Source organism: Ictidomys tridecemlineatus, chromosome 9 (assembly GCF_052094955.1).
Source record: "Ictidomys tridecemlineatus isolate mIctTri1 chromosome 9, mIctTri1.hap1, whole genome shotgun sequence".
Classification (NCBI taxonomy): Eukaryota; Metazoa; Chordata; class Mammalia; order Rodentia; family Sciuridae; genus Ictidomys; species Ictidomys tridecemlineatus.
In genome coordinates this window covers 99,581,920-99,726,098 of record NC_135485.1, presented here as the reverse complement: position 1 = coordinate 99,726,098, position 144,179 = coordinate 99,581,920, and the positions used below count along the sequence as shown (strand labels likewise).

Genomic DNA, 144,179 nt, shown 5'->3' with positions numbered 1-144,179 from the left:
TTTTATTAATGGAAGGAGCTAATTCATGGAACACTCTATCCAAAAAAGGGCAAAGGGGTGGGATTATAACAAACAGGGGGGTGTAATTCAACCTTGTTGGGTGACGCCCTCTCCCAGAGCTGCCTTTCTTATCCGAGAAGAGGTAAAGTCCACTTGCATTGCAATGGGTGCAATACCACTCCAGTACCTCTTTTTTTTTAATTTTTAAAATTTAAATTGTTATATATGACAGTAGAATGCATTACAACTCATATTACACATATAGAGGCACAATTTTTCTTATCTCTGGTTGTATACAAAGTATATTCACACCATTTGTGTCTTCATACATGTACTTTGGATAATGATGTCCATCTCATTCCACCACCATTTCTAACCTCATGCCCCCTCCCTTCCCTTCCCATCCCTTTTCCCTACCTAGAGTTCATCAATTCCTCCCATGCTCCCCCTTCCTACCCCTCTATGAATGAGCCTCTTTATATCACAGAAAACATTCGGCATTTGTTTTTTTTTTGGGGGGGGGATTGGCTAACCTCACTTAGCATTAGCTTCTCTAACTCCATCCATTTACCTGCAAATGCCATGATTATATTCTCTTTTATTGCTGAGTAATATTCCATTGTGTATATATGCCACATTTAAAAAAATCTATTCCTCTTTACTCAGGACTCAAAAGTATGTGCATAGCTCCTGTTCAGGGTGGCCCCTGACAGGAATGTCTCTGGCTCTGACATCATAAGAAAGCTTTCAAATTTCCTTTTATAAGAAATAGCACAGAATTTATTATGGCATGTGTATTGATTTTTGTTTTGTGGAAGACTATATATTTTTTTTATCTTAATGCCTCAAGGCCTAGTTGAAGATCATGCAATACAGATTTAGCCATAATGAGGGTTTATCTCAGGGCTTCTTAACTCAAAGTTCTCAAAATTTTCAACTATGTAAGTCTGTTTCATCTATGTTAGAGTCCCATGGCACAGAACTCATATAGTTCTTAAATTAATGAAAATTTCAGAGGTAGTTCCCAACAATTTTGCCCTCAAAAACAGCTATTTTTGTTTTTATGTCCTTTCCCATAAGAAGTAAAATTTTGTCTCAGGGTAACTTCTGCTTGGAAAGCCTGTAGCTCTAGGGTCTCAGGAGGGCCATGGTGGATTTTAGAGAGTTGAGAACTAAAATCTCAATGGTTCAAGTTATGCTTTCATCTGATCTTTAAAGGAGGAAGAACGATAATGACCAGCTGGTTCTCATCAAGTTCACCCACAAGAGAGCAGACCATGCTTTAAGGCACAATTTAAGTCTATTCCGTCCCATGCTTAAACCCCTTTCTTAAGGGAAGCAAGTTTTTATTACAGTTTCCTCCAAATTCTCCATGTCCTATCAGATATATATATATAGTAGTCAATGGATTTTATTTATTTATATGCAGTGCTGAGAATTGAATCCGATGCCTCACACATGCTTAGGCAAACACTCTACCACTGAGCCCCAACCCCAGTCCCTCCATGCCCTTTTCAGGGACTGAATCACCTTGTTCTTTCTATAGTGCTGCCTTCCCATCTTCTCCCTAGATAATTCCTTATTTTCTGTGTTTGAGGGCATAGGCCCAGTTAAGCTTCCATCATGAAGCCTCCACTAACTTTTTCGCATCATATTAGTGATAATTTATTTTGCAACCTGACCACGTGTTGGTCACATTGCGATTTCTAAATTTGATTCATACATAATGGGACTGTGGCAATTTAAGATATATACTACTGAGCAAATAAAGGTTAGCTATTACACATGTGTGGAAGAGAAAAATAATCTACTTCTAACAGCAGTCACCTGGATTTGGAGGAAAAAAAAGATAAAAGTGTAGAATTGATGTAAATTCTACTTTTAGGCTTTGGTGCATCATATGGACACTTAACATTCTTTCCATTACACTTGATAACTATCTCCATTATAACCTTGAAAATCCATAATTATTCTAAAAGAGCAACTGCTTGGATATAGAACAGTATTTGGAACTTTATTCTAGTTCCTCGTTTTCTGTGTCCATATTAATTGTCTTATTCCCATTCCCTTCTATCTTCCAAAGGTTGTTGGTAAACTCTATATTTACTCCAGTGTCTTTACACTTAAAGTGGTAAATATGACTAAAAACTGTTTTTCCCAAGCAGTCTTGTCTTAAAATCATATATTTTGTGGAATAAATTTATCTAGGAAAGCACAAGTTAATATCTATCAGCTTAGATCAATATGTACGCTGATAAGTAACTTTCCTAAAACATTTAATTTCCTATATTTATATAGCAACAAAATTTTCTGTGAAGAAGATCATTATTGCATTAGTCTAGGTACAAAGAATTGTTTTGTATTTCTTTTATTTATTTATTTTTTATTTATATATGTCAAAGGAATGCATTACAATTCTTATTAGATGTATAGCATGCAATTTTTCTGTTTTGTATTTCTTAATATTTTAGCTGGTAATTTCCATAGAGTTATACTATGATTGCTTAGATATGCTTAAGGATTTTTCTTATGATGTTTTTCTAGAAGTTGCTTTGCTATAAATTAGTATGATACAGATTATATTGAAATGACATAGATCAACCTTTAAAGATCGTAAGATCTTTATTCAGTCTTATGGCATAATCAACAAGATGATTTTGATTTATCAATATTACTTTCTTGGAGTCAGGATTTCTGTCATTTTGTGCTCTGAATTTTACATGCCTATCTTTTTGTGATTTTGAAACACACAATTTACTTCAAAACAACTGTCCTTATTTTTATTTCATATAATTTTCTGGAAGATAAATTATTTGGTATGTTGGTAATATTTGAATATTTTTTCATTTAAAAAATAGACCCACATTCTACTTACTTGAAAAGTGAGATTGATATGATCAATTTCTCATTTCGGATTTAATTTCCATTAGGGAGTTTAATGCCTAAATCTCTCAAAAAGGAAAAATATAAATGGTTTTGAATCAGTTGTCATGCATGTAGGTTCAAGTAACAAAGAACCTAATTGATAGTGTCTTATCATAAAGACCATCTGAGTCTTTAGTCAGAAGTTCCTTTGTGGGTGGTCCTGAGGTTGGTTCAAAGCAGCAACAATGTCATCAAAGGCCCAGTATTTTTCTTTTTAATTAATTAAAAGACCTTTATCAATTTGTTTTGTTTTTAAACTAATAGATAAAAATTGAACTTATTAATGAGGTACCATGGGATGGTTCAACAGTTGTAAACATGTGTGATGTTTACATCAAGTTAAGCACATCTATCCCACATCTATCATTTCTTTTTAAATGTTTCTGTCCCCAGATGTTGATTTTAATCTGCAGGCTTGTCAGCTTTGCATGCTAAGTGGTGGATTTAGCAAAAGGAATTAAGAGAGAACCTGGTTTCTGTTTCAATTCTTTTATCATAAAGGAAAAACATCTTGACCAGATGCTGGTAGCTGACTTTCGTTTATGTCTCTTGGGCCAAAAGTGGCAAAAGAATATGGAGTTTTCAATTTTTTGATTTATGAAGTCAGAATGGGACTGGGAATGGCTGCTGGGTAGTCAATCTAGGTTGAGGCCATACTTGTAAGAATACAGATATTACAATGTTGAGGAATATCATCAGTCATTAGCCTTATGGAAGGCCAGTGACATTAGCCTTGTGGAAGACTGAGTAGTTTAATAAATAAAAGTAAAAAAAAAAAGTACTTATTTTTAGGTTAAAGTACCTCAGTATTTGTTTTCCATATTGCATTATACATTATAGATGTGGCTTCTAAACTCATTTCACTTTCTCATGATAACTTTTAAATATTTTTTTTCTTTCTGTGCATATTTGTATAATGACAAATTACCTTTGCAAAACTGGTTGTTTAAGCCAGCTTCTTCCTAAAGTTAAGCAAAGCAATAAAGAAGCATATGGCTAATAAAATGAACAAATAATCATTTCAATTTTGTACCTGCGATATGTATTAGTCTGTACTCTCTAGACAAGTAGAACCAACAAGATATTTATTATAAGGGATTATGCAGGCTGAGAAAAACTAGGATCTACAGCCCATAAGCTCACGATTCGGGAGAGATGCAGTCTGAGTCTGCAGGCCTGAAAACCAGGAGAACAAATTGTAGCAGTTCCTTGAGTTCAAGTCCAAAAGCAGAAGACTGGTGTTTCAACCTGAAGATAGTCAGGCACAGAAAGTGAATACTCTCATTTCACTCTTTTGTTCTATTTAGATCTTCAATGGACCAGAAGCCAACCCACATTATATAGGGCTATGTGCTTTATTAATTCAAATGTGAATCTCATCCAGAGACATATTCAGAATAATATTTAACCAAACACCTAGACATTAATGACCCAGCCAAGTTAACATAGACAATTAACCAACACACAATAGTTTAGCAAAAAGGGTGATGTATCCTAATCTTCCCATACAACACAGAGGTGATTGGAGGACGTTTCTGTTTCAACTGCAAGGCAGTTGCTTGTGTGAAATCTGTTAAAATTTACTCTATCTTGGAAGAATATCAACCTATTTTTGTTAGTAACACAGGGTTATAAGTAAATTTCATAAATGTGGATTGGATAAACTTGCTGTTGTACCTTTCTCAGTATTATGAAGAATTAGAACTTCCCATTTTAATTTTTATCTCATTGGTGTTTTGTATGAATTTATTTTAATTGCTAACAAAATAAGGTTACAATATCTGTAGAAAATATTAATCCATTAGGTCTCAACTTTTCATTCTGCTAATATTGCAAAAAAATTTATATAAGTGCATTAAAATAGATTGGAAATCATAATCTAGAGCTTACATATATTTTATGTCATTAGCAAACAGATAATTTGATACTTTCTTTACTTGTTGGTATCTCTTTAATGTTCTTTGCTTGCTTGATTGCTCTGACTAGATTTTCAAGAACTATACTGAATAGAAGAAGTAAGAGTAGATATCTTTGCCTTGCTCCTGATTTTAGAGGAGATGTTTTCAGTATTTCTCCATTCAATTTTCAGCCAGATGTTTTCTCTGATATGTGGATGCTAAGTCACAATAAGGGGGTGGGTAGGGAAGGTTAGAAGTACTTTGGAATAGACAAAGGGAAGGGAAGGGAGTGGGAATGGGAATAAGGAATATAGTAGAATGAATTTGACTTTACTTTCCTATGTGCATATATGAATACATGATCAGTGTAATTCTACATCATGCAACCAGATGAATGGGAAGTTACACTCCATGTATGTATAATATGTCAAAATACATTCTACTGTTATGTATAACTAATAAGAACAAATAAAACAGTGTATTATTCAATCTCCAGTGTCTAAAATAGTTTCTTTTTTATCTTGTTATTGATTTCTTATTTTATTCTATCATGATTGATAGGATGCAAGGGATTATCTATTTTTTTTTTGTATTGGCTGAGACTTGCTTTGTATCCTCAAATATGGTATATTTTAGAGATGGTTCCACATGCTGGTGAGAGAAAGTGATTTCAGTTGTTATTGGATGAAATATTCTATAGATGTCTATAGGTACATTTGATTAATAGTAGTTTTTAATTCTGAAGGGTCTTTACTTTGTTTATGTATTGTGATATATTTGATTTTTTAGACTGAGTAGGATTTGTTTTAATGATGTAGGTGCACCAATGTATGGGGCATAAATATTTATAATTATTATATCTTGTTGCTGAATGTTTCCCTTAACCAGTAGGACGGATGTCTTTTCTGATTAATTTTGGCTTGAAGTCTACTTTGTCAGATATAAGAGAAATGACTTCCACTTGCTCTCAGTCTTTGCCTGGTATATATTTTACCATCCTTTCACCTTCAGCCTGTGTATGTCTTTGTCTATAAGATAAATCTCTTGCAAATAACATATGATTGGGTCTTGGTTTTTAATCTATTCTTTCAATCAATATGTTTTGATTGAAGATTTTAGACTATTGAAATTCAATGTTATTATAAAGAGATGATTTTTATTTCCTACCATTTTAATTTATTTTTAATATTTAACTCGGATGGACTTGATTCTCCTTTAATTGACTACTCTTCTAGTGAGGTTCATCCATATGTTAGCTCTGATGTTTATTTTTTCTTCTTCTAAATGAAACATTACATTGAGTATGTTGTAGGGGCTGGCTTAGTGGTTATAGATTCTTTTCATTTTTGCTTATCATGGAGGGTTCTTTCATCTCCAATTCTCAAGGAAAGTTTTGCTCATATAATAATAATACTCTTGGATGCACCCATTATCTTATGAAGCCGGATATATATTATTCTAAGCCTCTTGGCTTTTAGGGTCTAGGCTAAGAAAGTAGAAAATTTAATTGGATTAATCCTAAATGTGATCTACCATTTTTCTCTTGTGGCTTTTAAAATTATGTCCTTATTATGGTGGTTAGACATTTTAGTTATTTTTTTTTTAAATTTGTCTTAGAGAGAATATTTTAAAAAATATTTTCTATTTGGAATACACTCTTCTTGTATTTGGATTTTCTTCTCATTCCTAAGATTTGGAAATTTTCTGATATTATTTTATTGAAAAGCTTGTGTATTCCTTTGGTTCATGTTTTAGCACCCTCTTCTGCACCAATGATTCTTATATTTGGTCTCTTAAGGTTATCACAGACTTTTTGAATATCCTGATATGACCTTTTATCATCCTTATTGTCAATTTTATTTTCAAGATTATATAATTTGTCTTTGAGGCCTGAGAATATGTCTCCTATGTGTTCTCATCTATTGGTGATGATTTCAACTGAATTTTTAATTTGATTTATTGAGTCTTTTATAATTTCCAGGATTTCTGTTTGGTTCTTTTATGGAATCTTTCTATTGAAGTGATATTTTCCTTTCTTTATTCTCTCTCTTAACTCACTCTTTACTTTTTAAAAAATTCCTTGAACATGTTGACTGTAAATTTTCTAAATTCTTTATCTAACATTTCTTTCACTCTGGTGTCAATTGGCTCAGTTGTTGATGTGTGTGGGTGTTTGAGGTGGTTTATTCTTTTGATGTTTCATATTGTTTGTATATCATCTTCTGGAATGATTATATCTTCTATTTTTGTGAAAGAGCATCTTTCTCTTAAGTGCAACAGGTTGAATAAATATTCACATTTTGATATTCCCACTCAAAATATATCCTCTGTATGCCCAGTATCACTTTGGGAGAAGATACTAAACCATATAGACTTCAATAACTTCAGAGCAAAGCTGGGTACTACTACTGGTCCTTAGAAAAAAACTTAATGAGAACATTCTTCACACTTCCTCTAATCTGGGTATAAAATTGCAATAATGTTCTTGAATACAGTAAGAAATTAGTTATTAAAGCTATTAAAATTACTATTATGCTATTTTGGGGCTTAAAAAGGGAGAAGAGAACAATAGGCAAGAAGAAAAGAAAGGTAAAAGAAAACAAAGAAAGAAATCCTTAAAAAAGAAGAAAAATTGGAAGTGTTGATTCAGAAGCAGGTTATTCAAGAGGGAAAAAAGAGACTATGAGGAGCAAGCATAAACCTGCACTAGGGAAATAAAGGTATAATGATTTCAGTTAATACTTTAAGATATTAGAAGAAGTACAATTAAAGGGGTTGAGGACTGAAATATCAAATAATAAGGGATCATCAATCCCATGTAAATACCAATATCTGTAAGATCCAAATTGACTTAAGAGCTATTATGATAATTCATGATGAGGTGAAGAAATTTCTTATTGAATCTTCCTGATTTAAATTTCATTAGGATCTGGAACCTTTGTAAGGTTCCACTCTTGAGCTTTACCTCTAAGCTTCCCTGGGTATGGAAGTAGTGAAATCATCAGCTCACCTATGATAATTATAGGAGGCCCCTCCTGATTGTTGATGTTCAAGTACCTACTAATTTTTTGGTGGATCAGAGGTTGATGGTTCTTAATTGTCTGTGACTTAGAGAAGGTTACATCCTGTTATGAGGTGCGGTCTTATATGTCCTCCTGAAGAAAAGCTTCATGTATCCAGTGCTGCCAAATCAGCTCTGGGCTCCCCCGTGTTTATTTTGGAGTGTGCATCATGTGGATGCCTCAAGTAGAGGCATTGCCGTCTGATGTGGTAGTGGATGACCTATGGGGAGGAGTGTGGGACTGTTGCATCTTCTGAAGTGCACCAGTTGCAGGTCATTGGGCTTGTATCTGGGCACACTGTGTGGTGACTGGTATCTGTGGGATGTTCTTCTGTAAGCCCCTTTTGGGGATGTACAGCCATTGTGTATGTGTGAGGTTCTCCACTGGCTGCTTGGGGTTATCCTTAGGAATTGTGTTCTATGGATTTATGCCTCAATTCTCATTAGAGGCATGAGTTAACTGGCAACTCTGGTTCTCCTAATTATGAACCATCCTGCAGGTGCTGGGGCACGGGAGCCACTTCCCTGGTTGCTATGGTTTTCTTGCCAGCTGGTGCTTGTTAACCATCCCAGAAGCCCAAGTCTGTGTGCTTGGAGAGTGCTGCATCTACTGGCCATTTCTGTTTGGTGTGGGGATGCAGGATATAGGGCTCAGGGCTGTTGCTGACTGCTTTTGGATGCTGAGTGCCTGTTCCCCTCCACAGGGGCTTCTTCACAGCATTATAGAACTTAGTGATTTTCTGCAACTGTGGGGCCTGCCAATGTAGGCTCTCTGTGGGTGGTATGTGGCACAGAAGTCTCCACCCTGGCTGATGTAGATCATTGGTAAATGACTGGGTTACAGTGTCAGTTGGACTGCCTTTAAGGAGCTTTAACCTTTAACATGGCTACTGATTGTAAGTTGCTGAGGGCCTGTTCCCCTCCACTGGGTCTATCTAATCTCCTGTGAATGCAGGTACTCTGTGTGTGGTCTGTGGCACAAAAGCCACCATTCTGGCTGCAGAAGATCACAAAGATTTTACCTGTCAGTTTAATGGGGGGTAGGGTGTCTGTTGGTCTATCTTTGCCTGAGCTCCTGCAGACACTATGGGGGCCACTGGGTTGGGGTTATACTCCCCTGAAATGATTTGTTCTTGAGTTGGATTTATCCCAGTCCCCTTGTCCACAGTAAAGGGGAAGGGGTTGGTAGCTTTCAGCTAGCAGAGATCCCTCTACAAGTTTGTTTTAGGTGTATTAATTACTGAGACAATCCATTTTGGAGGCATTTCCTTTGGTGTTATTACTATCTGAAGGTGGAGATAAACTATATTGATTTAATTTCTTCTAGGAAGGCTGGCTACCTGTGGACTCTACAAAATGGCTGCCCTGTCCAGCACAGATTTCAGCCCACCCTTTAGGGCAAAACTGTACAATCTCCTTCACTCTTTGCTGTCCCTGTCCAGTTTTAACTTGGTCTGCTTTTATTCCCAACTGATGTTGAGGTAAGTAAGTTTATAAGAGTTTCCTTTTCCTTTTCTCTTTATTACCCTCCGCCATACTCTGCTTTTGTCATGGTTTAGGGTCAAGAACTTTTGTCCTTATTTTCTGCTCTTGTAACCACATTCCAGGTCCCTCCATGTCTCAGCTGTTTAATATGGAGTTTTAGGGTGTTGACTGTGTCACCTTCCTCTCTGGTCAGCTCTTCCACTGCTTCTCTTCTGGGCTTGGAAGGAGTTAAGTGTTGCTGCCTAGATGCACTCCACCCTCTTCTCCTCCTTCATTTCTGCTATCTTGACAGCAGCCATCCTGGTGGTCTTGTTACTGGAGGTCAAGGGTCACGGTGAAGTCATTAGGTGTAATGCCTAAAATCAGGGCGGTTACCCTAGTTGTGGAGAAGCAGAAGTACAGGGCAGAGATAATAATCAGAGCAGGTGAAGGAAAGAGAAAGAGACACTCCAGAAAGAGTGGCATGCAGCTTGCTTAGGGACTGAGATGCTATATTTAAGTTTTTAATAGGAGTTCCACATTTGGGACAACAGGACGAAATGCTTTGAAGAAATGGCTCAAGATATATATATTTTTTCAGATTCATTGTTTATACCTTCTGGTTTCTTTTCCAAACTATTCAGGGAAGAGAGCTATTTCTGCCTTTTGTTTTTTTTTTCCCTTTTTGGTTTGATTTATTCACGTTCCAGATAAATGGATAGATGGATAGAAATATGTAAATATGTTTGAATTTCTCAAAAATGCTTATTTCAGAGAATTTAATTCCTGAAATAAATTTTATATATGTATGTTTAATTCATTTATTTTTGTTAAAAACCCTGCAATTTGTTAAAATTATGTGGCTTGCAACTATTCTCTGAATATTTGATGAATTTAATAAAATTCTTTTTTCCTCTGTGTATTTCTTTCCTTCTACGCTTTTAAAAATCTTCATGCTAACAGCCACAGTTCTTTTCAACTTTTGTAGGACCTATGTCCTTAATTTTTACATCCTTACATAAGTTTATATATTTTGTTCCCTCAATCACCCTGTCAGGATACAATATTTATTTACTGGTTAAAGAAAATTGCTAATCCTATTTTGCATTTGTTTGAAGGTGGCATTTTTTTTTCTATATTTCTTTATTGATGTAAAGGTAAGAATATTTTTAAATACTTTTTTTCTCAATTAAATTTAAGATTATTTGTTGAGAAAGAATATCTGCAAATTTTTGGAATACTGGCTAACAGAATTGTGTCAAGTGGCTTTAGTTATACTCGGAAAAGTATAGGTAATAGAATAAAAATACTGGGTAATAGGATAAAAATACTGTGTCAGGATTATTCATAAAATAAAGGTTCTAAAGAACTTATGACACAAATGCTTAATTGTAGGATGTTTTATATATTAGTTTCTTTAAATTTTTTCTAATACAGTTTTCTTATAAATACGTTGTGCTGAGTAATTTATTTGACAAAGTCTTAATGATCAGGAATAATTCAATATTATTTAAAAATTTATAATATGTATAAGCTCCATTGATAATGGAAGATTCCATTTTATAAAATGCATCTTATTACCAAATATTCCCTCTATAACCCAAATTAACGTTGAAGAGTGTGTTGGTTATTTCTATTAAACTTGGTCAACTTGGTAATTTTCACTGGAACAGTAACTGAAGTGATATTGCTGTACTCATATGTGTTTTCATTTTGTGAATCTCCTTGTTGATTTGAACTGCCAGGAAATAACCTATAGATATTTGTTAAGAACAGTCTTGCCACTGGGGGGTGTCATTTTCTTGAGAGGCAACTGATTAGGGAGCATATACTAAGACTTATGTGTGCATAATTTTTGATATGTGAAAGAAAACCTTACTCTGTAGGGACAAGTGCATGGAGTACTGCATACATGGCATACGTTAAGAGTGTCTGAGTGGCAAACCACTCCCCTGTGCTAGGCATGTGAGTGGCAAACCGCTTATACTCTAGGCACAGCCCTGGGTGTGAGGCTGTGTGTTGCAGTCCCTGTGTGTTGCAGTCCTTGCTCTGTGGCCCACTCCTTGATTGGGGACAGTTGGCCAGAAATTGTATTAGTGGCTGCTTATAATCTGCTTACCTACTGCCTGAATATATATACATGGTAACTGTGCAATAAAATCAGATCTGCTTCCTGCTTGGTCTCCTAAGATCTTGATTAGCAACTCTGCAGCCACACTCTCCTCTACCTTGTTCTGTGGACCTCTTTGCTGGATGAGAGAGAGTGCACGCATTACTCTCTACTAAAATGTTAATGTGTTTTAAGTATCAATAGGATATAATATGCTAACATAATGGAAAAGATTTAAGTTTCCCTTCCAGAGAATGAATGCTATAGTTTGGTAATCTGGAGCAGTTATTTTTAAAATGGGCATTTTTTTTTTGTCACCAACCTGGATTTTAGTTTGATGCATTCATTTACTTCTGCTTTCACTGAGCAAGGAGTTCTAACTGTCACAATCTTTTTTAAAAAAATTCCATTCCCTTTCGCAACTATGGTTCTCTTATTTAGAGAGTCTTTAAAAAAATATTACTTTGGCCACCAGCATGCATTTTTAATTCCATGTTAGAAGCTGTAAAAATAGAGAAAGTCTATTGTATAGCTTTTCTCATCCTCTCTTAAAGTCCCTATTCCAAACTGAATCTGCTTGCTCTTGTTCATTCTCTGGTTCCTTAGGGAGCTTTTTGGAGTTTCTGTTTATATGAATGTTGTTTTCTGTGATGTGGTCATCTAGCAAGATCTTCTTCCATCAGTATGGAAGTAAAACAAATGGTATTATTTTTACATTTCATTGCCTCTTTGTGTGTTTTTTCCCCTCATGTAGAAATACATGCTTATTTTCTAAATTCTTATATTGATATTAAAAGTTTTCTTGGAGATTCTTTTGGATTTTCTATATTGCATTGTCTGTCTTTAACATAATGTTGAGTTGAGCTGGTGATAGTGGGCATTCTTGGTGTATTCCCAATGTCAGGGCTAAAGTATTCAATAACTCACCATTATGATGTTTACTATAGGTTTCTTTTGAAGTACCTTTTATTAGATAGGAATGTATCTATTTATTATTTACTAAGTGTTTTATTGAGAATAGTGGTTGAATTTTTATCATGTTCTTCTTTGTATTTATTAAGATGACCATATGATTGTGCTTCTTTTTTTCCATGATGGTGATGAACTATATTTTTTATTTCAAAAATTAATCATATTTATATTCCTAGATGTAGTCTTCAATAATTGCAGCATACCATTCCTTTTATAAATTGTTGTTTTGAAATTATTAACATTTTATTTAGGAGTTTTGCATCTATGTTTATGAACCATACTGATATTTAATTTTTTTCTCTTAAATATATCAAAATATATTCTAGTGACATGTATAAATAAAAAGAACAAATAAAGGAAAAAATATCTTCCTCTGGTGTTAGAATCAAAGTTATGGCTATTTTCATAAAAGTGAGTTGGGAAGTATACTTCTTGTTCTAGTTTCTAGAATTTTGTATAAGATTAATATTATTATTCATGCCTTAATTATTTGGAAGAATTTACCAGTTAAACTTTCTAAGCTTGATATTTCTTTGGTAGAATAGGTGAAATGACAAATTAACCAAAAGCTCAGATTTTCTAGTATTTCTGATGATATTTTCTTCTCCATGTAAACCATATTTAAACATATAGCTCATAGGTATTGAGCATATTCACATTGCCTTGCAATTATCACCATTATCCATCCATAGAGCTTTCATCTTATAAATATGAAACTTTGTATCTATTAAATAATAATTCTCAATTTCCACAGTTTTACCACTCTTTTTGTCTCTATGAATTTGATTACGCTATGTACTTCATATGAGTGGAATCATTTAGTATTTATCTTTTTGTGACTGGTTTATATCTCTTAACATTACATTTTTGTGTTAGTCAGCTTTTTGTTACTGTGACCAAAATACTTAACAAGAACAATTTAGAGCAGGAAGTTTATTTGGGGCTCTTAGTTTCAGGGATTTAGTGCTTGGTTGCCTAACTCCATTGCTCTGATCTTGAGGAGAGGCAGAACATCATGGCAGAAAGATATGTCAGAGAAGAGAGAGAGAGAGAGAGAAAGAGAGAGAGAGAGAGAGAGAGAGAGAGAGAGAGAGAGAGAGAGAGAGAGAGAGAGAGATTCATATCCCACCTGCCTACAGTTACCACCCAGTGATCTATTCAAATTATTAATCCATCAAGTGGATTAATTCACTGATGAGATTAGAGCTCTCATAATCTAATTTTTTCACCTTTGAACATTGCTACATTGCCTAATATGTTAATATGTTGCCTAATATTTTTAGATGCAAAACAATAATTTTCAAGGTTCATTCATATTGTAGCATATGTTCAAATTTCCTTCCTCTTTAAAGCTGAACAATATCGTGTGTGTGTGTGCGCGCGCGCGCGCGTGTAGGGGGGTTATCATTCTTTCTTTTATCTCCTAATACAAACTTATACTGGATTGCTTCAATATAAGTTTATTTTTGGAAATTATGAATAACACAGCTTTGAATATGGGTACAGAGGTATTTGTATCTCTACTTTAAATTTTTTTGGGTGTGCACCTACTTAGAAGGAGAATTAGTGGCCAGTGTAGTAATGCTATTTTTACTTTTTGGGGATCTGCCATAATTTTTCATGATGGCTGCCTCATTTTACATCCCCATCAATGGTGTACAAGAATCACAATTTCTCCACATCCTCCCCAAGACTTGTTAATTTCTTTTTTCTTTCATTTCCTCCCTCCGTTCCTCCCTTCCTCCCAGGCATGCTAATAGATATGAGGTAGTATCCTATTGTGGTTATGCATGGATTTTTAAATGTAATAGTTGTTTGCTGCTCCTGTCTTTCTTGAGAAAGTTACAAGCCATTTCACATTCGTATCAATTTCTTTTGATGTACTGGAATTCCATTTACCTCTGTTGGTGTATAGATTTTTCATCAGTTCAATGCTTGTCTCTGGAAATTGAATTGCTAGTCATCATATGTTGGGAAGTAATTCATTACCTGGAAATGTGATTAATTATGATTAAATATGACTTAATTATTTAACTAAAAATAAATAATTATTAATGTTGGTAGAATATTAAATATTTATAAAGAACAAAAATACTTTTCTAGATAACCCACGTAGTATAAACTTTATTTCTCCAAAATACTGGGGAGAGAAAAAATATCCATGGAATTAATTTCATTATTTAATTTTATTGATGACTCCAGAATTTCAAATCAGCTAAGATAAAAATTCTTATTTAAATATGTATTTAATTTTTTCCCCTTGAAAGTCTGCTTAATAGAAACTTAAGTAATGATTAAGTTCAGACTTCTAGAAAAAGTATAAAACATTTGTGGGCATAGGTTAAAACTACCATAAAAAACGTTTAAAGTTAAAACTACCATAATAAAAATGCTTCAGGGGAGTTATTGATATAATTATTAATATTTGAGAAGAGAAATTAAAATATCCATGTTTTCTTAAAATTTCTTCCACTAGCCTTCATCAGAGGATCAGGCCTGCAGCATGATCTGATTACTGTTGTGTTCTAAAGGTAATTTTCTTTTTTTCCTTCATGTTTATTATTGGGAATAATTTTATAAGGAAGATTTCTCCCTTCTTCTCTCCCTCCTTCCCTCCCTCCTTCTCTCCCTCCCTTCTTTCCTTCCTTCCTTTTTATCAGTATAGGATCATGAATATGACTTTATTAGATATTATATTATCATTTTGATTTTGAAATTATAATCCAATATTATCTTTCTTTTAGTGATCAAATTATTCCATCTTTGATCATTGGCAGCACTTTTGAGTTGCTCCAGTGTCTTTTACAGAATGACAGATTCTCCAAGTTCACTTGAATTTTCTCTACCCTTACCCTTGGAGTCATTTCTCCAAGGGACCCTAGTTTATTTTACTGAAGCATGGCATCTAGAAAAGAAGATATGGGCACTAGCATTGGAGGCAGAATTAGACAGTCAGCAGAGATAGGTAAAGCAAGTCAAGTTGGATCAAGGAGGCCAATTTGAGTGATTTTGGGAAGTTGGACACTACCTCCTGAGGGATTGAAATGCCTTCAGAGCCTTCCTCCAACCTTATCAAGATAACCTTCCCCTGTTCCAACCTGTTGCTAAGGTCATCTGTCCCAGGAATTGTCCCTCCCTATAGGGAGTCATAAAAGTTGTTAGTTAATATATCCCGGCTGCTCCATCCAGCCCTTTCCCTGTCCATCTGCTTCTTACCTTTTGGCCATCCCACTTGAACATCTCCTGGGCCTAGTCACTGGGCCTAGTCATGTTTTCAGGAAGGAGAAAGATAAGGGAAAAATTTTTTTCCCAAAATGTAGGCTCCCTCTTCACCTTATTGATTATTTCTTTTGCTGAGAAGAAGCTTTTTAGTTTGAGTCCATCCCATTTATTAATTCTTGATTTTATTTCTTGCACTTTAGGAGCCTTGTTAAGGAAGTGGGGGCCTAATCTGATGTGATGAAAATTTGGGCCTACGTTTTCCTGTATTAGGCATAGTGTCTCTGGTCTAATTCCTAGGTCCTTGATCAGTGCACCTTGAGTTGAGTTTTGTGCTTGATGAGAGATAAGGGTTAGTTTCATTTTGCTGCATATGGATTTCCAGTTCACTCAGCACCATTTGTTAAAGAGGCTTTATTTTTTCCAATGCATGTTTTTGGCGCCTTTGTGTAGTATGACATAACTGTATTTATGTGGATTTGTCTCTGTGTCTTCTATTCTGTACCATTGGTCTACATTTCTATTTAGGTGCCAATACCATGCCATTTTTGTTACTATAGCTTTGTAGTATTGTTTAAGGTCTGGTATTGTGATGCCCCTGCTTCACTCTTCTTGCTAAGGACTGCTTTGGCTATTCTGGATCTCTTATTTTTCCAAATGAATTTCATGATTGCTTTTTCTATTTCTATAGGGAATGATCATGGGATTTTAATTGGACTTGCATTGAATCTGTATAGCTCTTTGGGTAGAATGGCCATTTTGACAATATTAATTTTGACTATCCCAGACATAGGCAATCTTTCCATCTTCTAAGGTCTTCTTCTAGTAACTAGTAAGGTCTTCTCTAGTAATTAGCTAAATGCAAATCAAAACTACTCTAAGATTTCATCTCACGCCAGTCAGAATGGCAGTTATCAAGAATACAGACAACAATAAATGTTGGCAAGGATATGGGGGAAAAGGAACACTCAAACAGTGTTGGTGGGACTTCAAATTGGTGGAACCAGTCTGGAAAAGCAATATGGTGATTCCTTAGAAAACTTGGAATTGAACCATCATTTGACCCAGCTATCCCACTCCTCAGTCTATACCCAAAGGACTTAAAATCAGCATACTATATTAATACAGCCACATCAATGTTTATAGCAGCTCAATTCACAATAGCTAAACTGTGGAACCAACCTAGATGCCCTTTGATAGATGAATGGATAAAGAAACAGTGCTACATATACACAATGGAATATTACTCAGTATTAGAAAAGAATAAAATTTTGGCATTTGCAGGTAAATGGATGGAATATCATGCTAAGTTAAGTAAGCCAATCCCAAAAAACCAAATGACAAATTTTTTCTCTGATAAGTGGATGGTGATCCATAATGAGGAGGGCATGGGAAAAATGGAGAAACTTTGGGCAAAGGGGAGGGTGGAGTAGGGAGAAAGCATGGGAGAAGAAGAGATAGAGGAAGAAAGTAGGAGAACAATGGAAGCCTAGGACATATAAAAAGCCAAACACCCTCCCTTCTTGGGATACCAGGATACCAGCTATGGCCCCCTTCTTCCTCCTGGGATAAGTCTATGTTGCCCATTTTAAAATAAACTCTCCTTTATATGCTTGCCTTGGCATGCTTCTCTCATGTTATACTTCAACATGTGAGGAAGCAGGACTCATCACCAGTAACCAGTGGTATCAGCATGTCTATTGCTACTGGCATATTACTGGTTCTAGAGTCTAAACAGATTGAACTAGGAAATATTTGTATGCATATAAATATTTGCATGTGTATACCTGTATCTTTATTTACTTGTGTGTTTATTAAATACTTAATGACTTCATACTATATATTATATATCAATGCTAATCCAACACCACAAGGGTCATTTAGCCTCCTTTTGTTTTATTATAATATTTTTACTGCCAGTGAAAATTCTTGTCATTATTCACAATTAGTTTAATTATTATTTATTTTTAATTTACGTGTATAATCTAGTATTCATGTGAAATAGTTTCAAAATGGCTAACGTGTTTAGTTGAGAATCATCAAGACTACAGTGTTGATGCCTAGTTCTGCCTTTAGTCTTACATATTCAGACTACATTGTTTTCCAAATTAATTAGATGTTTCTTTTTTTTCTTTTTCCCCAAGTCCCTTCTGAAGTTAAACCATATGTTGTCATGCAACATTTGATTCATTTTTCATAGTCTGCATTTAATCTCTCAAAATTTATTTAAAAAAAATCATATAATGAAGTAAAGTATACACTTTGTGGCATATAGGTTTCTTTTGCTCTGATAAATTTATAAAGAAAGTTGTTCATCATCACAGTACCACACTAGACAGGAAGGTCCACCACCCTAAAAATTCCCTGTGTATCTCTTTTGTAGTGGGACTCTTATTCTAATCCTTGTGAATTACTGATCTATTTTCTATTCCTATAAATTTTTTTGCATTTCCCAGAATATCATATAAATGAAATTGTATAATCAATAGGATTTGGGAATGGTTTCTTCTACTTTGAAAAATTCATTTAAAGTTTATATGTGTATTACATAAATTGATAGTTCATTATGTTTTATTGCAGAGTAAAAAAAATTCCATTTTATGATTGTACCGCAAAATTATTGTCTTCTTTTTTTTTCCCATTCACATGTGGAAGGATCTTGTTATTGAAATTTAATAAAATTATGAATAAAGCTGCTATAAATATTTATCTTCAGGTTTTATATAAATATCAAATTTCAATTTTCTTGAGTGAAATTGCAGGTTGTATGATGTTGGTTTAGTACATCTCTAAAAACTTGTTAAACAGTTTCCGATGTGCCTGTATTAGTTTGTATTCCCATCAGTAACAAGTGAAAATTCTTGTTGCTCCATGTCTTTGCTAGAATTTTGTATATTATTATCTAAATAGTTTATATATTTCTCTTTTTTCATCATATTTTTAAGTATCAGTTACAAGCTTTCAGTTTCTTTAGAGTGGGTTCATTTTTGTAAAAGTCAATGACTTTTAAGAAAAATTATTATACATATTTTTAACAATTTGGAATTAAATATTTTAAAATTATAAGATAATAACAGTCTATGTAATATTTGCAATTTAGAAAATTAGGAAAAAGTCCATTATAAGGAGACTCTTATTTTTTTATTTTTTTAATTATAAGAAATCATCAACTTTGATAGATGATTATATTTATTAATATTCATGGCCTTAAAAGTTTTCCCAAAATTTCCATTAAATTCACTTAAGTCTCTAGGGCTTGATTAAAACTTTGGAGCTTCAGCTTTTTTATATTTACTGATTTTGTTACTATGGGTCAGAGGTGACAAACTGGAGCTGCTTCTTCTGGGAGATATTACCTTTACAACATGGAAAGGTACCATTGATGGTTAAGATGCAGTTTCTGCATCCTGATTACCTAGGTTCAAATGAAGATAACAACTGGATCTCCTTCACAAGGAAACTTTGAAGGTTCAATAAATTAATTCATTTAAGTAGTTTAAACTCATGACTGACATGAAATAAGGATTTCATACAATTTATTGAGACCTGCCATAATTGAGGGCCTGTGATAGACATTAGAGATAAAACTATAAATAGGATATACCATTAAAATCTCAGTTTAGAAAGGGAAGAACACATTGAAACAAATAAGTAAAACTAAGTGGAGCATGTACTAATATCTTACAGGTTTCAGGGGTGACAAGTCTGGAGTTCTGCTAATTCTTCCTGGTGATGGAGTACTCTGTTGGTCTTCACCTCTGGCTAGGTGTAAGAGTAATGCCACCCAGATGCTGTGGCCACTGAGAGGCAGAGCAGCTGGTGTCCTGGGAGGTGGGGCCTGTGGTGTCGTGTGAGTCTCACCCAGGCTCACTCCTCAAGGCAGTCCAACAATCTGAAAACTCAGTGACTGAAACTGATTTCTGCTTGAACGACCCAGAGTGATTTTACATCTTTGCAATGGAACTCTGACCAATATTGTGGATTATTTTATCTTTATTTCTATAAGAAATTTTTAAGAAATCAGTCTTTTGACAACTATCCAGTTTTGGGCAACTGTCCAATCCTAATGTACATATAAGATAGAAACTGTATCTATATTTTTTAAGTGCCAAGTCTTTTTCTGAAACTGTTTTTAAAAATGTATTTTAAATGTACAAATGATTTCACTTTTATGAACTCTAACTTGCTTAAATGTAAACTATAGATTTACTACCTATTACATATGGCTCCTGGGAAGAGAGAAAATTTTTGTGAAAATAATTTGAAATAGTAAAGCAACACATAATAGTGAGCACTAAAATATTTGATCTGGCATCCAATCTTGGGCTGGCTGGTTGGCTTTCTTTCTTTTTGAAGCCTCTAAGGATCACTGTTTCTGAGTTTACAAAATTTAGTGTTTAGAAACAGATATATACATATGTACATTAAACTGTGATGAGACTAATGTATGTTTGGTGAACTAAACGTTAATTTAATTTATGTCTCTGCTACAGTTACACTTTTTTCTGTAGATCTATTTCAGAAATCATATTAATGGAGGTATCATGGTGCAGTACGATCTTTAAAAAGAAAAACAATGATGTGATGTCAGGCTCAGTGCTGTTCTAAGGTGCCTAGAGAAGAGATGTGTAAATTAAACAGATACTTAAAATCTTTAAAATGTCTTGCTTTTGTTTCCTGGTCACCTTAGACATTTTATTATGATGAATTATAAGTAAGTGCCTTGAATTAATATGAAATTTTCACTTGTAGATGTGATGTGTCAATTAGTATTATGAGGTTTTAAGGACATTTTTAATGTCCTGAGAAGTATCTTTAACTTTTTGTCTGGCTTCTTTAAGGCTGCCATTGTTTTTGACATTTTGTGATCGAGCAATCAGGACTATGTTTAAGTTTATACTGCTGAACACAAGAAAATACTTTCACAACTGCAAGCACCTAAAAGACTTTCTCTCTAAATCATAAGTAAACACATCTAGTAATTAAGTTCTTTCTTAGATTCAGAAATAATGCTAGCAAGGTCATGATCTCTTTATACCATTTCTAAAATTTTTCTTTTTAATGCAGGTATAGCCATATTCATCATTATTATCTGTGTTTGTTCTAATAGAAAATATACATGTACCAACAACCAACTTTGGGTGAAACTAGCATTGCTTCAAATTTCTTTCATCATTCATAGGTAATTTAAAACTAACTCAAAATACTTAACTGGTTAATTTAAGTGCTTCTTAGGAAACATACTTTAGAAGGATTTTGAATATCCTTTCACTCTATTGGCATTTAAAGAACTTTCTCTATGTAACAGAGACCAGATATTTTCTTTTAATAGGAATGATTTGTTTCCTAAAAAATCAATAAGACAAAACAATTACAGCATTTTCTATCAGTAAACTGTTGCTGCACAAAATACATTCCACCAAAGCTCCAGAGGTAGCTATAAGGAACACTTTATTTAGTTCTTATTGCTGCTAGGCAGTTTTTCTATTCTGGGCTCATTTTAGCACATCTCAGCTAGGTCTACTGGTGTGTCTGTGATCAACTGGTGTGCTGGCGAGAGCTGGCTAGTTCACACAGCCTCATTCACACGTCTGGCTATTGCCAGGAATTACAGAGGAGCAGCTAGGTCATGTATCTCCATGTGCAGCAATTTGGCATGGTTTGTTCTTTTTAAAAAATTTTGTTCTAAGTAGTTATTCATGACAGTAGAATGCAATTTTGACACATCATACATAAATGGAGTATAGCTTCTCATTCTCCTGGTTATACATGATGTAGTATTATACTGGTCAAATAATCATATATGCACATAGGGTCATAATGTCCACTTCATATTATTATAGTTCCTGGTCTGATACTTCCTCCCCTCTCTATGTTTTTCTCTGTCTAATCCAAAGTACTTCTATTCTTCCTTAACTCCCCACCTTATTGTGAGTTAGCATCTGCACATCAAAGAAAACATTGGGCTTTTGGTTCTTTGGGATTGGCTTAATTCACTTAGCATGATATTTTCTAGCTCTGTCCCTTTACCTGCAAATGCCATGATTTCATTCTTCTTTAAGGCTGAGTAATATTCCATTGTGTATATTTATACCACATTTTATTTATCCATTCATCTGTTGAAGGGCACTTATGTTGGTTCCATAGCTTAGCTATTATGAGTTGAGCTGCTGTAAACATTGATATGTCTGCATCACTGTAGTATGCTGATTTTGCTAAGCATTATAAATAAACTAAGTTTTTGAAAACCCTCTCAGCTTGCATTGTATTTATTAATGTTACACCAGGTGCAGCAAGTCACATGGCCAACTGACATTGAAGAGCTATAGAAGTGGAATGTTTACATTGATGGAAGGGGAAGAATTGATAGCCATTTTTGTAGTTTCTCCCAATGTCATTCAAAAATTTTTAAAAATATTAAACACAATCACATGCATACTCTGAGCAATAATCTGAAGCAGTTCTTTGCAAAAGTTTGTTTGAAAGTAGATTTTTCAAAAGTTGGTATAAGGTAGCCCATCAAATTCACTAAGAAATAACTCAGGGTATGTCTTCCAAATTGCATTGCTTGTAGGACAGAAGTATACCTAATGATATATTATACTGAAAATTATATATATATATATATATTATACACACATATATATCAAAAGGCTATATGTAATTTACCTTTATATATGTAAATGTGTATATAAATATATACATAGGTAAATTAAATTATACACAGTTGTGATGCATATATTTGATAAATAATTATACATATGTATACAGAATTTATACACAGGTATAATACACACATTTTTATATATACATATATGTATAACCTAATTTACCTTTACATATACACACATATATTTACATATATATGACATATATATGTATGTATAATTTAATTTATATATGTATATACACATATATACACACATGCATATATATATAGGCACTCTATATATGTATATGTGTGTACATATACACACAGGTGTGTGTGTGTGTGTGTGTGTGTGTGTGTGTGTGTATGTATAAGATAAATTGAATTATAGAGATTTTCCTCAGATGTATTTATTTAATCTTTCCCAACAATTATTGGGATATTACATTTCAGGTTTAAGTTGAAAATTAACACTATTTAAAACTGTTCTAGTATAAGTTAGTAAAAAGTACTGATAAAAATTTCTGTAGTTGATTGTTCACTCTTTTCTTTCCTCCAATGTCCCTACTTCTACTCAAAGATAAGTAATTTTTGTATTCCCTGTGATCTTGTGCTGATCATAATTCAAAAATAGATCATCTTGCCATACCAAATTCAGAAATCTTTTTTTAAAAAAATTCAATAAAAATATCTTTGTGCTATGAAATTTTGCCCATGTCAACATTTCTCTATAGTTAGAAAACTTTCCAAGTTGTGTAATAAGATCCCATTTCTTGGGATGGTAGTAACTTCACCCATCATTCATCTATTTGTCCATTCATTAATTTACCAATATTCAACCATATTGGATACTTACACTAATCTATATATATATAGTGGAGGATACCAAAATTAAATGCTGTAGTTTCTGGCCTCAAGCTGCTTATAATTTTGTAGAGATAAGGTTTACATACTTCTTATTGCTGGTAAAGGCAATTAACAAAACAAAAATACTGTTGAACATAATATATATGAAAAATAATATATAGAAGGCTATATATAAGTATAAATAGCATATAGCAGTCTGTGGCTTTCTTACCTATCAGTCTCTTTGTCTTACTTTGTCCTTCTCCAGAATGACATAGATCCACTCCACCTTCATAATCTGTACTTGTGGTCCATCAGTGAAGAGGATGCATTAGAAGGAAGGTAATCCATATTTGTTGTCTTTATTTTAAAAATCAGTTAATTCTCACAGCAGCTATGCAATATAGATTTGCTCTACAATCTTCACCTTACAGGCAAGGGGATAAAAAGCTCTAGAGTAATTAAATCAAACTTCCATAGTACACATAAATTTAGCATAAATCTTTCATGATTCTAATACTAAAAATTATACAGGTTGTCAACTTTTCCTAAAAGTTTAAACTAAAATATTTCAAAAAAAGAGTAAATTCATTTTTCTTGGGCATCAAGAAAGTGTAGCCTAGAATAGTCAACCATAAATTCTCTTTTGTTCTCAATTTCCATCTGATTTTGTTGTCAGTCTTGCCTCTTCTGTTCACAAGCAATCTGCACTAGTGTTGTTTTCTCTTTGGAAAGGGAAAAAAAATTCTCTCTTTAGGCTCTTATCCTCACAGAGGGTATGCAAGTCACTTAGTTCAGGGCCACTTACAAATGCCTAGAACTACTTAATGGCAAGTTAAACATAAGTGATGAACTGGTGGGAAGTGTCTGTTTTTAAAAGAGATTAACTGAGCTGAAGTTCTTTCTATTTTTTTCTTTAATCTACTGTGGTAAAAAGTTCTTACTTTTGTTTCTCCAAAACCATATTATTATTATTATTATCTTCTCCTCCTCCTCCTCCTCCTCGTCCTCCTCGTCCTCCTCGTCCTCCTCGTCCTCCTCCTCCTCCTTCTCCTCCTCCTTCTCCTTCTTCTTTGTATTCTGTCTCTCTTCTCCAGGTTTGCATCGTCTAGGATCGTGGAAAATTTTTAAAAAGATCCTAAAAGAATGTATTTAGAAACTTCCTCTTTGAACTATGACAGGTTAGTTTGGATCAGAACAAATCTCCCGCAGGAAACAATGAACCAAAGATGGAACAAACATTTTTTAAAAATATATTTGCAGATATTAAAGTGCCACTGTGGGAGAAAAGTGTCAAGGGGCCAAAATGAGTGACAGAGAGAGAGAGAGAGAGAGAGAGAGAGAGAGAGAGAGAGAGAGAGAGAGAGAGATATGGTGATAGGTAGGTGTGAATTCTATAAGGGTAGCCCAATGTTGGTGCTGCTTTTGAAATTTTTTCTAGAACCATTACAGGGACTCTGATAATTTCAAATACTTGGGAAGAAATAATGCAGTCTTCCAAGTGGAGGGATTTTAGAATACATTGCATACCTTTAAATTTCATTTCTGCAGACCAGCCCTCAATAAATGCAACTTCATGTCAGTCGATCTTTGCTTACATTAAAGTGAGCTATCCCTACTGCACTTTCAATCTCTCTAAAGGTGGTGCCATAATTCATATAAACTAAATGAGGTATAAAATTTTAGTTATATATATAATATTAGCATTCAATATAAAATAACCAGAAATGAAAAAACTTAAAAATCAAGAGACCTAAAAATCAAGGAAGAATAGAGAAAATTGAAATAGATATGCAAGCAATCACAATATTCTTGTTGTTACAAAAAGACTTTAAACAACTGTGATTAATTTGCTCAAGATATTTGATGGCAAGAGGAAAATATAATCAGAGAATTTGAATGTTTAATCAAAAATCAAGGAAAAATTATAAAACAAACTATAATAGCTGAAAATTTTAACATAAAATAGTGTTTAAGAGCATAGTAGATATAGCTGAAGAGAAGTGAACTGGAAAATAAACTAATAGAAAATAATTGATCTAAACTTAAATGACAAAAAGAACAGAAAAAACAAAGTATTAGATGTATATGTGATACAAGAACCTAGAGCCTATTAGAGTCCCACAGAAAAAAAGAGAAAGAGGGGCTGGGGCTGGGGCTCAAGGTAGCACACTTGCCTGGGATGTGTGAGGCACTAGGTTCAATTTTCAGTGTCACATATAAGTAAATAAATAAAATAAAGATCTATAACAACTTAAAAATTTAAAAAAAAGAAAGAACATGGCAGATATAATATTTGAAATTACAATGGCTAATTATTTAAAACAAAAAAATGAATGACATCAACTTAGAGAATCTATAAGCACAGAAAAATTCAAAAGGGTAAATTTTAAAAAATCACATTATATATATTACAGTCACACTTATGAATACCTAAGTCAGAAGCAAACTCTGGAGACATCCAGGGATGCAGCAAATGCATTAACACCAAATTGGCAGCAAAGACTTAAAAAAAATGGTTAACAGAATCAAAGGATAGGTGGATAGGTTTAAAAGAATGATGGCCCAGATTCCATCCATACATAGGAAAGTTATACTGCACAGAAGAAGACAAGGTAATATTAGCAGCCAAAGTCTGAGGAAATTTATCACTAACAGGCTATCGCTGAAGGAAATACTGAAGGGGATTTTTAAGATAGAAGAAAAATGGTGGCAAAGAGAAACACAAATACAGAGGGAAGAATGAAAAACAAATAATGGAAATATGTGGGAAAATAAATTATTACTGATAGCATGGAATAGTTTCATGGAGAAAACTACATATAGAAATATCATGCATTTATTGAAAAAATCTGGAGATTCCCAGAAAATTCAAAATAGAACTACCCTATGATCAATGTTTGGGTGTGTATTCAAAGGAAATCAGTATATTGAAGAAATATTTGAACCCCATGCTTATTGAAGCCTTGTTCATGACAGCTAAGAAACAAAACAAGCAGAGTGTCCCCTGATGGATGAATGGATAAAAAATGTGGTGTATATACACAATGAATACTATTTGGTCTTAAGAAAAACATTCTATCATTACAACAACATGAATGAACCTGAAGAACATGCTAAACAAAATAAGTCAGTGTAGAGAGGCAAATACATTATGATCTCAGATTGTAAGGGACCAGTGAAGCGTTGACATCTGAAAAACATTGAGATTTTAAACATAACCTTAGGAAGTTTATCTAGATGTAAGATCAACAAACAATTATACTTCTATATACCAGAAGCAGATAATTATAAGATATAATTAAAAATTGATACCATTAATATAGCACCTGGAATTATTGAATATTTATGAATAACTCAATAACTGCAGAAACTTTATTGGTTATTATTGAGCAAGCAATAGAAGAAAACCTAAAGAAGTATATGCTATGTTTATGGACTAAAATCTCAATGTTTTCCAGATGTCAACTTTCTTCAATTTAATTCTTATATTCAATACAATACTATTCAAAATTGAATTTTCTTGTTGAAAATGACAAGCTAATTCAAAACCTGAAAAAACTCTAGAGAAGCCAAGTTAATCTTGTTGAAGAAGAAAGAGTTGGAAGAGTTTCACCAATACATAAGCCCTTTCTATAAAGCAACAGTAATTAAGGCAATGTAGTACTGAAACACCAACAAATAGATGAATGGAATAAACTGCCAGCCAAAAGTGGGGACAAACACCCATATGTATTCAGCATTTTCTTTTTTTCTTCTTCTAGTACTGAGGATTGAATCCAGGGCCTCACATGTAATAGGCAAGCACTCTACCACTGAGCTACATCCCCAACTCTCTGGACATTGTCACACTGATAATCTGACTTAAAACAAAGGTTCTGCTTCAATCTGATGGGGGAAAGAGATGGTCCTTTTAATAAGTGTTTCTAAATCACATAGATGTATATAATAAAAGGATGTATCTTGTGCCTGCCTCCCACCATACACAGGTATCATCCCCTATAGATTATAGGTGTAAATGTCAAAAGTAAAACAATAACAATTGTAAAAGTAAATCCCAGGAGAATATCTTCATGAGTTTTGAGTAAGCAGTCATTTTCTTCAAGGAAACAGCACTAACCTTAAGAGAAAAGATTGTAGCATATTAATTAAAATTTTGTTTATCAAAACATATGAATTGAATGTTACAAAATTCAGTTGAGGGCTGGGGATGTGGCTTAAGTGGTAACGTGCTTGCCTGGCATGCATGGGGTGCTGGGTTCGATCCTCAGCACCACATAGAAAATAAAAAAAAAGATGTTGTGTCCACTGAAAAACAAAAATTAAAAAAAAGAAAGAAAATTCAGTTGACAGGGGATGAAAATATTCAAGTGCATACAATTTACAAAGTATTCATTTAAAATATAGAGAGATATCCTACAAATCAATTAGAGAAAACAAATAATTCAATAAAAATGGGCTAAAGGTCTTAAAAAAGTACTCAGAACAATACATCCAAAGCGGATGAATGTTTTAAGATGTACTCAACTTTAGGGCTGGGGTTGTGGCTCAAGTGGTACAGTGCTTGCCTAGCCTGTGTGAGGCACTGGGTTTGATCCTCAGCACCATATAAAAATAAATAAATAAAACAAAGGTATTGTGTCCATCTATAACTAAAACAAACAAACAAAAAAACCCGTTCAAGAAGAGTTGAGCTTGCATATGCTGCTGCTTCCTTCTTCTTCCCATTTTATTTGATCCAAGCCTCCAGTTTACTGGATGGTGCTGCCCATGCTTAGGGAGGGTCTCCACTCCACTTAGCTATCCCAAATGCCAATCATTCCTAGACATACCCAGAAGCTTCTTAATCTTGATCATCTCTTAATCCAATCAAGTTGACAATTCAAATGAACCATTACAATATTGTAAACAAATCCAGAAAGAAGATTATGCTTTATAATAAAATTAATCTTCTTGTTGTTAACAAAATTTATTAAATATGTATATTAATATAATTGCCCAATAATGTAAAGTGTATAGCATTTGCAACTCAAAATGCTAAGGTGGATTAAATTGTTTTAACTTTTTAAAACTTGAAGATAATTTCCTACTTCCTTGTGACCCCAAATCTGTGTAAATTTTAAGCATGATTAACGGTGCTATAACTTTTCTATATTTTTAAACAATTGCACTCAGCCCTAAGCATAGTTTGAGAGATATGCTCTAAAACAAACAATAAGATTATAACTCAAATAAATGTAGAAGATTTTATCTCATAAATGCTCCTTATTTAGAGGTGAGTTGTTTCATTATAATTTAACAAATAGATTTTGACCAAAATCTGACAAGGAAGTTACAAAATTTCTATTCAATCTTCTTAAAACCAACCAACTAACCCTTGTAGCAGTAGAGTAAATGGAGTGATTTGTAGTTTGGAATTTTGATTTTATTTCTCTCTTTTATGTGTTGTACCCTAAGATATTTTCAGAAAGCTGACTGATTCTGGTAGACTGAAGTTTGCTTAATATGAGTTTTTATTATTATATAGATACTGTCTACTGGGAATTAAAAACTCATTATATCTAATTCGATTCTCTTAACCCTGATGAAATAGTTATTTTCATTCTAGAGAAGAAAACTAAGATTGAGAGAGTTCTCAGAGCTAGTGGGATTTGAATAATGGCCTGTATAAATCCTAAATATATGCTTCAATCATTGCATTCATTGCTTTGTTTCCTCCTTCTGTTCTTTTAGCAGCTGCAATTGATTTCCCATTAAGTGCCTGCACCCTGCACGGTTGTAGATACTGAGATTTATAGCGGTGAATAAGGCTGTCAAGCTACTAGCTCTCACCGGTTTCCAATCTGGCAGGTGGGAGCAAGTATCAAGTAAAGGAGTACATAAATAAGAAAGATAAAAGATGGTAATAAATGTGAAGAACCAAAAACAAATGACATGATAGAGATTGGGAGATAGGAAAATGTCTATTAAGAAAGAGGATACATCCTCTCAGCTAAAGCTGAGATGATGACAGTTATCCAGCCATGACAAGAGTAGAAAGAATCTCTTCCCAGGCAGAAACAATGGCTAATGTGAAAACCCCAAAGCAAGAACAAATGTATCAAATTCTAAGGAGAGCGGATCAATGTGTTTGAATGAAGAGGGTGATGTGAGACAAAACAAGATGAGTTTAGGAGGCAGGCAGAGTCAAATCATTTAGGATGTTGAAAGCCAGGGAAAGAATTCATAGTTTGAAAGTGATGGAAAACTACTAGAGCTTTCGTGAACTGTCTGTGAACACTGCATTATTGTTCATGGTAAGCATAAAAGCTGAGGGTCCATCTAGGGGGTCACTGTAGTGACATAGGTGAGAGAGAATGTTAACTAAACACAGAGTGTCACAGAGTCTGTGAGGACAGTTTTGCTTTATATTTTTTTGAGGCAGAAGCACTTTCAGGCTGACTAGAGGTGGTTACAAAGGAAAGATAAGAATCTTTTATCATTTCTACTTAATAATTTGTTGGATGAGGTCACTATATATTGAGTTATATATAAGAAGAGTATGTTTTGAGGATATGACCACTTCATTGACCAGTTCATTGGCTTATTCACATCATTAATAGAGGGATCTTGTGCCCTAAATTGTAGGAGATGGTCAAATACACAACACCTGAAACTGCACAGATGAGATGGTCTAGCTGCAGCAGTTTAATAGTCGTAATACAGTCTGGGGTTGGGGTGGGGGCTGGGAGGACACTGCATGCTGTGAATGGCTACACAGATGCTGCATGAGGAGCTGAGCAAATCATAGTTTTCTTCTGTAGAAAGGAAACAGTAGCTAGAGCTTGGGAGTTTGGGGAATTATATATAATTTGCAAGAAGGAGCTGTGGGAGCAGGCTTTGCAGTAACTAGAAGGTGAGGTATCTCCTGCTTCCTGCAGGAGGATCTAATTGGCTTGCTTGAATAATTTTATGAATTGGCAAAGAAGTGAGATCTTTTATGTTGAGGACTGGGTAAAATGTGCAGCAGGTTCAGCTGATAGGGGAACTTTTCAGGTAATGAACCCTTTCCTACTGTATAGGGGCATAGGTGGCAGGATTTAGGGTAACTCAATAAGGCTCAAAGTTGTCAAGGTGACACTTGAAATTTTAGGCCATGTCTTGCAGGGGCAAAATCAGATTCTTTTTGGTTGTGTTATATATGAGTAGATCCTATCCTAGTAGGGATGTCAAGTTGTACGTGTAACTCTGAAGCGGTGAGAAGTCAAACTATAGGCAAAGAATTAGGAGATAAGGATGTTCAAAGCCATGGGCCTAGATGGAAGAGTATGTGGAAGAAGGAAGAAGGGTTGAGCTTCCATATGCGTTTCAACCCTGAGAGTTGAAGCAGAGGAGAGCAAGCATCAGGAAGGTTAGGAGGAGTAGCTGATGAGACAAAAAGACTACCAGGAGGGTCATGTGTCATGGTATGAAAGAAGCATTCCAAGAAGGAAATAATCATCTGTGACACATGCTGCTGAGTTGTCTGAAGATAAGTAAGCACTGGATTTGCAACATGATGACCTTGACCAGGGAGGCTTTGAGGAGTTGTAGGAAAATTGGTCAGTTTTTGTATATCTTCATTTAAAGTTGGGTGAAACCAGTGGTATCTTCTGGCTCCTAGTTTTTGTTTTATGTTAATTAAATCAGGATAAAATTGTTCTGTGGAATCTAAGGCAAATGGGTACAGTAGATAAGTGTGGATTCTCCTTCTGTAAAGGGCCTGCGTTATCTCCTTTTTGGAGCATTTCATATTAGTACCCCACACGCTGCCTTCTCTCACAATACACTTCCTCAATGACTGTGCTGGAGACTTGCTGATTTTAGTTTCACAAACAAGACATGTTCCCAACTCAGAGCGTTTGTATATGCTTTTCTCTGGGTCTGAAAAAAATAGTCTCCCATTTTGTTCACATAATCTCAACATCAGGATCATCTTAGGTTACTTCTCAAATATCATATTCTCAGCAAAGCCTCCTGGTTTCATAAATTGGCTTACATTTCCCTGCTGTGCACTCTCCATTCTGATTTTCCCTTCATGACTCTTCAATGCATATCATGTAATTATTTTGTATCTTCTCTCCTTGTCTTATTAAAAGTTCTATGAAGTCATGGTTTCTGTGTTTTTGTTCTTCAGAATATTTCCAGTTCATGTCAAAAGTCAAGTGGGTCAACAATATATATTTTGTTTTGTAAAAATGAAACAAGTACCCGAGGGTTTATTTATTTGTTTGTTTTTTGAGAGGGGTGGCAGATGGTTCACTAGTTCCATTTTTCTTCTTTCCTCCACCTCCTCTTTTGTGTAATGGTGAAAAATACTACTTTGGAATGTTTTTACCGCTTGTTTTCACTTTTCCTTCATTTTTCCTTAATCACATTGCCCATTTATAATAGGATACAATTTTTTGAAAATATATTCAAAGTATTAGTATTGATAAATTTATTAGTTTCTGTGCTCAACTTTTAAAAAATCTCATCTTTGAACCATAATATCTACTTAAAATAATAATTTAAAAATAACTACTCTAGTTTATGTAAAGTTCCATAGAGAAAGTCTATCCATCTATGTATTTTGTCAATATGTTTGCATTGCATGTAGTTTCAGAATATTAATGAATAACAAACATGGGAAGATTTTGTTGTGAATGGAATAATGCCTCAGAGTTATTTTTCTGTTGTTTTATGGTCTTGAATGTTAGCACTATACTCATCAGTAGGAAAGTTCCTGATAGAGGATATTTTGACATGAACTCATTTCCTTCACTGAAAACATGATCCCTACTCTAACTTTTACCCTTCCTCTGAACTTGATCTCTTTCTACTCCTGATCTTTGCATTTTTCTTCCTTCCACTCCAAATCCTTAATCTTTCCACTTGTACTCATACCTCATCTTTTTCCTCATTTAATTCCTGACCTGAACTATTAAGACTCAGATGTGGAATGATCACATCTGTTTTAACAACTGTATGAGAATAAAGTTGGAGATGTAATCAAAATCTTACTGAAATAAAAATGACTGCATTAATGTTGTTGTATAAAATGTTACGTACCCAATAACTCCAATAGCTTGTACAAAAGTCTTTTTAAAAATCCACCAGTCTTTTTTATTGCTAACAATAATTCAGGAAATGTACTGCACACTGAGTTTGATCTGAAATGTTACAGACAGGAAAGACTTTGATCATTTGTAACCAGGTTAGTGTTCCTTTATATTACTTTGATGTATTACTAGGAGAACGTGGGAGGAAAGTAAGAAGAATCTAAGCTTTTCTTTTCTTTTTTTAGTTCTTTATAATTATACACATTAGCAAGGTTCATTTTGGCATATAACATCAGTTTCTTCTGTTTTAATCCTTAGTACTATCCTCTCCCCTTCCCTCCTCCCGCCCCCAATTACTTTCTTTCTTTCTTTCTTTTTTTAAAACTCTATTGGTCATCTCTTTATGTGAATCCAAATTGATATTATAGAAGGCAACTCACTTTTTCTGGTAGAAGAAACTTCTTATTTTATCTTCTCAAACCTCAAGATAATTTGAGTGTTGCCTAATGGTGTATTATTAGCTTTCTTTACCCTTAACTTTGTAAGTAACAGCAGCTTGTGGAAAAAATTGTGGATCATTTAGGCCTTCTAACTGTACTCTTGTACACTTTGTTCTCTATGTTTGTTTATTCTTCTCTTCAGAGGATTTCTATTTATTCTGCAGGATTCAGCTCAAACATAATATCTTCTGTGAAAATGATTCCCTATTCATCTCTCCTTTTCTTCTGATTCCTCCAGGTAAACAGAGATCCTCTTCCCAATCTGCTCTCTGCACCTTATACATATATTTTTGAGTCATTTATTACATTATAATGAAATTACTTGTTCAAATGTAACTAGACTTAACTTGCCTTTTGGTGATTTAACAAGACAAATTCAACAAGGACAGGTGCACTATTAACTAGATAGTGTCTTAGTTATAGATAAGAATTGTTGTCCAAGCATGTACTCATAAAGAAAACCAATAAAAGAAAATAATTATATAATAATAACCCTTGTTCTTATTATATGTTCATAAAATATTCTAAGTAATTATCTTTTCAAATGTGAAGACAATATGCTCATTAGCTGATAGTCTGATGTCTTCTCCAGTTTCTATGAACTTTGTTAATATTATTCAACTGTCCTGGTTTGGAATTAACTCTGATCTATTTTAAGTCTTAGGATAAGAACCAGGCAGGGCAGAAGTTAATTCATCAGGATCTCTAGGCCTCATAAAATGTTATAGCATCCAACTAGACAGTCTCTTCTCTGAAAATACTACCTGTTGGAAAACGTAGTGTTTCATTGTAGGTAGACATTCTTTTTCAAAACTAAAACTTGAACTGCAAAGCATCCATATTTTATTTAATTTATTTTTAACATTTATTTATTTGTTCTTGTTTGTTATACATAACAGCAGAATGCACTTTGATTTATAATACAAAAATGGAGCACAATTTTTCATTCATATTTTAAAGCTTCAGAGTTTAGCAGGATTGTTTGTTTCCTCAGATTATATTAGACTCAGAGACAGACAAATGTAGCATTTACTTCAAGTTTATGTGACTGGATATCACAAACCAGTACAAATGTTATAGGTTCTGGATCCAAATTATCTGATTTTAAAACCTAGTTTTATCAGTAGCAAACTATGTAGTTTTGACATGATGCTTAATATCTCTACCTCAATTTCTTTGTATAAAATATCAGGTTAGTAATCTACTTCACAAAATTGTGTTAAAATTAATAAGCCATGCATGCCCTTCAAAATATAGATTAAATGTTTACATTGCTAATAAGGAATGAGAGGCTCAGTAAAGATATTAATGAATTTTACTTGCTGAAATAAATATGACGTTTTAAAAAAATCTTGCTAAATTAGACAATGATTTTTTCCTTGCCTTTCTACATATATGCTGATAACAGATGAAAGAAGAGTGATAAGTTGAGCAATCTCCAGAACTGTAAGTGAAAGAAATTATAAGTCCTTGGTATAATACTGAAAACTGTTGTGAATGTTTGCATTCTATATACACGTTCACATTTTCTGAGAATGATCATAATGATAAAATAAAATGTCACAATGGTCACTCCATTCTTAACAGTGAAGTTTCATGTGATCACTGAAGAGTACTGGCAATGCAATCATATAGCACTTTGAGGTTTTTAGTTGCTCTCACCTTCATCCATAATGGGTTATCCTTAAGAGTCATAGCTGGTTCTTCAGTTAAATGAAGTAAGTGGACTGCATTTTATACTAGACTATGATTACCATGGACTCTGACAGACATTAAAAAAAAAAAGAAATGATAGACTGTGTTTGCAGAAGTTTTTCTGGCTCATATTAAGAGGTTAAGCCATAGAAAGGAAGCATCCATCTCTTTGAAACTGAGATGATAGGTTTTCCAGCCAGAGGATAACAGCTAGCATATGTCCTTTAGTTGTCATAATCAGAGTCAAAAGAACTTTCAAAGCAGTTTCTTGGTTTTGCTTTACTATGAGTTTGGAGCTTTAAGTCTGAAAGAAGGATGGCATAATCCAAAGACCAAGAGAATGCTTCCTATGAAATTTTTCTTATGTGCATTCTTATAAAACATCAATACAAATTTTCCTCTATAATGTGTGTGTGTGTGTGTGTGTGTGTGTGTGTGTGTGTGTGTGTGTGTGTGTGTTTGTGGTGCTGGGGATTGAACCCAGGGCCTTAAGCATGTGAGGCAAGCACTCTACCAACTGAGCTATATCTCCAGCCCTCTATGTTGGGTGTTATTCTTCAATGTTTATATGTGGTGTACTAAAATATTTCTAGGGTGATATAGCACTTTTCATTATGTAGAATTTGAATTAATGAAGGACCATCAGCATTACAGACAGAATGTTAAGAAAAACTTTTGTTTAATTGAGAATACAAAATTGTTATGATTTAATAGTCATTTTTGTGCTTATAGTCATAAAAGGAATATTTTAATCTATTTTATGCTTTAATATCCATTATCAATAGAAAAGGAAGCTCTGGGTATGGTGATGTATGTCTGTAAACTCAGGGACTCAGGAGACTGAGGCAGGAGGATCACAAGTTTGAGACAAGCCTTAACAGCCTAACAAGACTCTCAGCAACTTAATGAGACCCCATCCTCAAAATAAAAAAATAATAAAAGGACCGGGAGTATAACTCAGTGGTAAAGCACCCCTGGGTTCAATCCCCAGTACCACTGCCCTCCAAAATAGTAAGGGAAGCAAATAATATATCCTTTTTCAGGTTTACCTTTATGATGACACATGTGATTTTAGATATGATAGCCACTTAAAAAAGACACTGAGATATACCACTGCCAGGAAAGAAGTGTACACAGTCCTTATCCTCTGGAATTTCATCATTGCTATGGGATAGAGCCTGATTTCTGCTTCTCTATCTTTCCTTTTCTGAATGTGAATTTGTAACTACATTTACACTTTCTTTTCCCCACCATTTCATATGATGTAGGGTGTAACACATGGCTAGCCAATGTGGAACACAGAATGCAGAACCATGAGTAGCTCCTTGAAAAGCATAGGTAAGAGGACTTCATACAAGCTGGATAGCCCAAACTTTGAGGTGAATGAAGTAACTAGATGCTATTTGAGGATGTCAACAATGAGGTATTTTAGGGTATGTTGTGTATTGGGTGCAAATGATGCTCAGAGGTATTTGGTGGCCAGATGGAATAGAAGGCTAGGTTTCCACCAAAGAGTTATGCTCCTCTGTTGCTTAAATGTAGTTGTCTATCCAGCATCTATATTTCTCTGAATCTTTTACATTTAGGTGGTGCCATGTGACTAGTTCTTGTCAGTGCAATTCAGTCAGGAATCAAGGGTGCATTTTCCAGGTGTTTTTCCCCCTCATACTCTGATTCAGGAAAACACACTAATTTTAGAAGCTACATTTTGAATGTGAAAAACCACAAGGCAGAAAGAGCTCAGTTCATTGATTCAGAACTTGGAGAAGAACTATATCTTCCAGGAGCAGGAATTCTATTTTTGGACTTTATGTGAAAAAATAAATTGCGTAAAGTATTATACATTTTTGGTATCATACATTTAATTGATCATTATTTTAATGAATGCAAATATATGGTTTTAAAAGTCAAATTCTCAAAAGAAATATATTTTTATTTTTGGTTACTTTGAATTAAATATTTGAAAGGACTACTTTAAGTTTTATCTTTACTTAAGCAAGTTTTGTTAACACATGCTAATTGTTTGTATCAATGAGATTCACAGTGATATTTCTATATATGCTATAGTGGGCAGTGAGTAAACCCAACCTCCCCATTTCTACCCTCCACCCCACACATGCTTCCCAACCTTTAGTAATTCTATTCTGTTCTCAAGTTGACATTTTTAGCTTACACATGAGAGAGGACATGCAGTATTTTTCTTTCTGTGTCTGGCTTATTTCACTTAATGTCCTTTAGTCCTATCCATTTTGCTACAAATACCAGGAATTTATTCTTTTTGTGATTAAATAATACTCTAATGTGGATATAAGTCACATTTTCTTTATCCATTCACTCATCAAGCTGATTCTATATCTTAGCAATTGTTAATAGTGCTGCAGTAAAAAAGGGTGTACAGCTGTTATGATTTAGCTATGTCCCCCCAAAACTCATGTGAAATACTGCAAGAAAGTTTAGAGATGAATTATTGGGTTATGAGAGCCTTAACCTAAATAGTGCATTAATCCACTGATAGGGATTAACTGTAGGGGTAACAGTAGCAGGAAGAATGTGGCTGGAGGAGATGGCTCATTGGGGTCATTCCTTTTGGGTAGATATTTTGTTCCTGGTGAGCACATGTCTCTCTGTTTTCTGAAATGCTTTCCTCCACCACACTTCTCCACCGTGAGGTTCAGCTTCATCTCAGGCCAAGATGAAGCTGAACCTTCATCTTGATCAACCCAGTTGGTCGTCTTTGAACTACTCTAAAATTGTGAGTTCCAAAATTAACTTTTCCTCCTGTAATTTATTTTTGTCAAGTCTTTTGGTCACAGTGGTAAAAAAAAAATAGAGTAAAATAGCTATATATCTGGTATACTGATTTCAGTTCATTTGGCTACATACCTCAAAGTGGGATAGTATATCATGAAAATGTTATGTCTCTTTATAGTTTTTAAAAGAACCTCCATACTGATTTTACTAATTTACATTTCCAACAGCAGTGTATAAGAGTTCTTTTTCTCCATATCCTCACTAGCATTTTATTAATTAATTTATTTATTTTAGTAATAGCCATTCGAACAGGGTGAATGACATCTCATTATAGCTTTGATATGCATTTCTCTGATGGCTAAAAATATTGATAACTTTTTCATTTAAATTTGGCCATTTGTATTCTTTTGAGAAGTGCCTGTTCACTATTTGCCCAGTTTTAAATTGGATTACTTCTAATTTTGTGGTTAAATTTTTGAGTTCCTTATATATTCTGGATACTAATTCTCTGTCTCAGGAAATATTTGGCAAATACCTTCATTCACTTTGTTTTTGATTTCTTTGCTCTGAAGAAGGTATTTAATGTGATATAATCTTATTTGTCAATTTTTGCTTTTTTCTGCCATGCCTTCAGGTCTTATCCAGAGAAATCACTGGCTATACTGAGGTTTTGAAGTATTGTATATTCATCCAGAAATTTTAGATCTGTCATTCAGATCCCCCATCTTGAGTTGATTTTTTTACAAGGTGAGAGATAGGAGCTAAATTATAGTCTTCTGCATATGGATAACCAGTTTTTTCTTTTTTCAGCACCATTCATTTATTGAAGAGATTGACCTTTATCCAATGTTTTTGAGCCTTTGTCAAGAATTACTTGGCTATAGATGCATGGTTTTATTTCTGGAATCTCTGTTCTGTTCCATTGGTCTCTGAGTCTATTTTGTTTTTGTTGTTGTTGTTGGTACCATGGTTACTATGGCTCTGTAGTATGTTTTGAAATTAGGTATTGTGATGCCTCCAGTTTTGTTCTTTTTGTTTAAAATTGCTATTTGGAATCTTTTGTGCTTCCATATGAACTTTAAGATTGTTTTTGATACTATTGTGGAGAATGTTATTGGTATTTTGATGGGTATTGCATTGAATCTGTAATTTGCTTTGGGTAGTATGGACATTGTAATAATATTAATTCTTGGGGATTTAAGATAGTGAATTAGAGGTACCCAGTACTTGCCTGCTTCTCCAAAGGATGGAGGCAATTGGTGTGACGCTGTATATGTTGAATTTGGTAGCCACGGGAGAATGCTAGAATTTAATACCACAGGGATGGAGACCTGGCAAAACCCAGAGGTTTTGGATAATAGAATAGTAAGGAAAGAATAATACAAGTGGAAGAAGTGTTTTACAGTAGAGGGGGTTGAGAGAGAAGAGGGGAGGGGAGGGGAGGGGAGGGGGGATAGTAGAGAATAGGATAGAGAGCAGAATTCATCAGACACTAGAATGGCAATATGTAAATCAATGGAAATGTAATTGATGTAACTGATGTGATTCAGCAATCTGTATACGGGGTAAAAATGGGAGTTCATAACCCTTTTGAATCAAACTGTGAAATATATCAAATTAGATGTAATGTTTTGAACGACCAACAATAAAAAAAAAAGCCTAAAAAAAGAAAAAAAGAAAGAAAAACAGAAGAACCTTAACACTGATCTCATGGCAGGGGAGTAACTCTCTGCAAGGTTATAGATTAAGAGAGAGTCCCAGCAAGCCCCACACTAACTAGATGGTGGCACTGTGTAGATAGAAATAGGATAAGAGTCCTGGGATTCACAGAGAGAGCTAGCTCAGAAGACATATCTGCATTTCTTAGCGTATTTTCATGGTGCTGTAACTGGAAGCCATCTTGTGAAGGGTCCTATTTGTTTGAGCTTACTGCTCAGGGGATCAAGAGCTCCTTTGTTTTCCTCTCTCCAGGATCTGTTGGACTTTTCCCTGCACTGACTCAGTGGGCATCTGACTCATGTGACAGTGTTGGGTTAGGGGAGAGACTTCAACACAAATCCACTGAGAATTCTCTGCAGTGGGAAATGTGGACTGTGATGTAGAGGGGAGCAGAGGGCCCTTATCTTTAAAAGTTAATTTAAAGAAGTTAAACCTGCCTTCAGAGCCTGGGAAAGTAAATAGTTGCATGTGATTTCACATGGGAGCCAAATCTGAGGGCACCAGTTTTGAAGGCAGTAGATCACATGATTCACGCTGCCCCCACCCCCCCTACACAGCACAGATCTTTGTGGCTTCATTTCCTTTCTTCACCCTTAGAGGAATCTGGAGATACATGATAGCATTGGCCTATGCCTTTTCTTTGGAGCATGAATCCCAAAATCCTCCAGAGAGAACTTTTGCCTGGCAAACTTTGTATTCTATACCAGCTTGTTACAGCCTGCAAAGCAGCCAAGAGGAATTACAATGAGCTTCAGTGACAAATCCGTTCCACTAGCCAGTTGACAAACATCACAATGGAAAGAATGGGGTATGTTTGAATAAACTTTAGCCTTCACCCTATCCACAGGATTCACAGCCAAAGAAGACCGAGACTGATTGGCATAGATTATAAACATCCACCCTGGTCTTCCCCTCTCAGCACCTTGGAAAAAAAGAAATTTTCTGTTTCTTTTTTTTTCCTCTTTCTTTTTCTTCATTTATTATCTAAAATTTATTTTCTGTTTTCCTTCCCTTTTAAATTTTTGCTTTTTCCCTTTTCTATTTTTTATTTATACATATTTACATTTTTTTCTCCTTTTTTCTTGTTTCAGTTTTTTATTTCTTATTTCAGTTTTTTAACTTTTCTCCTGTATTCTATATTATTTTTCCCTTTCCCCATTGTTGTTGTTGTGATCTGTTTTTTTTTCCAGGGATTTTTGTGCAATGCTAAGGATGGAATCTGGGACTTAGCATATGTGGGATAGGTAAGCTACACTCCCAGCCAATGGAGAGGAATTGCACCCGGCTCCCGTCATGACCTAGTCCTCCTTCAACCTTGGCAAATACTTCAACTTCAAGGATAAAGTGGTGGGGAAGGTCTCAAGTGATGACCTGTCCCCGAGTGGGCACAATTAAAGTAGAAACTTTTAAAGTGGGTCTGATATCCCCATACAGGATAGTCAATCACACAGTAATGACAGTGAGAAATAACATAATTGTTGTGGATACGCACCTATGGAAGTCCTCGGCATTGATCACTACCACACTCTATCAGATTGTACCCTGAAAATAAACGCCAAAGAGGGGAAGCTGTGATTTCTAGCCTCTGCCTCTCCCCATGAAACACTAGGAATGGCACCAGCATCTAAGCAGAAGTTACAAGTTTCAGGCCCTTACCATGATTTAAGAAAGAAGTAGCAGAATTGCTTTCAACTAATAGTATAGTATCAGTAATACCCATAGAAATTCCTATCACCCAATAGGGCTTTTGCTTCTCCTTTTGTAGGTGTAACGTGGAGGATACACCCCACATGATCTGTCTATACCAAACCACTGAGTTACTAGAGGAACCTCACGTGATACCTACAGAGAAAGTGTGCTCCTCAGGCTCTTCTAAGGTACACCTTATGTCAAAGCCCACCAGTCACAGCTGGAGAAGCCACAGAAAGATGACTCTCAGAAGTACAATTGGAAATAAACTCAACATCATAAAACAAACTGATCCTCCAAGACACATGGTCCAGAGAAAGCTGCTTACTAAGAAGGCTATCACATAAAAGTGGAAGAGATCTACATCTCAACAAATGCATTCATCTCAACATAAAAACATAAGAAATATTAAAAATAAGGCAACATGATACCTCGTAAAGGTCATAATTCTGAAGTAACAGAGTGCAGAGACACTGAAGTTGATGAAATGCCTGATAAGGAATTCAAAATAATGATTTTTTTTTTTAGTTGTAGGTGGACACAATAACTCTTATTTTTTTATGTGGTGCTGAGGATCAATTAAAGGGCACTTAATCCCTGAGCCACATCCCAGCCCTTTTTTATATTTCATTTAGAGACAGGGTCTCACTGAGTGCTTAGGGCCTCGATAAGTTTTTTATACATTCATCTACTGAAGGGCATCTAGGTTGGCTCCACAGTTTACCTATTGTGAATTGTGCTGCTATAAATATTGATGTGGCTGCATCCCTATAATATGCCATTTTTAAGTCCTTTGGGTATAGACCCAGGAGAAGAATAGCTGGGTCAAATTGTGGTTCCATTTCCAGTTTTCCAAGGAATCACCATAGTGCTTTCCAGATTGGCTGCACCAATTTGCAGTACCACTAGCAATGTGTGAGTGTACCCAGTGCCTCACTCGTGCTAGGCAAGCGCTCTACCACTGAACCATAATCCCAGCTCCCAAAATAATGATTTTTCAAAAGCTCAGTAAGATCTAAGAGAATACAGAGTGTTTAATGAAATTATAAAAATATTGTAGGATATGAATAAGAAATTAATTAAAGAGATAGAGACTTTGGAGCCAGATGTGTTGGTGCACGCCTGCAATCCCAGCATCTCTGAAGGCTAAGGCAAGAGGATGTGAGTTCAAAGCAAGACTTAGCAACTTAGTGAGGCCCTAAGCACTCAGTGAGACTCTGTCTCTAAATAAAATATAAAAAAGGGCTGAGATGTGGCTCAGTGATTCAGTGCCCCTGAATTCAATCCTGTACTGAGAGAGAGAGAGAGAGAGAGAGAGAGAGAGAGAGAGAGAGAGAGAGAGATCCTGAAAAAGAACCAATTAAAAATCCTGGAAATGAAAAGCTTAATAAGTAAAATAAAAACTCATATAAAAGCCTCAACAAGACACCAGATCAAATGGAATATTTAAGCTTGAAACAAGTTGGTTGAAATATTTTATTCAAATAAAAATAAAGAAAAAATGAAAAGAATACACAAGTTCTCTGGGATTCTATTAAAATATCAAACATCTGGCTCATCAGTGTATCTGAGGTAGGAGAGCTGTAGTCTGAAGGCATAGAAAACATAGTAAGTGAAATACTTGGGGAAAAATTTTCTAAAACTTAGAAAGATATGGATATCCAAATAAGGGAGATATTTGAACCCCAAATAGGCATGGCCAGGAATGTTGTATTTAAATTGACATATTATATCTAAATTGCCAAAAGAAAGAATAGAGAATCTTCAGAAAAGAAGGAAAAGCCCCTAAAAAGGCAAACTCATTAAACTAGAAGCATATTTTTGAGCATAAATTTTAAAGGCCAGAAGGGCATAGAATAATGTATTCAAGTTATATGAGAAGAAGAAGTGCCAGCCAAAACTACTAGTGTACTTAGCAAGGTCATGTTTCAGAATCAAATAAGAAATAAAGACCTTGAATGATGTGCATAAGGGAATTCATGACCAGCAGACCAGCATTTTACAAAAGATGCATAAGGGAATTCTATACCCAGAAGAGGAAGAAAGATGAACGCAATCATTAGAGAGTGTGAACGAATAAACCTCTGTGAGAGTAGAATGCAAATGACAAATAGGAAAGAACCAAGCATCATCGTGAATACAGTAAAACCACAAACCTCTAAAATGGATAAAAGGGAAAGAAACAAACACAGAACATTCATAACAACAGAAGAAAGTCAACAAAATGACAGGAATAACTATGAATGTAAATTATTCAAGACACAGACTGGATGAATGGATTAAAAAATTTAAGACCAAACAATATGCTGCCCACAAGAAACTCAATTCATCGCAAAGACATGCACCGATCAAAAGTAAAAGAATGTAAAATGATAGCTAATACAATGATAGCGAATAGAATCCAAAGGCAAAATAGCTATACTTACCTCTGGAAAAATAGATTTTAAGAAAATGAGTTAGAAGAGACAAAAAAGTCACACTGTTTTATAAAATGGGCATTTTATAAATAATTTATATATAAAACAAACTTTTAAAAATATACATTAATTGTATTTAGGGAGAGAGGTGTGCTAGTACAATAATAGTGGGGTGACTTCATTACCCCACTTTCACCAACAGAGATTATTCAGACAAAAAAATCAATGAAAAAAAAACTTCAGTTAAATTACATTAGATATCAAATGGACTTAACAGGCAATTTCAGAGTATTCAGCCCAATAGCTGCAAAACACTTTCTTCCCATCAGCACATAGAATGACTATATTAAGCACAAAACAAGTCTTAACAAATTTTTAAAAACTGAAATAATTGCATCTCCATGGATCATAATTTAGTAAAACTAGAAATCAGCAGCAAGAGAAACTGCAGAAATTATACAAATGCATGCAGACTAAACACTAGACTATTGAATGAACTGTGAATTACTGAAGAAATCAGAGAGAAAATTAAAAATTTCCTCGTGCAAAATGAAAATGGAAAAACATCATACCAGAAGAAAGTAAGCATATATAACCAAAGCAACATGAAGAAGGAAGTTTATAATAGTGGGTACCTACATCAAGCAAGCAAGCAAGCAAGCAAGCAATACCAAATTAAAAAAAAAAAACTTAAAGCAAACTACCTAATGATGCATCTAAAGGTCCTAGGGGGAAAAAATGAATAAAATCATTCTTCAAATTAGTGGAAGGAAAGAAATAAAAAAAATCAGAAGAGAAATAAATGAATTATAGTCAAAAATAATAAAAGAGAATCAATGAACAAGTTACTTTTCTTAAAGAATAAAGAAAATTGACAAACCTTTTGTTAAATTAACCAAAAGAAAGAGAGGATACAAAGAAACAAAACTAAGATTAAAAAAATAAACATTACAACAGATTCCGTTGAAATTCAAAGGATCATAAGGAAATACTGATTTGTCAATGAATTGGAAAATCTAGAAGAAATGGAGAAATTTTCAGAGACATATGAGCTACTAAAATTGAACCAAAAGAAACTGTCTTCAAGCTCAGATACTCTTTCTTCCTCTTGATCTAGTCTGTTGTTGAAGATTTCAACTCTACTTTTTATTTGAAGTTTCCAAGATTTCTGTTTCATTCTCTTTTATTGCTGGAGAGTTCTTATGTCCTTTTGGAAGTGTAAAATTGCTTTGTATTTTCATCTTTCTGATGCTCTTGTGTTGAGTTGGGTGTACCTGGTAGATGGGGTGTCTCTATCACTTTTTCTCAATGGCCTTTCTAGTAAGCAACTTTCACCTGAAGAGTGTCTTGGGATAAGTACTTTTAGGCAAAGTTGGTTTCAGTTCTGGATTGACACCGTGATGTATCTCCTTATAGCTTACATGGCTATGATTAATAACTTTATGCACAGAGCATAGCCTATGGAGTAAGAGGCCTGCTGTGTCTGTGAGCCTTCTAAGAGTAGGGACACTATAGCAGACAGCAGTGTATAGGGGATTGTTACCATGTGGTTATTTCTACAATGAGGGTGACAGCCACTATCAAGTGTCAGGATTTTCTCTGTCACTTCCTATTGATGATAGTTCTGCTACACTCATCTCTGACTCTGGCAGCTCCAGCAGCAGTGAGGTGCCTGAAGCTCTTGTCTTCCAATCAGTCAGTAGGGAGGGACCAGACACCGCACAAGGAACAGCAGTGGTGGGAACCACAGCAACACCTCTGTCCGTCTGTGTCTTAGTCCTGACAGTAGTGCATGGTGTGAGATGGGGGCAGTTGTGGGAACTGCATGGGGGCAATGGCAGCAGGAGCTCTGATGTTTTTGTTTGTTGATGGCAGTGCACATCAAGAATGTGGGGGACTGTAGATGACACATGGTGAAGCTTCTCTCAGCCCTCTTTAGCTGTGTTCACTTAGGAAAGGGCAATGCACAGAGCAAGGACTTTTTCCACACCCCCACTCCTTCATGGGTAGTGCATGTCCAAGGATTGGGTGACAGCTAGAGGGGTGGAGGCTCAAATTTCCCTCAGAAAGCTCCTGTAGGCAGAACAGAACAGCAGCAGCAGCAGTAACCACCATAATCCTTTCCCACTCTGTTAGTATTAGGCACTTGAGTGGAACGGGGAAGAGGGGTGATGGGAGCTATGGGAGTGTCTACCCTTAGTCCCAGCACTGACGTGATTCCACATGTGTCTGGCCATGCTCTTGGTCCCAGAGAACAAGCGCACTGATCTTCTGATTCTTGTGGGTGATGTCCTGTGTGGTACGGATCCCCTACAGTGCAGAGTACCCCAAGGGCTTAGGTCACAGTCACTCTGCTGGGCCACGTTTGGGTAACAATTCAGTTGCATCCCAAGACAGTGCATTAGAAAGTCTGTGGAGTCCTAGACATGGGAATATGCAGGAATTTCTGGTCGAGAAAGCAGTTCAAACTCAGATAATAGCTCACTTGTTAAGATGGTGTCTGGTTATAGAACCCTGGGTACTTATTGAGTTATTATGTGGATCCTTTTCGAAAGCAAGGCCACTGTTCAGATTTAGGTTACTGATCTAAGTGGGCTTAGATAAGTAACTTAAGCCTGTGAGGGCTGTGATCTTTCTAATTGCTAGAATTGCCAGCATCTGTGCTGGAAGAGTTTGATGAGACTCTCTTTCACCCTTATCCTTGCAAAGGAGAGACTCTGCCTCCCCAGCTATGGAGCCAGGGTGGCAGATGCCAGGGCATTTTTTTCTCTTGCTGTGTTGTTGTTACAGGTTTCTAAATTTTACAAGTTCCAGTCTTCTCTTGCTGGTTTCTGATGTTTTCTCATGGTTACTCACCTCAAAATGCAGCTATACTCTCATGCATAACAAATTTAAAAAATTTAAAAAAAAATGCAGCTATATACTTGTTACTTTGGTTCTTCCTTGTGGAAAAAGAGGTGAATGGTGGGTACTTCTATCCAGCCATCTTGGATCTCGGTTTTTGTCTTTAAATGGACAGCACATCTGACTTTTAAAACTATTTTTAAATGTTTTATTGAGGCAGTTGAACTGTCAGCTTTAGTAATTTCAACACAGACTTGTGTTTTGTATACCATCACACTATCCTTTCAATTCTAGAGAGAAAAAAAAATCTTTTGTCCCTCATGTTCTTAGTCTTTTATGGGTTTTCAGACACGTCTCTCTTTGCCATCCCCATTATTGGTATTGAAGATCCCTCCTTTGGAGTACTGCATAAAGGCTGTAAAAGCTGCCACTACATAGGCCAAGAGTGGCATGGGACAGGTGGAACTAGGTGGGTGAAATGCAACAGGAAGTGTCCATGTGGACTGATGTGGAATTCCTATAGTGTAGCAGGGTCCGCTTTCGTGAAAGAGGAGAAAATGTCACAAATTTTTGCATCTCATTAGCCTGGATTACTAGTCTTAAGAAATAATGTCTGATCTGCATATGCAAGACCTTGAAATGAAAAGATCTAGTGTTGATAGGGAAATTTTGTTCTTCTTTTTCTTGCCTTTATCATGTGGGTAGAAAACGTTTAATTTTAGCCAAATAGTTTTATTCTTTAGTATTTAGTCATATTTGTCACAATTTACCTTTTTATTTGCATCAATTTATTGACTAGGTAGTATGCAAAAATTTCCTTGAGGTTCCTGGGTTCTGCCCTTAACTAACCAGAATTTTGATCCACTGCACTCCCATTGGGCTTTCTGTTTTCTCCTTCCTAGTTCAACTCCTCTATGGCTTCCTGGATGTTCAGTATTTGTAGCTACCAAGATTACCTATTCTGAAATCAGTAATTCAATCATATTGAAGCCATATTTAAAGACAAGTAATTAATGTAGCTAGGTAAATCGGGTCTGATGGAGAAAACAGAATCCAACTTGAATCTGGGGAATTGGAAACAGCCCCTGAGAGAATGGAATATTCATGTCTCCAAAGCCCTTTGATACTCCCCCTAACCTGAAAGGTTGTTAATTAAGCAACTCCTGAGTAGACAGGGAGCTGCTAATCAAGGCCCTCTGGGCTGCTGATCCCTTCCTGCCTAGCACTCCACCTAGGCCCCCCCCCATTCCACCAACATACCCCAGTCAATATGAAGGGTGGGGGGCAATGATAAGGAGGGAGAATGCAGGAAACAAGGGAAACTTTAGACATATAAAAGGGACGGGACTTCCTCATCCCAGGGATTATGCCTTTGGGTCCCCTACTTCCAGCTGGGAGAAGTCTGTTTTACTATCCTTTAACAACTTCTTACTTTTTACTCTATTTCTATGGTGTTATACTTCAACATTTGAAGAAGCAGGACATGTCAAGGTAAACAGTGGTGTCAACATATTCTGAAAACTGTTTCTACTCACTGCACTTGAACAGATCCAAGAATTTACCATGCTCTGCTAAAAAAACTTTTGGAGTCATTGCTGTTTTGGAGCACAAAGCTGAAGCTTTAGTGTTTTAGTTTTTCTTAGCCTGGTGCATCAACTCCTGCTCAGGGACTGAATTCATCAATGAATTGAGGCACATCTATCCTCTTTCAGGAAGATCTTCCCTCAGGTTATTTGGAGGTTTGCAAAGAGGACATTCAACAACTGATGCTTCTAGTTCAGGGAAGTCTTTTTTTTTTTAAATTTCTTTTGAGAGAGAGAGAGAGAGAGAGAGAGAGAGAGAGAGAAATTTTTAATATTTATTTTTTAGTTTTCGCCAGACACAACATCTTTGTTTGTATGTGGTGCTGAGGATCGAACCTGGGCCCCGCATGCATGCCAGGCGAACGCACTACCACTTGAGCCACATCCCCAGCCCAATATATATATATATATATATATATATATATATATATATATATATATAAATTTCTTTGTGATGAGAATAATTATACATAGTGATAGAACAGTATTCTGATGAATTTTTGTTCATGCACTAGGAACATTTTTGATAATTCCAAGTATATTTTAGAATGAACTGCAGTCGTCTTAGTGTAAACTAAAAGAACAATTTCTTTGGTATTAAAATTTATAGTTAGTCAAAGAGGTCTTCACTTTGATTCCTGAAATCTCAGACCAGGCAGAGTTTCAAGTTCTTTAAGAGGACATTGGGCTGTTCATCATGGCCTTTGTGACTTGTCATAATCATAGGTGTTACCTTTTCATTTATTTAAACAGTGCCTTTGTGAATGTGTTATTATATCTAGATAGTAATTATGCTAATTATCCCTAATTGTGATATTACTTGCCTATGAATAGCCAGCTATTTTAACCTTTAAAACCTGTAGCAATTGTTTTTCATATTTGCAAGTGAGGGTAACACTAACCTTGAAAAAACTGGAAGCATTTACTTTGAATTCAGTTAAAATAGAATATTCAAATTTTTTCCTCAGAATAATGTTCTTTACTTTTTTTAAATTTCTGATACAATAAATGCTTATTAAGGAAAAATATAATTAATGCAAAAAAGAAGGAAAATTATAAACTGCGTTTCTATTAACCAAAGACATCTACTTAATATTTAGTTATATTTTCTTTAAATTTTTTTTAGGAATATATATTTTTAAAAATTTCAACTGTTCTTTGTTAAGTAAAACTAAAGTATGACTGCAGGTGGACAGGAAACACCCAATTGTAGTCAATGTAGCAGATTTACTTAAGCCTCATATTTTTACATATTCCAAATTACAGCACAAAACCACCCCATTCTGCTCTCTCAAGCTATCAGGTAAGTCAGAAGATTAATTCACACTGAATAGATGTCTATATAAATGGTTTAGGCATGAATTCAACATTTCCTTGGCTCACTCTCAAGGTCTCTCCCTTCTCATCAGTATTTCTATGCTCTTATTTTCCTTCCACTTAAAAGAATTGACATTCCAACGTTTAATAGTCAATTTTTTGCCACTTGCTTTTAGCAGTGCTTTGAAATATTTTTGCCCACGATCCATGACATGTTCTTTGTATAACGAAATCTAAGAGTTGAAAACATCATGATAATTTAATTCAATGACAATTTTAAAAATAGAAAACAATGATAAAAATTCAGTTGCTAACTTGGAGGATTTTATACATACTGATATGTTCCATTTCTTTTCTATGGTCTAAAATTTCTTACTCAAGAAAACAGATTTCATTCCTAAACATTTGTTATATCTTTCTCTGCTAGAAACAGAAGCAAGTTTTTCTCTCTGACAAACTTGTCCCAGGGGAACAAATTAAATGCTTTCTCAAATTGGAGCATAAGTCTTCCTTAAATATCAGAGTATGATAACTAGGATATAATGTCAGTTTTTTAAATTTCATAAAACTTATAGCTTAAGAAGGTGGTCTTGGCTGTTTTGTAGATGGTCCATCTGGTTAGTTTTGCCATCAATGTTATTTTTATATTCTGCATCATCATCCTCCTCATCATCTACTGTCTAACTCCTCCTCTGGGGCCACGTGGTCCTGAACTTCCTGCTATACCAGGGAACCCAAGTATTACCAGCTCTTTCATCTGGGACATACCTGACAACAGGTTCTGAAGACAGTCAATGTCTCCTGACTCATAACAGAACTCTTGCAATTAATGCTGCTCCCCATCTAGTCTGAAGTACTCTCCTCCGTATCTTTTCTCAAGATATTTATAGAAGACTTTTGCCATTCTTATTGAATACCTGGCATCTGTGTTTGAAGAATTATTACCTTATGAAACAGGTAGTCCTTCCCATTTTACAAGCAGAAAATCTGATGCTCATTTTTGCTGCCTTGAAGCTAGGGGCAGGCACATTAGCTTAGGCTATACCAATCTCATGTAACTGCCTTACACTTTGGATTGAAAGCTTATTAGGCAAAGCAGAAGATCAGGAGAATCTGTTCCAATAGGGGTGGTGCCACAGTAGCACCAACATCCAATTTATAGAGACAGAAGCAGCAGCAGTTCCACCACAGTACCAGCTGCTCAGTTTAGGCAATAAAAGTTTTGCAAACAATAGTGATTGTGTCCAGTAATTCTGGTGGCAGTGTCACTAAGTTAATGGTTCCAGGTGTGATTTGTGTGTTGCCAGTATTTGCATGGCTCCAGGCTTGTTCTTCTAGAACGTGGAGACAGTTTATGAGTTTCCTAATGTGTTCTATAAAATTCCTTTTGTCTAAGATGACTGGAGTTCATGTCTATTGCTTACAAATAAAAACACCGAATCCCTGAGTTATTATTTTTTAATGATATGGTTGGCATTGTATTTCAATATGCATCTGTGTGTGGGATAAATTCTGTCCATGGACTGAGATGTTTCTAATGGAAATTTTTATGTCCAATTGCAGTTATGTTCATCATAAGGGAAAGCATAACTTTTTAAAAGCCTGTTGCATTTGTAAAGAAAACTGGATTTATCACTTTTTTGAAAGTTCTTTGTTAAGGACCATATAATCAACTCTTTTGCTTTCTGATTTGATGATTTTTTTTCCATAGGTCTTTTTAAGAAAATGGTGTAGGCTGTTAGGCTGTTGATGTTTTCATTAGACTTTTGCTTCTTGAGATCCTTATTCTTTTTTTTTTTAAAAAAGTTTTTTGATATGTTTTCACATTTAAAGTATTCAATTTTGTAGTTGTTAGTGTATTTCATATTTGTGTAACTAACAAAATAATCTGATTTTAGAATATTCTCATAAAACCAAAAAGAAAACTTGTGCTCATTAGCACTTATTACTCTCTCTCTTTCACTTTCCCTCTCTCTTCCAGCACTAGGTAACCTGGAACCTAAGAATCTACTTTATTTCTCTGTAATTTACCTGTTCTCTTCATTTCCTGTAGCTGGAATCATACAGCACATGGTCTTTTGTGGCTGATTTCTTTCATCTATCATTTGGGTTTGAGGTTCATTCATGTGGTAGCACAAACCAGTATTTAATTGCTTTTATATATTTCCAAATATTTGATTTTACTGGAATTCTGTTTTATCTGTTCATCAGTTGGTAGGTATTTGGGTTTGCTTAGACTTTTTAATCTATTATGAATAATGCTGCAATGAACACCTATGTACAAGTTTTGAGTGGACATTCCGTTTCTTCTTGGGTAGATACCTGTGAGTAGAATATCTGAGGTCCTATGGTAACTTTGTTTAAAAGATCAAGGAACTGCCAAATTGTGCCACACAGGCTGCACCATTTTACCTTTAATTTAATTTAAATTTTCCTACATTGAAATCATTGTATTTTTTTACATTCTTGTCAAACTATGCTATTATCTTTCTTTTCTATTTCAACTATCCTAATAGGTGGTATCTTGTTTTGGTTTTGATTCATATTTTTCCTATTGGTCAAATGATTCTGAAGACTGAGAAATTTGATCTGGCTGTGTGCAAGATGCAGACCCAGGAAATCTAGTGGTGTGGTTCATCCGAGTCTGATGCTAGTGTGAGGGTAGGAAAAGACCAATATTCTTATTCCATCAGGCAGAAGGAGCAATTCTCCCTTCCTCCATCTTCTATTTTATTTGGACCCTTAGTTGGATGATGCTCATTCTCATAGGCAATTGCTTTTGTTTGTTTGTTTGTTTGTTTGGGAGGCAAGGATGGGGGGTGGTGCGGTGAATTGAATGCAGGCACACTTGACCACTGAGCCACATCCCCAGCCATATTTTGTATTTTATGGAGAAACAGAATCTCACTGAGTTGCTCAGGGACTCGCTAAGAGCTGAGGCTGGCTTTGAACTTGGATCCTCCTGCCTCAGTCTCCTGAGCCACTGGGATTACTGGTGTGTTCTACCATGCCCAGTTATGGGGTATGATTTCAATATTTTTAAATTTTGAGACTTGTTTGATTAAGTAAAATATCATCTATCTTGGAGAATATTCTGTGTACATGTAGAGTAATATATATCCTGATGTTCTGAGCGGAGGGTTCTGTATATGTGTGTTAGCTATAGTTGTTCATGATATTGTTCGAATTCTCTGTTTTATTATAGATTATCTGTCTAGATATTCTCTTGATTTTTTAAAGTGGTATTACCAAAATCCCCAATTGTTATTGTTTAGATGTGAGGTATCCTCCAAAAGCTCATGTGTGAGATAATGCAAGAAAATTTAGAGGTGAAATGATTGGGTCGAGTGAGAGCCTTTACACAATCAATGAATTACTCCCCTGATGGGATTAACTGAGTGGTAACTGAAGGCAGGTAGCATGTAGCTGGAGGAGATGGTCATTGGGGACTAACTTTGGAGTATATATTTTGTATCTGGCAAGTGGTTTCTATCTCTGCTTTTGATCATCATGTGAGCCACTTCCACCACATTCTTTCACCATGATGTTCTGTCTCTTCTTGAATGCCAAGGAATGGAGCCTTAACTGGGTAGTAACTGTAGTCAGGTAGGGTGTGGCTGAAAAAGGTGGGTCATTGGGACATGTCTTTGGGGTTTATATTGTGTTCTTATTCTGTACAGGCTCTTTCTGTTTTCTGATTGTTATGTCCTCTGATGTTGAGGGCCACAGCCCAGTCAGGATGACACATGGCATTTTTGCCAGAATGGAATGATTGAGAGATGATGCCAGCAAGCCATTGAGATGATGATGGTTATGTTAAGCTGTGTATTCAATTGTATATTAGACCCCTGCTGTCCCCTCAACCTGCTACTTTGGAGCTCTCCCAGGGATTCCTGGGGAGTTCCGGTTGGTTGGGGAAGTGCCAGAGGAGGGATTTCTGGAGGAGGGATTTCCGATTGTTGTATGGTATGTCCTGGGAGAAGGCCATGTGCGTGGTGTTCGTGGGAGTGCGGAGAATAAAGGAGTTCCTGTTTTGAACCTACAAGGCTGTGTGGTGGCTCGGTTATTTTGTGCCCAGCCAGACTGCGACACTCTGAAACTGTGAGCCCTGAGTACACTTTTCCTTCTATATTTTATTCTTGTTGGGCACAAAAAGCTGACGAAAACACTAATGATTACAATTATTCATCTATTTTCGTTCACTTTCATTTCATTTATTTTGGGGCTCTGTAGTTAGTTTCATGTATATAATTGTTTTATCTTCTTGATGACTTGAGCCTTTAATCAATATATATCCTTCTTTGTGTCTTGTAATAGTTTTGGAATAAAAGCCTATTTTATCCATTGTTAGTATGGGTACCACAGTTCTTTTTGATTACTTTTTACCTGAAATATATTTTTTTCATCCTAAGGACACTCTTCTCCAATTTTTCTCCCTAACTTTTAATACCTTTCATAAAATTTGGATAGATTTTAACCATTATTTATTCAAATATTTTTTCCTGTCCTGTTTCCAGTTATTTGAATTTCCATATGAGACTCGCAATTTGTATGTTGGTCTGGTTGATAATGTTCCATGTATTCCTTTCATTCTATCCACTTTTCTTCATTCTTTCTTTTCTACTCCTCAGTCTAGATAATTTCATGTACACTATCACCAAATTCTCTCTTTCTCCTGTCTACTGAAATACTGTTGAAATTCTCTAGAGAACCTTTCATTTTACTTGTTCTTTAGCTCTAGAACTTCCATTTACTTGGTTTTGAGAAATCCCATTTCCTTATTGATATTATCACTTTTATACCAATTTCCTGGCTCATTTTGGTTCTTTGTCCATGGTTTCCTTAACTCTCTTAACATATTAAAAATTATTATTTAAAAATATCTGCCTAATAAGTTGAATAGAGCAGAACACTAAATAAGTTTTAAAAGTGTGGAGGATTTCTTAATGCTCTGAGTGTGTGATAAGCTAATAAAAATGTCTTGCTTCTCTGTCCCCTGTTATAAGGAATTGGTAGAGGATACTTGGCTTGCATTGAAAGTTGGACTGAGAGAGTAGGTCAGGGGAGATGTCCTTGTGACTGCTAGAATCATAGGCAGTGAGGGTCACTGTTACTACCTGAACTGGAAATGTTCCTGGGCACTGTTGCTCAGAGCACCAGGCAGGAGACATTAAGATTTAAGTCAGTGGAGCTTCAAAGTAAACTTTGAAAGAAAACTTTCTGCTTTTCCTCCCTTATCTAATCAGCCTCTAATAGTTAACATTCTTATTTCTGAACCTGCATATAACTGTACCTACCTGCATCTCTCTAAAAAAGTGAATTTAGTTTTAATTTTACATGCTGAAAGGAACTCCTTCAGTTGATTGGCCATGTCCAACCCTTCACCTATATAGCTTTCCATATTCAGGGACCAGAGACAGATAGCAAATTCCCAGAACACATGTATGTAAACCATGAGTTCTCATTGGAATTCTGAAAACAGCCCAGGGTCAAGTGATAAAAGTTCTTAAGTCTACCCATAGCTCCTCAAAGAGCTTTGGATGGAAGTAGAATGGTACAGGCAAAAAAGGGGTTCATCTAATATTTTTCTACATGCTCCCAATAATAATGATGATGTTTTAAACATTTTTTTTCCTGGTTGGCTTTGTCCTTTTTATATATGAACTCACTTAACCCTCACATTAGCTTTCTGAGGAAATTATTATTTTTCTTTTTATTACGGGTACATTAAGTGAGGCTCAGAGCAGAGAATCAAACACTCAAAGTCCCCCAGATATCCATTAGGGGGCTCAAATTTAAACTGGAGTCTGTTGCTGGGAATAGGCTGGATGCCATAGTTGTAAGATGCTCTATACTTGGCTATGTATGCTTTGGGTTCTATTCCTGTTTCTTTGCTCCTATTCCCTCTACAGAATAATTTTTCTGTACCTTGATAACTTTGCTCCCTTAAATGATTTGTTTGAATCCAGGAAACTTACAAAAAAATGGACATTTTTATGATGAAAAGACAGGGAGGTAGCACACGTTGTTTTGTGTGATAGTTGGGTGACTATGTTTACAAAAGATGAGATCCTCCATTACATATGTTTTAATAACCAACAGGAAAATTGGTATTTTTAATTTTTCATATCATTTTTAATGTATTCAAAGAAAAATACTGAAATTAAATCTATTACATAATACCATATATGCAAAGGACATCAATTAATTAAACATACTCAGTATGATTACCACACTTGAAAATACTATGTTCACTAGCTACAACTTTTAAATACATTTATTTCTTATATGCATATATTTTCCACTATATATATATTAAATCACACAATTAATGACCTTGTATAGCTCGAGTGGACATTATTCTCCATTCCTGTTAGGCTTGAAGGAAAATTATTACAATCTTATTATTCTACTAGGCCAGTGTCATGCTTGATTTCCTGAACTTTTGGCACCTTGTCAAAGACAAATGGAACTCAAATTGTTACTGTTAGATGTTTAGCTGCAAATTTATATTTGATGGAGTAATTTATCAAACACTAATCAAAGGTTTTCCAAGTAAATTCTGTATTAACAAAAATGAAATCAAATTTTGAGCTGGCCTTCATTGATTCTTCACATTTATCTTGTTTCCAAATCTTGATACTTGACACTATGCTTCTTGGTATTTCATATGTGTTATAAGATTGGAGGTACTTTGAAGTCAGATGTCTGTTTATAAGAGATTTTCAGGAACTGGAATAGAATATGAATTTGGCGGCTAGGTCAGAAATGTCACTATTATGAGATTGGGAGGTAGAATAGTGGAATAAAGCAACAGCACACTGAACCACCAAAAAATCCCAAAAGATAAATAAATAAAAAATGATGTTAGATCAGATTATACAAGAACCATACTGCTTTTCCCTTGAAGATAATTTCAAACACTTTGTTCAGATGCAAAATAATAAAAAAAACATAATATTTTCATTTTCTTTTTTTCTTTTAAAAAGAGAATATTTAAAATGATGCAAGACATTTCAGATTTCTATCAAAATATTTTAGATTTTTCTGATGTTGAGCAAAATCTTAGATAAAATGTCATGGGTTTTTTTTTTCATGTGCTCAGTATTCTGAGTCAGTGTTTTCTTGCAAACAATGAAGATTCATGCTGAACTTTAATATCAGCATACAGTGAATCTTGGAGGCAAATTCTTCTAAAACCTGGCAAATATGAAACACTGATTTAAAGTGATTTTTTATTTATTTAGAGTGATTACTGTTGAAACTGATTTCCATATGTACTATTCTATAATCCTTAGTGTCAATTTAGACAAAAGATTGAAACTCTTACCTCTTTCATTCATTTACTTCATTATTATTATTGATTACATTTTTGAACTTAAACTCTGCCTTGTATATCTTGGTTTAAGAGTCATGAATACTGAATGAATGATGTCAATTTTCCTCAAAAGTATTAAAAAGATACCTTCAGGACACAAGTATTTCTATTACACTAGAAGGGATGGTGTTCATTGAAGGAACAGCAAATCTACTCAAGGAAAAAAAAATTCAAACAAACAAACAAAACTGACCAGGACAATAATTTTACTCAGAAATGTCTTAGCAAATTCCACTGAATTTTCCTAACAGGTGTGAAGGCCAGGAGTTAGATTTTTCAAGTGTATTTTGGTGGTGGCTGTTGATATGAAATTTGAAGGCCAAACTTCATATTTGTATTCTATAGCTAAATATTTCCCATGTGTCCTGTACATTAATTATGCCAGGCCCATATCATTCATATATTTAAGAAGAAAGTTACACCTGAATTTACATACTAGACTTTTTTTTGACATTTTTACATTTGATAAGCATTAACATTTTTAAATATGAACATTAAAAAGGCATTATATTCAAACAATTAGATACTAAATAATGAAATTTGATTAAAACATGCACACAAGCTTCCTGGACTTTACTGATTTATTTATGACAACCCTCTAATTACCATTTACTATTTCAAAATTAATTTTTAATTTAATTTTTAAAGTTGTTATATTTATTGTATAATAATATATGCCTGAACACTCATGTATGCATTTTATATGCTTCCTTTTGTTTATTGATATCATTAAAAGAAATTCAACTCGAACACATCTGGTGAAGTTATTTAGACTTTTAACACGTTGAAACAATTGTTTTTTTTCTGATTTTGGCCCCAAAATAGGGAGGAGGATTGAAAGATTAATATGATAGCAATCTACCATGATTTGTCATTGAATAATTGCTTTTATCCTGTTCCTCAAAAAGATATTGGTTCTAATATTGTAAAATGTTACGGGTACAATTTTAAAATGTAATGATATTTTAAAGAAGTTTTAAACTACACATCCACGCTCTCAGAAAGTTTGTGATTTTATTGGACAGGATTGACAGTATTCCCAATTTAAGGAAAGATGATTTATAAGGACTGAGGTCTGGAAGATAAATTCTTTACTCAGGTGTTCATTGTTTTGTTATGGGTCTCAGAAATGTGCCTACATATCCATCTATTTGTTTATCTATCTATTTATCTATCATCTGTCAATCAATTTTCTGCTAATAAAAGGGCTTTATTTCTTTCCAGAGAAAGTTGGGGTTAGCTAAACTAGGAAGAGGACTTTGTGTGAAAGGGTGATTGTTATTCTTTTACTCACCTGACATTAATTAGCTCATATGTATCCAAACTATTCTAAAGCTTTTTTTTTCTAGCACTTGACTTACCTCTCTACATCTTTTTTGATTTACTTGTAGGTATAGTAGTATTTTCTGTTACATTTTCCTCTTTAACTCCTACAACTTTTTTTCCCCATATTCTGATGTATTCCACTAGTCCTTCCTTCTTTTTAAATTAGGGGAGTAGAAAAGTACACAGTACTATTGATAAAGTTAATTCTAAAACTTTTTCCTTAGACTAGAGGTGACAAACATCTGCCTTTGAAGCTAGCAGATGTTCCTGTCTCTTCATACCTATGAATGACTTTCTGTAGTTCTTGTCTAATAATTGGTAGCTAATTATAGAGGCAAATGGGATTCTCCTCTTCTGCATTAGAAGGCATCTTTAGTATTATATAATCTACCTAATTTTTAAAAATCTATGAAAAATAAAACAGAAGAATCTAGGAATTCTCTTTGTCCTTTTAAGGTTCTAAAGTTGACTATATCATAGATTAGCATTTAAAATAGATAGTCAAAATTAGGTGATTATTTTTTTTCTTTTGAAGTCATTTTCTCAGAAAAAATAATTCAGAGAATAATATGCCTATCTGCCTAATGACTTGATGTGATTTTATTTTCTGTTAAGTGTCTTTCAGGAAATCTTTAAACCTTTAACAGCTTTCATGCCACAAAATGAATTTTCTTGAAAAAGGTTTTTTATTACTTCCTACTTTCTGAGGTTAATTTTCCATCACTCTCATGGGAAAAGGAGCCACTGAGCTTTTCCATTCTATAGCTGTAGATGAAAAGTTTCATTTTATGGAGAGTTTGTTTTTCCTTACTCAGAATATATTTTAAAGCTTCTTTAATCTTTTGGGGAAAACTGTATGCCATTTTAGTATCACAAATGTATACTGTAGTTTTTCAATGAGAGAAACTCGACAATTGTCAAGGTTTTAAAAAATATTTCTTAGGTTGTAGATGGACACAGTACTTTTATTTTATTTATTTATGTGGTGCTGAGTATTGAACCCAGTGCTTCACTCATGCAAGGCAAGCACTGTAGCACTGAGCCATACAACCCCAGCCCTCAAGTATTTTTTAGATATATATTTTTGCTGCATACAATAATTTAGAGTTTTTAAAGAATGTACTTACATCCACTTCATTTATTTATTTATTTATTTATTTATTTTTTGCAGGGGGGCAGGGGATGGTTTAATATCTTAGTAGGGTCTTTGTTATATTTACATGCTATCTTTCTTGACTTAAACATAGCTGCCTAAGCAAAGTTGCCCTCCTGCTTCCAGAGAGTATGCAATACAATATTGATAGGCAGGAGAATGGGGACCCACGCTGGCACCATGATGGCCTCACACAAATCTTTCACCTCAGGAAATGGCCTTATGAATACTCCTCCACAGAGGTGTAGGGTGAGCTTATGAAACTGGAGGTGGTGGAGGCCGACTTGGAATCCCCACGGGAGCAGCCACTGAAGCTGGGGTCTCGGGGTGTGGCTCTTTTCTTCCGAGTGGACTTGGTGTTGTCGGTGTCACTGGGGTCGAACACCACTGTCACCGACTCCATCCTGGTCACGGTGTACAGGCTGCTCTGCCGAGTTGGGTGAAACCTGGTGGTTTTGAGCTCCAGCTCATCATAGCTGGAAACCTGGATGAAAGGACACCAGCGGAATGCTCTCTTGAAGCCAGCTCGAAATCTGAGAAGAGGGCCACAGAAAGAAAAAGTCATGTTTTCAAATGGACATTTTCTCCAGCTGCCATAGGAAACCTTACTGAAGGCAGTTAAGCCTGATTTTCTACCCCAATTCAGAATCTATGCCATGGTATTCGTATTAGTCTTCTCAGTTTTTGTTGGAATAGAATCTTAATTTCTCATCACTGAGAAGGAAGTCATCAAATAGAAAAGGAAAAGCACCAGGTTATTAATATGCCAAAGAAACTAGTTTTCTGCACTAATTTTATACATTTACATAAGTATAATTGAATTAATATGGCTGGTTATAACACTTCAGATGGAATACTGTGTTTAAAAATAGCTTCTCCACAAATAATTCCCATTTATAAATTATAACATCATTTAATGGTAGAATTAATTGTTAATCTTAATGGTTTTTAACCTAATTATATGTGAAAGAGTGAAATCCTTGTTTTGGTAGATGATTAAATGAAGTTTAAAAGCAAAGTATTGCTTGTGGGGTAGCTTAAATTAAGTGACTTATGCAATTAGTGAAAAAGAGTAAGAGTTAATTAAGTATTTAACAAACTTAAGGCACAGTGTGGTGGAGCCCCAACTGGGAAGAGAGCTTAGGATTTGGCTTATGCAGCTATTTTTATTAAGACCCATTTTGATTAGTGCATAAAACATCCTGGACATTGTCAACTTTGTGAAATTTAGGCATACCACTGTATTTGTGGAACATAGAAACAAGTTTTTTTTTTTTTAATCTGGAAACCACATTTTACTTTTTTTGTAGTCTTTTTTTTGGCTAAAGTAATTTTATTGCAGTTGAAATTCATTTTGTTCACATAAGTAGATGTATAAATTATGTCTCATTTTCATTTTTCATTAGAAAGTGATAGTTTCTTAGTGAAAAATAGAAAAAAAATCCTGTCTAAGTAAATTTCAATGAGAAGTTACTGTTATCTGACCATAGGTGACCAACACTGATATGATAATAAGTATGTTATTTATGCATTTAACCACTAGAAAACCTATAATCTCAAATTTTTTCTGTATTCTAATAATTATGCTAAAAATTTCACAGACTTTATCTCATTTAATCTCACAACCACCTTTGAAGTTGATATTATGTTCTATGTTGCAAGTGGGGAAAATCAGGCTCAGAGAACATTTCATGCTTACATAGCTGGAAAATACTAGGTGTGGATTTGAACCTAGATCATTTTAACTTTAGTATCTGTGATCTTAACTTCCCTACAGAGAAGACAAGGGTAAACCCAAATCAATTAACTCATTTTTTCTTCTTGAGATAACAATGGCTGAAAAACCTAATCACATGCCAGGCAAAGTCAAAGTCAGGCTCCTTTTTTCTAGTCTTAAATTTGAATATAAGTGTGCTGATTTTTTTTTTTTTTTGTATCAGGTGCTTGACCACCGAAGAATATCCCTAGACCTTTTTATTTTGAGAAAGAGTCTTCCTAAGTTGCTGAGGCTGGTATTGTACTTGTAATCCTCTTGCTTCAGCCTCCTGAGCCTCTGGGATTACATGTATGTACCACCACTCCTGGCTAAGTGTCCTGATATTTTAAAAGCTTTATGAACATTTTTCCCTTGCTCCCTGACTTCTTTACAATCCATCTCAGTGGAAGCTGCATCCTCTAGAAATCACCCCTCATTGTTTCATGGGAAGGAGGACTAGGAGACTAGGATTATCCTTGTCTTTCCTGTTTGTTATATCACTCTCACAGCAACATCTGTTTTAAAGTCAGTTTATGAGACATCTTTTCTAACACAGCCCATTCACCTAAGTCATCAACTCTCCATCTTATAGACGTTATCTGTGCACCTTTATTTCCTTGAAGATTCAAACACAGTTCACCACTTTTAATCATTTCTTTTTCCTTGGTAGGTAAAATTCTGAAGAGTTTGGAGAGAGAAGTGGCCCACATACAAAAAATGCCCAATTATAACCTCTTCAAACACTGTTTTGAGCATGTAATTTTTAAATGTGACATTTTGTGAAGTAGGGTGAACTCCTTAAAAACAAATCTCTGTGCTCCTCTCAGCAGATCTTTACATTCTCCTGTCTTTCTGTATTTTAAATTAGCACCAAGAAACGGGCACAATATGTACTTCCAGCAAAGGCAGGGGTGATAAAAAGCTTGATTGGGTGGGTTCATTTTTTACCTCTTATTCAGACAGCAGTAGATGATTGGGTTGTACATGGTTGAGCTCATTGCCAGCCAAAAGCTGGCCAGGTAGACCTGCTGGATGTATTTCCATCTATTTAATTGTTGATAGATCGCAGTGAGAATGAAGTAAATATGATAGGGTAGCCAGCAGATGGCAAATGTCACCACAACGATGATCATCATTTTTACAACCTGGAAAGACACAAAGAAATCATTTTTAACAAATTTTTAAAAATTAGGCATAATAGCTCTAATGCCTTACTGCAAATACCAGTATAATTAAATACATCAAATACACAGTATGCCTAAGGAATTGTCAATATATTAAAAATGGTGAATATACCATAGAAATTCATGCATGTTTACACACATATATGTAAAGATATACTATAAAGCATAAACATGCACATATATAAATATATATGTATATAAATATGTGTATATATGTGTGTATGTATACACACATATATACAATATACACACATATATACAACACACACACAACACACACACACACACATATATACATATATACATGTATTGTAAAGAGATAGCTAGTCAGCTAAGGTAAATCTCAAGAAACACAAAGTAGTTTGGGTTAATGTTCTGTTTCTACCTACCCAAATGAATAAAAAGCACTAATGCAAACATAAACAAATATATTTTAATTGACCTGAAGAAAGTGTTTCCAGAATCCTGCAGAGCCTAGGGAGAGAGAAACAGGAGCTAGATATGGCTGTGCTAGACTGTCAAATGGAGAGATTCGTTCAGAGAAACTGACTAAGTTACTCTGGAGGCACATTGGGCTGCAAGGGTTAAGCTGGTTCTCATTATTATAGTCTGTCCAACGGCTTAAGGATATTCGGATTATTTTAATACCATGTTTGCTTTGAAACCTTCCGAATATTAATTTGGTTTCTCATATTAGGTTTCCCTGAATAGTGATTATGAATACTCACAAGAATCTAAGGAAATTTCACTAACTTTAAAATCTACAAATAGGAAAATGGCTTATATAACTGATATTTATCCATTGGCTCTTATGAGTTTAATAAGCATAGGCCATTTCCTTTTATTTCAAAGTTTTGAACCATAATATCCTGGAAAGCTCTGGCCTACGTAGAGTGTAACTTTCATTTCTTCTGTACTTGGTCATGAATTTCTGAAAGGCAGAGAGAACCCTGCACTAATATGGTCACCGGCATATTGCTGGTCATAAATAGATGAAGAATGTTTGAATGATAAATGGCAATGTACAGTTTGTAACAGGAGGTTGAATACGCGGATGCTTCATGAGTCTCTAAATCAAATATTTTTTTTCTATATTTCTGTATGTACAAGAAAGGTAGACTCAAAGTCACTCAAAGCAATATAGCTTTATGCATAAAATAGAATTAAATTTTGATGCACAAGGCCCTGGGTTCAATTCCCAGCACCACAATAAATAAATAAATAAATAAACAAAACAAGTAAATTAATTGATTAATTAATATTTCTGAATTATATCATTTAATATTTCTCACTGTTAATCAGTCTCCTAAATTTGTTCTTTATGGGAATTTGGAAGTCATAAAATATTGGAATAAAATATATTCAACAAAACACTTTTGAGGCTTATCACAGTCAGGTTAACACAAATCAGAAAAAATTCTGATATATGGCCTAAGAGACATCTTAAGACAAGGGAACTACATTATTCATGAGCTGGACTTGTCATTTGACTGAAAGTCGTGAATTTGGATGAAAGTTGGCAAGGTCAAGAATCATGAGAGACATTGTTCTGAAATAGACACAGCATGAAATGGATCAGTGTGGAAGGCAAAGTTTCCCTTGAGGTCTGAACACTACCATTCAGGTGACTAGTACTGAACAGATGAAAAATTGGGCATCAGAGCAGAAAATTCGGGTCAATAGCTCACAGAATGTCATCACTGACCACGCCATGCAGTTATTTGATTTTCTCAGTGTTCTTCAAACTACATTTTTTCCTGAAGAACTATATTCAGATTTTTGAACTTTTACTCATATATCTTATTCATGTATTTGTGGAATCAAAGTTAGTTCCATATTTTATCTAAGTTATGCGATATAGTACATATTAACATTTTACTGTCTTATAGTTGCACAATATGAAACTGAGACAAAGACTAAAAGATTTGACCGTTGCAATTCATGGAACTAAGGGTCTTTAAAACTCAGACTATTAAATCTTTTATTATTCCTTCTTAAAGTTGACAACATGTTGAATACCAGTTGGGTGTAGAAAATAATTTTGGGAAATATAATAGAGGATTCATTCCTTACCCAGAAGTTTGCAATATAATGAAAAAAAAAAGTAAAATCATTGTAAAAATGCATAGAAATGTGGTGAGTACAAACATTTGTCAATAAAATTGAAAATACTATTTACAAGAATGTACATGTTTATTACAATGAAAAATGGCTGAATGCATACCTGCTAACTACAGGGTTGGGGAGATTAGACTGAATGAGATGGTTCTATTGTCATTTTCATTGTTAACTGTGGAAGCAGTTATTTCTTGAACAAAATAGGCAAGCTCCCGCTCCAGATTATTCTCCCTGACCTCCCTCTACCTGGAGCCCTCCTCTGTCAATTATTTCCACTGGCTAACTTGCTCATCTCCTTTAAGCATCTGTGTATTGTCAATTTTCAGTGATTCCTGTTTTCACGAGTCTATTTAAAATTGCAATCTGTTATTCCAGCACTGTCAGAGGCCCTTACCTTGCTCCTTATTTTCAGTGTAAGTGTTCTGTTTATTCTCCTACTAGAATACAAAAGATCAAGATTTCCCTGCTTATTTTGTTCACTGATGTATTCTAGGCATCTAGACTGGACTTCAGAAATAATGGGTGCCAATTTTGTTTTAATTAAATGAATGAAAATGAATATAAAATTAAATAAATTAAAATACTGGTGAAGTAATGTCTAAGATTTCATTCATTTGTTAATTACGGGTATCATTTGCTCCCTAAATGTAAAATGGACATGTGTGGATAAAATGACCATGCCAGGGTGACTATTTCCCATTCTGGCAAATAAATTCAGGTAAAGAGAATGAAGGCAAAAACAACAGAAGCATATGTTGTTTGGGTGCTTCAAAACATTAAATTTCATTCTAAATAAATGTTAAGAGCAAGAAAAGTATGACAATGAAATGTGTCCTCTAATACAGATGGACACAAACTGTCAATGCACAAAATCATTTCCCAACAATAGCAAAAATCTACTAAAGCTATCTGATTCTTTTTAAGAGGCTTCCAAGTAAAAACCTGGAAAATGTCTAGGAAAACATGGACGCAATTAAAATGTATGTGGAGGTACAGCAGAAGTTTTAGATAATTTCTGATTCATGTAGGTAGGATATTTAGGACCTTCTGGCAAATTATTTAGAAAGATATTTGAAGATATTTGGGAAAAGCCAAAAAGACCCTAAAAGAAAGTCTCTTCTAAAGTGAAACAATTGTTATATTTTGTTTCTTTATTTCTATAAGATACTGTTACCTCAGCTCCCTGCTCCCAAAAATCATAGAGAATGACTTCAAGTATTGAACTTTTGGGACCCTTGCTTTGATATAATTACAAAGGTCATCTCTTGAGTGGAAGAAATTGGTTTACTTTGTGAGATGCTGAAACCACAAAATTGCGATTATCATCCTGATAAAATGCTGAAGAAAACCCTGTTTGAATTATAAGAAAACCCAAGTTTGAGCATCAATAAATAATAAAAAATGTGTAAATGCTGTGAGCAGATACCATTGTGTTGTGTGGCTGGAGAATGACACTAGAGAGCTATGAATGAGAAGATGGAAAGGGATTAGATGGTAGAGTCCTGAAGTCTTGAGATTTTCAGGCAAGATGAGGGTCTGGGATAGAGAAGATTCAAATTTTTCATTGTGTTTCAGCAAATTTTTTTTGTAACTGGACTTAAAGGTTGATTGATATTCAGTATTTCTTGAGGCTGATAGACATATCCTGCTTCTGAGGCAATGGGAGTTATTTTCCATGGCAACATGTACGTTTTCGGCTATTTGTTGTCCTTGGTGCAGGAACTTACTAGCAGAAAGAGAAGTGTTGTAGCCCTTATTAAAGTTATAGTGGAAACAAGTGATGTAGCCCTTATTAAAGTTAGAGTGCTGCTGTTAGTGTTAAGAGTCCATTTTAACCATACAGGCTGGATTGAGATGCATGTTATAGTTAGTGTGAATAAATTTGGGGCATGTTTTCCTCATGTATCTAAGGGAAAAACATCTCTGATCTTTGTATTGTGTGCAAGTTAGTCTGAAAAGCCTGAAGCTCTTCTCATCTATCACATTTAATTATAGAAGGATGAGTGATTTTAAGGTTTAGGTCATAAAAAAATCAGTCTAGAAATTAAATAAAATACTGCCAACTATTAAAATATCTAGGAGTCATATTTTTCAGTGCAAGATTTAGTCTTGTCTGAGCTAGAAATAGTTAACCTCATGTGAGAGGAAACTTCTAATCTTGGTTAGAATCTCCCCAGAGCATCTGATTTGAAGAACTATACCATGGGTCATATCCTACCACCTCTCTATACCTTCCCTCTGCACATGTGTCCTGGAAGAGACCAATGCATTTCCTTAAGTGCAAATTATAGGACTGTTTATTTTAACCATAAATTATCCAGCTAAAATAACATTCTCAAGTATAAGTGATTAAAAAAAAAACCTGTTAACAAAGAACATCTACATTAGGGGATGAGGCCATTGCTCAGTGGTAGAGCACTTGCCTTGCACATGGGAGGTCCTGGGTTGAATCTTCAGCAGCACATAAAAAATAAATAAATAAAATAAAGGTATTGTGTCGAACTTAACTAAAAAAAAAAAAAAAGAAATCTTACAATCCTTCTTCATGGGCTACTTAAGCTTGTTCAGTTTCAATGACTGTATTTAAGAATTTCAGTCTCAGTGAGAAAATAAGAACTTAGTAAAGTTCTTATTAGAACCAGTGTGGGTTGTCCAGAGGATAAGTTGAATTTTTCTAGTAATTTCAGTATTAGGAGAATATAAGCATATTATGTTAGTATCATCCAAGAAACTGAACAGTTACACAATCCAACCAACATGTGCATCCAATTTATAATAGAATAAGGCCTACAAAAAATTAAGTGAAGCCCCAAACAATGAAAAAAATAACTTATGTGCACATACATGAAAAATGACAGTATTGCATATATGTGCTATTTTTAATCTATTTCTTTACATTTCATTAGTCGTATTTCATTTTCAGCCTCATTTTATTTTTCCACTGGAAACGTGGGCATTGAGAGCACTCTAGGAGTCTAGGTATGTGAGGACTTTAAACCAAAGAGAGGGGTATAGCCATATAGAGAAGATGAGTGGCATTAGAAAAGTCTGTACATAAAGGAGAGGGTATAAAGATTGGTTTTAAAGGATCATGAATATAAATCAGAGATAACTTGTAGAAGTTTGTTATGCCCTGAATTGTGCTCCCTTCAAAATTCATATGTTGAAATTCTGATGCCTGCGATCTCAGAGTGTGATTGTATTTGGATATAGGGTCTTTAAAAAGGTAATTCAATTAAAAGGAAGTACTCGAACCCTAATCCAATATGACTGGTATTATTGTAAGAAGACACACAGTCACACAGAGGCAGGATGGCATGAAGACACAGGGAGAAGACAGCCATCAGTATGCCAAAGAGAGAAGTATCGGAAGAAAGTAACACTGCTGCCCTTTTGTTTCTTAGACCTTCAGCCTCCCGAATTGTGAGGAGATAAACTTCTATTGCCTACAACACCCTGAATATGGTCTTATGTTGCCCAGCAAACTAACAGAGGCTTCTATAATGAGAAATAAGGTGCTGCTCTAACAAATATTTAAAAGTGTGAAACAGGCTTTGGAACTGGGTAATTGGTACAGGCTGAAAGAACTGTGAAATGTGAAAATAAACAAGCCTGGGTTGCCTTGAAGAAAGAGACTGTTGTTAGAAAGATGGGTGAGAAAGGCAGTTCTAGTGAGCGAACGCTCAGAGAGAAAAGGACAGTAGAGAAAGATTTCATAGTCTTAGCCATGTACATACTGAAATTTAGGAGTATCAAGTTCATTAACAGAATATTGGTAGACATATAAACATCAAAGATTCCCTGGAAAAGTCACCAATGGAAATGCAGAAATATTATTGATCATTGGGATGAAGACAGTTCTTGTAGAGTTGAAAAGAACTTGGCCAAATTGTTCTCTATTGTTTTGTGGAAAGTAAAACTTGTAAGAGTGATAAACTTGGGATATTTAGCTGAGGAGATTTCTAAGCAAAGCATTCAAGGTATAGCTCAGTTTCTCCTTGTAAAATGTGTGAGGAGAGATATATATTAAAGAATGAATTGTTAAATAGATAATAACAAGAACATGAAGACTTGGAAAATTCTCAGTCTCTCCATATAGCAAAAACTAAGACGGGAAGTTCTGGAGAGAACACTGAGGATATGGCTAGACCATCATTTGATAGAGATTACAGAAGAAGGGCTTAAAGACCTAACTTGGTATCTCAGCAGAAGTTCTCAATAGAGATGAATTTATTTCAGTAGAAAACTTTGAATGGAACGTGACAGAGTTGGGACAAAATGGAAAAGTTGCTAGACTGTGTTGATTTATAGGTTAGGCCAATTGAACTCTTTTTCTACAACCAGACATTATCTTTCAAGAAAAGGGAAGAAAGATCCCAAAGCAGTTCTGAGGTTGGCAGGGCTGCCATTGCCACTGTGGATTCAAAGGTCACAAATTGTAAGCAGGGCATGGGGGATTGAGGCACTGACCAGGGCCAAGGGAGTAGAGTTACTGCCCTACTGGGCCCAGAGGACATAGCATCAAAGTAATGAGGATTATTCTCAAGCATTAAAATTTAATGAACTTTGTACTGCCAAGTTTCAGACTTGCTTGGGACCCATCATCCCCTTCCTTTTTCTAATCTCTCCTTTTTGGAATGGCAGTGTCTATCCTTGGCTTTTCCTATCTTTGTATTTTGGAAACAGATAATTTAATTGCCTATAGAGGATCATAGCTAGAGAGAAATTTGGTTCAAAGACGAATCTTACCTTGAGTCTCGCCCATACCTCAAAATGATAATATAATGAGATTTTTGAATTGAGAATTGTTAATGGAATGAGTAATGATTTGGAGACTATTTAGATAAAGTGAATGCACTCTGCATGTGAGAAGGACATAAATCGGGGTCACCAGAGGCAGAGTATGACAGTTGAATTGTATTTTCCCCAAGTTTATATATTGAACTCCCAATCCCCATTTGCTCAGAATGTGACCTTATTTGGACAGAGAGTCATTCAAGAGGTATAATTAAATTAAATTAAGGTGATTTCATTAGGGTGGGCACTAATCCAATATGACTGGTGACCTTAAAAAAAGATTAATGAACAGAGAAGGGAAGACCATGTGAATACACAGGGATGCCCATCTGTACACCTTAGAAGAAAAACCTACCCTGTTGGCACCTTGACCTCAGACTTCCAGCCTTCAGCATTGTGAGAAAATAAATTTCTGATGCTTAAGGAATCTGGTATAAGGTGTTTTCTTTTATATTTATTTTTTAGTTGTAGTTGGACACAATACCTTTATTTTATTGATTTTTATGTGGTGCTGAGGATCAACCCAGGGCCTTACAAGTGCTAGGCAAGTGCTCTACTGCTGAGCCACAACCCCAGCCCCAGTATAAGGTATTTTGTTATGGCAGCCTGAGCAGATTCTCAAATACAATATTGGAGGTGCTGAGGACAGAATGTTATGTGGCTTCATCCTAGCAAAATAGGAAGCAAAATAGTGCACAGGGTCCCAGTAAAAAAGACATCTCCAGAGAGGTTTAGATTGCCAGTAGAATTGCTTTCAGCAGTATAAGGGCTAGACCAGCAGCTCCACTTCCTCAGTCGGGCCTCTCTTGGGTTATATATTTTCTTCTTCACAAGCACTCCTTTCCATGCTAATTCCCTTGCAGCAGAAAGAATTACAAGTACCCAGAAAGCTGGCTTGCCGAGCGAGATGATAGATTTGTTTTAGTTTTTACACAACTCAAAAATCCATTTGAATCTGTCACTGGAGCTTAGATTGAAGAGCAGCCCTTTTGCTGATAGCAAAAGGCTTCTTAGTTATCACACTTGGGTATTCACCTTTGAAGGACTGGAGCTGACATGACTTGTTTGCTTTTAGAGTAAGAGAGTTAAAATAGAAAAGAGCCAGAAAACAACTTCTAGTGTTTAAAAAACAATAGAAGTGGATTTATTTATTTCAGGAGTTCAAATTGTCAAATCCAATTACAGCAATAATATTTTTTGAAGTAATACCCACATACTACAAACATTGAGACAGATTCATGTTTTTTGATGCATCGGTGACTTTAGCAAAGGGAAGAATGTCAAATATGGTTTAAAAATGTGGTCCACTTTATATCTCACAAAGTAACACAAAAATGTAATAAAAGTATGCTACTTATAACATATCGGCAAAATGTATAAAATAATACCTACTAGAAGGTAGTTGTGTAATGAGAATGCAAATTTGAAATTTTTTGATCAATGTTTTCTGCTCAGTCTTATTGGGCTGCATAGGCTTGTTACCCTATAACTTGACAAAATAGACAGCAAGCTCCTGCCTCTGCATTTCCATTTTCTCTCTTAAAAATTCTTGAAGGTATGGTTGTTTTCCTACTTTCCTGGCTATATAAGGACTTTCTTTTTTGACTTTTGAGCATCTATTCCCCTATTTTTTCCTGAGTTACAATCCTGTGACCAATTTCTGTTGATGCAGATTCTGTGCTCAGCACACAGGAAAAGGGCTTCGCTCTGTCCATCAACTGGGTTGTTCTAACACTGATTTTGAGAATCACACAGAAAAATAACCTTGATAGCTATTTTGTCCTTTGAAAGAAAGAAGGCCAGAAGATAAGAACTGATGGATGAGTTAGTGAAATTGTGTCCATCTTTGATTTTAGTAAAAGGCTTAGTGTTTATTTAATTTTTTTTCAAATGCCTGAACTTATTTAATGTTCATGCCAAAAGTCTCTGAATATGGAAGTCATTTTTCTAAATTATGGATGAGGGGCTTAAACCTAAGAAGGTGTATTCATTTGTCAAGTTCCCAAGGAAGTCCAGAGATAGGATTACTAAATCTCTTAAATCCTCATTTTACATAAACCCAACTTCTGAGGCTCCTTAGAAATAGCCCTTATTTCTTTCCTCTTTTATCATGCTCAGCAAGAAAGCAAAAGTATGAGGAAAGAAGTTGGAATGATGGTGTGGGTCGCTTGAAATTGGAGCCTGGTTTATTTAAATCTACATGAATATGAATAGACTTCTCTGAATAAAAATTATGAAATAGAGATTCAATTCTTCAAATATTTTATGAGCTCATATGGTACAACCTACATTCACATTCTTCAATTAGGAAGAGCACATTTGAAGACAAATGGATAGGAAGTGTAAATCCTTGGCAATCTCACATATTCATTAAACTGGAAGCCATAAGGAAAGATCCACTGAAAGGATGTTTTAGTTCCAAATAAATAGCTACTGTTAGGGGGTTAAGTTCTTTGAAGTTCATAGAAGAGGAAAACATCAAGAACATTTCTGTTTCAGTTATATTTTCTGGAGAAGAGGGTGCAACAGAATAAACAGCTGTGACCTACAGCAGCCTGCTGGACACAGGCATGGGACATCTCATCTCTCTCTGTCCTGGGAGCTGCATGGAGAGCTCTGATAATTCGAAACTGTGACTGTTTTTTGGAAAAGGTTAGGGTTACAACCTCGCCAGAACAACAGATGTTTTGCTCTATGTGCTGTAACTAGTCCTTTATAAACCTTTCTTATTGATTAATACACTGTAGCCTGAAATGTTGAGCCATCTTAAGATGCTTTTACCATTGACCTTTCATCTTGAATGTGTAAATACTTAATTTGCTCTTGAAACAGCATAAATATAAATTATTCAAGATTATACTGTCCTGTACTGAACCTAGTAGAAAAACAGATCAGTCACCAAAAATGAATATTTTTGTCTTCAATATTTGATGAAGGAAGACAGTTGGTATATAAATGATGTGTTTGTCATCCTATGTGTACTTATGGTGAAGCAAATCTACAAAACTTGTACATGCTCCCCCCTTCACCTGGAATGCCTTGATCTCATTTCTTAACCTATAAAATATTCTACTGGGTAAGGCACAGTAGTGCATGCCTGTAATCCCAGTGGCTCAGGAAGCTGAGACAGGAGGATTACAAGTTTGAGGTCAGCTTCTGCAATTTAGTAAGCAACTTATTGAGATGCTGTCTCAAATCAAAAACTCTTTTCTTCCTTGAGGAGGGGCACCTCAAGTCTACCCTGTGAATAGCCTCTATTTTTTACTTCAGGCATGTAGTATTAGATGCTTTTCAATTAGTATAAAACATCATACATACATTTTGTAACCTAGACAGTTGGTATTGTCAAACCTGTTTATCAGGGCACAGTATTATTTGTCTTTGTGTCTCCAGAACTTCGCATACTTCTTAGCATTCAGTAAATATCTGTTGATAACGTATCTGATTTTCCCACTCATTTTATGAATACTTTAATTGTAAAGAGCATCATTTATTTATCTTTGTCTTACCAGTGTTTATTTCTATCATGCAAGATCTCTTGAAAGAAACAATATTTAAGCTTAACCTAGAGAATGTTCAGGCAAAAGAGTGAAGGTCACATTATTCGTGTCCCTGATAACAGTGTGAATCAAGGCTCCAGAGTGGAAGAAACCTTGGTGGATTTAAGCAAATGTGACCAAATGTCACTGGAATAGAGTTTGTGAGTGACAAAGATACACAAAATTTAGTTGGTAGAGTAAGTTGTAGCAAGGTTCCACGAGGTCTTGTACATTATTTTCAGGGTATAAATTGTTTTTAGGTACTTTTTAAAATATATTGTGAAAACACTGAAAAACTGTAAGCAGAAGCATGAACAGATTTACATTTTAAAGAAATTATCATCACTGGTGAGTGGAAAATAAATTTGAGGAGAACAAGTACAGACCTAGGCAAACCTGTTGGAGAGGTTGTCATAATGGTCCTGGTGCTCAGTGACAGTATTTTGGAGAAGTAGTGTAACAGAGTTGGAGGAAAGTGGAGAAATGAGAAATATTTGTAGAGAGGAGAGTCATTAAAGCTTAATCATGGATTGGATGAGAATTAGAGGGAGAAGAATTGCCCAAGAGTGACTTTTCTGAATATAGTATCTGGGTGAATGGAAATACTGTTTCCTGATGTTTGAATGGCTGTAGGAAGAGCTGTTTACATGGCAGACATGGAAATTTAATTTCAGAGACAAGTTTTGTATATTAAAAATTAAAAATATTTGAGAATTTATCAAAACTAATATGCCAAGTTTCTAGATGATTACGTAAACTTATAGGTCACAAAGAAAGTATTGAACTGAAATATATATTTCATAGTCAGTGAAATGTGTGGGTGATATTTAATGTCATAAGAATAAAAGAAATTTCTCAGAAAGTGAGAAGGGAGAACTAGCCCAGAGCTAGCCCTGAGTAACTCAGATATTTTGAAGCCAGATAGAGGCAGAGTTGAAAGAAATGTAAGGAGGTAGGAATAAAGATTTTGTAAGAGAACTTACTAGAATGTGATCAGGAAATGATATGGGTACCAGAAAATATTATAGGATTATTGACTGTGGATTGTATTAACTAGTGTGTGTGTTAGATAAAGACTGTAAGCATTATGTCCATGATGTAATGTAAACTGCAAAACTTAGATAAACTGCAGAACTTAGATAGACTTAAGTTAGAGTCTATACCCGGGCCTAGACACCAGGGCTCACCCGGTTATCAGCTGCAAGCACAACCGAACTTGGGACTTAAAAACCCAGCCTTGTGGAGGCCGGTGGGACCAACAGGATCTGGACAAAAAGACAGAGACCTCCATTGCTGTTGTCCCCCCTGCTCCAGGCTCCTCTGTCAAGGATCAAGTTCCAGGGACCCAGAGTTAAGACACATCACAGGTGTGCACCTAGGACCCTTAGGTGTAGACTCAGTTAGGACTTAGAATTAGGATGTGTGTCTGAAGTGTGATGAGCATTAATAAAATAGATTTGGCTGAATCTACATGTGCCTCAGACTGAGTCTGTAGTAACCACTTGTGACAGGAAAGTCAATAGAAGAACTTTTCTCTCCTTTACAAGGGAAGATTATCAACTTTATAATGCTTTTCAAAATTTTTATAAGAATTTGCAGTTTCCATGAACACAGGTGACACACTGAACAAGAGCACCTCTGGTGGAATTTTGGAGGTGAAATCCAAATTGAAAAGCTAAAAGTGTGAATGAGATATGGAGAAAGGATGTACAAATGAAATGTGGTTGTTTTGGTTAGCTAGGATGGACAGTTGGGAGCTGGTTGGGTGAACAGGTTGGAAACAAGATAATTTCCTAATATTAGACATACTGATAGATATTTATTCCATGGAATCAGTCTATCAGTCATTGGTTACAAATAAGGCTTTCCAAGACGGCATGAGTGAAAAGAATCCACAAATGTTTGAGAGGTAGGCATTTACTCATTGTGATGGGAGCGAAGACTCTAGAGGATGTATGTAGGTAGATTTGTGGATTACACCATGGAAAATCTAGAGTCATTTCATCTAATGTCTCTGAGATTCTTAATGGTCAGTGCTCAGTGTGCCTATAAAAGTAGAAATAACATAGTACATTCTTAATAAGTGTTCATGGAATAAATGAATAAAGTATGAGACAACATTATTAAATTGATGAGAAATGAATTTGTTCAGGAAAAAAGTATTCTCCCTTATGTCATATATATTGGTATGAAACTGCAAGTGCCCAGGTATTTGATTGCTTCTAGGCAGGCCAAAAATATGGAGTAAATAATAAGGTAGTGTGTAGTACGTGTCATAACAGCCTAGGCTTCATTTTTCTGTTGGGTTGATTTTTAATACACCACTGAGAAACATAGATATTTGTCTGCTATCCACCACTGAATTCAATTTCAGCAGTACTCACAAAACTATTTTCACACAGAACTTATTTTTATTGAATGTGATAATGTGTCAATGTAGATTCCTTTGTGCTCCAAAGTAAACATAATGGAAAATACACATGTTCAAGAAACTTGTGCTACCTTTCTTCAACATCAGCAATGCTAAAAATAAAAAAAAATGCTTTTAATTATAAGGAATAATTCAGAAAGAGATAACAACTTGGAACTACAATTAGTTTCAAAAGACTACTTATTAAAAACTATTAATAACTAAACAATACTGCAAAAAGAAAAAGTAAGGAACAAATAGTTTCCTCCTAAGACAGAAAGGAAATCAAAATTTGTTGAAGTCTTGCTATGTGCAGGGCACTGTTCTACATGTGTTGTATGAATTGCTTCACTGGATCTAAAGAAACCTGTACATGTTAGAGGTACCCAGCTAGTTGTTTAAATTCTAGTCAAATATCTAGCAAAAACATTTATTTTCTATCAGGGATGTCAAAAAAAAAAAAGAGGAAGAGGATACAGGAGCAAAACATAAATTAAACATTCTTCTATACATTAAACTCTTGGTTATTCAGATGAATGAATTCTTATCTCTTACTAGACCTATTTCCTAAGATGCTTTTTAAAAATATTTCCTCATGGGCATTAGATGTTTTGGGTTTTATTTCTTCACATCTCAACAGTGGCACTCACTTTTTTTCCTAACAATTGAGCTTTACATTTAAAGGTCAACAGTCTCATGATTTCGTTTTCATGACATAATTTAAGTGACCTTATTCGTGTTTTAGTTCATGAAGTACAGCTTATTCTAGCTGCTTCACTTTGCCTTGTTTTGAGCAGCTAGGTGTCCTAAGGTTTGTTTGTCTTTTCTTTCTTTTTTTTTTTTCTTTTATTTTTTTTTCCCCCAAATCCAGGCCGTGCTTCCCCTGTTCTATAAAGATAAACTGAAAATGTTCTGTTCGGGGATAGAGATCTGCAAGTCATAGCAGGGAGAGTGTGTCCTGTCTGGTCCACCAGCGGCCATCCCCTGGGGAAGGAAGGCAGGCAGCTGGCCCAGGCTTAGAAAGTGGTCACATATGCACTCTCACCAACTCAGCAGCAGGAGGCAGGTGAGAAAAATCCTGTGCCTTTCTGTCCTTGGCAGCAGCACCCTCTGGACTTCACATGCACCTCTGAGCTCTGCCCACTCTCAGGAAAAGCAGCCAAATGTCAGATGAGAAGGCAGCACTTGGACTAGGCCCTTCCTTGCCACTGTCTTCCCCCAGATGAGTGCATCTATCCGGGAATCCCAAGACATCTGAGGAATTTTGCATTAAAAACAGACTCCTTCCTAAAAGCTATTCTTCCATGAACCTTCCCATCACAGTAAGTGGCATTTACCAGCCATTCAGTTGCTAAAACAAGATAATTAGAAGTTATGGCCATTTCTTTGCTCTTATTTGCACTCTCATTAATTCCCTTAGAAAATCATGTTGACCCAGACTCAAAATATGAGTTTTAAATATTTTCATGTATTTTCATCACTATTGCTATAAACTTTGAGGAGGCACTATTATCTCTTCCCTAGGCTAATTCAGCAACCATCTTGTTGGGCTCTACTTCCAAACAGCAGCTAGTGTGGTTTTTTTTTTTTTTTAAATGTAAAATAGATCACGCTCTACTTAGGATGGTTTTCTTAGTGCATCTGAAATGAAGCCATCCCTTCTTACTGCTGCTCCAAGCGTCTGCTATATTTTGCTGATTCTCCCCTACTCTCCAGTCTCATTTGTCACGAGCTTCCCTCTCCTTCCTGCTCCAGCATCCAGACTTCCTTCTGATCCATAAACACATCAGCCACTCATGTTGTCTTTCTTGACTGGAATGGTCTTCTTGTAGATCTCTGTGAGCCTCACTTTTTCTCAATGATAAGAACTTAGCTAGGCAGTTCCGCAGGCTTTCTCTGTGTCTAGTCTATTATTTTCTAGATTTTCTCTTTAACACAATGATTACCTATTGAGATTTACCAGAAAGTAAGGAGTAAGGGGAACTCCCTTTGCAATCATCCTTTTTCATATCATTCTGCTGACTTCCTACAACATTTCCAATAAAATTTATTCTTATTTTTTTCCTCTTGGCAGCAGAAGTAGGGTGGGTGGTGTCTCTCTGCCTCACTTGAATGCAAATTCCATGAAGATCTGTTTTGTTGTTTCTCCAGACTATAGAAGACAATATGATGACCCTCTGAATAAATGAATATTAATAATAAGTACATAAATGAAGAAGTTATAGATAACCAAAAATAGAAGACTGAATTCTCCTATGAGGATCTATGTGAATTTCCTATCCTGGATTAAAAGTAGTTTTAACCTTATGTAGGCTGCTACAAGAGCACAGTAAAGTTCCTCTTTAGATTCCCTCTAAGATCTAAAACTATTTAGTAGTATGTGGATACTATTGAATTGTGCAGAAATGGCAAATAACATTAGGAATATCTTAAGAGTCACAGTTAGTGCTGGTGACCATGGGTCTTTAGAAAGGCAAAGAACTTGCTCTTTAGAACCATAACATAGAAGGGTATGTAAAGAGCCAGGAGATATAAATTCTAGTGCCAGTTTTGCTATTAAATTTATGTGTGATCATGTACAGGTTGTTAATCTCTATAAACCTCAGCTTTCTCACATGTAAAATTTCACTAACCTTATAGGGTTGTGATGAAAATTATTTAAAATAATGCTTTACGTCATGACATGGGGAGAACTGTCAAAATGATTATGATGTTTTGATAGTTAGAAGTAAAATAATAATTGTTTTATTCATAATAAAATACCATAGATTGAGTGGCTTAACCAACAGGCAGTTTAGGAGGCTGGCAGTCTGAATTAGGGTTCTTGAATGATTGGTATTTGGGGTGGCTTATCTGTGGCCACCATCTTGCTGCAGATGGCCAGCACTGTGCTGTGTTCCTGTGACATCTGCTTTGTGGAGAGAGAAAGGGAGAGGGAGGGAGAAGGGGGAGAGATAGGGAGAGAGAGAGAGAGAGAGAGAGAGAGAGAGAGAGAGAGAGAGAGAGAGAGAGAGAAAACAGCAAGGAACAAATTCTATCATATCAGGGCCCTCCTATTATGACCTCATTTAACTTTAATTATATTTTTTATAGGTCCTTTCTCTAAGTAAAGTCATATTGGAGGATATAGCTTCAACATATGAATGTTTGTGGGGGGGGGAATACAAATCAATCCTTAGTAAAATAAATGTAAGATAGTGTCTTCAAAAGCTCTTTTACAAATGGGTTTAATTCTAGTATTTTCTAGATTTTTCTCTTCAAAACAACCTATTGAGGAGTTGGGGATGTAGCTCAGTGGTAGGGCGTTTGCCTAGCATTTGTGAGGCCCTGGGTTCAATCCCCAGCACCACCACCACCACCTCAACAAAAAACGACCTATTGAGATTCACCAGAAAGTAATGTTTTCCTTTTAATATTAATTTAATTTTTATATTAATACATCATAACTTATTATTTGACCTGGGAGGTTGGGAGAGTCATACAATATAGAACTTATTTAAGGAAATTCAGAGAAATTTTTCTCTGATATTTTATTTATTTATTTATTTATTTATTTATTTATTTTTTCACTATTTTTTTTATTGGTTGTTCACAACATTACAAAGCTCTTGACATATCATATTTCATACATTAGATTCAAGTGGGTTATGAACTCCCATTTTTACCCCAAATACAGAGTGCAGAATCACATCGGTTACACATCCACATTTTTACATAATGCCATATTAGTAACTGTTGTATTCTGCTACCTTTCCTATCCTCTACTATCCCCCCACCCCTCCCATCTTCTCTCTCTACCCCATTTACTGTAATTCATTTCTCTCCTTGTTTTTTTTCCCATTCCCCTCACAACCTCTTATATGTAATTTTGTATAACAATGAGGGTCTCCTTCCATTTCCATGCAATTTCCCTTTTCTCTCCCTTTCTCTCCTACCTCATGTCTCTGTTTAATGTTAATCTTTTCCTCCTGCTCTTCCTCCCTGCTCTGTTATTAGTTGCTCTCTTTATATCAAAGAAGACATTTGGCATTTGTTTTTTAGGGATTGGCTAGCTCCACTTAGCATAATCTGCTCTAATGCCATCCATTTCCCTGCAAATTCCATGATTTTGTCGTTTTTTAGTGCTGTGTAATACTCCATCCTGATATTTTAAAATGTATTTATTAACTTGGCTCTGTGTAGTGTTGAGTGGATGTTCAAAAGTTGAAGTGGATCTTCAAATGGATCAGTGGCCCATGTTTTTTATATCTGTCTTAGATATCTCCACACATGCATTCATTGTGCATGGATCATGTCCATCCACCCTCCTCCCATCCTGCCTCCCCTTCCCCTGGCATTCTTTTGGAGCATGTTTAAGCACATATTCTTCATAAAATAATTATATGCAAACCTTGAAGTCTTCATTGCCCAGAGTGTACTGCTGTGTTGAGAACATTAAAAAAAAAAAAATCTCATTCTCACTTATGCTTTGAGCATTGTTTGTTTTGCATCTTGTTCCAATATTATGAAGTTAGGCTTACAATTGTTTAATCTATATTTAGCATGTGCAGACTTTATCTGGTCAGGTTTTCACTCAACAATACAATATAGCAACTTTTTCATAATATTTACATTGAATTGAATGCTACAAGTAATCTAGAGATGATTTAAAATGTATGGTAAGATGTCCATAGTTATATGCAAATAGTATGCCATTTTATTTTCAGGACTTGAGCATCTGCTGATTTTGGTATTTTCAAGAGGTCCTGGAGCCAGAGCCTTGCTGATACTGATGGAAGGCTTCATATATATACAGAGATACATAGATGGTAATCTCGAGATTATTCAAAATATATGGGGTATCTGTGATTATATGCAAATAGACTACATTATTTTATAAAGGGACTTGAGCAACTATTGATTTTGGTATTTGAAGAGGTCCTGGAACCAGTTCCTTGTGGATACTGAGGGAAGTGACGTGAACATACTTACACTTTGAAGGGTGCAGGGAAGTGGAAAAGGTCAGGGGTCAGAAGAGAGATGATTTAGAGCAAGATTATCCTTGAGAGGGCATATCCAAGGATCCAGAACACACATAATGTGTGTATGAAGAAGATGAAAAGAGAGAGACCAGAGGGAAGTGGCAGAAACTTGACGAGACATTCAGAAATGATGTGGCAATTTATGGCCAGCTGAATGAACCTCAAAGCCCAGATTGAAGTGAATCCGAATCTAATTCTAGAAATTGTTCAGATACTACAGAAAATCTTCCATTCCGTGGGGTTGTAAAGTTCAATTCAAGGAGCAATGAGACCCAGAAGACACCATGTCAAGGTGGCTGGAGGAGGGCATTCACCCAGTCTAAGGGACTATGTGTCCAAAAGCCAAATGAAACACACGTTGAAGTTCTACTCCAAGTGCATCCTAGGGCAAAATTAAAGATAGGAATGAGGTATGAAGTCATTTGTCAGATTTACCAGTCCTCAAATTGTAGCATACCTACAACTCTCATGAAAAAGGATTCAAAATGAATGTATTAATCCTTTCTTCTTATACTCATTATTTGCATAAATAAAACTATACATTTTTCCACTTAAATAATATAACCTGATACTTTAGTTAGATGAAAAAATGTCTGCAAAGTTACACATTTCAGAGAAGTTAAAATGTGATTTACGCTGTAGAGTCTCACAAAGAGACTGTGCTTTTTTAAAAAAAATTAAATAAAAAGAATAAATGAAACAAATTCATGTACTAGGATCCTAGGAGCTTCTTTTGTTATTTTAAGTTAACATTTCTTTTGGTTTACTATCAAAATACATGATGGAATAACTACTTTTGGCCATATATATGTAGGTATGTATGTATACACACACATATGGTAAAAATCTGATGAAATTAACTATAAGAAAGTGTTTCTGAACTATGTTTCCCATCTTAAGACTATGGTGCTTGAGGAAAGTGTGGGGCAAAATTCTCCAGTTTTGAATCATTTGCTTAAAACTACTAGGAAATCTTTTAGAAAAAGAAGAGAGTAAAAGAAGTTGATTTGCAAGATATAGTTTTCCATTCATTATATCACAGGTGATCTGAAATAAATGTAAGTTGATTTATCGTCTCATACCACTGGATATAGAGGTTTCTATGCAAAGTCCTTTCCAGCAAAGAATCCCTGGTTTGGTGATGAACTGTTCTAGGAGATGCCTCATGAGATCTTATGGCTAGAAGGTATTGGGATATTGGAGAACTGGGTGTATTCTCAATCAAGCAAGTGAAACAGTGATTTCTAGTTCTCTATAAAATCTTGTTTTAAAATAAAAACACTTTATCTTTTAAAAAGTGGATTATCTGTGCCATATGATCTTATAAACACCATTCACTAGCTTTCAGTATCTGGTGAGATATTGTTTATATGCAGGAACTTATTTTATACTAGATCTCCTACCTTTTACTCAGCATGCTTAACATTTAAAGGACCTGTTATTTATCCTAATTAATATTCAAGTTCTTATTTCCAGTAGGTGTGCAACTACTCTTCAATGTCCTTTTCAGTTATTTTATGGCGCTTTTTTCCTTTGCAGATTTACCATGTGAAACAGGTGTGTCTTTTCTTACGGTGTCAGTGAAAATAATTTTCCTTATCTGGGCTCAGATGGCTCCAGCAAAGGGCTTTTGAAATGCCTATCACAGAGATTTATATAATGCTGCCACTTCTTGGAGAATGATGAAATAATGAGGCAGAAGTAATCTGAGGATAATACCTGGAAATCAAAAAGTATGAAGTAATCACAATGTATTATTCCACCAGTTCTGAACATTTCTAAATAAAAACTGATTAAAGAAGGTTTAGGAGGCACACAAATGATTTGACAGAGCCATTAACTTGGAAATACAGTGCGTAAAGCATATAGATGTACAGGAAAATTAATAGCCCTTTAGGCATTTAGTATCTGAGCAAAGTTGTAGAGAAAAAAAATCTCCCTGAAATTACAAAAAAAAAAAAAAGCAGGAGGAAGATGGAAGACATCTGAAAGACATGGAGTAAATAATTGATTAATGTAAATAAAACATCTCTACAATATGGTGTGACTGAAAAAATGTGATTTTTTTATAATTATAATCCCTTTCTTACTTGAAGGAGAGTAAAATTGGGCCTATGAAGGATATTTTGTTTGCTGAGCAGAAGTCACAAATGTAGATAAGGATTCACAAGTTTTGAATTATTTGAATCCCAGGGATAGTACTGTGGTTCTAATTGTAATACTAAATTTATATTTAAAAGGTGCAGGTGATGGAATGTGATAGACATCATTATCCAAAGTACATGTATGAAGATATGAATTGGTGTCAACATACTTTATATACAACCAGAGATATGAAAAATTGTGCTGTATATGCGTAATAAGAATTGTAATGCATTCGGCTGTCATTTATTTTTTTAAAAAATCAATAAAAAGTAAAATAAAAGGTGCAGTTGAATGGACTTTCTGAAGCAGAGAAATGAATCAAGGAGGGGAAAGTAGAAATGGAGAAGAAAAGGGAAAAAGATATGGAGAGGGAGAGGCACACAGAATTGCCTGGGAGCTGACTTAAAAGGATGATGAAAAGAATTTTATGCTTTGAGAAGAAAATTCTCCTTTTGGAGTAAACTACCAAATCCTCTGTAAAATGTACATTTTTCATTTGGGACATATGAAGATTAAAAACCATGATATAAACCGGGCTGGTGGTACACACCTAATCCCAGCGGTTTGGAAGGTTGAGGCAGGAGGATTGCAAGTTCAAAGCCAGCCTCAGCAATGGCAAGGTTCTAAGCAACTCAGTGAGACCCTGTCTCTAAATAAAATACAAATTAGGGCTGGGGATGTGGCTCAGTGGTCAAGCCCCTGAGTTCAATCCCTCGTACTCCCCGCAGCAAAAAGCCCTGCAAACCCTCTAAAACCATAATATACATGAAGTTAATATAGTAATAACAAATAAAACCAGCGAATTGCTGTTTCATGTCATAAAAACAGAAGAGGTAAGAGTCACTTAAAGAGTACTGTAGAGGGAGGGATGTGTCTTGTTAGGCACATTAAAGCATGGTCCCTCTTACAAAGATCACATAAAGATGGGAAGGTGAAATAATTTCAAAAGCAACAGCTTCCTCTAAGGCAAGGATGAAGAAAGAGCAGAGGAGTGGGAGGAAGCGGAAGCAAACTGCCAACGAGGCAGGAGAAAGGGAATGAGATGCTTAAGCCAAACAAGCAGAAGGAGAGTTTCCTTGATTTTCTCTCAGCTGAGGAATGCAACTGTCCATATGAGCTGGGAGAGTTCTGAGGAGCCACCCTCTATTCAGTAACTCTCACTTTCATAGAAACTTGTCTTCATAACAGCCACATTTCTACTTGGTGCTAGGACACTACCAGAATTTATGAGGTGGCTGGGATCAAAGGCATCAATTACTAAAGATTTTAAATGACCTCTTGGTTGTGGACTGAGTTGTCCCCACAAAACCAAAACCAAACCAAAACAAAACAATACAAAAAAAAAAAAACCCAACGCGTTCAAGTCCCAGCATTTAGTACTTCAGACTGTGACTGAATTTGGAGACGGAACATTTAAAGAGGTAGAATTTAGGAAGTGAAGTCCTATGGTTGGACTCTAATCTAATATGACTGGTATCCTTATAAGAAGAGATGAGGACACAGACCATGTGAATACACCAGAGGAAGACAGACATCTAAAAGCCAGGGAGGAGTATTCAGAAGGAATCAACCCTAAGACACCTTGATCTTGGGCTTCTATCCTCTATAAATACAGGAAAATAAAATTTTTGTTGTTTAAGCTACCCAGTTTGTGGCACTTTGTTATAATATCTCTAACAAATGGATACACTCTTTTTGTCTGCCACCCCCCATCATTTCACTCATTTCCTAAATTATATAATTATATAGGGCAGATGTCATAAAATAACTGATATTCATATAGATAATTAACCTAGGTTGATCCATGATGAGTACATGCTCCTACATATCTAATTTACATAGTTGCTCCTGTGGCTGGGATGGCCAATTTAATCTGATATCTTTTACTAATTACCTCCAGTAGAGATAGCCTTGACATATGTCATCCATGCGCCTTGTTAACCAAAGGGACGCTAAGAAAAATAATTTTTCTTTGGTTTTGAGGGAAAGAATTTTGTGTTTAGGTAAAACAGTTATAGCTGGTGTTACCATATGAAGGCCTAAGGAGGGTGAGAGGCTTATGGAAAAATTTGCTAGGTTATCAAAAATGCTATGGAGGTTTGCAGTAAGGCTAATAGTACAAACCCTTAGATAGCCATCATTCTCTTAACTGAACCACTGTATTAATAATTTTACTTGGCCAGGAAATTTATATTTGATGTTGATAAATATAGCCCTGCAAAACAACAAAGTGTTTTTCCTACTATGAAAGAAAGTAGCGTAGTTTAATATTTAGGGAATTGGAAATTTTATAATGAGTAATAAATGCATGACATAAATTCTTTACTAATGAGAAGTTTAGGTTTACTAGGATATTATCTCAAGAATCTAAATAATGTGGACATTCCTAAGAACTGTTTTACTTGTCGTAGGGCTAAGAAAACTTTCATTTAAATATTCATGAAATATGGAATATTTTGAAGAACAGTTTTAATTTATTCGGCAATAAGATAAATAGGCATCGTTTTTAGTCTTGAAGATAATAATACAGTCCTGAGGCCATTCACTTTTTTTTTCTGAAAATTTAGTCTACAATCTAGTCTGTGTGTGTCTCAATCAGAGCAGTCTCAACTATGAACAGAATAACAGATTGAACATGAGAAGATTAAATTTCAGAATTGCCTCCCTCTTTTTATAATTTTGACTCTGAGAAAGTCCAATCACATAACTGCACACTTTCTCATGTGTAAGACAAGAAAGTGGCTGATTCACAAAACCCTGTTCACCCATCCACCCCTCCATCAGGCCTTACACCAAGCACTGATTATGTACAATAGCACGTAAAGAACATCAGTTGCTCAGCATTTTACAACAGATCCAAGAACTTGGGATAAAATCCCCACCGTGTGTATGTATGTGTGTGTGTTTTTGACTTGCATTTTTTTTTCTATTAGAGTTTTATATAACCTTGGTTACATAGTAGTTGGGTTCATCCTAGTAAACTCATACATGCATGGACATCTACTTCACTTCATGGTCTCCCTTTTCCCTCCTGTCCCCCCTTCTCCCTTCCCCTATTCAATTGAACTTCCTTTCACTCCCTATTAATTTGTATTTGATTGGTTCTTATGTTACCCTATTCTGCCATTCCCTTTCCTTTATTTTACTCTAGCACCTTCATATGATAGAAAATATTTGAACTTTGAGTCAATAGCCCCCTTTTAAGGAATACTACCAAGCCTCATCTGAATTTAACCTAATTTTAATATACCTTCTTCTTTCCTCCTTTTAAAGCTACTCTTATAGGCACTTGAACGTATTTTTGAATGGATTTTAACTGTAGACTGAAGAACTATAAATGGTTATTAAATGATTGTTATTGACAAAAGTGAATATTTCAAGTACACCAATAGCCTTAGTTGAGATGATCTAAGTGTGCTTTAAAAATGATTCAAGGAAGGGAAAATAAGAGAAAATGGATCACATTTAGAGATAAACATTATTCTTAAGAGAGAGAAGACACAATAATGTTACTGGAGATTTACCTTATCAGAAAAGACAGAAAACATTGAAACAAACTCTGACAAAATCTTGTTGCCCTAAAAGCTACACTGACAGCTGGATGAGAGCTCATGAAGATAATATGTTTAAGAGCAAGGAAAAATCTATTTTCAGGTAAGAGAACCCACGCAGAAAATAAGGTCATTTAAGCATTAAAAATAAAGCCTAACAGTGGCCTGTAAATGCAACCACAATTATTCATGGATAATTAAAGAAGGTAAGGTATACTATTAGTTCCATGAGCAGCAGAATTAGAGGGATTAAGTATTTAGGAGGAATTTGTTTTCTTATAATTTACATATTGATTACATGTTGTAGAAAAGGCAAAAAGTGTTGGAATTAAGTGTTAGGATATTATTTTCCGCACTCTTTGTTTACCTTTTCTTGTCTTTCATTGACATTCATTATAATGCTCTTGAACAGTATAAAGGGAAGTAGAAAGACAGATTATTTCCTTGAACATAGTGTTAAATTGGGTTCCAAACCAGATTCCTCCACTTAATTGACACAATATTTCAAGCAGGCAAAACATTCTAAACCTTGATTATATCATCAGTTGACTAAGTACAATATGATCCTTCAGTATTAATAAGGCTATGAACACAGATAATATATATGATTAATAGTGCTTATTAGGCATATGGTCTTCTCATAACTGAAAGTACTAAAGAAGGAAACATTTCACATCTGAAGGCAAATGTATCCAGATTTTATAACCCAAATGGCTAAATGTATAAAGTAACAGAGGTCCATGGGGTAGTGTATTTACCATGAATTTAAATTAGATGATTACTATTGTGGGTTGAACCATTTAAAAAGTAGCCAAATGGTTTCTTGAGCTCTTTGTCTTAGAGATTAATTCCTCTATAAGTTAGATGTTTTTGCTCTGTTTTATGGCCACATATTACCCCAACATCAGTTAGCTCTTTTTCAGTCTTTCAAAATAAAAGCTAGAGGAAAATATAGAAACCTGCGTCAATCTATCACCGTGCTGAATAAACAGGCACAACTGCATCTCCTGCTGACACATAGTCAGAAGCTAGAAGATTACATACTATTATTAATACAAGTCACATAATTATGATGCAAAACTGGATAAGAATAGATGAAGGCAGGTGAAATCAACATGCTCATTTTGGAGGGCACAAAAATAGCTGGATGACATATCAGTTATTAACTCATCTTTTTCAAAGGATGTTTTATGAATCTGTTATACCTGCTAACCTGTAGTCAAGAGGAATAGTGCTGTCAGTGGATTTTTATGAATTAGTTGAAAAATTTTACTAAATTGGAAACAAAAGTAATAAAATAAATATAAATAGAAGTCAACAATCTGGCAACCCCACCCCTCCTCCATGTTTACTCTGACTTGAGCTCTAAGAGGTCAGGAGAGTGGAAACTGGCAGGAAGGAACATGCACGGTGAGTAGAGGAATTGATGCTCGTGATTCCTAGTAGGATTATTATGCTATTCAGAGTGCATGATGAAATATTCTTCTTACAAACATTTCTGGTCAGAGTATACGGTGAGTTGATATGTACTGTGCTCCTAGGTTACCATTAGTTGTCATCTTCGTTAGTTTGAGCTTTGTATGTGCATCTCTACCTTGCTGGATTGTCCTAAATTTATCTTCTCCATCCCCCCAATTGCTGGATTTTCTCGTAGACTATTTTCTGTCCATAGTGTCCTTGTTTTCTTAGTAATTTCACCTCGAAATAGGATTTGCTTCATTTTCCCTTCACAGTCTCCACATCTAAACACTCATCAAACTCTATTATTTTCAGTCTTTCACATGGATGCTTATGTAAAACCACCATGCATAATGTCTGGGACACTTTAGATGTTGTGTAAATATTTAATAAATTTCAATCACTCCTTGATATTTATAGTGGGAAGAGAACTTAGAGGTTGTTTAGTCTTCTCATGGTACAAATGAGTTCATGAGTCTGAAGAAGAGATGATTCTACAAAGATAAAGCCAAGTTGCAGTACTAAGTCTAGCACTCAGACATGGTAAATTCCAGTTTCTCACCATTGTACACGACACTCTCCCTCTCCTTTGTTTTGTATCGCCATCACTTTCCTTCCCAAGAGTTCCTCCCATTCCCTGTGTTCCTTCTTCCTCTTCTTTCTCTCTGCCACATATAATTTACAAAGCCAAATTTTCTCTAAAAATAAGAAATATTTATACCTATCTACTGAGATTTAACAAATGTCTGTTAAATTACATGTAATTTTTGGATTTAGCAATGTAATTATCATGAAGTTGTTTTAGTTGCAGTAAAACCATTAGTTAATATCAGTATGTTTCAGGAGGTTACAATTAAATAAAGAGAATTCATTAAAGACACTGGTTTATTGTTTTTATTGGTATGCATTGATAGGAGCTTTATGAAACTAAAACTTAATTGAACTAAAAACAAACAGAAAATACTGAGATATATATCTTAATATGTATATATGTGTGTGTATATATATATTAGTATACATATTAATCTGATTTTAAAATTTTAACAATTGAAAGACAGAACTTCACAAAATAGCTGCATGACATATCAGTTATTAACTCATCTTTTTCAAAGGATGTTTTATGAATCTGTTATACCTGCTAACCTGTAGTCAAGAGGAATAGTACTGTCAATGGATTTTTATGAATTAGTAAAAAGCATTAAAAATAAAACCTACTGGTGGCCTGTAAATGCAACCACAATTATTCATGGATAATTAAAGAAGGTAAGGTATACCATTAGTTCCATGAGCAGCAGAATTAGAGAGATTAAGTATTTAGTAGGAATTTGTTTTCTTATAATTTACATATTGAGTACATGTTATAGAAAAGGCTAAAAGTGTTGGAATTGAGTATTGGGATATTATTTCTCACTTTGGTAAGTACATGCTCTCTAAGCCTACTGTTGAAGATTGTTTCCTAAGAATTAATTTTAAATTGGTTGCTGATACTTACATAAATTTTTAGTTGATCAGTAGTACTGGAAAAAAATTCCCTGGATATAGTATACATATTTTTTTTCAATGGCACTGGTAAATAAACAAAGATACAAGTCAAAATTATTTATTTATTTATTCTTCCTTGAGCAAAGCACAGAAAAGATCTATATTATACAAAAATTAAGAACCCATTGTTTAGAATCAGATTTTCTGGGTTCAAATCTTAATTATTACTGAAAGACTGGGCAATTTACTTAACCCATCTAATTATTTTTTAGTGTCTGCAAAATGAAAATAACACAGTGCCTTACTGATGTGATTGTCAGGATTTAATTGCTAATCTATTTTTTTCTTTTTATTTTGCAGTTCTGGGTATTGAACCTGGGGCCCTGTGCTTGTTACGTAATCACTCTACCACTTAGCTACACTCTCAGGTCTGGCTAATCAATTTAAACCTCTAAAATCAAGTGTAAGTATGGCACATAATAAGTACCAATAAATGCTAGAACTATCACAAGTATTCCTTTTATTAGTGATCATAATTATTTTTTTGTCTTATACACAGACTGAAATACATACCGAATTCATATATTATGAACATTGGTAGAATACACTTTGACACATATATTATCTTAATTATATTCTTTTGTCTATGGATATCCAGTTTTGTGAAAAATCATTTACTGAAGATACTGTTCTTTTCCTATTGTCTGTCCTCAGTATCTGTGAGAGGAATCAATTGGTTTTACATGTGTAGTCTATGCGTCTGCTTTCATTACAGTATCACTGCTATGATTACTAAGATTTTGTAATGTTTTGATATCAAGTTGCATGATGCCTATAAAGTTTTCCTTTAGTATATGAAAAAATGTACAACACCACTAACCATCAGGAAAATGCAATTTAAAATCACAATGAGATATCACCTTATACTTATTAGAGTGACTACTACAAAAAAGTTAAAAAAAAAAAAAGCAAATGTTAGTGAAGATGTGGAAATAATGGAACCCATGAATGCTGCTGGTAGGAATGTACATTCATATAACCATTGTGGAAAATAGTATGGAGGTTCCTCAAAAATGCAAAACTAGTAATATGATGTGATCCAGCAATTTTCACTTCTAGATATATCTTTAAAGGAATTTAAATTAATATGTTCAAGAGATATCTGGAATTTTCAGCTCATTGCGATATTACAAATTGCCAAGAGAAGGAATCAACTTAAGCATATATGGATGGATGATGGTTTTAAAAATGTGATAAATATACATATGATAAATATACATATGATAAATATACATGTGATAAATATACATGTGATAAATATATATGCAAATATATGGCCTGAAAAAAAGAAAGAAATTCTGTCATTTGAGACAACGTGAATAGACTTAGAGGACACTGTGCCAAGTTACTAAACAAGAAGCAGAAGGAAAAAATACAACATTATCTAAAATAGTCAAACTCATAGAAGCAGAGATTAGAATGGTGATTAGCAGAGGCTGTAGTAAAGGTGGAGGTCTGGAAAGATATTAGTCAAAGAGTACAAAGTTTCAATTAGGTAAGAGAAATAAGTTTTAAAGATCTATTGTGGATTGATAGAATTATGTTATGTGCATATACGAATATGGCATAATGAATTCCACCACTATCTATAATCGTAATGCACCAATAAAAAGTAAATTTAAAGAAGGATCTATTACAAAGCATGGTGACCATAATTAATAATGTATTTTATGTTTCAAAAGAGATAAAAATGCAAAAGAGGTCAAAGTATGTGCCAGAGCCAGCATTTGAACTTGGCATAATGATTGTAAACTTTTTTCTCAGTCACTATATTCTATTATTTGAAAGTAACTTAAAGGATGACATTCATTTATTCACTCATCAACCCACTCTACATCTCTCTTACCAAATAGTTATTGTCCAATTCACTCAAAGCTAATAAGCAAGTTTATCCAATTCCATAAATAGAAATAATTTTAACTACACAAAAATGATTACAAAAAAATAAAGAAGGTAGAATAATTAAGAAACTTCTGAAACAGAACAAATGGGGTAGATATTTGTCATTGTCAGATTATAGACTATATATTAAAGCTTCATTAATTTAGCCTAGTGTTAGGATGATGCATGAAGAGTCAGTTATATTATAGGAAGAGAGATGAAAGTCCTCATTGAGTTTCAAATAGTAGTAACTGTGACTTTTGAAGTTGTTGGCAAAGATAGATTCCTCAATACCTGTTGATGGAAACAACAGGAAAGCATCTAGAAAGTAAATCTGTAAGGTTTTCCCCAACTCAGACAAATTCATTTCAGATGGAACTAAACTTTAAAAAAACATGGGAAGAGTCACATTAAATCTCTACTCATATAGTAATTTTATAAAACCCATTACAATTGATATAATTTTCAATTGTGTCTGTGTGTAGTGTATCCTGAAACATTGAAAATTATAATGGTTGTTATATACTTCATATACTAAGATTTGTTTTCCAGATGTAATCCATGATGTCTGAACCTGTAATTGCAGAATGGAAAATGTTAATTTCACAGAGAAATCTTTTTAAATGATTGTCATGCACTCAAGGGCTCTAGATATATCCTCCTTGGAGTGCTTATCTTTTCTGTTGTTTTTAAGAAATAAAGTATGACTAATAAACCAAAAATACATTGAAATACTTGCTGGCCATAGGGAGCAGGGAGAACACTTAATCAAGGGTATGGCTGGTATTTGCAATGAATGCACAGTGTGGGACTGGGAGGCCCTCCTGATTGTGCCAGGTATAGTAGATGGATTTAGCCAGAGGGAACAAATAGCTATTTGCTCTTGGTAAGCTTCCCTGTTTCATTTAGAAATATTGTATGGTAATATTATTCAAATCCATCAAAAGTTTCAGGTATTTTTTGACATTATTTTGGTTTTGGTTCTTTCCTTTTAAGAAAATAAATCTTCTTAGGGAACAAATTCTACATTTTCTCATCTTCTTCTACTGAGTTAAAATATCACTTTCTTTTATCTTTCTGCAATTTCAGAGAAGATGTAGGACAGATATGTTCTAATGGTATTTAGTGATTTATCAGCTAAAAAAGAAACTTTTCTTAAAATACCTGTATAAAAATAAATGGTAAATAATCATGTATTCCTATATAAAATTCTTATAATATTTATTTCTTCTTTTGGGGGGAGAAGTTTTGATATATGACAGAAATTTAATATATTTTGTGGCTCTTGACTTTCATTTCCCTAGAAAACTTACTATTAAAATGTTTGGTTTATTTTTCCTATTATTTTTATTGGTGCATTGTAGTTGTATGTAATGGTGGAATTCATTGTAGTATATTCATACATACACACAATTTACAATATAATTTGGACAATATCATTTCCTTTTCCCTCCCCTCCCCTTTCCCTGCGGTCTCTTTACTCTACTGGTCTTCCTTAGATTTTTATGAGATCCCTCCTGATCTTTCTTTTCCTTTTTCCTAAAATATTTGGTTTATACCTATATGATATTTTAAAATACAACACATGAGTGTTTAAAAGATGTTATTATTAATAATAATATGAGTAACAATAAAGTATCATTATGACAAACGATCGGGGAAAGTTGGGTGGAAATAAGTGGAAGTGTGTTGCAGAGATGTGGAAATGAGAGTGACATAAAGATATGTCAATCACAACTGTGGCATGTGTGAGCTCACACATCTACATGATATATTAATATTAATATTGGAATCTATGTCATCTAGGTAAATTTAATTTTTCCAGTTTATATTTTTATTTGTTCTATTTAGATATTTATGGGTAGAGTGTATTTTGACATATTATCCTTACATGAAGTATAACTTACTCTAATCAGGATTCCATTCTTGTGGTTGTACATGATGTGGCTCTTTTTTAAAAAATAGTAATAAATACAGTGAAGTACAGAAAGAGAAAATGGTTATGAGGACAGTATCAGAAAAGTTTTAGTCTATTCACAAAGCCAGAATTTCAATTTTCTCAATAACTCTGCATATTTACTACCATTGATAATATTCAGTGAATTCTCTTAGAAAAATCTATACATATTTTGTTACTTAGATTGCTAGAGCTGGTACTAAAGGACTTCACAACCGTGAAGCTAAAATTCACCTTAATAGAATAAAATATGATGTAAATATTAAAACACAGAGAAGGCAATGTGCTGTAAAATTCTTGGTTCAGATTTTTTTAATGGCTATTTTCCAAGAGTAAGAGGTTGAGTTTATAGGTTAAACTGGAAAAATGAAAAATACGCCATGTCTCCCTCCGAGGTGATTGTTGTTTTGATACTATGATTAATTGTGCTCACAGGGAATTTTCTGTTGATATTTCTCATTATAATTAATGTATAGAAAAATCTTAGGGTCCTTTGGAAGTAGTATTATCCTTAATGTAATTTATCTTTTACAATTAGGGCATTATCATTATACATAACATTGTGGCTCATTTTGACATAATTAAACAAGCATGGAATATAAGTTGCTCCAATTCAGTCTTCAGTATTTCCCCTTTCCTTCTTCTCCTCTCCTACCCTGTTCAATTTCCTCTTCTTTACTGGTATTACTTCTATTTATTTATAGTTTTTTTTTAAATAGAGGTTTATAGTTATACATAAAGGTGAAATTTAGTGGGCTACATTCATCTATGTGCATAGGGTAGTTTGGTGAATTTCGTTCCACTGTTCCTTTTCTCATTTCACCCCACCCCTACCATCCCCTTCCTCTAACTCCCCTGGTCTCTCTTCTATTTTGATGGGATTCTCCTTACCTTACCTACTCCCTGCCCCCTTTCTTTGGTGAAGCTTCTCTATATGAAAGAAAACATTCAGTCCTTGACTTTCTGGGTCTGGCTTATTTTATTTAGCATAATGTTCTCCAGTTCCATCCATTTACCAGCAAATACCCTAATTTCATCTATTTTCATCCTTCCTTATGGCTGAGTAAAACTCCATTGTATACCACATTTTCTTTATCCATCCATCTGTTGACAGGCATCTGGGCTGGTTCTATAACTTGGCTATTGTGAATTGTGCTGATATAAACATTGATGTGGCTGTGTCAGTACAAAATATACTAAAATCTATAGCCATTATAATGAATTCTTATTTAATCAGATATTAATGTCTGGGCAAGAGTTCTCATCCAATTTTGGGTTCTCCATATGGAAAATGGTACAAAAATGACACAAGAAAAGGGAAATATCAGCATGGAATAAGTATCTGCTTTGTAGAAGGCACAATGCTAAGTATTAGAACCATAGAATTTCAATTCCAACATTAAATTTTTTAATTAAAATTGAAATTTAAAAACTTATAAATTTAGTTTAAATTATAATAATGTAACTGTCTTTAAACCTCGATGAGTTTGAGAAAATAGGATGTAAGAAAGCTAGAGAAATGTGTCTAATATCACACTTAAGTAGGGCAATAACTTTGACACCTTTCAAGACCGCCATGGTATTATGATCGTGGCTCTGTGCTCCTGGCTTTCCTAGTTCCTGAATCAGACACCTAATATCTGTCTCTGTACATTTAGTTATGTCACGATCACAGAACTGGTATTCTTGTGATGGATCAGACTTGAACATGGCAGCTCTGAGGGCAGAACTCTGTGGCATGCGAACGGTCCTTCCTCTGAATGTTGATGCACTTCATCAAAACAAATGGAGTATCTGCCTTCAATAGTACCACACAACTTGCAGGATTCATAAGGATATCACAAGACTAAAAGACATTTTCCCTAAATTAAGATAAGTTTTGTGTGTGGCATTTCCACAATAAGAATTGTTAATAAATGATTTTTGATGAATGAGTTGAGCTTGATCTAACTCTTCTGAGTGTTCATTTCTACCGTCTATTCTACCTAGTCACCATTTCTTCTTTTTCACATAGATTAATTTAATAATTTGATCATCAAAGCATTAACTAAGTTTTACATCTAATTCATGTATCTTTTACTTAGTATAATTTATTTTCTCCCCATCTTGCTAATCTCCAGCCTTCTAGCATTTATGTTCTAGATAGTTACTCCAAGTTGCCATCAGGGATTCATCTGACTCATTCACACATACATTTTGGGATGTATTTTGTCATTGCCAAGAATCTTAACTTAAATCATTTATAGGAGTATGCCACTACATTTTTCCCACTCAAATTGGAAAGAGATAGTCTCTATTTATGAAAAAATTATGTGGGAAAGATGGATGACATATCTCTGTTTTCAATTGAGTGACTTCAGATTGAAACTACATGGGTTTAGTTAGTGATAGACAAGAAGTTAAGTCTTATAATAAATATTACTAATGAGTTTGAGAAACTACATGTTTTTTCTATGTAGAACCACTTAAGGAAACAATGATTATTAACAAGACTGAAAAAATTTTAAAGTATATTTGATTTCTTTACCAAAACATCCTAATTATAAAATCAGTTAGCATCTGCATTTATTTTCTTCTCACTCTGCATTTGGTTTTAGGCAAATGATTTTAGGAAAGGAGTCGTGAAGTTTAGATTCTTTTTAGATCCATCATTCTAGATTTTATACATGATATATCATCCTGAAATACGAAAATGTGTTTTAAATTTGCTTGTGAATTGAACACTAGATATTTAAAATCTAAGTTTTCATATGACAAAACATAATACATTAAATTAAGAGATAATGTTTCAAGTTTTGTTGTATAATTATTATGACTTTACACAGATAGTTTTAATACTTTTAACACATGAAATTATAGTTGAGATTTTAATAGGAAGCCAAAACCTGTGACTTTTCTATAATAAGAATAAAGTAGAAGAGGATCAGTATATTTTTCTAGATAGCATATTATTCTCATTCTGGAATCTCATGATTAATAAAACATGCTCAGCAAACAGCATAATATCAGAAAAGCAGTCTCTCTTAAGAATTCATAAAAATGTAATAACTTCATTTTTCCAAATGAAATACTATAGCAATGTACCAAATAGTTCACATTTCCTGAAGGAGAGCTTTGACAAGATTATTAACCAACTACCATTGAAGAACAGAATAAACCTTAGCCCAGTCTTTGAGGATTGTATGACCTTAATTGATATTTTGTATTTTGCATCCAGCTGAATATACTTTTACTTAAAGTACAGGAATTCTTAATTTAACTACTTTGCTACAATAAAGAGACTCACTATTTTAAAACATTTAAATAGACAAAATATTTAAAGCCAATGGATACAAAACATTCAGGACTTTAAAACAGGATATGTACTATAAATTAAAGATACCCTTGGTTGTGTTATGAGGAATACAAAGTGCTTTGAAAACTAAATTACATAAAGGCTTCTTAATGTATTGTATTAATTTCTTTTTCTCCGATAAAAGACCAGTTTTAGAGATGTGATTAAATTGTTGGAACACTTTTACAGATTGCTTCTTGGATTTTATTAAAGTTCTTGGAGCCATAAAGGTTAAAAACTGATTTTCAGGTTCAACATTACAGTTTTAATGATGAAGTATTTATGGGGGTATGTTGACATATTACTCAAAATTAACAGTCTTCTCCCCCAGTGCAAGCAGTGGTATTATTTTCAAAATATATAATCTTAGGTAGGATATATATAAAATTTGAGGGGTGGATTTATTTATTCTTGTACATGTATGTTTGAGAGTCAATATCTACCAATTTTTATTTTTAAGAGGATGGCTCATAATTGTTTATGGAGTTTTTCCCCCCAATAGTCATGCTTAATTTGCACTATCATAACCATATTTATCTCTCAAGTCCAGTCTGTATTATCAAGGTTGTGGTTTCTGTTAGACAGCCTATGATTAAATAGTAAGTCCAAGATAAGATTTATTTCTATTTGTGACCACATAAAAATGTGAAAATATTATTAATAGTAGTAATGTTTGTAATTCAAATCATGCCAGAACAATATTCAGATTTTTAGATGGGTACAATTATTATGTGTCAGTTTAAAATTAAAATGCAGTACCAATTTATTTTAAAAAATTAAAAGCTAACTGTATTTTGAAATTTCAAAATTTAGAGCAAAATCAGTCCCTATACTGATGGCCATAAGAGTGTGCAAGAAATCCAAGGACAAGGGTATTTCTTATAAGTCCCTGACTTGGATTTAACTTTGCATTATTTCAGCTCAGAACAATTTGAGAGGGAGATAAATGGACAAAACCTTTAAGTGTCCTCCTTTTCTGAAATGTTCTAGAAGAGTCACACAGGTTGAGTTGATATTTTACTTTGAAGTTGTAGGGTGATGAAATCAAAAGGGAATATTTATTCTTCACTCTCACTGGCTATATAGGGGCAAAGTAAAAATATGCTTCCTTTTGGTTTTGTTTTTTTTCTGGGACTCTAAAAAGTAAAGAACTGAGATTAAATTTTCATTTCTTCTTAGAAAATTACTACATGTATGTGGGAAAAATCCTCTACAATCTATAATCATGGGTTTATTTTAATTTGTGTAGAAGTGAACAGGGAAAGGGGCAGAACAAAAAAGGTCTATACCAATAAGAAACAAAAGGTAACTAAGTAGGTAATACAAAGACAGAAATTATTCTGAAATATATAAAACATTACATCAATTATTTGATGTGTTGATACCCAAACCATAGTTTAATATGAACAGCATATTTAAAAATATGGGTTGAAATTGCAAAAGGGTAAAAGAAACTTCAGATAAGATGAACATATTATTGGAGTTCTACTTTCAGTAATACTTTTTAGATGTTGAATGCATAATTTGGTGGTTTGTATGCATCATTTTTAAGGTTAGTTTATTGAAAGAGAAAATCATGTATATAGTTCATACACATATGTATGTAGCATATGCCTTGTCTAGCATAATTTGTCAATATCAAAGAAAAATCATGGTATTAAAATGGAATCTTTTTGCTGCATTATAGTTTTTAAACCTGAGTGATCATTGTTAAGTGAGTATATGTTAATTAGTTTTAATATTGTTGAGAGATTTCAAAGGAAATACTCATGTGATTGTTAGTAGCTTTACATGAATAAATTAATCATAAATGGAACAAATAAATAGTGATTGACATGCTCATTTATCTTTGAAATAAACCTCTCCAGTATGCAATAGGCACATATTAATTGGAAAGAAAATGATGGAATAAGATACTTTTTAATTTCACCCATTTTTTATAAATCTCATTCATTGAGTCAATGAATCAATGATAGGTGGAAAAAAAATCTTTGAAAAAATTTTAGTGAAACATCAATCCTGTTTAAGTTTTAGGTGTTTTCTTACTAAATGTGAAGTAGTCAGAAATAGGCTCTTTTTGTATCAATGAATTGTAGAAGAGCACGAATACAGTTCTTGTTCCTTAATCAGATGTACATGATGACTGGATCAGGAGCAAGATGGAGGCGGAATAGACATCCAGGAATTATAGCACTTTCTAAGAGAGATGTCATTCCTGGAAGATTATTGAGTACATCATAGGCACTCTGTTCAATCAGGGTTAATTATAGCTACAGTTGCCTAAATAAAATCAGCTGAGATTCCATTTAAAGTGAAATTTTGGCAATTTCTGGTAGAATAAATGAGAATACTCTGCAAAGGGTGATTTTTTAAAAAAAGTATTGCTGTAAGGAAATAACTCTTGTTCAATCAGGCACTAATATTCTGATATTGTACATGGACAGTGGCTTACAGAATGACAACAACATAGAATATAAAAGAAAAATATTGGAAAACAAAGGAAAGAAGAATTTTTTGTTGTTGTTACCAGGGGTACTCAACCACTGTTATATCCCCAGCTCTTTTTAATATTTCATTTAGAGACAGGGTCTCACTGAGTTATTTAGCGCTTCACTAAACTGCTGCAGCTGGCTTTAAAATTGTGATCCTCATACCTCAGCCTCTAGAGCTGCTGGGATTATGGGTGTGTGTCACTATGTCCGGTGGAAAAGAAGACATTTTAAAAAGTGGAAGTAGAATATCAAATCATATTATATTAAAATGCCATGAGTAAGTTTTCCTGTCTCCTATGTGCCACAGTTTGCACAATGCTAGGCGAATTATGCAGAACAGTACCTTTCGTTTGGCCTTCAGCTGCTCATGATACTTGTCACAGGTATCTCCTGGGATCTCTCCTCCCCAGAGAGTAATTCCAACGATGGTGTATGTGATACCCATGATGAGCAACGGGAAGCAGTACACCAGAATAATGACAATAATGTGGTACCTGTAAGGAATCAGAAAACAATCTTTTGGAAAAAAAATATGTGGAACTTCAAATTTGTTCAGTTTTGAATCATAATAAAAAAATGCCAAAGATAATTTTCACTTTATGTCCTCATTTCACAAACTGATCAAAATGTCATGAGTAGTGTTACCTGGATTCATGTTTCAAATGCTGCCAATTGACCTATGTTAGTCTTTGTATATGGAAGCATGTACCTGCAGTAAAGTGCTCATTTAATCTATGTATATTTCCTTTGCTTAATAATAGAGAATGAATGCCTTTCCTCTGCTTGGTTCTCTGTTTAGTAATTATTCAGCTAAGCTAAATATATTAGAAATAAATGTTAAAAATGAATTGTTTTTCATCTAAATGAAAATTAAAAATCAAGTAGGTACTCTGAGCTAAATTGGATACAGGAGTTATTTGTGATTTTAAAAAATCTGGCAAAGACACATGCTTTTTTCCAGTCATGGTGCCTTTGATTTATTAGCTTGTTAAATAACAGGCATACAATATTAGTCATCAATGATTATCAAATTCAATTCTAGGATTCCATGGATTTCAACCAAAATTATAAGGATTCAATTAGGGAGGAGTAAAAGTTTAATAATTTTACAGACTAAACAGAATTTTACAAACTTTAGTGTGGCTTTAATTTTCTTAAGAAGGCTTTACAGTAATTGAGGAGTTTATTATAATAGTCTTATCAATACCTATCCCCCCCCCTTAAAGTGAATCTTAAACTTTGCTTTTCCATTTCTTAGTAGCTTGCTGTGTCTGACTTAAAGTTTGGTATCAATGGGGAGTGCTCCAGTCACTGTGTGGGTGGGGAGGGAGGTAAGCCTTCAGGCTTACACTCAAGGAGTGTACCTCGGGATGTGCACCTCAGGGATGGTGGAGGAGGGAGATAATTGCAGCATCAACCTGCTGGATTATATATTATCTAGATCCATCTGTTCTGTCTTGTGTTTCCTGTTTTATTATGTATCTGTGTTTGTTGCCATTCTAGCATCTAGAATTTTTGGCTCCAATAAATGGGCCATTGAACAACAGCAAAGATTCCAGAAATCTGTAGCAATCTAGTAAAAATGTGACACAGAGCTGTGGGCTGGTTGAAACACCTCTTTATGCTAAAGGAAGAAAAGCCCAAGATAACCATGATTGTTTCTCTTGCTGCAGTTGCTTGGACTGTACAGCAACTCCACAACCTGTTTCTCACTTCCTACTGGGTAAGTGACTTTCTTACTGTTGCTTCCTGGACTAAAATCAACATGGAATCATTTCAAAGTATATTTCAGTGGTCAAAGGGCAATAAACAAGCTTCTTAAACAAAAAGAAAAGAAAAAAAATGCATAATACATCTGTTTTATTCAGTGTGGTTAATGGAATATGCATCACCCTGGGAACAGTTTCTATTATGCTGCTTGGATATTAAAATGTTACAGAAGTAGCTCTTGTCTGCCTCAGTCTGCCCTTAGTTAATGGAAATTCACACTTTCCAGGTAGGACTTGAGTATAGTGTCATTGAGTCAGTTGTAGCTGGGCACCTTCCTATCAGTTAGCCATGAATGGACAACTCATTAGTGAGTATGACTTGTTTTGATTTTTCTCACCTGGAGTTCATTGAATTCTTATTTTTGACAACTTCCTTTAAAAGAACACAGTGGTAAACTTTATTCAATGGTACAATTAACAGTGACTTTGATGATCATTCAAGTTGATATTTGTTTTAGCTAGATATAAGGTAATGGTCTGTGCTACAGGAAGCTGATTCTACTGTCTGCTTCCACAGTGTACTTAAAAAGATTGTCTGACTTCAGGAATAAAGACCAAGTTTATGACTTCTGATGATGAGACCAATTAAGATTCATTCCTTGTGCTGTTTCTTTACCAGGAGAGAAGAATCTCTCTGGAATAAAATGAAATTCTATGTTCTAGTATGTGTAAATTTTGCTTGTGCAAAATTGGCAATTTCCAGGAAACATTGGTACTTTGTTCCACACAGAGAATGAGAGAGGCTTAGAGGTCTTGTTCCCTGCATTACTTTAATTAGTAAAGCTTTAAGCCCTTTGCACAACAGACTTGGAAAAGATCATAGTTAGAATTCTTTTTAGCATATTTTTCATTTTAGATATTCAGCTGACTTAAAGTACACAGTAGGTTAAAAAGCATGTCTGTGACCTTTGACCAGCTAAAACAAACAAACAAACAAACAAGGATAGAAGAATTCCTGTGGTTGGTCAAAATTTAATGCAGTAGAAACTAAAAATAATTTTCTACTAATTATTTGTTCTTTTTAGATATACATGACAGTAGAGAGTATTTTGACATATTTTACAAATATAGAATATAACTTATTCTTTATCATTCTGCATTAATAATGGTCCCCATCCCTTTGGCATTGAAGAAAGTGTCTACACCTGTGTTTGACTTTTTTCTTCATTATTTCTTAGAAAAATTAAGGGCTGGTGGTGAGAAAAGACTGGTGATAGCCGATCTACTGTCTATGTATATTTTGTAACTCTGTGGAAAGCTTATGATCATTCTTTCCCTCTCAGGAGCTAGAAATTTAGAATAGTTGAAGTCTGTAGAAATGAAAAGGGTTGAGGGCCAAAATGTCACATATTTGGGAACAATTCTTTTTCTTTTTCTTTTTTTTTTTTTTTTTTAGTACTGGGGATTGAACTCAGAAACACTTAACCACTGAGGCACATCCCCAGTCCTATTTCGTATTTTGTTTAGAGACAGAGTCTCACTGATTTGCTTAGTGCCTCCATTTTGTTGAGGCTATCTTTGAACTCACAATCCTCCTACATCAGCCTCCTAAGCTGCTGGGATTACAGGCATGTACCATGGCTCCCAGCTGGGAACAATTCTTAAATTGATTAACTAGTTGTACTATAGCTTTATGAATTTATTTCACTGATGATGTCAAACCTGTTCCTTGTGGTGTATTTGTCCCTAAATAATGTTTTTTCCCCTCCAATATGACTTTAAATAGTAGCATCCATTATCATATGTTTGTATTTTTTTAATGTTTCAGATGACAACTACCTTAATTTTACATGTATTTCATCTTTGCAAATTTCTGGATTTGGTGTGTGTGTGTGCGTGTGTGTGTGTGTGTGTGTGAATATATATTGTATTTAACTTCTTTGGCAGTTTTAATTCTGAATTATTTCTTCAAGGAAAAGAGGAAAATCTTTGGAAAAAAGTCAATGGAGAAGTAATTCAGTGTGTAAATAATTCAAGGATGATAATGTTATACAAATAAGATTTATTAATTATATATAATTATATATAATATATTAATTATAATGAACAGCATTCAGTTTAATAACTGCTGCCTGATTCTGCTCTACTAGTGCTATCTAATTTTTTTATTCAAAATTATAATAAAAAATGACTACTTAAAAGATGACCATTATTTAAATCATTTCTTAGTTTTAAAGAAAAAAAATAGGTTATCAAAAGTAGGAAAATAAGCATTTTATTGTAATAAAATTCAAATGATCAGAATAACAAATATAATCAAGTTACAATAAATATAACCAAGTGTATGATTGTGCTATTTTTCCCTTTTGCTTTTCTTTAGGTGGGTCCAAAGTACAAAATGCCAAATTCTAGCTTACACCATTCCTATTTCCTTTCTGACCCAGTGCTCGGGTTTCTTAATGCTGAAACAAATGAACAAGACCAAATCAAGCCAAGGCAAACTTAGAGGACCTGCCAGGACCTCCCTTCCCTTCTGCCAGGCTCCCTAAAAGAGCAATCAACACATTTGGGCTTTGGTTCCTCCCTTCGTACTTCTCAATCAATAACAACCTGCTTTCCTTGGCAAGGTTCTTTCATTCGTTATCACTGACTCCAGGAGACTCTTCTGTGCTGTCCCATATGGAAGTCATCACGTTTCCAATTAAAACCTGTGTAACTTATACAGACTTTCTGACCACATCACACTGTCTTATAATAATTTTATGGTTTTTTTTATTCCAAGTAGTAAGTGAGCCCTGAGAGAAACATCTATGTCTTATTAATTTCTGCTCCAAACCGCTATTTCCCTAAGTGTCTGATAAATTGAATTGAAAATCATTAGAGAAAATGAACTTACGTGAAATGTTGTTTGGGACCTTCTGGCCATTGAACGTAGCAAAGCGTGCGGCTGGGCATGACTTTGATTTTGGAATAAAGACACTGAGGAAAGGCAAGTAGAAATGCCAGAATCCAAATACTTCCAATGACAATCCTGGTAGCTGTGGCAGACAGTCTGGGTTTCAAGGGGTCAATAATGGCCATATACCTATATGGAAAAAAAAAAAACAAGAATGTTTTGTTGATTCTTTTGATGTTGGAGTTTAAAAATTAACTTCAAAGGTATTTCTATAGATGCATTTATCTCTGTTCTGGTAAATGAGTTGATGAAGATTTGTGTTGTACAAAGACAGTAGTCTGAGGAACCAGGCAGATCTAGGTTCAAATCCTATTCTGACAGCTGCTTAACCTTGTTAAACCTCAGCTTCATTATTTTTAAAATAGAAATAAGGACACCCACTTAGGGTGCAGTAAGATCAATAGAAATAATATAAGTGAAGAATATTGATTGTTTGGTGCTGTGCCTACCACATCATCAGAATTGAATTGAAAAGGCACATAATAGGTGCTTAAAAATACTAGTTCCTCTTCTCAAAGTCTTAATTTCTTTTCTGTCTCTTTAACTTCTTAAAAAATTATGACAAAGTAATATGGATGGTACCTATGTAATTGACAAAGATGAAGAACTACAATAAAAAATGTGGTTAACATAGTCATTTAAAAATAGCAAGAGACAAATTCAGGATTTATGTAAGATGGGTAAATCAAATTTGAGGCCGTGATTTCCTGTTACCCAACAAATTGGACTCACACTGCATTGTGTAAATCTTCCTGGTATCTAACCTAGTGCCCTTACAACTATGTAACTGGAAAACATAGTTATAAATGGGAAAACACATTTGAGGCTCTACAGAGTACACTTACATATGACTGTCAGTGAATCATGGGAAGTTGGGAACTATGAATTCTTAAGAAAGGTCAAATCTTATTCCCTCAGTAAAAAAAGAAAATGATATATCTCAGAGAAATAATTTTCAGTTTAAATTGGATACCATATGGCTAATTGCAAATTTGGCTAATGTTTAAAGAAGAAAATAATATATGATGTTAAAATTTAATATTTATATTAATAAAGCATTACACTGTTGGCTATTTTGTGTTTTTCACAGACATTTAAAAATACATAAAATTTCCAAAGATGATATTTCTGTCAAAGAATGACTATTGCTTAGCCTAAAATATTTTAAACTTAAGAAAAATCATTTCAAAATAAGGATAATATAATTTACCAGTTTGTTTATTTCTCTTTATGTAACTATTAGAACTTTCATATGTTTGTTTTTACGTGGTGCTAAGGATCAAATCCAGTGCTTCACACATGCTAGGCAAGCGCTCTGCCACTGAGTTATGGCCCCAGTAATGGTACTATTAGATTTTTAGTAGCAATATTGGAAATTATGTTTACATTATTATTAATATTAACTTTAGTTACAATTTTCCTAACATATTCTTTATTCATTATGTTTGATGGCTAATAGGCAAACATGAATCAGACATAAAAAAAATTTGCCCTTCTGTGATTGGCTTATTTCACTTAGCTGGAAGATTCCACATATCTGAGGTTCCTAAAAATAGTCAAATTCCAGGGAAGCAGATAGTAGAATGATGATTGGCAGTGGGTAGCAGAATACAATGAGAAATTGTTGCATAGGGTATTAACTTTCAGTTTTGTAAGACAGAAAACAGCTCTGGAGATCTGCTATACAATAGAGTACCTTAATTTTCAAGTGGTATAGTTTAAAATTTGTTCAGAGGATAGATTTTATGTTAACAGATATGTTGTTACTGCATAAACAAAATAAAACAAAACAACTCTCCCACATCATAACTCAAAGAAAGCTTTGGCCGCAATGGATATATTTAATATCTTGCTTGTTGTGATTATATCATAGCTGTATATGCTTGTTCAAACTCATTGGAATGTATATGTTAAGTAAGTACAATTTTTGTGTGTCAAGTAAATCTGAATAAAAAAAAGTAGAAAAATAAAAACTATAAAATAAAACTTTGGTTTAGGAAAACAAAATGAACCATATAAAGAAAATATAATGAACAGTTAAATGGAAAACTATTTAAAATTCACCTCTTGGTGCTTATGTTGGTGAAGATATTACAAGAAACAATTTTTGACTGCTAACCAGGGCCATTTTATATATTTAGTACTTAGAGTAATATCAAGTAGATAATGTCTTTATTTTACAGAAAAGAAAATTGAGTTTAAAGTGATTAAATAAAATATTCATAATGACAAGAAGAATTCTAAGTTAGTTGTGCCTGTCTTAAAAATCCATATAGTTACTATTTATAGCTTTGGAATATAACCATTCATGTAAAGAATTGTGGAATAGAAAAAAAAGATGTAATGTTGCTAACTTCCCAAAGAATCAGAAGTAGTATTATGCTTTTGAATCCAAAAACCTTTATGTGTAATATTAAAAAAAATCAAACATGAATTGCAAGCTATCTTGCCACTGCTGTTGATAACCCACACAGTATTTATCACAGTATATCAATATGTGTTTCCCAAGCAAAACACTTGTCGATAAACTTTATTGTAGTACTAAAATAAATATTCCCCAATTCTATTGTAATCTTTTACTTTTTGTGCCCTAGAAGTTTATAAATGCAATTTGAGTATTTATACAGTTGCTTTTATAAGACTAATAAAAGACTCTTGTGTGGCTACCTTTGCTCAGACAATTCAAAATAAATCACAAATTTATTATTAATTAATTGGGCCACTTATTCTGATTCTATATAAGCTATTTCCTGAGAGGTAAACTATTGTTTTACTTGAATTATGTGGAAACAATTTATGTTCTCAAAATAATATTTTAGTGAGAATAAAAATATTGAAACTTCAGGCAGGCATGACTGCCATTTCTGTTCTGTTCTATTATTTATTTTTTCAACAAAATATTTACTGAAAGCTTCCTGTGGCATTTCAAACACCATGAAAATACAAAAGAGAGCAAAAATGACCTTCACAGATCTCAAAGCTGATGAAATAGATAGGTACTAAATTAGTCTATTTTCTGTGGCTATGAAAAATACCTGAAGCTGTGTATTTTATGTGGAAAAGAAGCTCTTTGGCTCACAGTTTGGGAGGCTCAGAGATGAGGCACTGGCATCAGCCTGGCTCTCCTAAGTGCCTTCGGGTGAACAGTACTACAATGGCAGGAGCACTTGTGAGACGGAACACCACGTGGGAAGCCAGAGAGTGAGGAGGGGCCAGGCTTGCTCTCACAAGAACTAATGGGGATCCCTTGACTGTTAAGTCTGAGAGGGCAGCCCTGGTGACCTAACCATACTCCACTAGGCTCTGCCACCATTAAAAATTCCCACCACCATATTAGGGACCTAGCTTCCAATACATGAATCCCAGGGGGACAAATCACAGCCACATCCAAACCATAGTACAACGTAACCAAATGATCTCACCAATAATAAAAAGCACAAATGTAACAACTGTCATAAAGACAAAGTCAAGTGAATGCATTAGCTGAGAAAAATATGTTGAGAGGATACATGAGTATTCCTTAAGATACACCACTCTGGGTTGAAACATAGAAACCTGAGTAGACAAAGTGGCAGAAAAGTGAGGGTTGTAAAGAAGATTACTGGGGAAATGGGTAATATGTGAAACACTCTTGGGTGCATTGGGGGTTTTTAGGTGTTGGATTGTGCCTGTCCTTAAAAGATATATGGAAAACCAAAATCCCCAGGATCCTAGAATGTGCCCTTATTTGGAAAGAGGATCTTCACATAGATTGTCAAGACAAATGAGGTCAATTCAATATTACTGGTGTCCTTTACATAAAGGGGAAATTTGGAAACAGAGAGATACAGAGAGGGAGTGCCATGGGAAGATGGAGAATTGAAGTGATGTATCAACATGTCAAGGAACACCAGAGATTGTCAGAAACCCAACAGAACTTATAAAGAAACAAGAATGGATTCCCTACTTGTTTTTGAGAGAGCATAACCCAGCCTACACCTCAGTTCCAGAATTTCAGTTTCCAGAACTGTGTGTCAATAAATTTCTATTATTTCAAGTCATCTGTGGTATGTTCTTAAGTCAAAGCAGCCCCAGGAAACTAAAGCAACAGGGAGAAGCTTTAGAGACTATTGAAGTGGAAACAAATAAAGTAGAAGGGGGACATGTGGTTTGAGATGAGGTTATAGTGCATATTATAGATTTTTTTTTTACTATGAAAAGTAATTGAGAGGATTTAATTAGGGACTGGAATAATCAGATTTTCTTTCCAAGCCAGTGTCTGGTTTTAATCTGGAAAATGGACTGATGAGAAAGAATGAAAGCAGGGATGCAAGTTACCTGGCTAATATTTTGGTTTGGGTGAGAGGGAATTTCTGCTTGTAATGTGGCTCTGTTCTGAAGTAGTTTTAAATGTAATTTCTATCAAATACCAGTGTCTATATTCAGTAGGAAAATGCTTTTGAATTTGTGACAGATAATTTTCTTGAAAGCAATGCTTTCATTTAAATATATATTAAGTTGAAATTCACCTATAAATATATCTCTAGTATTCAGTGTTTTAAGGAAATAACAAAGATAGTATATATAATCATATATTATACATGATATTCTCCTTAGACTTTAAGGTAATATACTTCCCTAATATATACAAAGTCCTTTTGCAGGGCAATAGAAAAGCCATTTAATTCAGTTTTATTTAATTTTGAAAGGGGAGGAGTTTTTAGATGAAGAGATGATGCAAAAGATTGCTCATAGGTAGAGGTGTTACAGGAAAAGAGCTGAAGGAACTTCCAGATAGGAACAATAGATATGTCATAAAATCATTTTTAAAAGTAAAGGAAGTGAAACCTTAAGCCCAGAAAAGAGGCAGAGCCCTCTCTTGCTTTAATTAAATATATGAAAGACTGTAATGTGGGACAGATATTAGAGCACTGTTATGCACTTTATATCTAATGCTGTAATGTTTCTGTAGGAAGATGATCACATCTGTTCTGGGGAACTGAGAATAGTCACCAGAATTTGCCCTTACACTGGGCAAATTGGGGCAACCACTCTGGAGAGCAGTGTGAAGACTCCTCAGAAAACTTGGAGTGGAACAAACATTTGATCCAGTTATCCGCATCCTTGGCATATTCCCAAAGGACTTAAAATCAGCATATTATAGGAAGACGATCGGAACTATTCAGAGGAACTGAGAATTGTCACAAGGTTTTTTGGGTTTCTCCTTCCTTCCCTCCCTCTCTCCCTCCTTCATTCCTTTTCTTTCCTTCCTTCCTTCCTTCCTTCCTTCCTTCCTCCCTCCCTCCCTCCCTCCCTCCCTCCCTCCCTGCCTCCCTTCTTTCTTTCTTTCTTTCTTTCTTTCTTTCTTTCTTTCTTTCTTTCTTTCTTTCTTTCTTTCTTTCTTTCTTTCTTCCTTCCTTCCTTCCTTTCTTTCTTTCTTTCTTTCTTCCTTTCTTTCTTCCTTTCTTTCTTTCTTTCTTTCTTTTCAAGCTCTGTTGGAGGTGTTCAGGAATAGAGTAACCATTTATTGTGTGGATCAAAGAACATAAACTATTAGATGAATTACTGAAATAGATGAGAGTAAGCTTTCTCTCAATTTTGAATTCTAGCTGTAATCACAGACAAGTTATTTGAAAGCTAATCATAGTTCCAGGCCCTTACACTTAGGATTCTAAGAGGAAAAGCATATTAATAGGGACAAGCTAGTGTGCTGAAAATTGCACATGTTTGAAATAACTGTTTTTACTTTGTGTAACTTGAAAATGCTACAAGTATGACCCAATTGTCAAATATTACAGAACTCAAATTCCTGTCCAGCTATTTGTTTCCCTTACTGGCTTCTTTTTCTATGCTCCATCTATGCATGCAGTTAAAGAAAGCTACATATTATAATTGGCAATAATACTAAATAATTCTTGCAGGAGTTTTTCTTAACCAATAGCCAAATTAAGAGTGCCATGCCCAAATCCCCATCATGTTAGCTTAGAAACAAAATTTCTCATCAAGACTTCTAAAGCATAAGAAGTAAAATCAAGAATCAATAAATGGGATGGTACTAAACTAAAAAGATTTTTCATAGCAAAGGAAACAACTAAGAAAGTGAACAGAGGGCCTAGAGAATGGAAGAAAATCTTTGCTATCCATACCTAAGATAGACCATTAATCTCCAGAATACATAAAAAATTCAAACAACTTAACACCAAAAGACACAAATAAAACAATTAATAATTGGTCAAAGGAACCCAACAGACACTTCACAGAAGAAGAAATATAATCCGTCAACAAATAAATGAAAAAATGTTCAACATCACTAGCAATTTGACAAATGCAAGTTAAAACAACACTAAGATTTCATCTCACTCCAGTCAGAATGACAATTATCAAGAATAAAAGTAACAATGTTGGCAAGGATATGGGGGAAAGGTACATTCATATATTGCTGGTGGGACTGCAAATTGGGCAGCTACTCTGGAAAGCAGTACGGAGATGCTTCAGAAACCTTGGAGTGGAACCACTATTTGACCCAGTTATTCCCCTACCTCAGCATATTCCCAAAGGACTTAAAATCAGCATATTACAGTGACACAGCCACATCAATGTTTATAACAATTCAATTCACAATAGTTAAGCTATGGAGCCAACCTAGATGCCCTTCAACAGATGAATGGATAAAGAAAATGTGGTGTACATACACAACAGAATATTACTCAGCCATAAAGAAAAAATGATATTATGGTATTTGCTGATAAATGGATGGAACTGGAGACTATCATGCTAATTGAAATAAGCCAATCCTAAGAAATCAAAGACTGAATGTTCTCTCTGATATGTGGATGCTAACACACAATAAGGAGGAGGGAGGAGAGGAAAGAATAGAAGTTCAGTGAATTAGACAAAGGGGAATGAAGGGAAAGGGGAGTGGAAATGGGAAAGACAGTGGAATGGAACAGATATATATATGAACACATTCCTGTGTTCATATATGAATACACAGTGTAACTCCACATCATGTTGAACCACAAGAAAGGGAAGTTATACTCCATGTATGCATAATATGTCAAAATACATTCTACTGTCCTGTATAACAAAAAGAATAAATAAAAAAAATTACAGGAAAAGGTGTCATGAAAGTGTATGCAAATTATTTTATATATGTCCTCTTGAAATGTGAATGACTTCAGAAGAATCCTGAATGTGACCATATATAATAAAATATGCTTATATTTCATCCATTGGTTTTTCATTATTGGAAAATTAATATTTTGAGTGCTGTCATTTGAAATATCATATGTACATATTATTTGTTTTGATTCTTTCTTTTTCATTTCCTTTGCATAGTCACAAACTTACCAGTCCAATTTATGATATCACCAAATCTGTTCTTTCCCTCCCTTCTAATTACCAATGTCCGGACCATTGAACCAACATAATGTGTTTTCTTGCTATTGCTCTTTCCTGGATTCCTTCACAATGTCTTCAGAATTATCTTTCTCAATATATCTTTGTTTCTTTGCTTCCTATAGATTAGTAGCAACCCTTTACAGTCTTTACTACAGTGACAGTAACTTGTTTTTTCTCTGAAACGTAGTACATTGTACCAGTCAAAACTCCAGGAAAAACATGTGGCATAGTCCAATAAGAAAGCAAAACAGATTTTTAATGAAAAGGCCATTTACAGAGTTGTGATTGTGGTGGAAATGATTAAACTTTAGGATTAGTAATACTAAGGAGTGGGTACCACTGCTTTCCCAGGCCTAAAGGATGAAAGGATTCTAGAATCTGAAATTAGGAGATGAAGTTTGAGGAGGACACTCAACCAGAGATATGGATATATTTTGAAGAGCCAGTCAATTTGCAACAGTCCTGAAGGAAAGGAATGGTAGATAGACCCCTAAATCACTGTCATGCCTTCTCTCATTTCCTCCCATTGTCTAGGCAAGGCCAACAAATTCTGAATGAGAGGGGTTCTCTTCATGCAGTACCCACAGTCTTGCGGGTGGGGTGGGGACATAAAAAAGGATGGAATTCACAGAGAGTAGAGTAGATCCGAACTGAAAAGTAGAAATGATCCCTTTTGTTCATACCTTGGTTTAAGTTCTATAATTGGGAAACTACCTTTCCTTTGATTTCCACTCAGATACAGAATGATCACCATAGATTCTTTCTGTTCTCTTCTTCCTGAGCTAGTTTTTACATACTCAAGTGTTCCAAAGGTATTATGCTCATGCTTAAATTTTACCTCATGATCTCCAAGAGGAAAGGGATACTGATTTATTCTTTCTTGGGTTCCATAGCATCTTTTAATGTATCTGGTCCACAGTAGTCAATGCAATTATCAAATGGTGACTGCAGATTGTTCTTGAATATTTAGAAATAGGTAGAAATGAATCATCAATTACAAATGAGTGCTTCAGAATATATACCATTTTAAGGGGTTAGTTTTCTTTATTTTGCTAAATAGGAATAAAAAAAAACATTACAGAGTATCTTTACAATGTCAAAATTACCTTAAACTACAGAATGTATTTGAACAGAGTTAGATAATGTCAGCCACAATAAATATTCAACCTAAGTCATTCTAAACTATAGTAAACATGATGAAATTAACATTTGGGAAGAAAAAGATCCATAGAGTAAACTTAAGACAATAGGAAAATAAAAAATAACTGATTTAAAGTGATTCTTAGGTACTTGTGGTTGACATGGAAAATAAATAAGTTTATGTGAAAATTCCAATCTAAGGATTAAAAAAAATCATTTTTTAACATTGTCCCTAGCTTTTCAAGAGAAATTACTTTCATTACAGTAATGTGGAACAGGTGATAATTCTTTTAAATCTCTCTCTCTGCAATAACTTTTTGAATAAAGAGTAATGAGATCTTTTCTATAACTTGAACAAGGGCCTGTAGTGTTCAGTGATTCACTGGTAAAACTGAAATAGTTCATGCCACATTTGGAGAATTTGTAAGTACTTTAGTTGCCCTAGGAATTAATCATTTTATTTTGTTTAATCTAGAGCCACCGCATATCAAACACTTTTCTTATGTAGGTGCCTGTGCTAGTTCCAGTATATCATCCTTAAATTCACAGGGACAAGGACATCAGTCAAGTAGGAGAATTTCCAAATGATTTGGGTATTTAAGTCACAATGATATAATTGGTTAAGTATGCAAGTGGGAGAAAGTATTAGATAATCTCAAAACTCAGATAATATAGGTGGAAAATAGATGCCTTTTAATTACATTTTCATGGTATCCTGTTAAAGTTGATTTGAGCTCAGTTTAGTCAGTGATAAAAAGAATTTCAAAACTTGCCCCTTTGCAGTCATCCACTCATACAATAAGCTTGAATGTAAAAGTTATCTTAGATTTTATGACTGTAACAATAAATAAAAGTGATAATAGTAAATGAAATTAAGTTAAACAACAATAAAAATATAGAAAATAGCACAAGTTAAGGTAGTTGTTTATTGTTTTGTAAAGACTACTTATCTGCATATCTCATCTATAAATCTGAGATTCTTTATTTTAATTGCCTCCGCACTTTGTGGACTATTACTCCTCCAAGTCTTTCCAAGCTCATGAGACAAATGATTTAGGTCATATAATTTGACTTCAAAGAGCAAGTGTTTTCCAGTTCTGTAATTTTCACATTTCACTACTGAAGCAAATCAGGATGCCAGACAGTTCACCCTGAATGATGAATTTCTCACACTCTGGATTTTAAGTTCCATTAATTTCAGAACATTATTCTGCTCACTTTATTATCTTCACAGTGTTAACTGACATCTCTCATGGTACATTACTACGTACAAATAGGAAATTAAAATTTAGTTCTGGAGGGTCTGACTCTGCCCTGTCACGTTGCTTTCTCTAGTTAAAGACCAATCATGGTCCTGAGTTCATACTTCTCCTGATCCAAAATAGTTAAACAGAATTCTCATCCTTCCTGGGGAGAGCTGTGCTTCTGTGTTTGAAGTGACAATATAGCATATAAATAATGGCTCTTATGGACATCTTAAGATCAGCATATTTCAAATCTCAAGATTGGAATAGTTAGGCAGGTGGCAAAGGTTTTCTGCAGGGACTATCATATTTGGTTTTTAGGAGCCAGTACTCTTAACTCAAGGCTGTAGTTGTAATTTTTGTTTTCATGAAATGTGCATTAAGGGTTCTCACTTCAGGAGTTTTCTCATTTTCAGGCTTTAGGTGCAGACATAAAACATCTATAAAACAGCAAGATTATATAGTCACTTTTGAGTTTGGGAAAGCTGGGCAAGAGAAGAGGGTATGGGTGTTTTTAAATGCATTCTACCTATTTTAAAAATGTAAAATAAGGCACTTTTAAACTTTAGTTTGAAGATGCATATTTAAATTATATGATAGATGGTTTATTGTGAAAGCTGTCATCAGAGGAATAAAAACTACATAGCATTTTTCTCTTAAAAAGGGGAGGTGGGCAAAAAGGTAAATTGGAAGCACATGGAATGCAGGAATTGAGATACAACATTTCATATCTTATTATTTTTGTCATTCTTTTACATATGGAGTCATTTGGTGTAATAAAAAAGGATTTGTGACATCTTAAATTCCACATGGAAAGCCTGTTATTGTACTGATAAACAACTCTTTTTGTTTTCTGTTTCTCTTAAATACTTTAATTGAAAGTACTCTTTAACTCCTATCAAATTATGCCTAAAATTATATTGACAGACTATGTGCAAGCAATGTTCAGTCCTTGAGAAAATAAAAGTGGGCTGTGCTCCTTAGATCTTAATGGGGATTAAGGATCAGTGGGAAATCGCTTGCAAATATTTTTGTGTGCTTTGTATAATTAGATGAGTTAGGAGCTTTTGAAATGTAACCTCTATTTTGTGATTTTAATTTTGATTATCATATTATTTGTTAACTAAATATGGGAACAATTAAAATCTGTCTCAAGAGTGTCTGGCTTGATAAAATTTCATCATTCCAGTGTAAAATATGTGCAATATCTAGCTACTTGAAAACCTTCACATAGAAACTGGACAGGGTGAATGACAGCAGGGAATAACTCAGATTGCCAACTGGTGTAGTTAGCAACTTCTACATGTTGCATGCTAATGATATAAAGAAAACTATAGCTTAGTATTCATGCAAAAATTAATACATATTACATACCTAAAACTGAAGGTCTTCAATTCTACCATATTTTCATCTTCTAAAACAGAATATTATGAGACATTCATATTAACTTATGAGGAAATAGTATTTAATACTTCTTGCCAAATACTCGATGATTCTTAGGTTACATAACAAGTGGCTTTAAGGAGTTTCCAAGTCTATTCCTACAAGAGTAGGCTGATGATTTTACTTCTTTTCAATATAGCTGTGCTTTGAGTTATTATTCTAAGTGGAATAACATTGAATAAACTTTGTTCTAATGGATTCCCTGCTCCCTTTTCATGATTAGCAGCCTCATGCCTTATAATGTATGGTTTGGATCTACAGGTAAAACTGATTTCAGGCCATGCATGGTGGTACACACTTGTTGTCCCAGCAGTTTGGGAGTAGAAGTCATGAGGATCTCAAGTTCAAAGCCAGCTGAAGCAGAAGTGAGGCACTAAGCAATTCAATGAGACCCTGTCTCTAAAATAAAATACAAAATAGGGCTGGGATGTGGCTCAGTGGTCGAGTGCCCATGAGTTCAATCTCTGATATCACTCCCCAAAAAACAAATAAACAAATAAACAAAAAAACTGGTTTCAGGAAAACAAGTAGCCAATGTGAGCTTGGATACTCTTTCTATTGTTAGCATAAAGAGCTACTTGATTGAGTAGCAATCGCAGTGACAGAATGTAAAGAAAATGGTGCTGAATCTACAGGAGCTGCTGGAATTAGGAGGAATGTTTAAATTAGATTAAGAGAGAAAAACCTGAGCATGCCCAGTAGAAATGAAGGAACGTACTGTAATAGGAAATACTATGGACATTTGCTCTAGTCACATTCCATGAGAAGATTTCCAGATTTATCTAAGGAAAATACATTGTTCTCATCATTATCAAGTGGAACTGCTCTGATAGCTGTATATACACTAGTGTCTCATTTGTACCTTAATATGTAGCTAAGAATGGAAATCTGCTCAGGAGGCATTTTTTGGGACTTTATCATCTTTTACTTAATCCATCCATCACCTGAAATTATTGATGACAAATATAGATTCTCTGGTTTTGTTTTTATCACCATGTAAAGAGCTTGTTAGGTCTCCAGAATAAGGAATTTCATTTATGTTCTCAGTAGGGCTTAATAGGGATATTAAATAATTGAAAATTGTTCTGTAGCTATAGTTGAACATCTGCCTGTTTGATAGCAGCAGTCTCAACATTTTTCAAAAGAAAATGCTAATTTGTTCATGGTTTTCTATTTGAATTAATTGTTTTATTTAAGTGTTCTCTCATTCTCCCATATATAGCTGAATAAAATTACTTTTTTGTTTTGGTTGGCTACCCTTCCTTATGACATATTACAACCAACAGTCTCCCTTGTATGCTTTTTAAAGTTTTGAAATAAATTCACTTATCAAATTCACTTACCAAATTCAGAATGAGATTGAAGTTTAAAACATTATAGGAGGTTAAATTGCATATAATATTTCACCCCCCACCAAAAATACAGATTAATATTCTTACACTTTAAGAAGGTCTCTCAACTCTAGTCACTTTTTGATGATAGCAAATTTACCCTAAAGCATAGTATCTCTCTCATGTCCTAAAATATATTGTCAGAAATTTATTGAGCATACTATCTTTCTTTGTTGCATCATCTTTTGTTTATAATTCATCTGAAGTCACAGATCATAAAATCTGTACCTGAATGAGAACTTTTATAATGATCCAGTATATTAAAAGTAAAACAATGATAAAAGATCTAACTTTTTAAGAAAAATGGAGTGGCTGAGTTACCATAGTGAAATAAGTCAGGCACAGAGACACAGATACTACGTGATCTCACTCACTTGGTATTTGAGAAGGTTGTCATAGAAGTTGTCATGGAAGTTGGTTAGAAGAGGCTGAAGGGAGTAGGGGAGAAGGGGGGGATGGGAGAGACAGATCAGTGGGTCTAAGTTACAGTTAGACAGGATCAAAAAGTCCTGTTGTGCTATTGCACAGCAGGGTGACTATGGAGAATAATAACATAGTGTGCACTTCAAAAAACTAGAAAAAAATTTAAATGATAAATGTTTTAGGAATCACATATATTTACCTGATGTAAACATCATATGACGTATATATGTATCAAACTATTATATGGTATGCTATTAGTATGCACATTTTGTCTTTATGTATCAATTAAAATCAATTCAATTAAAAATTGAAAAAAAATATTTATAAAAAAAGCTTCAATGGCTATGTTACTTTTAGACACAGAAACATCAAAGAAAATTACCAGATATAAAGAAGCTACTACAAAATGCTGAGGGTCAATTCACCAAAAAGTGTAAGAATCCCTAATGTATCTGATAACAAGAGCTTTAAAATAAAGCAAAAACTGACAGTATATGAATACATATTCAAACCCATAATTATAATTTAGAACTTCACAAACACTTTCTTATTAAAAATTGAAAAAAAATAAGTCCCTTAAAAATGGAAATGCATTCTGAGAATTGCAATGTCGAATGATTTTTGTCATTGTTCAAACATTTTAAAGTGTATTTGCTTGTGGTATATATACACAATGGAATATTAATCAGCCATAAAGAAGAATTACTTTATGACATTTGCCAGTAAATGGATGGATCTGGAGACTATCATGCTAAGTGAAATAAGCCAATCCCCAAAAAACCTAAGGTTGAATGTTCTGTCTGATATATGGATGCTAACCCACAATAATGGGATGGGGAAGAAAGAAGTTCATTGCATTAGACAAAGGGGAATGAAGTGAAGGGAGAAAGAGATGGGAATGGAAAAGACACTGGAATGAATCTGATGTAACTTTCCTATGTACAGATATGGACATACCATAGTGAATCTCATCATCCTATACATGCACAAGACTGGGATCCTAATTAGAATAAGATATATTCCATGCTTGTCTAAATATATCAAAGTGGATTCTACTGTCATGTGTAACTAAAAAGAAGACATAAAAATAAAAAATCAAACATTTACAATTTAAAAAAATAATAATAAAGTGTATTTGTACATGTGTAGCTTAGGCACTTGATGTGGCCTCAATGCAATTCAGACAATGATAAACATGAACTACACGAAGTTATTTCCATGTCACTTGACTTACTGTTTTAAGTAAACATTTTTTAGTAAGTAGAAGGCATACATTCTAAAATAACATTAACAGTATAGTATAGTGAATTCATAAGCTAGTAACAGCCATTTGTTATTATCAAGTATTATAGATTGTGCATAATGACATGTAATATAATATAATTTTATATAGTAATTGGCAATAAAGTAGGTTTGTTTACACCAGCATCACACAAACACGTGAGCCCTGTGTTGCACTAGGATTTTTCAGCTTCTTTAACTAAGGGACAACCATCACATGTGTGGTCCATCAATGACTGAAACATTACCATGTGGCACTTGACTGTTCTTATAGAACTCAGACAGAAAATCAGCCAGAACATGGCAGAATGAAACAACTCTATCACATACTGGATCTAACTGATGATTAGAGTACTCAGCCAAACAACAGTAGAATATGCTTTTGAAGTGCAAATAGAACATTCACTAAACAGTCTATATCCTGGAATATAAAATAAAACTTTAAAAATGTGAAAGAATCAAAATAATTTAAAAATCTTCTTTGGTGATAATGGAATTAAATAAAAAAAAACAATAATAGAGATAATATGAAAATTTCCAAACTTCAAAATTACACAAAACACTGCTAAATAATCCATGCGTATTAGTTTTATATGCTCTATTATAAACTGTGACTGATTTTAGTGACTTAAAACAACACACAGTTATCATCTCACAGTTTCCATGAGTCAGGAGTCTTGGGACAATTTGGTTGAGTGCTCCACTTAGAATCTCATGTGCTTTGTCAAGATGTTGGCTTGGCTGTTTCCATCTGCGGTGCTGACTGAAGAGGGATCTACTTTTGTCCCTTGAAGGGTTTTGGGAGAATGTTTTTTGAGGCAACAGATTTCATGCCAACTTGCTTATTTAAAGTCATCAGTAGAGAAACAAAGACTCTAGAGCTATCTGCTAAGTGAGATGGAACCTGTGATAACATGAGGTGAGGACCAGCATGACATCCCATCACATTTGCCACATTCTATGGGTTAGATGCAAATCATCATCGATCCAGCCTTCACTCAACAGGAGGCAACTGTAGGGAGGAAGACTGGGAGGAAGAGAGAATAAGAACCATCTAAAAGTATTACAAAAATGGGTCAAAGAAATCTCAAGAGAATTAAAAAGAATTTTGAGAGGAATAAATGTAATACAAAATATCAAAACCTGTGGGATACAGCCAGACATGGGGGTACTGTTAGGGAACAAGAGAGGAGGATGGTGGGAACATGAAGTTAAGAGAGTAATTATATAAAAGGGGTCCACTGGGCTGACCTCCACATGCCTCTTTTGCCAAAAGGCAATTAACCTGCATCCCTGCCTGGCCTAAGTGGAAAGGATGCGTCGCATTCCTCAGGAAACTACCTGGTACCTGCACAGAAATGCAGGCATGAAATAATATTGACGAGAGGAACCCAAGTTACTTTGAAGGGAGGGAATTTGGAAGAAAGGGACAATTCCTCCTAACCATAAAACCTGTAAAAATGATTAAGAATCCAACTAGAATCAGTCAGCATGGGCCAAGGTGACATAGAGTTGCCATGGCAATGGGAACTTAAAAGTCTGATGTCATCCCGCTGTCAGTCAAAAGTCAAGAGGTAGGTTCACAGATGCAAGGACTATGGGAAAGACTCTTTGGAAACTTCTCTGGTACCCCCAATAAAATCAAAAGGCAGGAGAGGCACATTGTCTGCTCTCTGAGAAAATGCATCTCTCCCTTGAGAGTGTTCCTTTTCCTATTTCTTCAATAAATGCATTTCTGTTTCTTTGATGGACATGTCTGAAATCTTTGACTTGATCACATGAATCAGGATTTGAAGGGGAGTCTTGGCGCTGCCTCAGTTTCCTGGAAGAGCCCAGTTCTGTAATAGCACATGCCTGTAATCCCAGTGACTTGGCAGGCTTATGCAGGACAATCACAAGTTTGAGACAAGTCTCAGTAATTAGTGAGGCTCTAAGCAACTTAACAAAACCCTGTCTCAAAATAAAAAAAATAGAAAAATGCTGTAGATGTGGCCCAGTGGTTAAGTGCTCCGACATTGAATCCCTGGTATAAAACAACAACAACAACAACAACAACACACACACACACACACACACACAGATCTGTAGGATTCAACTAACAGTGCTTAGATGTTATTCTTATGTTAAATTTATAATACTAAATGCTTATAGTAGAAAAGAAAAATAGTTGTTAAATAAGAATTGGAGGTTTTGCCTTAGAAAGTAGAAAAAATGGGCAAAATAAACCCAAAACAAGAAAAAGAAAAGAAATTAAAGAATAAATCAATGAAAGTGAAAGTAGAACAACAATTGAATTAAAAATAAATGAATCCAAAATCAATTCTTTGAGAAGGTAACTAAACTTGGTGTTATACTAGCAAGATTGATAAAGAAAATAGAAAAGATACAAATTACCAATATCTGAAATGAAATAAGTATTATCACTAAAGATACAAGTATTTGAAAAGAGTATTATAGAATACTATGATCAACTCTTCACACATATATTCTCAGATAAAATAGATCAATTTCTTAATATCCACAAGCTACAGATGGTCACCCAAAATGTTGGACTTCCAAAATATGAATCTCCAGGAGAAATGGTATTATGATTGGATTCTATGAAATACTCAAAGAAAATAATGCCCCATAATTGAAAAATAAAAGAGCTTCACAGTTCATTTTTAAGCCAATACCACCCTGATACCAAAGCCAGATAGAGAATATAATAAAAAGAAAGCTAACATTCCTTGTGAAAATAGATGTCAAAACCCCTAATCCCTAATGAAAGTTTTAATCATATATAATATTTATGTATAAGCATATATATATAATTATATAAATGCATAATCATTTATATAAATGATTAAAATTATATTAGAGATTATATAAAGAGTCAGAGAGAGAGAGAGAGAGAGACAGATACAGAGACAGAAAAAAGAACTCCATCCACAACTGGTGTTTATTCCCATAATTCAAGAATTTTTTTTTTTGTGGGTACTGTCAATCAAACTAGGTTTTTGCTAAATATATGCCCTACCACTGAGCTATGTACTCAGCACCTCAAGGTTTTAATATTTAAAAGTAAATAAATTTAATACAAAGTAACCACGTGAACATATCAATAATGCAGAAAACATTTGATGATGTTCAAAATTTATACATTTATTATAAAGTTACAGCACATTCAAACAAAAAACAATTTTCCTAAATCAGTTAATAAACTCTATATATAACCTCTAATATCACATCTAATTTTAAAAAGCTGTGTATTTTCCCTATGCCCAAAATAATGCAAGAATGTCCACTTTTACCATTTTTATCTGACATCATACCTGAAATGCAACAAGTCATGAACAATAATTGGCAGGCATATGATTCAAAGGAAGAAATAAATAATCTCTATTCACATTAAAGAATGTTTATGCAGATGATCCTAATAAATCTATTAACCTACCTGGAACTAATTAGTGAGTTCAACAAGAATTCAGGATACAAAATCAGCAAACAAAATAAAAAAGTAATTGTATATATTAGTAATGAACAATTTGAAACTGAAATTTTAAGATATCATTTATATTGTCTTACAAAAGTAATACTTGGGCATAAAATTAACAAAATATATGCAGGATCTACATGCAAAAACCACAAAATGCTGCTTTAAAATGTCTAACTACATGTAAAGAGATATGTTTGTGGTTTAGAAGTTTTAGCAAATTAACTGTGTTGATAATCTCCAAATTGACCTATAGATTTCATGCAATTACAATAAATTCAGGAGGATGCTTTTGTAGACATATAAAAACTCGTTCTGAATTTTATTTGAAAAAGTAAAATAAAGAACGGTAAAAATAACTTTGCAAAAGAAGACTAAATTTGGAAGAATCATGCGACCGCATCCTAAGACTTAGTCTGCACCGCAGTAATTGAAATTGTGGATTTGGCACAGACATAGATCAATGAAACAGAATGGAGAGTCCAGAAATAGACTTATATAAATATGGCCCATTGATTTTTCCCAAAGGTGCAACAGTGATTAAATGGAAAAATGATATTTTTTCACCAAATATTTCAAAACATTTGGGTATCTATATGCTAAAAAATTTTACATTGGGCTCAACATCATACTTCATTCAAAAATTAACTCAAAATGAATCATATATCTGAATGTTAAATACAAAACAATAAAATGTTTAGAAAAAACACAGGAGGGAATCCTGGTAGTCTGTGCAAAAGCAGAAGAGTTTTTAGATATGACAATGAAAGGATGACTCATATAAGCAGAAACAATAAGTTCACATTTATCAAAATTTAAAACAATTGCTCTACCAAATTCTGTGAAGAGAAGGAAAAAATTGGGACTACAGACCAGGGGACTTGCCAATCACATACCTGACAAAAGACTTATATGCAGAATGTATAAGAGCATTTAAAATGCCACTGAGTAGTGCATATTCCCAGAATGACTGTGTGAAGAGCTCCAGAAAACCTGTGCTTCAAAACCAGTGAAAGCATTCTGAACACAATTGTCAAAATTAACTATTACAAGCCTTTAAAATTAAACAAGGGTCAAACAAGTTAACACATATTTATTCATGAAAATCTTCTGGATCTCCATGAGAACAGTCAAAGTCTGTTTATGGTGTGGAAATTCTGCCTGCTGTGGGGACATTTGTTATTACTCTTACCTCTGCTGCCCTTAACTCACTAGTTGCTCATCTTGGGGGATTCACAGGGGGCCCACCAAACCAGGCTGGAAGCAACATAAGCGACCCAAAGATTTTCCCTGCCTCCAGATAATAGAACATCTACTTAAACGAAAGAAAATAAAACACAATAGCTATCTCAATGGTAAACAATCAGGGAAGGCTAGTAATAAGGTAGAATTCTTCTTTGGAATAAGCAACAAACCAGAGGCCAGTTATACATTTATAGGGTTACCTCTGGAAGTCACTAAAGGCTCTTTTAAAATGGCACATTACCCTGGTGGTCTGGAAGACTGTGCATGCAGAGTTGTGTCCTTACTTCAGAGAGACTGGAGAAAGTTCTTGAGAGTTACTGGATGCTCGAGGAAGGTGAGGCAGACTTGTAACTCTCAGAACTCTGTAAGGATCCCATGAGGAAGAATCTCTTCCACCACCTTGAGGTGTTTAAGCACAACCTCTGACCTATCTTTGGCAAATCAGCTGACCACTAAAAGCCGACACAGACAAAACTTTCTTTGGATGATAGAGTTAACAATAAAAATCAGGAAAATAAAATCCAGAAACAAACAACTAAGTAGTGACATTATAGGCCACACACTGTGGGGAAAGCAGACCCTACAAAATCAGTATAGACAAGCCATTATATAAATAAACAATAATTAAACAAATAAGAATCCATAGCACCAATAAGCCCCAGAGTAGAATGGAGGAATCAGAACTCAGATGGCTATATAGTTTATATCAAATGTCTGGTTTTCCACACAAAGTTGTGAAACATGAAATAAACAGAAAAATATGATCCAGACATGGAAATAAATGCCTTCATTAAAAATTATTTTATGAGGGCCTTACAAGTTAGACTTAAAGACTTTAAAACACATTAATAATATGTTTGGAAAACTACAGGAAACTATGTCTTAAATCACTGATTCATCAAAGAGACTATCAAAGACATACAAATTATGAGATAAAATCTCATTTAAATTTTATATTTATTTAGTAAGCAGCAGCAGCAACAACAGCAACAGAAAAATAAAACCTCTGTAGATATTTTTGAACTAGTAGAATAAGGTACCAAAGAACTTATATTGATAGAGATTTCCGATTAGAAAACAGGAAGAAAAATTAAAAAGAAAAATGAGCAGAGCTTCGGTGATTTGTGAGACACAAAATGCAAAATGGGACTATCTAAAGAAAAAGCAAGAACAGGTAAATATTTGAGGAAATAATGATTAAAAACTCCCCAACTTTGATAAACATTAAACTATCTATACAAGTACTCAACAATCTCAAAATAGGATAAACACAAAGATCAGTACCTGGACACATCATAATAGAAGTGCTGCCAAGTAAAGGCAAAAAGGAAAATGAGACAAATAGACAAAGCTTTGCAGTTAGCAAGTTAAAAGAAACTCATTGCATGCAAGGGAGCCAGCTAAAATTGACAGCTGACTTTTCCTGGGAAACAACAGAAACCTGAAAAGACAGTGGTACAAAGTATTTAAAGTGTAAAAGAGAAAACTGAAAAATATACTGCAAAAACACAGTTGAAATAAAGAGACTCTCAGATCAAAGAGACAGAATTTTTTCAAAAAGGACTGCTCTAAAGTAAATATTCAGGGACTTATCTTCCGGAAGAAGGAAACATCAAATGGTATTTCAAATCTGTATGAAGAAAAAAGTTTAAGTAAACTAGTTGGTTGAAAGTAAAGCAACAGAAAAGGACATACTGTGCAAACATTTAATGACAGTAAGTGAATAAAAGTAAAAGAGATGGGGGGCTAGAGTAATATCATGAAATGAACTTTAAGACAAAAAAAGTTACTGGAGACAGAGTAGGTATTTATTGGGAATATAAATACAAATAGATACACACTTAAAAGATAATTTCAACATATATAAAGTAAAACAGATATAATGAAAGAAAAATAGGTAATTCAACAACCACGGTCGAATATTTATACTAACTACTTTTGAAAATGGGTAGACCGAATCTAACAAAGATTGATTAGACTTGAACAACACCATCCACGAAGGAGTCCGATCATTTACAGAACATTAAATCTAACAGCAGCAGAATACACATACTTCTGGAGTAGAGGACACTGTCTAGGACAGACTATAGCCAGGCTATAATAAAATCTAAGAAATATCAAAGGATTTAAGTAATACAAAGTATGGTATCTGACCACAATGGAATGAAATTTGAAATCAACAAAAGAAGGAAACTTGGAAAATTCAGAAATATGTGGAAATTTAAAAAAAAAGAGAGAGATGTGGCTTGGCGGCTGAGGCAGGAGGATTGTGAGCTCAAAGCCAGCCTTAGCAACCTCAAGATGCTAAGCAACTCAGTGAGATTCTGTTTCTAAATAAAATACAAAATAGATACTCTCCTTATATCAAAGAAGACATTTGGAAGGAAGAGCATGAGGAAAAGGTTAACATTAAACAGAGACGAGTGGGGGGAGGGAAAGGGAGAGAGAAGGGAAATCATATGGAAATGGAAGGAGACCCTCAATGTTACACAAAATTACATATGAGAGGTTGTGAGGGGAAAGGGGGGGGAAATAAGGGAGAGAATTGAACAACAGCAGATGGGGTAAAGAGGGAAGATGGGAGGGGAGGGGAGGGGGGATAGTAGGGGATAGGAAAGGTAGCAGAATACAACAGTCACTGATATGGCATTATGTAAAAATGTGAATGTGTAACCGATGTGATTCTGCAATTTGTATTTAGGGTAAAAAGGGGAGTTCATAACTCACTTGAATCAAATGTATGAAAGATGATATGTCATGAGCTTTGTAATGTTTTGAACAACCAAAAAAAAGAAAAAAAGAAAAAAAATACAAAATAGGGCTGGGGATGTGGCTCAGTGGTTGAGTGCCCCTGAGTTCAATACCCAGTAAGCAAAAAATAAATAAATAAATAAATAAACAAACAAATAAATAAATAAATAAATAAATAAAAATAAATAAATCACAAGGAAAATTAAAAGGTATTTTGAGCTAAATGAAATAAAAACATATCAGAATTTTAAAGAGAGAGTCAAAGAGTACCTCCTGGGAAACTGATAGGTACATGTGCATTCTCGTATTAGTAAAAAAGAATGACGCAATTGATATCAAAATCTGAGCTTCCATTTTAAGAAATAAACATAAACTAAAGCCAAAAAGAGTACTAGGAAACAATTAGTAAAAATCAAAATGAAAACAAATTAAAAAATAGAAGATAAAATAACAAAGATAAGAATTGTTTTCCAATGAAGTACTCATAAAGAAAACCAATAAAAGAAAATAAGTATGTAATAACCCTTGTTCTTATTACATGTCCATAAAATTTTCTGAGTAATTGTCTTTTCAAATGTGAAGACAATATGCTCATTAGCTGATAGTCTGATGTTTTCTCCAGTTTCTATGAACTTTGTTAATATTATTCAACTGTCTTGGTTTGGAATTAACTCTGATCTATTTTAAGTCTTAGGATAAGAACCAGGGCAGAGTTAATTGACGAGGATCACTAAGCCTCATAAAATGTTGTAGCACACAACTAGACAGTCTCTTCTCTGAAAATACTACCTGTTGGAAAATGTAGTGTTTCATTGTAGGTAGAAACTCTTCTTCAAACCTAAAACTTGAACTGCAAAATAAAATAAATATTTTATTTATTTATTTATTTATTTATTTATTTATTTACTTACTTACTTAAGAGAGAGAGAGAGAGAGAGAGAGAGAGAGAGAGAGAGAGAGAGAGCTTTTTAATATTTATTTTTTAGTTTTCAGTGGACACAACATCTTTATTTTATTTTTATGTGGTGCTGAGGATCGAATCCAGCGTCCCATGCATGCCAGGTGAGCACACTACCACTTAAGCCACATCCCCAGCCCTACCAAGAGTTGATTTTTTTTTTTTTGCAGAACAAAATCACATGCTTCAGCTAGACTTATGAGAAAAGGCAGAAGATAACAATTTTTAAATCCAGGAAAGAAAAAAAAAAGGACATTGCTATTGACCTTATCAAAATTAAAAGGTTATTAAGATATTATTTTGAACAACTATATGCCAACAAATTAGACAATTTAGATAAAATTTAAAAATGGAAAACAGAAACAAATTACTGTAACTGGCTCAATTACAATAAAAATATGAATAACTTTATGAAAAGTAGAGAAATAAAATTAACAATAAAAATATTTCTATGAAGAAAAGTCAGGTCCATATTGTTTAATTAGTGAATCTGTCTAAATATTTAAAATATATATGTTACCAATAGCTCATATACTATTCCATGTAATAGAGAAGGGAACACGTCCCCTCTCATCATGTGGGAAGTGTTTATATCAAAGTCAAAATATTTCACAAGGAAAGAAAAGTCGTAGACCAATATCCCTCATGAATAGAGATGCAAAAATCCTGAAGAGAATATTAGCTAACTAAAATTTCAGAAACAGAAAAGCTTTATCCACTATGACAAAGTTGGATTTATTTCAGGACTTCAAGGCAGATCTTCAATTCAAGTAATACAGTAAAAGAAAAATAAAAAATAAATAATCATATCAATATAGGCAGAAAAGCACTGGACAAAAGCCACCCTCTTTTCATAATAAAACTGTCAAAACATTAGGAATAGAAAGAAACTTCCTCAAAGTTTTACAATAAACCTACAATTAAATCACACTTAACTCTTAAAGGCTGAATTCTGCCCTATAATCTCGAACAAGGCAAGGGTGTCTTATTCCACCACTTCCCTTCTTATTTGTACTGGAAGCTCTAGTTATCAAAGAAAACATGAAAACTTCCCAATCAATCAGGTAAAACATGAAAATAATGAAAATAAAATAAATGAAAGGCAACCAGATTGGAAAGGAAGAAGTAATACTCTCTTTATTACATATGACACAGTTTTTCAAACTAAAAATCCTATGGAATCCACAAAACTCAAAGCCTAGTAGATTAATAAATAAGTTCACTAAGTTCATGGGATTCGTGTGAAATCAAGATACTAGCTATGGACCATCTGAAAATAAACATTAAAATTACTTCATAATAGTCTAGAAAGAATGGAATGCTTAAGAATGAATTTGATAAAATAAGTGCAAGACTTATACACTGAAATCTACAAAGAATTGCTAAAAATTTAAAGACCTCAATAAATAGATAATCAGTATTTATGGAGTGGAAGACTCAGTACTCTTAAACTGACAGCACTCTTCCATGGTAATGTTATCTTTGTAAAATTCTTTATTCTATATCAGTTTGGAAAAACCAGATCCTAAAATCATGAGGAAATTCAAAAGTCTTAGAATAGTCAAAACAATGTTGAAAAAGAAGAAGATAATTGAAAGACAGCTCATATTTCAAAAGTTATTACAAAGGCACACTAATAAAAATATTGTGTTACTGCCATAAGAACAGGTATATGTAGATCAATGGTGTAGAAATATCAAAGATCCCAAAATAAAAGCTTACATTTATGTTCAACAGAATTTTCACAAACATGCAAGAAACTGTAATCTTTTCAACAAATAGTACTAGGATAATTGGCAAGCCACACACAAAAAGACCAAATAGACTGTTACCTCATCACACACACACACACACACACACACACACACACACACACACAGCTCCAACTGGATCATACAAAAATGTAAGATCTAATATTATAAACCTAAGAGAACAGAACATAAAAGGAATCATCACAACCTTAGGTTAGGAACTGATTTCTTAGATAGGACCACAAAAGCATATAATAAAGGGGGAAAAGAGTGGCATATTATACTTCTTCAAAATTAAAAATGGTTATTCTTTAAATACACTGTGAAGATAAGCCACAGACTCAGAGAAAATATTTTCAAATCATGTGTCCAATCACAAACTTGTGTCAGAATGTGCAAAGAACCTTACCATTTAATAAAAATATATAAGATGCAATTTGAAAATAGAGAAAACAACTTGAAGTCTATACAAAAGACTATGTATTGTGTGATTTAAATGATATGAAATTCCAGAGACATCAAATCTATATTGGGAGAAAACAGTTTAATGGTTGCTAAGAGCTAGGTGTGGAACAGGAATTAACTGCAATTGGAAGTGAGGTTTCTTTCTGGAGTGATAGAAATGTTCTAAAACTGGATTGTGTTGATGGCTACATAGCTAAAAATTAACTAAACATCTGTGAGTTGCATATTTAAAATGAGTACATCTTTTTTCTTTTTTTGTACCAGGGAGTCAACCCAGGGGTGCTTAACCACTGAGCCACATCCCCAGCCTGTATGGTTTAGATATTAGATGTTCTCCAAAAGCTCATGGCAAGAAGGTTTGGAGGTGAAATGATCAGGTTAAAAAAGCCTTAACCGGATCAGTGAACTGATCCTCTGATAGGGATTAACTGAGTGGTAACTGAAGGCAAAGGGTGTGGCTGGAAGAGCTGGGTTTGTTTTTAAGGCTTGTAATTGTCATGGTGAGGAGAGCTCTCTCTCTCTCTCTGCTTCCTGATCATCAGGTCATGAGCCACTTTCTTCTACCATACTCTTCCACCATATTGTTTTTTCTCACCTTGTGCCCCAAAGAATGAAGTTTACCATCTATGGACTAAGACCTTTGAAACTGTGAGCACCCAAATAAATAAACATTTCCTCCTTAAAATTGTTCTTGTCATGTGTTTTGGTCACAGCAGGAAAAAACAAAAGAAAAAAATTATTTTTTGAGACAAGGTCTTGCTAACTTGATGAGACTGGTTTTGAATTTTCAATCCTGCCTCAGACTCCCGAACTGCTGGGATTATAGACATGTGCCAATGGTCTGGCAAAATGAATGCATCTTACAATAAATTATAACCCAAGAGGTTATTAAAAATTTTCAAACCCTCCACATTAATAACCCAATTTATAAATGGAAAGGACATTTTTGGGGCAAATAAGAACACACAAGATATTCAGCATAATTATACATTAGTAAAATGTGAATTAAAACCACAGTGAAGGCTGGAGTTGAGGTTCAGTGGTAGAGCACTTGCCTAGCACACAGGAAGAAATGGGTTCGATTTTCAGTACCACATTAAAAAGTATATAAAATAAAGGCATTGTGTCCATCTACAACTAAAAAAATTTTTTAAAAACCACATTGATATATAACTACACCACATTAAAGTGAATAAAATAAAAAGAACATAATATTGCTTGCTGGTTAGAATCTGGAACAAGTGGAGCCTTCTCATAAACTGCTGGAACAAATACAAAATGGTATATCCGGTATAAAAAAAGTTGTGCAGTTTCATATAAAGTTAAATATAATACACACACATATGTATATATCTCAAAATGGTAAATATGAATTTAAATATGTATAAATATTTATGTCTCCATAAGACAGAGTCCTGTAATTTCTCATTATTTTACTAGATAAATGAAAATTGTGTTTTCCAAAACCTGTATAGCCGTTCTATTTATAATTGCTCAAAACTGAGAAACAACCCAAATGTCCTATACAGAGGAATGAACAAACTCTGGAGCAGCCATACTATGGAATACGCTTAATGACAAAAAAAAAAAAAAAAGCTTTTGATACATTCAATAACTCAGATAATCTCTGGGATGTTTCAACGAAAACAACCAGTTTCAAAGTTTTCATATTATATAACAATATTAATATGATATTTCCCCAAAGACGAAACCACACTGACAGAGGATTGTTCAGAGTTTCCAGACTTTTTGGCAGGTAAAGGGTATGAATATGAAGGGACAGATTGAAGGACCTCCCTTGTGGTGATAGAATTATTCTATATCCTGATGGTAGTGGTTATGGATGAATTTATTCACGCAACACAAATCCTATACCTGTATGTCAAGTAAAATACTTTTTACTAAAATAAAATAGAATAATGCTACTACAATTTACATACCCACAGATCATGACATTAAGCTCTTGATTTATTATTATATTAAATATCCTTGATAGTACCATATTTAAGTGAAAAGATTGACTATAAATATAACACAAAAATTAGACTTTGAGATGTGTTTCTAAATATAAAAATGAATATTTGATTATAATGAAAGGGTCAATTCAACAGGAAGGCATAACCATCCTAGATTATATTAAGATTACCTCAAAGTATACAAAGCAAACTTATAATCAAGATAAGAAATAATTCCCAACTATAGTTGGGCTTTAACACCCTCTCAGTAGCCAATAGAACAAGAACACAAAATGAGAATAAAGAAATTTAGTAAGGATAAAGAATATCTGAACGCCATGATTAATCAACTTGCCATAATTGAGGACAGTCATCATGTGAGATGATGTCAAAAACTGTCTCCAATAATTTTGAAATTTTATATATGTGTTGCTAGTAAGATATTTTTCTGAACCTTTCAGAGTGTTTTCCCCTCAAAATTTACCAATAAAATGGTGTAACCATATCTAGCTGACAATGAATGAAAATTCCGTGCAATGTGTCATTAGATATCTGCCATCACATGAGAGACTTGCCTGTAAGTGAACTGTAGTGTGAGTTCTAAGGCCACATCTAAGGGCAGAGTCACAGTCATTGATTGCCTGGTTTTCTAATAGTAAATCAACCACAGAATAACAGAGTAATAACAAAGCGTATGCACATTTAGTTCACTGTTCTAAATGAAATTATGGAAGAATAATCTTGTCTTACTTTACAAGAGGTTACACTTTTCCCCAAACCACGAAATATGTACATGTGAAATATAGAGGTATGTGTGTGTGTGTGTGTGTGTGTGTGTGTGTGTGTGTATATATATTTGTGTTTTCATATATATATATATATATATATATATATATATATGAAAACACAAATTCCCCACAAACCTATCACTACAGAACAACATTGCTATACATCCTTGTTTGTTTAGCATTTTCTTTTAGTGTTTTATTTATTCATATGTGTATTTACATGTATATCATTATACATATACTATATTTTGCGTATGTTTATATTAACTTTTAAATTAATATTTTACTCTAATTTTGCATAAAATACTCTCAAAAGGTTTTTTTAATCACTGATTAATGCTCACTGTAAAACATGTATAGGAAAGTCTATTTTAGAACTATTTGTAATATTAAAAATCACAAGCAATCAAATTTTCATAGAAACTTAATTTTCTATAGAGAGGTATAGCAAGAGGGAGAGTTGTTATGTCTAAGGGGTGAATGATTTCAGTATACATAGCCAAATTGATTTCTCTAAAGTTGTTCTGGTTTAAAACTGAAATGGCTACTTACTCAACTTTAATTATCAATATATCAATATCAAATATGGTAGTTTTAAAAATTTAGCAGTTTATTTTTAGGCAAATGTGAATTCATTTGATTATGGTAACAATGACTATATTTCATCTATTTAGGTAACAATTGTGTTCTTCTAAAATTGCCGTTTCTTACATTTTTACATTAATATTTTCTTATTGACTTTCAGGAACTTGTTATAAGTTAAAGTTATTAACTCTAACATTTATATTGTAAATGCTTAAACAGTATGTTTGCCATTTTATTATGCTTTAATGTTACTGACATATAATTTAGAGATAATCCCAAGGAAAGAAAGTGAAAATAGAAGTTGAAGAAATTCTGGTTAGTAAAAAATCAGAATACAATTAGCAAAAAATTAGGGAGTCATCCTTTTAAACTCACAAAAAGTTCAGGCAGAGGACGAAGGTTATAATTTGTGAATTTTGCTAAATCAGATGCAGCATACCAAAACCAGCAATCCAAAAATAGAACATGATTACTGCTCCAAGAAACAGTCATGCTTTTTATCAAAATGTTGACATTTAGGGAGAAGTGCTAATGAGAACTCCTGAAGGAAGAACCAGTGTCAGACACACAGCCTCCCCACTGCTAGGGACTCTGAAATAACTGGGAGACCATAGCTAGAAAATGTCTGGATATTCATGCCGATTTTATCACATTTATATTCGTGGACCTGGAGGCTTGAGAAGTTCAGAGTTATATTTAAACCTGTGTTTTTTTTTTAATTTCTATGTAGAATTTCCTTTTTAGATGTTCTGTCATTTATTTTATCATTTTCTTTTGTTGAGATTTTGACTTTTTTCAATTACTTGGATTTTGGTCTGAAAATAATATCCTTGAACATGAATTTATATTACCATCTATGATTACTATTTAGAACTAATTCTTAAGAGCAGAATGACATAAAAAGATTTAAATAATAGAGTGGAATGTTATAGGTATTGTCAAATTGTATCCTGAAATGGTTTTGTCAATTTATACTTAACTGTTAGGTTAAAGTATATGAAATAATAATTGATAATTTCAAAGCTTAAAAAAATTGTAGTTTCAGGGCTGGGATTGTGGCTCAGTGGTAGAGCGCTCACCTAGCACGTGTGAAGCGCTGGGTTCCATAACCAGCACCACATAAAAAAAGTAAGTAAACAAATAAAATAAAGGTGTTGTGTCCAAATACAACTAAAAAAGTATATTTTATAAATGTGTAAAAATGACCTCATCACTGGATGTTCTCTGACAATTTTAATAGATAAAAGTGATCTCATTGCCTTAATTTTCATTTATTTTATTATTTTTATAACTAATTTATGTAACAATCTGTGTGTTTTACAATATTCAAGTTATTATAACAGGGATACATATACAAAGAGGACCAAGAACAGAATTGACTCTGCCTCTCTTGTGTTCAGTCTGTTAGAGAAAGTTATTAATTTATTCAAATTAAATTTAAAATTTAATCTATAAAAAAATGTCATGACTCACATGTTCAGAGAACCTGTAAAAGGCCATTTAAATTGGAGAGTCTGCAGAAGTCTTCTCTGTGAAAGTGACATTTGAACTGTTATCCAAAAGAGGAGTATATCTGGCTAATAAGAAATTGAACGAGGGGATCAGAGGCAGAATGAAAATGGTATGTTCAAAGGCTGTGGCAAAAGATAGTATCATACAGCTGTGAACTTGAAAGAGGATCTGAGAGGTGGGAACAGAGATTAGGCCATTGCATCATGGTATGGTTGAAGTAGTTCTGGATTAAGAATATCCTTTGCATAAGAACATCAAGAAGACATTGTAGGATTCTAAGTAGTGTAGCAGGAAACATGTTTTCCATGCATGTTTTGAAACATTGTTCTGTGTTGCAACATGAACGCATTAAGATGAGTTAAGTTTAGATATGGGAGACCAATGAGGAGGCTACTGGAGTTCTCCAGTAAAGAATGAGGGTTTCTTATACTAAAGAAGAAGTAGTTAAGTCAGAAAAAGGTAATAGATTTGGGAGCTATTTGAACAACTAGCTGGATGATTTTACTACTTATTGAATTAAGGAACATTGCAGAGAAAAAGATTTGGAAGAAAGATAATGGGAAGAATTTAAGGAGGCTTTCAGATATCCGAGTAGAAATGTCAAGTAGGTAATTGGGTATATACAACTAGAGCTCAAAGCAAGCATTTGCTTTTTGCATTTTGTACCAAATAAATTAAAGTAAAAATTTTATAGAAAAATACAAAAATATATATCTTGGATATGTGTTTTTGTATTTCGATACCAAAATATATCCAAGACCTATAATCCATTAAAATGTTTAATAACTCAGCATGTTAATTTAAAGATGACATAATAAGGTGATATTATTTTAGTTATCAGATAAATATACCTGTATATAGGCATTACGTTATGTAAATAAATTCATATATTATATATGGCTACAATGAAGAGAAAGAAAGAGAACATAAATAAAAAATCCATGAAGAGTTGCAATGTGGATGTGAAGATCCTTGGCTGGCTATATTTGGGAAGTAGAATAATGTGTTTATGTTTCCCCACTGTGCAGGTGTGACACTTAATAATGAACTAGAGAAAGAATATATTCAAATGCAGAAACAAGACTGGGAAGGAGAATGGATCAGGATCAGAGACTAGAGACAGGAATGAAAATGACTTGGAGAACTTTGACCATGTACTACAACTTTGAGTTACCAACTTCTCAAGCTATATACAAAGTGCAGGTGAGGAACATAGTACTGGAGAAAATATAGTTTATCGTTCCTTACAGTTTTATCCTCGCATCAAGAGAGAATATCTGCAATTTGTGATCACATGTTGCTTTAGTACATGAGAACTGAGAACTCTGTTATTGAGTTGTACATTGACACCATGCAGTAGGCTTTTGGCCCACTCAGAGGAGTGCTAAGAAAAAAAATGTAGAAAACCTGTCTTTGCACTTTCAATAATGTAATTGAGGATATTGCCCATACAAAGACTCCTTGAAACCAGATTTTTTTTTTAACACTTAAGACATATGTGTGCATTGTCGTTATGAACAGTGTAAATTATATTACTAATTTTATTTCCTTTTAATATGTTATCAAGAGGCTTAGTGCCATATTTCAAATTCAAACTTCATAAGATATTAGGACCTCTTTGAACTGAATCAGTGTGTTACCCTTTTGTCCTAGACATCATTTTATTTATATAAAAGATATATATTAATATCTTATTCTACATATATTAATATCTTATTCAGCCAGATTTATAAATTTACTAAAAGTAATATTTCCCATTTGTATATATGTTTATACATCTTGCCTTGTCTTAATTTTTGGCTCATATATATTTGTATTTTAATTCTGTGGGCTCTTATATGCCACCTATAACCCAGAAAAACAATTAGATTAAAAAAAAAAGCTCTTCATTCAAATGTGATAAATGAAGCTTCAGGAGTGGATGAAATTACGTGGGCACAGAAAATAAAAGTAAGAAGAAAATCATACAGAGAATTTAGCTTTGAGGAAACTATGTGTTTAATTACTGTATGCAGGTAGAGATTCAGAAATATAATCATGAGAAAAAGGCCAGGTAGGAAAGAGGAGATTAGAAGGGACTGGGAGAAGGGACTGGGAGGAGTACAGCCAAGTGAAAAAAGTCAATAACTGAGATATTCCCTAGCGTTGATAATGTTACTCTTCAGGTAGAGAAGAAAAGAAATGAGATTTGAGTGGCTTAAGGAGCATTTATCAGATGAGGAAATGGAAATATAGAATATAAGCAACTGAGAGTTTTATGTTTGTTAGGTATTTTATTTCTTCTTCTTTTGTAAACTTCCCATTTATGTCCTTTGTTCTTTTTATCTTCAGTTTATATAATTTTCTTCCTTCATTCATATATTCTCTCTCTCTCTCTCTCTCTCTCTCTCTCTCTCTCTCTCTCTCTCTTTCTTTCTTGTATGTGTGGTACTAGTACCAGTGACTGAACCCAGAAGTGCTTAATCACTGAGCTACATCTACAGTCCTTAATTTTTTCTTTTTTTAAATAGGGCCTGGCTAAGTTGCTCAGGCTGACTTTGAACTTGTGATCCTCCTGCCTTAGCCTCTCAAACTGCTGAGATTACAGATATATACCACTGTGCTCCATGGATTATATCAATTTCTTAGTGTAAAATAATATGTGACATGTAATGGTTTCTTTTTAACACTACACCTGTTAATATACTGAAAAGCCTATATTCTTTAATTGAATGTTCTATCTATTCAATTTATTTATGTATTGCTTTTTTTGATGTGCTCATAATTAATTTTATAAGAATTGATGCTATAATTTTAACAGAACTTTCACACTTCACTAAAGCAGTACTTTTACTGGACACTGATGGGATATTTTTAAATCCTTGAAAAGAACTCCAAGAAGCCAAAGATTTATAAATTTACTAAAAGTAATATTTCCCAAAGTATGGCTCTAATTACTACTTTGTGAACGGTTCAAGGGCATAAAATAATTGACTTTAGGCTAATCTCATCAAGTTTATTATCTGGACTAAATAATGAGCAGAGTATGACTATCACACTAATAAAGAATATTAGCTGCATGAACAGTGACCTTCCCTAGAAGATGAATGAGACTGGTTCAGTGTACTCAAATCATACTAATAAATAATTTCTAAAAATTTTACCAGAACATTTATATCTACAATATTTACAGCCATATATAAAATTTACCATAATACATTTAGATAATCTGTTACCAGATCAAAACCTCACAAATTTTTATGAATGTTTAATATTATTTCTTCATAATCAATTTTGAAAGTACTTTATAGAGGTTCAATTAATAATTTGTACAAATTAGATTTATAAAAAAGAGCAAAATTGAAGATGAAAGAAATTTAGAAGAGTAGTAGCATATAATATACATTTTTTTTGACTAAAAATATTCCTTTATGTTCAACTACATATTAGTTCAACTACATATTCCTTTTAATAATTATTCATGCCAGGTATGTCTCTGGGTTTTAAAGACATATTTTTTTTCATGGTATAAACAAGTGTTATATCTAATTTTCTTGAAGATGCTGACTTTGTCCAGTCAAATACAGACTTCACAACTAGTTAGAAGATGTAATAATGCAGGTGTGAAGACTACTGTCATTCCTAGAGCAGAGTGCTGTGATTGAATCTTAGTTTAAGTGCATGATCTTTGGAAAGCTTGGCATCTCTTAGATAAGTCTAATTTCCAAATGCTATGTTTCAAAATGGTAAGTTTGGGAAGGACAGCGGAGAGAAAAGCAACTTTTCATTGGTAAATAATTCTACCATGTGTGTTTGTGTGGGCAGGGGCATGGTGATGGTGATGGAGTGGCCTTCCAGGTAAGAAGGACTGAAAGATTCTTGACCAGTAAGAACACTGGAATTTGTAACAAAGCAGTAGATACCATTCTTCAGAGGAGTTGAACCTGTGCTCTCACATTCAAATTTTTAGTAGAATTATTTACAAAGTAAAAATAAAAAGCAAACCATTCAGGTGCAAATGAGTGCTAAACATTTCACAGAAAACCCAGTGCCTTTTATTACGACAAACGTGTGACCATTAGCTTAAAATTCTCCATTTGTAGACTACAGGTCTTCATAAACCTTTTCAAGCCTAACTTTGACACCATGATCTAAATGATGTATTTCTTTATTAATGAGAAACAATTAAGGATTATTTAGTATTTACAGTTATTTCAATAAAGCACTAATTTCTACGAGCATATCCTAAATATGTCCTCAGCTCATGAGGCAGTTAGGCTATGTAATCATAAGCAAAAGCATGACTCACATAACCCCAGAAGGATTTATTTGCAAACTGTAATCTATAAAATGACTGAAAATCTCAAAGGGTCAGCTTTGCCAATCCATGTTTGTTAAGGCATCAATGCAGAAAAGTTCCATGGACTGGTAAATTATTGAGAGTTTTAACACCTGTAATATTTACACAGTCTTTGAGTCCAGAAATTATCATAATCAGAGTTTTCTCAACTTCTGTATTTCTTTTTAGCTATTGTCTGCTGAAATAAGAACATTTAAAGAATATTTTCAGTATACAAACCAAGAATATTTCAGATTTTATAGCAAATTGTTCTGTATAAATTTTGTATAGCTGTAGTGATATAAGAAGGAGAAAAGAATAAGTAGCAAAGTTCACATTAATCTCAAACCAGTGAGTGTAATCAAATAGCATTAGGTTATCAGTTAAAATGACCATTTCGGAAATGTTGACAGGAAGAAATTGGAAAAATAACCTGTTTTTTCCCCTTAGAACTGAAATGCCAGCTTCACATGCACTAAAATTTCTATCAAATTTTATATTGTCTCATTACCACTTCAAGAAGATTGAAGCATTTTATAAAATTATATGCTAACACGTCTCCTCTGATCACAATATTTAAAAAGCAAATACTTAAGAGAAATTTTTTTAAAATATAAAAGATGTACAAACTCAAAGAATATTCACTTCTATATTGGTGGAGCAAGACAGGAGACATTTTCACCTGTCCCAACTTAGAGCTGATTTGGTTCATTTTCTACATTCACTTCTATCCAGAAATGAAAGGGTGAAAGTGTGTGGAAGATCAGAGGTTAGGAGAAAGGGAAAGTACAAGTTCTAAGGCTTTTAAAAAGTGTTACTTTGTGTTTATCCTAGTGAATGTAATAACTGCTTTTTCAACTTAACCCTTTGGGCCTGGTATATGAGAATAGTTTCTATAGATCTATGTTATTAATACCACTGTGCCTGCCATTTCAAAATAGTAAGCATAGAGGATAAACTCGAGGAAAAATCATTTGACTTTCTAAAAGTTTTTTTTTCTCATAATGGCAACTGAACACAGGAACAATTAGTATTTAGCCTCATTTTACTTTGAAAAAGGTTTGTTAATATAAAAAAGTTCTTTTTTCTTTTCACAGATTAGAACATTGAGACATTAAAGTGACATCATTCCTCTGCATCTTTCATTTAGCAGTCAATCACAAAGCCAGCCCTGGAATCCACTGGTGTGATTTGTTTCTACTTAATATTGAATTAAAATATATCTAGCTTTCAATAACAGGTAGATTCACCATTGTCTTTTCACAAGGGTGTACATTTCACACTGTTCAATATAAGAAAGTAAATTAAACGCATGCAGGATTTTTAGAAATCAGAATACTGGAACAAGTGTTTGAGGGTCATTCAGCTTCTTTTAACTGCTCACACATCTCAGAATTCCTACTCTAATAGAGGTTCGTTCTGAAAAAAATATTTTAAACATCTGTAAAGTAGTGTGTCTCATTTTTAAACCGCTTAATCCTTGGGATGGATTAATGTTCCCCATCTTCTGAATGATTGTTACACACTTCCAGGCACAGGGTTTATCCAGTTTATGATCTTCACAAATTATTGGAAATTAAAGCTAACAGAGACATGATGGGAACTGTCAGCTTGGCAGTTGGAGGGAACTTGCTGCCTCTGATATAGATCTACAGCACCGCACCGGGAGCCTAAACCTGTGTTGGCTTTGAGGCAAAGTTAGGGAGTGGGGAGAACCCTGTGAATCAGGCCCAGCAGACCAGAGAAAGGAGGGGAGGTCAGTGGGTAATTGCCAGGATAGTGACCAACAGAAAGAAAAGGAAGACAAATCAAAACAAAAACAAACAAACAAACGACAACAACAACAACAACAAAAAACATTTTACTGTGAACCTAAATTTCAGGCAATTGTTTAAAGTCATTTGAATAAATTTGGTACCATTAAATGTTTCTAGCTAAATGGTCCTACTCAGAAGGAAAGAATTTTTTTTTTTTTTTTACATCACTTTCCTTTGCCTTCTTCAGTCCCTCTCAGATGCCCTCAAAGAGTTAAGGCTTGAGTGGGAGGAGGCCACGGGAACCAGACACTGGTTCAGCCACTGGACTCTCTCCAAAAACTCTTAGTTCCTTTACTTTGGAAGACCCCCACTAAGTCATCATTTCTTTTGTAACTTTATCTTGCAGCCTAGTTCTCTCTCCTTCCTCCTTCCTCCCCCTCTTCCCCTCACCTGTCCACCGCAATGGCCGTCATAGAATAGATGCTGGCGAATACAGCTGTGATAGGAAAGAAGTTCTGGAAGCGGCAGTAGTTGGCGCCGAAGTACCACTCGCTATGAAGCGCATAGATAAAGTTGACCAACGCGTTAAAAGCTGCCATGGAGGCGTCAGAAAAAGCTAGGTTCACCAGGAAATAGTTGGTGACGGTCCTCATGCGTTTGTGGGCCAGGATGATCCAGATGACAATGAGATTTCCAAAGACCGCCACTGCCACCACCACGCCATATGCCAGGGACCAGAGAGCGATGCGCCAGGACGGCTGCACGAACTGGTTCGTGAGGTTGGCCCGGGGCTGGGAGGACGCGGGCGAAGCCTCAGGCAGTCCCAGCTCCGAGGAAGAGGAGAAGTTGCCACCTTGCACTAGCAAATGCAGCCATTCAGTCTCCGCTGTCCCTGTCGCTGCTCCGACTCCCAGAGCAGCACTCAGGTTCCCGGAGTCCACATCGACTCCTCCCGGGGAGTCTGTCCAGTTCTCTGCTGCTGGGAGAGAGGCCATGGCCCCAGGTCTGTAGCCCGAGACCTCGCCCCACACCCGCTGCCAGCCCTAGCCCACTCCCTTAAAGTTGTTCTTTGCCTCCTGGTCACTGTCGTGTCCGGCGGTCGTTAGTCCCGCTCGGGAAGGGGCAGACAAAGTACCGAAGCTCTTGCTGGTTAAGGGATGCTTTGGTCCAGCCTTTAATGGGGATCAAGAGCCGCACTTCCTCTGAGGAGTTTGCAGTCCTGGGAGGCGGGAAGGACCAGATGCGAAAGAAACAATTTGGGACTGTACCCAGTGGGGAACTCAGATCCCGCCCTGGCGGATCTCTGGGCATAGGCTGGAGAACTGAGAATCCTGAGCTGCAGGCGCGCTTTATAGTCTCTTCGGTGACGTTGTGGGGGCAGCAGAGCTGACGAACCCCTTCTCCCGCTCTATGATTGCGCTCCTTTTCTCCATCCCGCCCTTTGGATTTCATTCATTCGCCAGACAGCTGAACCACGGAGGGCTGAGGCGCGCACAAGAAAGGGCTGCATTTTATCAACTATCATTAAAATCTTTCAAATGTTGCATTCCTTCCTTTAACTCCCAGGATTTTGCTGATGTACCCGCTCTCAGACGTTTACTGAGGGACGTATTTTTCTAAACCAACTAACCGTTTACCCGTGAGGCAAAGAAAAGATGTGCACACCTGCTGTGACCTGCTGCAGGCTGGGGGCACTGGGAGTTGCAACTTTATTTGTTTCAAAGGCCTTGGGAGTTTCATTCAACATTCTGCTCCTGGGTTTCCTCTGTTTCCCACTTCGATGGGTTTCCCCGCCCCTCTATTTACCTTCTACAGTCACCTGAAATCAGTTGTATGCCTTCAGGCTGAGAGAAACAATGGTTTCTTCTGGGGTGGGATTCTAACACGGAGGGTAAACCAGAAATCCCAAGATTTAAGTTTTCTTGAAATACAAGGACGATTTGGGTCGAACTGTATCGCATAGGCAATGTAAATGCATACATTTTTTTTTTTAAATGTGGTTCCAGACATTTGTCGCTTTGGTTTTAAGGGTTTGAACCTGAGGACCAGCGACAATAAAGTTTCCCAGGCAGACCAAGGGGGCGACTCAAGAGCTCTGGCTAAGAGCAGGTGAGCTAGTTCTTTGTGGAGGGCACACTGCAGAAGTAGTTTGTGCTTAGACTGATCTCACAGGCAACTTTACAGGATGTTCTAGTGAGAAACCCTCCTTCATTAGTTTCTTAACGTGTGTATAGGGATGCATCATAAGGGGTTAAACATATTCTTAACCATCTTCCACACACCACTGTCTTTGAGTCTCAGCTTCTTTACTTGAAAGTAAAGATTATTTACAAATTTAATTTACAGCATAATTTTGGATTAGGAATTTCAACAGCCTTCAACAAAACAAGGTAAGAAGAAGATCCCAATAAATGTTAAGTATCCTTCCTTCTATTTATCAACCTGCATTGCTTCTGAACATTTTCAGATAAAATGGATCTGAGCAGTAAGTAGCATTTATGATTGGAAGACATTCCGCATTCTTACTTTTTCTAAGTTAGAACATATTTTTCAAAAACCTTGCTGTGATTGCTATGCAAAATGTACTCAAGGTAAATGTATAGAGTTTTCCTTCTTAGAATTTTTGTGACCAAAAGGGTAGTGTATAGAAATGTCTGAGGCAATCTGAAAACCATTATACTGAGAAAACCCTGCTTCACAATAAATGCATGCTAAACATGATCATTATCATGTTATTATTTCCTATTTCTTCCCAGAGAAGCCTGTGAAAATATGTGCTAAATCATAGATAAAGCTAATAAAGACTTCATACTTCCTGATTACTAATTCTAAATTAAATCATTTTATTTTGAAAGGCTTCTTTCTTCCTAATTCAACCTCTAGAAATTATTTGAGTGACAAATGAAAGTTTCTTCCTTCTCTAACTATACAAGAAGGAGTATTTTAGAAATACTCTTGTGTGACACACCACTTATCAAGATTATGAAATGGGTTATATGGTAGTTTGGTAATTAAGCTTATTTTGATTAAAAATTTAAAGTTGTAAAATTACTTATCTTGTGTAAAAATACAACCATTTTGCACTTTTACTTTATTTCTAATACAATCAAATATTATAAGTCTGCAATTCTATCTATATTAGGCTTATAGAATAGTATAGGTCATATGACCCCCTTCCTAAATGAAATAAAATAAATGATAATGATGGAGTCAGAAGCAGATTCAATAAAAAGAGTTTTAAAAATCTTTTTCCTTTCCAAATGAGGGGTCTGGAGGCTTCAAAACATGTCTTTCCTTCTTTGATCTGTCTTAGAATCTCTCTGGATCTCAATAAGTTCATCAGTATTCCTTCCTGTCTATCAATTCTCAGATGTGTATTGAGTATACTTCTTGGTATTGTGCCAGGTACTGGGAACATGGCAACGAAGCAGTTAGCTATGAACACTCTCCTCATGGAGTATAGCAGTATTTTTGCCATTAAAGCAGATTCAGAAATAGGAATAAGAAAATACAGAGAAAAAAATGAGAAAGTTAATCCAGTACTGTGTCCAATGGATTCTGGATTCTCAGCTTCTCAATAAATTTCTTTGTGAGAAGGTAGTAAAGTTCCAAAAAGAAAGATAAAATTATCAGAAGTGTATACCTTGAAAATTGAGGTTGATATGTTTAGGGCTAATAATAAAGTTTCTTGAGTAAGAGAATTTGGTGAGCAATCTGCCCATCTTAGCTCCAGATTCTGAATTCTGCTCTTATTTGAGTTCACTCAGCTGAGTCCTTCATTTTTCCTCCTCCTCTTTCTTTTACCATAAGAACTCCAAAAGTATTAGACTTGGACCAGTGAAGGAAGAAGCAGAAGAGCAGAGAAAATGTTAATGATTCAAAGCTCACTTATTAAACAGGAACTTACACTCTAGTGTTTAAAAACCTGGGAGAGTGAATATATACTTATGCTAATGTACAAGACAGCAGGAAAAGAAGTTAAGGTTGGTAGATCTCTTGGTAGATGATAGTAGTAGGTTTTACCTAATAGCAAATTAAATTAGTTTAATTGCATAAGTATCATCCAAATTATGATTCTTTTTGTAAATACTCACTATATATATATATATATTCCCAATGATCAAGAAGTATGAATGCATTTTATTATGAAGTACTATATTTAAAAGATTATACTTCTTTCTTTCTAGGCTTTTTTGCAATATAGAACTGGCTTTCTCTGGGGAATATGCATAAAATGACTTTTGAAATCACAATCACAATACTCTTAGTTATTAAAAGCATATCATTCAAATTTCATTATATAGTCAGGACTGTATAACCAGGCTGGTTAACAAATAAATGGGCGTGCTCACTTTTAAAAAGAATAACTATTACCTTTCTTTCATTTCTCAAAATAATGGTTAGTATATATATTTTTAAAGATATTATAATTCTTCTAAATTTCATTTGTTATCTATGATTTGCTTAGAAAGTATAATGGCAATGTTTTTCCAACTGTTTAACAACTTATAATAAGAGAATGGACATTTGTCATGCATTAATTATTCTTTCCTCTCTAGCAGCTTGAACTTAGTGCCATATATTTCATACTTTATTTTTTATTTTAACAGCCCTCACCAAAATAAGTATAATAGGATAGAATTTCAGATAATGCTGCTGGCTAGCTAGTGACGGAGTTATTTTGGGCAGAAGAGCTTGTCTAAATTTAATATTTATGTCTTTGACAATGAACTTCTGTTTGACAGTTTTCACTTCAATATGTTCAGTTTTTCCCAGTTTGAAAATTTCCCCTTCTTATCAATTTCAGTACTTTGACCCCTGATTTATACATTTTTCCTTGATGTTTTTCATCACAGTTGCTTTGCAATTACATTGATTCAGTTTCACATTTGAGGTTTGGGGTCCTGCAATCAAGTTCCTAAATATTGATTGCAATCAATCAATCAATACATCTCCACTTAATTGTGTAGATAGGTGCTTGCTTCTTAAAAATTCTTGCTTTCTATCAGATACCTCTCCATGTGTACAATCAGTTTCCATTTCGAAAATATCTATCTATTTGTCAAATCTCTTCCTTCTCTAACCTCTTTCTTCACACTCAGCAAGTAATGTTGTTTCCAATTTATCTGACAAAGCTAAAAACCATCAGCCAAGAATTTTAACTTTTCTGTGTATTTCATCCATTTTCATCATTTTTTTATTATCCTAGCGATAGTCATTTCTCTTTTTTTTTTTCCTTTGGTACTTTCTTTGGTACCCAGGGATATTTAATTACTGAGTCAAAAACCCAGCCCTTTTTATTTATTTTTATTTTGAGACAGGGTCTTGCTAAGTTGCTGACTTTGAACTTGTGATCCTCTTGACTCTGCCTCTTGAGTCACTGGGATTACAGTCATATACCACCATGCCTGGCAGCCATTTCTCTTTCTAAAACACATTATTTTATCGGTGTTACTTATTCTTTTAACAATTTCTTTTTTTTCTCTTCAACATCTTATTCATTTTTACCTTTCCCTTTAATATTAAGACATATCTAATAATCAACATTAAAATATACTTTCTTGCCCATATCCCCTTTTAGTAGCTATGTTTATTCCTTTTATTCAACTTCTTCTATCCCTAGATTTAAATTCAATATTTTTACTTCTTCACTGCATGATGTCATTTTAAAGTATGGAATACTTAATACTGGTCTATCAATGCACTTTTCTATCACTTATCTGCATATTAAGCCAATTAGTCATTTTCCATCCTTAACTTCTTGACCTTTCGGCAGTAGTAGCATTTGGTATTTATATTAGTTTACCAGGCTTTTAATAATAAAGTACCATATACTGAATGACTTAAAGCAACAGAGATTTATTGTCTTACAGTTTGGGAAGCTGAAATGAA

General features: G+C 34.4%; 1 protein-coding gene across 1 annotated transcript; it reads right to left on the bottom strand.

Annotated features, from left to right (window-relative positions):
• Positions 1-54,829: 54,829 nt before the first annotated feature.
• On the bottom strand, positions 54,830-139,699 carry Tacr3 (tachykinin receptor 3). Its single transcript, XM_078021855.1, has 5 exons — positions 138,738-139,699; positions 102,366-102,554; positions 98,104-98,254; positions 61,280-61,476; positions 54,830-59,108 (listed from the first exon to the last, which is right to left on the bottom strand). Exons 1-5 carry the CDS (start codon positions 139,280-139,282, stop codon positions 58,796-58,798), a joined length of 1,395 nt encoding a protein of 464 aa, XP_077877981.1. The 5' UTR covers positions 139,283-139,699; the 3' UTR covers positions 54,830-58,795.
• Positions 139,700-144,179: the final 4,480 nt, after the last annotated feature.

What these genes read in the sequence shown, in the direction of transcription:
- Tacr3 (XM_078021855.1), bottom strand. Translation starts at nt 139,282, where the DNA reads ATGGCCTCTCTCCCAGCAGCAGAGAACTGGACAGACTCCCCGGGAGGA. An exon ending in ACGGCCATTGCGGTGGACAG is followed by an intron (nt 102,555 to 138,737) that starts GTGAGGGGAAGA and finishes TTTTCCATATAG; the next exon opens with GTATATGGCCATTATTGACC. An exon ending in AGCTGAAGGCCAAACGAAAG is followed by an intron (nt 61,477 to 98,103) that starts GTACTGTTCTGC and finishes GTGTCTTTCCAG; the next exon opens with GTTGTAAAAATGATGATCAT.